The sequence below is a fragment of the Pleurodeles waltl genome, chromosome 5 (assembly GCF_031143425.1).
Source record: "Pleurodeles waltl isolate 20211129_DDA chromosome 5, aPleWal1.hap1.20221129, whole genome shotgun sequence".
Lineage (NCBI taxonomy): Eukaryota > Metazoa > Chordata > Amphibia > Caudata > Salamandridae > Pleurodeles > Pleurodeles waltl.
In genome coordinates, this window is record NC_090444.1 from 1,212,871,962 (window position 1) to 1,213,016,140 (window position 144,179).

The window sequence follows — 144,179 nt, forward strand, 5'->3', positions numbered from 1 at the left end:
TATTTAATGTGGAATAGCATGCAGCACAACAAAATAATTAGGAGACAATTGTCATTTCAACTGACTAGAGCTCTAGCTACAAAATGGTTAGTTAGGGCTTAATGCTAAAATGCATAAAATTTAGGACACTTTATGTAAGTTTTCTACCGAAATAATTTTATGGAATCTAACTGCATATCAGAAACTTGTTATTTTCAGCAAAAACATATCTAATGAGTAGGAGTCTGAATCTCCTCCGAAGGAAGCTCAAGATGTCCAGTAGGAGGATATATCATATACAAAAACAATACTGAGCTCATTATTCTCACAAACTCCCACTTCCATTTTTCAAGAGTAAAAACGAGGTTATGGTTTGCTAAAATGTGCCTAAGTACAACCTTGAATAACATGTCTTCAGGGCCTCCTAGAGCAATGAAATTTAGCAAGTCCATTGTCATTGCATTATTCAAACCAATAAGAAACAACATCCATATCTGTCTATAGAACATGTTGTTGTACTCTTATTTTATACATAAATAAAACAATAATACTGAAATGTCCGTAGGAATACATGATTATGTTTTCACACCCTCCCTTTTTTCAAAGAGGAAAAATTATTTGAAACAACTCAATAGAAATGAGCCTTATCACTTCCTTTTTTATACTTTCATTGTCTTGGACCCAGTGCGGCCTGAACAAGAGTACCTTAAATCCTGGTTTGCAGAGTGATGCGAGGTCTGCAGTTAAGAAGCATCGTACAGCCAAAGTGATACATTAGCTCCGAGGTGCGATGAGGCTGTGATACGAGGTTTAGCATTGTTGTTGATATCGAGGATGCATTGCACAGTCAAGGTGATACATAGGTTCTGAGCAGCTGCAAGGCAGCATTATGGAGTCTGGTGCTGCCATCAAGGCTGTCGTTGACAAGGTATGCAAGGGCCTGCACCAAAGCTGCATGCACAGTGGTGGTGCGGATGAGGTTGCAGGCTGCTTTAGTGATGTGGGTCTTTGTAACGGGTCCAATCTACACAACAGCAGCAGTGCTTTGATTCTGTTTGGGTTGCACCAGGCAGCAGAGGAGATCCATTGGTTCCTGCTGCTTCTAAAGTGGCTGGCAGAGCACCCTGCTAAGGGTCCAGGACTAGGGTGGCAGGGTAGACTCACAGATGGCAGAGTGCAAGTGCAGGGTTGTTGGAAGCCTGTTATATCCCTGAGGCTTGATATAAGGAGGCCAGCCAACTAGCCCTTGGACTCACTTAGGAATCTGGATTCAAAAGATGCAGTCTTTCTCACCCAGGCAAGTGGGCAACAGGCTAGCACAGCAGGGCAGCAGTCCTTCAGAGCAGGAGTCCAGCAGTCCTTTCAGCAGCACAGCAGTCCTTATTTCTGGCAGAGTATCCACAGGCCCAGAAGTGTCCTGAACAGTTGATGTCTGAGGTCCAGTATTTATATGCAGCTGTGCCTTTAAAGTGGAGAGAAGCTTCCAGAGGCAGGCCTTTGAAGTGCACAGGTGCCCTGCCTTTGTGGCCCTGGCTCCAGCCTCACTACAGGGGGTATGCATCCCTCCATGTGGAGGCAGGTCACATCCTATTCAAGTGTAAGGAGGGTTGGGTCCAACTTCTCCCTCCCATGTCGCCATTGATGGCCCATCTTGGCACACCATGTTTTCTATTGTGTGTGGCTGTCTAGGAGGAGTACACAAAGCTTAACTGTAAACTACACCCAGTCATGTGACCCAGAGACAGGCTGCAGACACCAAATGGCTAAGTCAGGAAAATGCCAGGAAAATGCATGTTCAAAATTGTAATTTAAAATCCGATTTCACCATAAGTTAGGATTTTTCATTACAATCCCAAAGACACCAAACAAGAACTGATTACCTGTTCCCATTTGGAAATTACAGCTTATGAAATGTAATAAGGTAACTTCAATGCTATCATATGGGAGAGGTAGGCCTTGCAGTAGTGAAACATTAATTCAAGAGTTTTTCGCTACCAGGAGATGTAATATTTAAAGGTACAGGGTCTACCTTAAGGGTAACATATATGTTTAAAAAAGGTTTAGGCCTGGCAAAAGGTTTATGTTGTCACATTGAAATGGCAGTTTAAAACTGCACACACACAGGCTGCAATGACAGACCTGAGACATGTTTAAAGTGCTACTTAAGTGGGTGGCACAATCAGTGCTGCAGGTCCACTAGTAATATTTAATTTAAAGGCCCTGGCCACCTAACTTACTATTACTTACTAGTAAATTAAATATGCCAATTTGGTAATTCAAACATTCTGCTGTGTTTTAAGGAGAGAGCACAAACACATTAGCACTAGTTAGCAGGGGTAAAGTGTGCAGAGTCCTAAGGCCAGCAAAAACGAAGTCAGCAAAACAGGAGGTCTGAAGACAAACGATTAGGGGAAAACCACGCCATGGATGCCAGATCTAACTGTCTCATTTGACATGGCACAATTAATGTAAGGGCCCTTCTGACCTGCTGAGATTAGGGTACATATAGCACATTTAGAACCTCTTGGGCTATTCATTAGAACCTATTGGGCTATTCAGGGTATGAAATTTGAGCAACTTGATGATAATCAGACCGGCCTGGAGCAATAGAAGCAGTGTTGGGACAGTCCAGTTTCAAATGTCGCAGCTAATCAAAAGCAAAAGAAGAACTTCCTGCTCCTGGAGCTTCTCCCTGGCCCCTTCTGTTCCTTCTCCCAAATCGCTCATTTTGATTTAGCATTTTCTTTCTTTTTCTTTTGTGAGACCACACATTGATTAGTGATCATCATCAGTTAAACTCACTTCTTAGTCTGCCATCCAACACAAATTGTCCATAACTGCCTCTTACCATTTGGTAATAATCATTATATAAAAATAGCACCCACAGCTTCCTGAGACATCTCGGTCAGATGGGCTATGCCTGAATTTCTATCACGGCTGCCATTTCTCCTTGTAGAGAGCACCAACACAGCCATGACCTGACTGTAGGTTCTGTAGTGCAGGACACAGTCTAAAAGATTCGGCTGTTTTCTGTACGTTGGAAGCCACGCCTCACCTGGGAGACCATGTACCTCGCAGTCTGGGTGTCTGGACGTGCCAAGAATAAAAGTTGCATACGGAATCCTAGCAGTTGCCTGCTATTGCAATATACTTACCTTGCTGAAGCCTGTCCGTAATCTCTCGCCTACACGCTCACTGTCAAGCTGCTCAGTCATGGTCCTCACTTTTTCTTCTCACCAATATCACTGCTCCTCAATAGGACATTGGAGGACCTGTAGGATATTTAAACTACTTTCCACCCGAGGATTGTTTCTACTAAGTGGTAAGATGCAAAGAGTAAGTGTATTATGGAGAAGGAGTTACCGTAATAAATATCTGTTCTTGTGCTTCACCTTTCCTGGATTCTGAAGTTCCTACAAATAGACATAAAATGAGAGATAGAAAAGTATATTTTTCGCAAGACTGTTACTTGAAAGTCTTTTTTGGACATTTTATAGAATTGTGATTTATTTTGCCCTCTGATTCAGAATTGACTTACTGTTGGATGTATTTGGGGAATGTCTACATATCCCTGGATCTGTTGCATGGTATTAGGTACTCCCTATTCTGTTTAATAGGTAATGAGGAGGGTTCCAGCAAGGGTAATTATTTTTGTGCCACAACATTTCACAGAGTTCTCATGTGATCACATTGTTTGTTTCTCTTTAGCAGGGATGGCTCCTCCATTAGGGCAGAGGAGCATTGCCCTCTTGCCAGCAGCAGCAGCTGCAAAACCTTTTAAAGAAAACTATAATAAACTTTGTTTGTGATGAGGAGTGAGGGGGAGTGCACAGTGTCTTGGGCCGGCCAAACACACATGTGCAGTGTGCTCTCTCAAGCCCCGCAACTGCACAGGCTCCCAGTCTGTGAGCAGCGTCAGGACTGGCCGCAAGGCAGGCTGAGAGCCTGTGCCTGCCTGCAGCAGAGGAGCAGAGGAGAGGCGCGAGAGCGGAGAAGGTAAGTGTTTTTTTTTCAATTAAATGTAATGTTTATTCCCCCCCTTCCCTCGCTCCTGCGCCGCCCGCCCCTTCCGCATCCCGCGAGCCGCTCCTGCTTTTTAGGGATTATTGAATACATAAATTATTTTCCCTTACATCAGAGTCTTTGGTGGGAAAGAGGGAAGTCTTAAGTAAATTAGGTTTAGTTGACAGCATTAACCATTTAACCCTGTATCAGAAGTACACTATGATGTACACATTTTTCCTCTTCTATTGTTAGCCACACGCAGACACACTCCTTTCAGTGCCTGGAGAGGGAACCAGTGTGAAGTACATATGCTAACAAGGACCAGACTAAACAGAGGATTTTTTTTCTTCTTTAATCCACTTCGTCTTTCCCCTGAGGACTGACACAGTTTGTATCTTTTCTCAGGATTCGGGCAGTGTCAGAGTTTAGGTGGCATTGGGAAATAGCTTCTGGTAACACATTGCGTCCTACAGGATTGCACAACCTAAAAAAGGAAAAAGAAACACGATGGTGCTCAAAGTGTTACACGTCAATCACATACTTTAGCCAGTCCAAAAAATTGGGTGTTGCCTCAGCCTTATTTTGTGTACAGTTTGTGATCTTAATCAAATTGGTCTTCACAAAGCAAACTCCACAATATCATTCAACAATGCATCTTTGCTGTACTCTATTTCCCATTATTCCCAGGGGATGGTCTCAGGCATGGTGTCAGGAGATTACCCATTAAATAAAACTTCCACAGGAGCAGATGCCTTGTACCTAACTCCCTCCAACAGATGTGTGCTCGCAATTTACTGATTATCTGAACCCTGCATCCACTAGGGGGAAAGGAGAATGGGATTAGAAAAAGAGAGCCCACCTCCATATCCAGTTCCAGCCTGTGTTTCCCACTTGAAGATAGGACATTCAGTGTATTCTTCTGTAACCTGCTCCTTTCTTCTTATTGGGATTTCTTTAAAGGAAGGACCTGAAGTCGGGTGATAAGAGCATAGATAAGTACATTCATACTGTGCATTCAACTGTTCAGCCATTCACATTCACCCATTTCTATCATTCTCCTAACCTGGATCTTTTGAGAGACTAGCCTCTCTCTAAGAGAACAATGTTAACTTATATTTTCTTTTCTCCAGGAATCAGAGGTGTCCAAGGTTCTCTGGAGAACAGTTCAAAGTTTCACAAATATACAATCTACTAATGTCTTTTACAGGAAACGAAAACTCCTTCTCAAGGTTCACTTTTCTCAATCAGAGTCTCTAGGAATTAGTCTGAGCACTGAGGTTTGTCTCTAAGACTGGAAAGTCTGCAAGACGAAGAGTTTTTGAATATGTATGTACATATATATATTGGCAAGTCTGGAAATCATACTAAAGGATTCCTTACAGCAGTTGCTTTAAGTTCTGTTAAGCCACAATGAATTCTCCTCCGAAAGCTGAAAACCAGTTGTTGGAAGAAGGAAGAAATTCAGCTTCTCCAGAAGGGAAAAAGTAGCTGGTGTGCACACCCTAACAAGAAAAATAATTAATTACTCAAAACTCGAAGAATTCTCTATGGAATGAAGTGCCTCATGAACACTGCTCATTCTCCTCAGGATGACAGTTGAAGTGCACAGCTCCCAGAGAGAAACAGCTGGAGGGAAGCTTCAGCATGAGAATAAAGTAGAAACACTAGAGTGCTGACCTCACAAAGATTTGCGGCCGCCATCTTGAGTGGCAGTTAAACCTGAAGAAGCTAGTTCTAAGAATAGCCTCCGCTAGAGCCACTGGGAGTGAGGACGCCCCTGCAACCAACATTGGTACAAGGAAAAGGGGAATTGTTTTTGCTGAGGGAAGAACTTAAAAACACTGGCAATAGTTTTCCTGACACATGGTGCTTAATCTAATAATCTTTCTCTCACTTGATTTGGCACCACTAATAGCAACAACTGATTCACATCAGTGGTGTAACAAAGGGCCCGCAATGCGGGGAGAGTGGCCTGAGCTCCAGGGGGCCCCTCAGCACAGTACACTGTGCAAGGGTGTCAGGCACCTGGCTGGGTCTAGTGGGGAGGGGGCCCCCTGCAGGTACTTTGCAAGGGGGGGGGTGGTTTAAGTTTTGTTACATCACTGATTCTCATCTACCTTTTCGGGACTGAATACTTCAAACACATTTAGCAATTCTTCTCAGTACTAAAAGTGAGTTTTCTGACTATTTGGGAATTGTTTCTTGATACTTATTAAATTAGAATGAGTGCCTGGGAAGTTGACCATAATCCTATTGATGGCCACGTGGTAGTCCCTCAAAAAAGAAGGGTATGAGAGAATTGGCCAACATGGTCAGCATTACTTGGATGGGGAGAGGGGAGGCACATTCTAGACAGCTTTTCTCCAATCTCGCTCATGCTTTCTAGGGTAATAGTAGGTCTTTGTTCTCAATGGTCTCTGTGGAATATGCACGCACTCTAGACCGATCCACAGTAGTGGAATCACCCTCCTCCACAGTACTGGAATCACCCTCCAAACTGGTTGCTCTAAAGCCAACCAACTGCATCACAGCACTCATTTGTATATTAACTCCCTGTTCTCCAGCTACTAGCCGTCCTGTAGGTGCTGCTTGGTTTCAGGGTACAATAGCAGCTGCACCCCCAGCCCCTTCGGCCAGCACAGGAGCACATTTGAAAGATGCCCTTCTCTTGTATTCTCAGCAGTAGTGTAACATAAGTCCCCATAGCCCCTTCAGCAGAAATGGTAGGTGGTCGGCCAAGGAGGAAGGGGGTGCATCCATGTACTTTGCAGGGGGGCCCCTTCAAGTTTTGTTATGCCACTGGTTCTCAGCTGCCTTTTTGTCCTTTTGTGGTTCAGTGATCTGGGGGAATAGATGCAGAGGACGCAGAACACTTGGAGCACAGTCCCTAACTCTATCCCTAAGGCTTCTTACTAATTAGATTTTTCAATTGCTCCTGGTTATCACATATACTCCAGACTTAGGTTCATGTTTACATTTGTGTGCCGCCTCATGCATGTTAAGAAAAGGGGCCATTGTTCAGCATCTACCTTATTTGTAGGATTTTTTATTTTTTTAGTAAATTAACTAATCTTTCCATATTGATGCTTCCATGTTCTCATTATAGAGTCCCGTAGGCTCTTGTAAATCTTTGCATGCACATTTGCCATATTGTTGGGACGTACTAAGGGCAGGAGTTCCATTTCGTGGGAGGTTGGTCCATTTAGATTTTCTACCCGCCCATGACCGTTTCTAGAGGTTCAGTCACACGAGTAACTGCAAATAATCAGCAGATCTTGCCCCCAATGCTAATTCTATGGAACCTTCTTGCCTTCTTTTCATTGAGGTGATTACCTGCCAGTGCACCATCTGTTAAAAGATGAAACACAACACATCAGGAAGCCCAAAGTCTAATTTGGGATTAATGCAAAATAACAAGCAGCACAGCAAAATTATTAAAATACAATTGTCATTTCTACTGAATTGAACAGTGCTCTCACTAGAAAATGGTTAGTTGCAGCATACTACTTAAACACATAAAATATAGGACAGTTGATATAGGTTTTCTCTCAATGCAAATCTATGGAACCTATGGAAATACACATGTGGAAATATTGTGCTGCACTCTCTACATACAGATATAAAAAATACTGTAATATCTATAGGAACACATGCTTATGTTTTCACAATAGGTTTAAAATCTCTGCCCAGGATCGTCTTGCCGAAGGGGCAAGTGTGAGAAGTTTGGTAAAGGATCAGTCAGCATGAAGTAAAATAAACATTGATGAGAGTCTAGGTCCTTACAGGGTCCTTGATATCAACATATAACCTCTAAGGGGATCAGTGTGTACAATAGAGGAATAAGAAGGAACAATTTCCCAAAGGAGAATAGCTGATCCCGAAGATTCCTTGTTAAATCCAGCATGCTCCTGAAATTTCTAGTTAGTTCACAGTAGGTGTGTCTCTTGAAGGAATAGAAGAATATCTGGAGGGTGCTTTTTGGCTTAAGCTAGGTCCACCCTTCTCTTTATCTTGTTGAGGCCATATACATCACAGAACAGAAAAGCGGTACTGACTATCTAGATCTGGCTGTGGGACAGGTGTCTAGTGTGATTTACTCATGTTGTGGTAAGTGCGAACCTAAGCCTCCTGAACTAACCTGTGAGAACTGTGCACCTCATTCAGCTTCTTGCAATTTGCAACCAGCAAGGTTCTATTTAACATCCCTACCCCAAAGACTCTCTTCCCCACACTTCTGGAGCTGAATATCTATCGCCCTGTGAACTACAAACTCATAAACTCAGCCAGTAGTTTGTGGTGTGACCTCCTTGTGGAATTACGCGAGGTTGGAAGATCTTCCCAATCAGTACCCCCTTTTCAAGGCAGATATGAAAACAAGGGAAACTTCCATATGTTATCCTGCACCCAAAGCACATGCATGCTGTAGGCGTATTTGGAGGGAGGCAGTGAGATAATGATAGCATGAGAGAGGGCCCAAGAAGAGGGAAGGATTGGCAACACATAAATTATAGTCGTCATTTATGACAGCAACAAAAGGGGAAAGATGTGTAGAGTTGATAGAATGCTAACTATGCAACATGGAACTTGGAATGTAGGGAAAGAATGTAATGTTACAAAATATGTGGGAGACAGAAGAACAAGGGGAGAGAAGCTGGGAGTAACTTAGAGAAATAAAGATTGACTTGAGACCACTCGACTTTCGGTGTATCTTTACATAAGTGGCAATGAGGATGGGATTAGTTAGGGATTAGTTATTTACACATTTCTTTCCAGCTACTTAAAGTAGCTGGCCAAGGAATGGCCCTCCCTCCCACATTTCTAGAAACTCCTGGTGACCCACCAATACTGTGGAAACAACTGAAAACATGTTTGTAACTTATATGTGGGCAATTGGAGGGGATCCTGTGTGGAGGCAAATCATCTAGCTTCATCATTCAGGTATTGAAGGGAGACGGTTATGTGAAGACCTGCCTGAAATTTCCTGAGGGATGGGAAATGGGCAACCAAGTACCGTATATGAAATATCATTAAAGGTATAAGATGCATATATTACCATGAAAGCGAATATTGTTTTTTTGCATTATAAGTACTTTTCCCAAGTACAGAGGAGATGATATTGCATCATATGTGGCTGTATTAAGAGGATTATGTTTATCCTGACAATTTGGGGATTTGTGCGATTCTCTCATAAGAGATCAAATTGTAAGGTGTACAAATACAAAGGAGGCTATTCAAATTACCAAAGGATTGGAGCACACAGAAATATGGTTAAAGGAAATGGATATTTCTGGTAAGAACAATGTAAGTGAATTGGAGAAGGAACATTGAGGGTGTAAGGTATCGGAAATAGACTAACCTGTAGAAGAAATTAGGAAATTCAAGTTCAATGAGAGTACAGACCAACGGAACAACCTTTAGAGTTATAAAGTGCTGTTACTGTGGGACACCTGGTCACATTGGATTCAGCACCACATGTGCAGTAAGGAATGCCATATGTAAAGGAGACATTTTGACAAAGTTCGTAAAGCAAAAAAAAAAAAAACAATAGTCAAGGTAAAGGAAATTGATGACGTGTGTGGAAATGTACACGAACTGGTGTTGAGTACAGAGGAACTTGTTGATGGAGAACAGACTGTGAATATATTTTCTCCGCAGAAAAGAGTAGAAAAATATAGTACAGGTAAATTAAAGAAACCTCACTGCAATATGTGTCTGGACAATTAATTATTAAGGATGTTAGCCGATTTTAGAAGTTACCTGGAGGATCCTATTATCCAAAGACACCTATTACCAGAAATGGGGAACTGAAGATACCAAATGGAGGGAATCAGACATTAAAGCTGTAGGATCTGGTGAAGAGAAGCAATATAATGGTGATGAAATAGATGGGTATTGAGTTTGAAGGAAAAGCAGTATATGGTTGTGTATTCATATTGAACCAAAATTCAGACCTATTGGGTTGGCATCATCAGAAGGACTTAGCGCCAGATGTAGGAAGCCTTTTGCGCCTCGCAAACTGCGAAAAACGCAGTTTGCGAGGCGCAAAAGGCCAAAAGCGATGCACAACCGCAAATTGCGAGTCGGTACCGACTCGCAATTTGAGGCTGCGACTCGTAAATAGGAAGGGGTGTTCCCTTCCTATTTGCGACCGCATCGCCATGCTGAGTTGCTTTGGGACCGCGAATGCGGTCGCAAACCAACTCGCAGTTACCATCCACTTGAAGTGGATGGTAACTCATTCGCAAAAGGGAAGGGGTCCCCATGGGACCCATTCCCCTTTGTGAATGTCAATAAAAATATTTTTTCAGAGCAGGCAGTGGTCCTAAGGAAAACGGGCTGCAAAAAGAAAAAAAAAAATGCTTTATTCAAAAAGCAGTCACGGACATGGTGGTCTGCTGTCTCCAGCAGGCCACCATCCCTGTGAGTGCATGGACTCGCTATGGGGTCGCAAACTGTGACCCATCTCATTAATATTCATGAGATGGGTCTTTGCGACCCCATAGCGAGTCGCAGAAGGTGTCTGAGACACCTTTCTGCATGCACGTTTGCGAGTTGCAATTTGCGAGTCACTATGTCTCGCAAATTCCAAGTCGCAAAAGAAAACTTACCTACATCTGGCCCTAAATGACTGTTGAGTTTCATGAGACTGAAAAATATACTAAGATGCTCGAATCTTATGAGAGCAGACTAATGGAAAGTTATCCAGAGGTATTTACAAAGGAGCTAGGCAAACTGAAAGGCTGCTCTCACAGGATAATTCTGAAGAAGAATGTAACTCCAGTTGTCCATAGATTTAGGAATGTCCCACACCTAATGAGAGACCTTTTGCAAAAGGAATTGCATAAGCTGCTTGAACAAAAAATTATAGAACCTATTGAATTGTCTCAATGGTTGGCACCAGTGGTTCCAACCATTTTTTTGTTATGTATAGATGTTCAGAAATATTGTTTTCCTTTTATTAAATGGTTATATTACGTTTCAATTACATAAGGGGAATGATGTGTAGAATTGATAGAATGCTAACTATGCAATTGGAATGTAGGGAAAGAATGTAAAGTATGGACTGTGTGGGCAGCAGCAGAACAAGGGAAGAGAAGCTGGAGGTAACTTGTTGGAGAAATAAAGATTGATCTGGACAACTCCAGGATCTGTGCATCTTTACAATTATGTCCTATGTGAACCACAACTATCCTTGCTACTGTTTGTAACTATGTCCCACCATCTGAGTGTACTCTGCGCTTTTCATACATATTTTTTTATGAATATGTTTATTGTCAATTTGTCTTATAACAGCGTGACAAACATTGAAATCCAACGGTTAACCCAATCATGGTGGCTTGTCTAGTATTTGTTCAATTACAATTGTCTCATCTGTACCATAATCAGATCCCAGCCTTAGTTCCCATACAGTGTTTTGCTCCTCGGGTTTCCCATATATGCCTTGTCCCTACTTGGTAGCTTCCCTGTCCCTGCGGCCCCAAAGTAGTTCCTACAGAATTAGATTGACTCCCACCTCTTCACAGGGTCCCCACATATTGGTGAATTTATGCGGACATCCCCATGCCTTGTAGACTAGCTCTTGAGCTTGCTGGCACCAATCCACATTAGCAACCTAGTGTCTTACCATTGAGACTTCAGCTCTTACCCATTAACGCATCACATCTTGTCTGGCCATCTTATCTGCCAGTGCTGTATTGCAAATTAGGAAGGTGTTCTGATTGAGTGTTGAATATCCCTATCTACCCAACAGTACTATTGGGAGGTACGTTGTACTGTCTTTTCCACCACCAATGTCAGTTTGCACAGTACCCCCTTCCTGAAGTGTTGAAGATTTTCTTCTGCTCTTCTACTTGGGGGTGAGGGTCTCTGAATATGTTGAGAGCCTGGAGCCTTTTCTAGTGGAAAGCAATTTCCTCTCCTCTACCCAATCCCAGGCATCCTCTCACACATTTTTTTAATACTGTGATAATATTTTGAGTGAGGTAATACTGTTCATCTGAGCTGTTGTCGCCTTTTTCTTCAAGAGACAACACCATCTCCCTGAGTGCATTGGCACATCTCTTGAACTCTGATATCTCCCATGTTAGGTCAGTTCTAGGAGCAGAAAGGTCTCTGTGGAGTCCTGTGAACAGTTCTTCTTAAAGTGTTTGTGACTGGTTCATTATAATCCCTCGTAGGAGTACCCTCAAGTCAGTCTCCTCATCCTCTTACCTTTGATCCCTCTTGCTTCAAAGTGGGGAGCTAGTCAACATTTCTTTGCTCAAGCTGTTCTTCTGCCAATTTGCCATAATTTTATCTAGGCTTCTGACCATGGCTGTCAACTAACTTCTCCATGGCTGCCTTCTATGCAGTTCTGTCACTTTCTGAAGTGAGGATATCTCAATTGTGCCAAAAGGGCTCTTGCCATCTGCTTTCTAGCCCACCAGTCTTTGAAATCTAGAATCTCAACAATTAGGACTTCCACAGGTTCTTTGGCTACAACACCAAGAACAGGCCATGACCCAAACATGTCCTAGGCTGTTTCTGCACCACCTCAGATTCCAGTTCAGTGATTATTCTCATCTGTGGTTGGCCAGCACCCTCAATGTGCCACCAGTCCAGTGGTCCTGGTGTACTCCCAATTTCTCCTTATCATATTTTACACAGCTGCTCACAACCCCTCTGATCTGTTCTTTCTTGGATCCCGCATCTTGGGGTCTTTTCGCTGTGCCGCTTTACCAGTATTCATTATATGGGAGCCCTGTCGACACCCGCACCCAGTGCCTAATTTCAAGGCCAACAGGGATGCTTCCTCCAGTCCTTGACAGCCCTCACTGCCTCCTCAGACTTCTGGATCCCTGCTATTTAGGGCCAGCACTGTGGATCCCACTCCTCAATAGCAGGCCACCTCAGTCTGCTTCCCTCCTCCATGGGAACATTGTTAGCTCCTGCTCACAAAGCACCTTGTCTCAATGCTACTGGGCTGCTTCTTAAAACTCCTAAACAGCTCCCGCTGTCTCTGAAGATTTAAGCATCCCAGTGTGCCTTCTGAGTCTGGCACTGCAGTTCACATCCTCCTCTGCCCTGCTGGAATGTCTTGGAGGGCATACTCCACTTTGTATGCATATATGTATGTAGTATTTTTATAGTGTAAGCCTATCCAAATGGCAGCTGAGAGCTGTACAAGGTCAAAGGCAAGTTTATAGTTGGTGGTTTTAGGAGAAGAAGCCGAGTTGTGGATGGTTAATGAATTGTGATGTACTGCTCTTTAAAGAAGTGAGTCTTCAACTCTTTTCTAAATTAGAGCAGCATTGTGATGGTCATAATGGATAGGGGGATGTTGTTTCCGATCTTGGGTGCGTAGATGAAACAGCCTTGTTATCTTTGTTTTTTCTTTTTTTACACTTCTTAATCTGCAATCTGCTGGTGTCCTGAATCAAAAGATGGAGGTGCTGACAATGAAGGCTTTGTAAATGATGTAGCTGATTTTGAAGATGGTGTGGGTTGACAGAGAGAGTCAATGAAGGTCCATTAGGATGGGTGTGATGTGATCTTATTCTTTAGGCCGTGGATGAGATATGCTACAGCATTATGATGCCCCCAAGAGCAGACAGTGTGGAGTCTGGGCGGCCATAGAGTAGGGCATTACTACAATCCAGACACAGGAGTACAGCAACTTGAACCGCAGTCCTGAAATCACTTACTTGAAGAAACAGTTTGACTTTCTTTAGAAGGGAGAGCTGGTACCAGGTCATCTTTGCTTTTTTTGCCAACGTGTTCTTAGAAGGTGACGTTGGCATCCAGGGTAAATACAAGTGATTTGGCATTTTTTTGTGATTTGTGATTCGAAACCATCAAGGTAATTGGGTCAGGTTTTTACTGTATCTTGCTTCTTGTTCTTGGCAATTAACATTTTATTTTTGTTGCTACTGCCTTGTATTGTGACCTTCTGAATCCCAGAATTTTTATATGCAGATTTTATTCTTTATTTTTTGTTTAGTTTCTCAAAACTCAGAAAGAATAACATTTCAAAACTCAGAAAGAATAACATTTCAGCTATCCACAAAATATCACATATAGGATATTGTATCGAGATATTAGCAGAATAACTCCACAGTCACTCATACCAATAACATTAATATGTTTAGAACAGCACCAAGTTTGTTAAATACTCCATCTCCTCTCTTGACCTTCCACGCCCTAAAGCACATTTTATAGTGCACATTTTATCCAGGGTGGTATGTACAGTATCCCCAAGTTTCCTTTACAGTTCCTGCCAGTCTCGCCATTGGCCTCATATCTTTGCAAATGTATTTGTGCACCCTTTGCTAGGCCACTTTCTCAGCCAACATGCACTAATCTATATTTACAAGTCATGTCTCAAAATCCGGCTTAATTTGTGACCCCATTGTCTTGCAAGTATTCCATCTTGACACTACCAACCCAATGCTGTACAGATTTGTGCGATATTTTTGTGGGGTATTTTCATCCCAAATCCCCAGTAATGCTAGTTATACCATCAGATTTACTGTGATTTAATTTACTTTCGAAGGGTGGATCCAAATTTTGCCCCACAAGGTTGCTACCAGGGGCACTACCATAGCGTACAAAGAATTGTTCCCTCACTCCCACACCACCTCAGGCACTCATCATTCATAATCCTGCCAAAACAATATGAGGATTCATGATGCCTTTCTACAACCTTTGGAGCTGCTGATTTCTCCTACGCAGAAGCAACTTCGCTCCAGAGCAATGGACTTGCCCCTCTGTCCAGCCCTGGGGTCTTCCTGCCAGCAGCAAACCCAAGGTCCTCCATGACAGGCCACTTTCCTTTCCTGTGCTCCCTGACACCTAACATCTGTCACTTGCAGGGTATTTGGGCATCCAGCAAGAGCCTGTAGTGGCCCACCACAGGCATCCATAAAAGGAAAGGTGCAAAGAAGACCATGGGACTACCCATTTCAGGATCATCCGTCAAGCCACCCATTATTGGCCCTTAGAGTGAGCCAGGGAGCTAGAGAGTCTGCACAGGTCCTGAGTACAAGCAAGCAATCTTCAACTCCTCACAAGAGTTTATCAGTTCAGATTTGTCTTTGAAGGTTTTAAGATGGTAACTCCCTCTGAAATCTCAGAACTTCTGTCCCCTGAGCCATGTTCCACACACCCAAATATAGTTTCTTCCGGATAGCAGCTGACCTTATTTTAAAAGATAGACACCAAAGCCTAAAGCTCAAAACATTTTTAATAGGATAACAGTTTACAGTGGCTAAGACTCCTTGAGAGTATTCCACGCCAAAGCAAAGGTCCAAAAAACAGAGATCCAAAAGAGAAACAAATGTGGGAGTTACATGGGTTAGAACCCACTTCCTTACAGCCACTATGCACATTCATAGGGTGGATTATGGACTGTACACTTCTGTCTTTGTGTAACTCCTCTAGAAGAGCTGGGAGTTCCATAGTAATCTTCTAAGTTGTGGTGAGATTGTTAGTGGTCATAAGTTCACTAGTCTTCCTAAAGAAGGTAGGCTTCTGTGTTCATAATTGTTGTAACTGGTACTGAGAAAATGGAGGGAGCAATCTCTTCTCCAAAGCATTAGACCCATATTATTTACCTGTTTTCGTCTGTAATGGATTTTCTATATTATTGTCTGGGTTTCATTCATTGAAGTTGGGAAACATCCAGCTCCACTTAACTGGGAAGGGCCTAGACTTTGTCCTACTGTGAGAAGAAATATGTGGCCGCTCCTAATATTTATGAAAGAACCTCCATTTGACATGACCCACAAAGCTCAGCTGTACGCTAGACATTCTGGGCTTTATGCATATTGCACTCTCTCTATGAAGTAGCTACCTCACAATACAGAGTATATATCTTTTACTTTCATTGAGGAGGGAAAGTGCACTCGATTCCCCAAAACACTATGGTCCTCATTATGTCCTTGTGGTATAAACCGTCTACCGCTGTGGCGATGGCCACCAAAACACTACTGCTGTGACTACCTACTGTCCGCCATATTATGACCGGAGCCGGTATTCCGCCAAAAGGCTGGTAGAATTCCGTCTGTGGTCATGGCAGCGAACAGCGGTAAGGTGGCGCTGCTGGCAGCAGTAGCGCCACGCCAGTAGACCGCCACAGACCGTATCATAATCCATGATACAGCCTGGCAGTGTTCTGCTGGTGGACGCTGCTGCTGGCAACAGCGCCACGTCCCGTCTCCTGCTGGAGGACCCCCTGCAAGCAGGTAAGTCGGGTGCTCTGACAGGAGAGGGGGGTGTTGTGTGTGTGTGTGGGTGTATGTGTCTGTGTGCATGCATGCGGGTGTGTGGCGTGTGGGATGCGTGCTGCATGAATGGGTGTGAGAGTGCGTGTATGTAGTGTTGTGTGAATGCGTGTGTACCTGTATGTATGTCAGTGTGTGTGGATGTGTGTGTGAATGGATGTGTGAATGGATGTATGCATGCGTGGGTGAATGTGGCTATGAGTGTGTATGCTTGTGTATGCTGGTGCGAGAATGTGTGTGCATGTCATGGGGGGGTCAGAAGAGGGACAGGGAGGGTGGATGAAGACTCTGGGGAGAGGGAGAAGGGCAGGGGAGACCCCTATCAGTATCAGGGAAGGAATTCCCTGGCACTGATATTGCCTACCGCCATGGTTTTCGTGGCGGTAAGGAAGCCCCGAAAAACATGGTGGTATGTGGGGTCATAGACCTGCGGGCGAGACAATGACGGCTGCCTGGCTGGAGACCGAAGTCTCCAGCCCGGCAGCGGTTACCGCCCTGGCGGATTGAGTGTAAGCCAAACCGCCACTGTCATATTTTGGGGAAAGGTACCACCAGCCTGTTGGCAGTACATTTCTCCAAAATACCGCTGTCCGCCAGGGTCATAATGAGGGCCTATGTCAGCTCTTCAAACCTCTCAGTGAAAGAACAGGAAGATAAAACCACATGTCTATAAGGAGTTATTTAATGTAACTCAACCCTATCCCAAACTAGAAACTCAAATTTCCTTATCAATGTGCCAAGGGTGGACCATGAACTATGAATCTGTGTGGATGTTGTCAACCTCTTGTCAGCAACAGCTGTTTTTTTTTTCAATAGGTCAATTTAATGTCTGAGAAGATCTTATAGACAAAATAGCTTTTACCCCTTACGGTTTGGCTGGATCTTTGTAAACAACCATATAGTGTTAATGATAGTCTGATATGAATCTGTTCATTAAGTGTTATCCTCAGGGAGAAAGAAGAGCCTCGCATCCGTTTAGAACTGTGTCTTCCACTAAGACAGTGTAAAGATTTCATTGGTGACAAGAGATAACTTTTATTAAGGTCATGAAGCCCTGTAACTCAAATTTCCAAGCAATGACCAAGAAATGGAGAAGGTGGAATTGGAACAAATCTTTGTTCAGTACCCCTGAGATTAAACGCCTCGTTTTGAGAGCCCTGGTATTTTAGTGCAGTTGTACCTCCCATGGAAATACTGATTCTTTAGGGTGCCGTATTTTCCAGAGTTAGTATTACTACATGACTCTGAACTGTGTAGTCAGAATGAGGCATTTTTGGTTTTGGAATTTGCACTCAACTGTGATATGTTTTTCCTCTCAAGAACATATCTTCCCCTTGTAATTCCACTAGATTCCGCTGGGTAAAACAACTTGTCCATAGAGTAAATATGCATTTCTTTTAATCATGATTCAGGTGAAAACAACTGTTTGCACTTGATCCAGGATTTCCAGGGAATGGGAATCTGTAATGAGGCCTTAAGTCCAAGGCCAGACTGGCTCTACTGGGCATTGGGCATTTCCCTGGGAAGCTAGAAGGGTGGGGGGTGCTTTTGTTATTGGGGTGGTTTTGCTGTAGTGCAGCAATTATAAGGGGGCTGCAGAGTTCCTCGTACATCTAACAGTGTTCAAGCAACAATAAAGATGCCAAGATAACTCAAATTATTAATGTATCTCTTGGATAGAGATCAGAGTTTTTTCTAGTGGCAGTTTTGACTCATCTATGGTAGCGCAGAGGGTTAATACGCCTGCTGCAAAGAACATGTATTATGCAGATCATAGAGCAATATTTTATGTGCACTGCTCAGTGGGATACTGCTTTTGTCACAGAGATGCTTTTGTTACTGTGCTGTTCATAAGTTACAATCACAATTTACCACAGTGAGCTATGGACTGCCATCAAAGAGCTGCAAGCAAACTACATAGTACAGGTTAGAAAACTATGGCCCTCATTACAAACCTGGTGGTCGGTGTTAAAATGGCGGTAATGCCGCAGACAGTCCGGCGGGGAAAAAAATGGTATCATAACTGTAAGGAAATGCTTTCTTGGCATGGTTACCCCCTGACATTTTGCCTTTGCTGATGCTAAGTTATGATTTGAAAGTGTGCTGGGACCCTGCTAACCAGGCCCCAGCACCAGTGTTCTTTCCCTAAACTGTACCTTTGTCTCAACAATTGGCACAACGCTGGCACTCAGATAAGTCCCTTGTAACTGGTACCCCTGGTACCAAGGGCCCTGATGCCAGGGGAGGTCTCTAAGGGCTGCAGCATGTCTTATGCCACCCTAGGGACCCCTTACTAAGTCGACATGGTACTCCCCTCAGAGTGCCATGCAAACCTCTCACTGCCTGTGGCATAGGTAAGTCACCCCTCTAGCAGGCCTTACAACCCTAAGGCAGGGTGCACTATACCACAGGTGAGGGCATAAGTGCATGAGCATTATGCCCCTACAGTGTCTAAGCCAAACCTTAGACATTGTAAGTGCAGGGTAGCCATAAGAGTATATGGTCTGGGAGTCTGTCAAACACGAACTCCACAGCACCATAATGGCTACACTGAAAACTGGGAAGTTTGGTATCAAACCTCTCAGCACAATAAATGCACACTGATGCCAGTGTGCAATTTATTGTAAAATACACCCAGAGGGCATCTTAGAGATATATAACCAACTTCCAGTGTGGGCAGGAACAAAGCCTGTACTGGTTGGAGGTGCTTCTCACCTCCCCCTGCAGGAACTGTAACACCTGGCAGTGAGCCTCAAAGGCTCACCCCCTTTGTTACAGTGCCACAGGGCATCCCTGCTAGTGGAGATGCTGCCCCTCCGGCCAATGCCCCCACTTTTGGCGGCAAGGCTGGAGGAGATAATTAGAAAAACAAGGAGGAGTCACCCCCCAGTCAGGACAGACCCTAAGGTGTCCTGAGCTGAGGTGACTCTTACTTTTAGAAATCCTCCATCTTGTAGAAGGAGGATTCCCCCAATAGGATTAGGGATGTACCCCCCTCCCCACAGGGAGGAGGCACAAAGAAGGTGTAGCCACCCTCAAGGACAGTAGCCATTGGCTACTGCCCTCCCAGACTTAAACACCCCCCTAAATCCAGTATTTAGGGGCCCCCAGAACCAAGGAAGACAGATTCCTGCAACCTAAAGAAGAAGAAGGACTGCTGACCTGAAGCCCTGCAGTGAAGACAGAGACGACAACTGATTTGGCCCCAGCCCCACCGGCCTGTCTTCCTACTTCGACGAAAACTGCAACACCGACGCATCCAACAGGGACCAGCGACCTCTGAAGCCTCAGAGGACTGCTCTGCATCCAAAGGACCAAGAAGCTCCCGAGAACAGCTGCCCTGTTCAACAAACTGCAACTTTCTGCAACAAAGAAGCAACTGACTCCATGTTTCCCACCGGAAGCGTGAGACTTTCCACTCTGCACCCGATGCCCCCGGCTCGACTTGCGGAAAACAAACACCTCAGGGAGGATTCCCTGGTGACTGTGAGCCCGTGAGTAACTAGAGACGACCCCCCTGAGCCCCCACAGCGACGCCTGCAGAGGAAATCCAGAGGCTCCCCTGACCGCTACTGCCTGTAACAAGGGACCCGACGCCTGGAACCAACACTGCACCTGCAGCCCCCAGGACCTGAAGGAACCGAACTCCAGTGCAGGAGTGACCCCCAGGCGGCCCTCTGCCTAGCCCAGGTGGTGGCTACCCCGAGGAGCCCCCCATGTGCCTGCCTGCATTGTTGAAGAGACCCCCAGGTCTCCCCATTGATTCCAATACAAAACCCGACGCCTGTTTGCACACTGCACCCAGCCGCCCCTGTGCTGCTGAGGGTGTACTTTCTGTGCCTGCTTGTGTCCCCCCCCGGTGCCCTACAAAACCCCCTGGTCTGCCCTCTGAGGACCGCTGCACTTACCTGCTGGCAGACTGGAACCGGGGCACCCGTGTTTCCATTGAAGCCTATGTGTTTTGGGCACCTCTTTGACCTCTGCACCTGACCGGCCCTGAGCTGCTGGTGTGGTAACTTTGGGGTTGCCTTGAACCCCCAATGGTGGACTACCTTGGACCCAACTTTGAACCCTGTAAGTGTTTTGCTTACCTGTGAACTTAACAATTACTTACATCCCCCAGGAACTGTTCATTTTTGCACTGTGTCCACTTTTAAAGTAGATTATTGCCATTTTTGTCAAAACTGTACATGCTATTGTGATTATTCAAAGTTCCTAGAATACCTGAGTGAAATACCTTTCATTTGAAGTATTAATTGTAAATCTTGAACCTGTGGTTCTTAAAATAAACTAAGAAAATATATTTTTCTATATAAAAACCTATTGGCCTGGAGTAAGACTTTGAGTGTGTGTTCCTCAATGATTGCCGGTGTGTGTACAACAAATGCTTAACACTACCCTCTGATAAGCCTACTGCTCGACCACACTACCACAAAATAGAGCATTAGAATTATCTCTTTTTGCCACTATCTTACCTCTAAGGGGAACCCTTGGACTTTGTGCACACTATTTCATACTTTGAAATAGTATATACAGAGCCAACTTCCTACAATGACCATGGTGCAAACCCCCAACATAGACAGCCACTTTAACACTCCGACCGCCACGGTGGTAGAAACAAACACTGCTGCGGTAACCGCCACGAGACAGGCGGAAGACAAAGTACCGCCCACTGTATCACAACAGGCCTATCCGCCACCTTTTCCGGGGCGGAACCAACGTGAACAAAAACACGGCGGAAACAGTACACAGAAGGGAAAACACTCACCTCTCCACACCCCACGAGGAACCAGGACACTGCTGATGCTGGTCTTCCTTCTCTTCTATCAGGAGCACCAAAGACAGCGGCGACGACCACGGTGAGTACTGCACCTACAACACAGGGGAGGGGGAAGCAAAAAGAGAGTGACACACACACGCAACATGCAACACCCCCACCCCCACCCTCACCCACAACACCATACACACAAATACATGCAGCAACATTACATATACACCCCCCGCCCCCTGGAAGAATGCAAGGACAAAAGAAATGATTTGAATGAATGTAATCATGTGAAAGCTCATTATCAAAGTTCAAAATCCAGTAAATACAATTATGTACACCAACTACACAAGTCCGGATAGTGCACCAATCATTGTCCGTGGACCACCGGGCCCAAAATGCATGGGCAAAGCCCACACTAGATACCTGACTGGAAACGGAGAGAACACTGCAGGGGCATCAGATCGAAATGAAACAGGCATCTCAGGGGGAGTGGGAAGGGGCACCTCAGCCTGATGAACGCACAACGCCACTGCTGCACGAGGGGGCTCCATGCTCATTGCTGTATCCTGGGGAGTGCAAAGCCACAGTCTCTCAAGTCTCTACAGTGGGTGGTTTGCCCACTGCTTTATCCTGGGGAGTGCAAAGCCACAGTCTCTCAAGTCTCTACAGTGGGTGGTTTGCCCACTGCTTTATCCTGGGGAGTGCAAAGCCACAGGCTCTCAAGTCTCTCCAGTGGGTGGTTTGCCCACTGCTTTATCCTGGGGAGTGCAAAGCCACAGTCTCTGAAGTAGATAACAGTCTCCACTGGTTTTGGATGGGGCTTTGTGCCCAGAGTGCTTCATCCTGCCAAGGACAGAGGTAGTGGATGTGATACTCCTCTGGTTCTGGAGGGGGCTTTGTGGCCAGAGTGCTTCACCCTGCCAAGGACTGAGGTAGTGGATGTGATACTCCACTGGTTCTGGAGGGGGCCTTGTGCCCAGAGTGCTTCATCCTGCCAAGGACTGAAGTAGTGGATGTGATACTCCACTGGTTCTGGAGGGGGCATGGTGCCCAGAGTGCTTCATCCTGCCAAGGACTGAGGTAGTGGATGTCAATCTCCACTGGTTCTGAAGGGGGCATGGTGCCCAGAGTGCTTCATCCTGCCAAGGACTGAGGTAGTGGATATCAATCTCCACTGGTTCTGAAGGGGGCATGGTGCCCAGAGTGCTTCATCCTGCCAAGGACTGATGTAGTGGATGTAATACTCCACTGGTTCTGGAGGGGACCTGGTGCCCAGAGTGCTTCATCCTGCCAAGGACTGAGGTAGTGGATGTCAATCTCCACTGGTTCTGGAGAGGTCATGGTGCCCAGAGTGCTCTATATGCAGTGTGGCCGGTACAATTCCCTCACCTGGGTGTGCGTGCCATGACATTGGCTAGGTACGGGTAGCATGATACGCCATGGAGGCAGCAACATACCCCACACTGCTGCGGGTTCGCCTTCCACCTGCAGGTGCCAACAGTGATGACAGTAATGCATCATGGAAGCTGCCCAGGGTCCTGGAACTCTCATCCAGCCTCAGACGACTGACCGATGGGGATGGTAGGCATGTCAGCGGTGGTGCCATTGTCCGAGGACGTCACGGGGCCGCTGGCGGTGTTTGCGGCGGTGCTTGCGGCGGTGATTGTGGCGGCGGTGCTTGCGGCGGTGTCTATGGTGGCGGTGCTGGCGGCGGGGTCTGTGGCGGCGGGGCTGGCGGTGGTGCATGGGTCAGCAGCTGCTGAGGGAGAAAGCAGGATGTCTCCTACAGCCTAGGATGGCTGCCCACCGGGTAAGAGGCTAGGGACTGTCCCAGTGGCTGTAGACGTGCTGGAGGCGGTGCAGGTGGTGGTGCAGGTGGCGGTGTAGCTCGCGGTGTTCGCTGCCGTACAGGTTGGCGTGGACGTAAACAGAAGGTGTGACACTGGTCCCTCGGTCGGTGCCACCATGCCCTCTCCTGACCTACCCTTCTGGTTTTGGCCCTTCCCACATTTGATGGTGGTGCAGTTGTTTTGCCTCTATCCCCTTTCGTTTTCGCTGAGCCCTTGGTGGCTGGGAGTTTCGGCTTCTCCCTCTGGGATGTGGGCACCTTTTTCCCTGTGGCAGGTGGTGGAATGTCCTTGCCCTCACTACGTGGCACACTGGCAGCCCTGATGGGTAGCGCACTCCATGACCCCGCAATTGCTGGCACCACTGTGCCTGGGGATGTGGTGGCTGAGGTGCTGGGTTGGGACCTGGAAAGCCTGGCCCTAGGGGAAGGACAGGGGGGGGAGGTGAAGGGAAGAGGTCAATGTTTGCCAGGAAAAGTTTTTTAGACACATTGGGACGGGTAGATGGAGGGGGTTTGGGAGTGGAGGAAGAGGTAGTGGTTGTAGGAGGTGTACGTCTGCTGAATTTGGGTGAAGGTGCATGGGCTGGGGGCTGTTGTGAGGTGGATGGCTGTTGGGTGGGTGTATGCCTGCGTTTGTGTACTTTTGGAGGAGGGCTCACAGACACACTGGTAGAGGACACTGGGGATGTGTGAATGGTAGTGGGGGTGGTGATTGCACGTGAGTGGTGTATGGTGATGGGCGTGCTGGTGATGGAGGTAGTGGCTGAGGATGTAGTGCATGCAGGTGTGAGTGGAGACGAGACTGGGAGGGAGGAGGGAGACGTGGAGGAGGGGGTACACAGTGGAGGAAGTGGATGTGGGTATGTGTGCATGGTATGGAGCTTGTGTGAGTGCCTGTGGGATGTGTGGTGCTTATGTTTGCCTGAGCCACTCTTGTGTGTTGATCTGTGTGCATGCTGGTCTGATGGTGTGCTTGGGATAGGCAGAGGTACAGGGGATTGGGTCTGGGTGGAGTAGGTTGGAGGGGGGGGGGGCAGGACACAGGGACAATGGCTGCCATCAGTGCTGAGGCCACAGCCTGAAATGTTCTCTGTTGGGCTGCCTGGCCAGAATGAATGCCCTCCAGGTATGCATTTGTTTGTTGCAAATGCCTCTCAACACCCTGGATGGCATTCACAATGGTAGACTGCCCAACAGTGAGGGATCTTAGGAGGTCAATAGCCTCCTCACTGAGGGCAGCAGGGCCTGAGGTGCCTGGGATGAAGGAGATGCCCACCCTCCTGGGTGAGCGGGCAAGGGACAGACGCTGAGGGGCTGCTGGGATGGCGGTGCTGTTAGGGGGGTTGGCGGCTTTACCTGTTGATGTGGTGGGCACAGAGAGGCCCACCACCGCAAGGAAGCTCCCATCAGAGGAGGAGTCGCTGTCGCTGGTCTCTGCTCCTGTCCCCGTCATGGAGCTCCCCTCGCCCTCCGTCCCACTGGTGGCTTCAGACTCTGTAGCTTCACCCTTCAGGGCCAAGTGGAATGCAGCTCCCTCCTGCTCCAATGCTCCTCCGTCTGATGATGCTATTGCACACAAGAACAGGGAGACCACAAAAAGGGGGGGGGAAGACAGAAGAAAGACATGTTCAGTGCATGCAACACCACTACAGTTAGCGGACACAACAGACAGTGAGCATCCCTCTGCACTACGCCATGCACTTATAGTTCCTAGATTTTTCACATGGCCATGGGGTACGAGGCCTAAGCCCAATTGCTGCACACCTGGAAGTCACAGGAGCCTGACTAGATGTAGATGGCACTTAACACTAGTGGGGTTGGTGTGCCACATAGCCTGCCTCACAAGGGACCTTGCCTTCCAAGATCGCCCTTGCCTAGGGGAACCCACTGCCCACCTCCCCACCCAGACACCTCGTAATGCGCACAGAGTCAGCTGAAGGAGAGTATACTCACCCCCTTGTGGCTGCTGTGATGCTCTCAAGCGCCCATCCAACTCCGGATAGGCCACTGCCAGGATCCTGAACATCAGCGGGGTCATTGTGCGACGGGCACCCCTTCCACGTTGGGAGGCCATCCCCAGCTGGGCCTCCGCCGTCTTCTTGCTCCAGCGGCGCAGGTCCTCCCATCTTTTACGGCAGTGGGTGCTCCGTCTGTGGTAGACCCCCAGGGTCCTTGCGTCCTTGGCAATGGCACGCCAAATAGCCTTCTTCTGGTGAGCGCTGACCTAGAGGAATGGTACAGGGGGAAAGGACATTGCTTACCCGGCCGGACCGTCATACTCATTGCCCACCAGTTCCCACCCATGCCTTGATGCAGATACACTCAGCATCCGCACATGTAGGCCTCAGCCCCCCCCATGTTACTTCCAGCCACACCATTCAAAGCAGGCATTGCCCATTCAGCATGCTCACAGTGTACTCACCTGTTTGTCTGAAGGACCGTACAGTTGCGTGTACTGGGGGAGGACCCCATCCACTAGTTTCTCCAACTCCTCCAAAGTGAAGGCAGGGGCCCTTTCCCCAGACACATGAGCCATCGTCGCTTCCAGACACAGGTCACAGCAGCACTTGCAGTGTAGGTCCTCTCCTGTTGAAGGTCAGGTATCAAGTGAGTGAACAGGCAGAAAATGGCGGTCACAGCCGTGGCGGTGCGTACCGTCACCGCCGGCGTACATCGTCATTGGCTCCTTGGACCCATAGGGCCCAATGTTAACCAATGCTGAATTGCGCCACGGTCTTCGACCGACGAATGCGACAGTGTACAACGCCAGCGCAGTTACCTCATATCCCCTTGTTCCACCTTACAGGTCAAGCAGCCGCCATTTCACGGGGCCACATGGCATTATTAATAACTGCGTCACCTATCTAGGCCTGGAATACACACAGTTACAGGCACATTGCGGATTAATACATTTTCAGCAAATTACATTTTGTGATACCTCAGTGTTGGCTGACTCACTGGTCGCTGTTCTCCTCCATAGGGCACGTCTGCTGGGGCAGATGATGAGATTGCGGCATCCTCCGGTGTATAGCACCCTGGTGGACCTGTCGACAATGGAAGAGAGACACATCATAGTCACATACAGACTTGATCGTGCAACAATCCAGGAACTGTGTGCCCAGTTGGAGCCAGACCTGATGTCAGCTATCCCCCATCCCACAGGGATACCCCCTCTAGTGCAGGTCCTGTCAGTACTCCTTTTCCTGGCAAGGGGTTCCTTTCAAACAACAGTGGCCATTGCATCAGGGATGTCCCAGCCAATGTTCTCTAACATGTTGTCGAGAGTGTTGTCTGCCCTGCTGAAACACATGCGCAGCTACATCGTGTTCCCTCAGGTGGAGGATTCACCCACAGTGAAAGGTGACTTCTATGCCCTGGGACATATCCCCAACATCATTGGTGCCATTGATGGGACACATGTGGCATTAGTAGCCCCACGGAGGAGTGAACAGGTGTACAGAAACCAGAAGAGCTACCATTCGATGAATGTGCAGATGGTGTGTTTGGCAGACCAGTACATCTCCCATGTGAATGCCGAGTTTCCTGGCTCAGTGCATGACGCTTACATTTTGAGGAATAGCAGCATCCTTTGTGTGATGGGGCAACTCCAGAGGCACCATTTGTGGCTAATAGGTGAGCCTAAAGTTTCCACATAGTTTAATTTGCTGTCTGGGGTTGTCCCTACAGGTTAGTGTGTGTCTAACAGTTGTCCCTCGATATTTGCAGGTGACTCTGGTTACCCCAACCTGTCATGGCTACTGACCCCAGTGAGGAATCCCAGGACAAGGGTAGAGGAACGCTACAATGAGGCACATGGACGAACTAGGAGGGTGATCGAACGCACCTTTGGCCTCCTGAAGGCCAGATTCCGGTGCCTCCATATGACAGGTGGTTCCCTATACTACTCACCAAAGAAGGTGTGCCAGATCATTGTGGCCTGCTGTATGCTGCACAGCCTGGCTTTGCGACGGCAGGTGCCTTTTCTGCAGGAGGATGGGCCAGATGGTGGTCTTGTGGCGGCTGTGGAGCCTGTGGACAGTGAAGAAGAGGAGGCAGAAGAAGAGGATATCGACAACGGAAACAACATCATCATGCAATACTTCCAGTGAGACACAGGTAAGAAGATGTCACTGCCTCCCACATCTCATACTATTGTTTGAGCTAGCATAAGTCTGTCATTTTCACTCAGTGTATGGACCCTGACTTGTCACTTTGCCTTTCCATTTCACAGATGTGGTTCCTACTTTGTGCCCTCTGCTATGTTTCCTCCTGGCCTACAGCTGTGTTACATTGGCATGTGCACAAGTAAATTGACATTGCTATATTCCATGGTTATTGCAATTACACATTTGTGAAAGCACAGACTGACTCCAGATAGTTTTTTGACTGAAGTGTGTTTATTTCTGTGCTAATAAGTGGAGGGGTTGTAAAATGGGCTGGGGGATGGTGGAGGACTGTCCATGGCAGAGTCCAGTCTATTTGTTTCACAGGTGCATTGTCCAAAGGGGCATAGGAAGTGGAGCAATGGCAGTTGAAGGATGGACAGGGTGACAAAGTGGGACAGAAGGGTGACATTCAGGGGGGTCTCATTTCCTGGCAGGGGTCTTGGCAATGTTCTCTGTCTTGTTCCTGGATCTCAGGGACCGTTTGCGTGGTGGTTCTCCATCTGCAGGGGGTGGGGTGCTGGTGTTGTGTTCCTGTGGCAGTGCCTCCTGTCCACTAGCGCTGGCGGAGGTGGAGGGCTGTTCATCGTCCAGGCTAGTGTCAGGGGCCCCTTGTTGTGCCACTGTGTCCCTCCTGGTGTTGACAAGGTCTTACAGCACTCCTGCAATGGTGACCAGGGTGTTGTTAATGGACTTCAAGTCCTCCCTGATCCCAAGGTAGTGTTCCTCCTGCAGCCGCTGGGTCTCCTGAAACTTGGCCAATACTGTTGCCATCATCTCCTAGGAATGATGGTAAGCTTCCATGATGTTGGAGAGGGCCTTGTGGAGAGTGGGTTCCCTGTGCCTGTCGTCCCCCTGTCGCACAGCAGTCCTCCCAGCTTCCCTGTTGTCCTGTGCCTCTGTCCCCTGAACCGTGTGCCCGCTGCCACTGCCCCCTGGGCCCTGATCGTCCTGTGTTAGTGGGATTGCCTGGGTTCCCTGTAGTTGTGGACACACTGCTGATTGACGTGTCCTGGGGACAGAGGGATGGGCCCGCTGGGTGGGTGCTGTGCTGGTGTTTCCTGAGGGGGGAGGCTCTGTGGTGGCTTGTTACTGTGTTAGGGGAACCGACTGTCCCGAGGTACCTGATGGGCCGGGCTGGTCATCTTGATCAAGTTGTGCAGAGCTGCTGTCATCACTGTGGGCCTCTTCTGTGGGGGGACTGGATATGTCTGGCACCTCCTGTCCGGTGACGTTGGTTAGGGGTCCTGTAGGGGTGTAAAAGCATATTTATTGCATCTGTGTGTGCCATCGTGTGCAATGGGTGAGTGACCCTCTACTTCAGTGCTTGGATTCTTGGCTTGGTCCTTGTGTGATAGTTGGTTGGGGGTCTATGTGGATATCTGTACTGGACATGCTTTGGTGATGGGTGTCCATGCATTGGTGTTACATGCAGGGCTTGTTTTTGGGATGTGTGGGTTGTGTTGGTGGGGTATCTGTGGGTTGTTGGGGTGATGGGTGTGAGGGTAAGTGTGGGGTATGTGATGGCATGCAGGTAGGGTGGGGGATAAAATAGTAAAGATTTGCCTTACCAGAGTCCAGTCCCCCTGCTACTCCTGCGAGGCCCTCAGGATGCAAAATTGCAAAGAATTGCTCCTCCCATGTTGTTAGTTGTGGGGGAGAAGGTGGGGGTCCACCACCAGTCCTCTGTACTGCAATCTGGTGTCTGGAGACCACAGAACGCACCTTTCCCCGTAGGTCGTTCCACCTCTTCCTGATGTCATCCCGTGTTCTTGGATGCTGTCCCACTGCGTTGACCCTGTCGACAATTCTGCGCCATAGCTCCATCTTCCTTACAATAGAGGTCTGCTGCACCTGTGATCCAAATAGTTGTGGCTCTACCCGGACGATTTCCTCCACCATGACCCTGAGCTCCTCCTCAGAGAACCTGGGGTGTTGTTGAGGTGCCATGATGTGGTGTGGGTGATGTGTGAGGTGGTGTCTGTTGTGATGTGTGAGGGGATGTGTTGGTGTGTGTTGTTTGAGGTGCGTGGATGTTGTGTAAGTGATGGTGTTGTGTGTCTGTGGATGCTGCTGTTGTTTAAGGTAGTGTATCTCTCTGGCCTGCTTTACATTTCTGGTTGTAAGGGTTTGTTGGTAATGCGGGTGTGTGTTTTATAGTGTTATGGGTGTGTGGGCGTGGTGTGTGTATGTGTATCAGGTGTGTGTATTTCGAATTGTCCATGGTGGTTGCCTTTTGTAAGTGTGTGTGTATTTTGAGCGCGGTGGTCTGTACCGCCAATGGTTTACCGCGGTTGAAAGTCCGCCGCGTTGATTCGTAGGTCGTGATAGTGTGGGCGTATTTTTGTTGGCGTGACGGTGTCGGTTTTGTTATCGCCAGTTTATCACTGACCTTTGGTGTGGCGGACTTGTGTGGGTGTCTTTATTGTGGTGGATTCCGAGCTGTGGGTCGTAATACCTGTAGCGGAATTCCACGGCTGCAGCGGTATGTTGGTGGTATTCTGTAAGGCGGTAAGTGGGATTTACCGCCAGGGTTGTAATGAGGGCCTATGGTTTTTCCCAGTCTTTGATTACCCTAAATTTGCTAAAAAGGATTTGTTTGGTAGAAATAACTTGTTATTAGTAAAGTCAACCCTAACCACTGTGTTAAATTCTGAATTCTGAATTTATGCTTCTCCAGACTGAGCACTCTGGTATGGATGACGTGAATCCTATACCTTGTACATCCCTTTGTCTTATGTAACATTTTCTATATACTGATTTACATGCATATGATTCATTGTCTTTGTATCTGTTTGTGTGATGCAAAGTGCTCTGATGCCCTACACTGGTAAGAGAGCCGCTATAAAACAAATGAAATACATGTGAGATAGGGGCTATGAAGAGATGAGAGGCACTGTTAGAGGGTGATAGTGAGAAATCACTGAAGTGACCCATTAAAGACTGGTGTAACCTGGTGCACTGTAAGGTTATCATTTGCCTTGCTTTAAAAACTAATACAACGTACCCAATTGAATATATAATGAAAAATGTTTTGTAGAATGCACTGTTTTGCCATTTTTTCCAAATGTTCTTGTGCCGTGGGGAGTAGCCCCACAAGCCTCACTGCAGTGGTCAGGCTGGTCTGACAACATTGGCCAAGGCTGTTTTGGGTTGGAAGTCAGGCCCTTCTTAAATCCTAAGCTAAATTTGCCAAGAAGCCCTTACCTATGCTGTACAATGGCTAGGTCGTCCTTGGAGTCAACCATCTTGCACAGCTTTTTCCCTCTAAAGATTTGCATTAGCACTTTCTAGCACCTTACTTCATATCACCTTTTTAACAGTTAAGTACATTTTATAAAGACTGGTATTTCAATGCATAATCTTGTGGGTAAGTAATTTTTAGGAAATTTGTGTTTTTTTTAATCACAATTTATTTTGTCTGTTTTGAATTGTGTATAATTTTTCTTACTTCCCAATTCGTCCAACAGGGTTGTTGAGGCTGCCTAGGATCAAGGGTGCAATAGAAACTGTTTTTCATCTCTGACTCCAAAAAGCTGAGCTTTGGAAGGTTTGATTATTCTGTTTTGTTCGGGCTGCCAGTGACTTCCTCACAGCCACCATATTCGACTAATCTGCCACATCCTGTGAAGTTATGACATTTGTGAAATTGACATAGTGCTGTCTGAATTGGTTGGCTCAAGAGAATCAGTAGCAGCTGATTCCTGTTTAAAGCGGTGGGGCAATCAGGAATGCCGCTAGACCCAATCCCAAAACTCTCAAACGTGGTCTGTTATAAACAGTGTTTATAACGGGTCACAATTAAGAGCTTTGGAGGTAAGGCTGAATGCAGTGCGAATTTGTCACATTGCCTAGCAGTGTGTAAAACAAAATAAAACAGCATACTAAGTTTTTTTTTTTAAACAAACTTACCTACTCCAGTGCTCTCCGTCCTGCAGTCCGGCAGCAAGGGGTATCTGAGCCAGCTCCCCTCTACCAATCCCAGGACTGCGCTCATGCTGCTCAGGCAGCATGACAGAAGCACCAGAATTGGCTGGAGCATGTTGGTTCGACACTTCTTCAGGCCCTGGAGGCCCGGGTCTGCTCTCCACCCAGCTGTCTAAGACAGCTCGGGTGGAGAGGTGTAAAGTGACATGCGCACTTTAAACTGGAGTGACCACCACTCCTGCACCCCACTGCTGCCAGTCAGCAGTGATGGCCATGCCCCAAAACGTGTCCCGGCTGACTGGCTACACTGGAAAATAAAATGGTAATAAAATGCTTTCATTACCGTTTTATTTTTCATTTTTGTGGCACCGACATCAGGGTGGGCAACGCTCCCCTGCCCTAAAGAAGGCACTGCTGCTGAAGTGAACACTTTGTAGGTCTTACCTGAGACAGCACATGTGCTGTTGTTTGCAAGACACTTCTTTCCCATATAAGGGGCTTAAAGCCAGCTCTTTACTTACCATTGGTGGACTTCCTCATCACTCATGTTTCCTTGCTTCTCATTGGTCAGTGCGTGCTGCTTTCACTTCTTTTCACATGTTTGTCGCTTCTGTGGTGCATGGACCAAGTACTGAATCCTGTTGGTGGCCAGTATATTTACACTGGTTGCGACCTTCCAGTGGTACTTTTATTCTATAAGATGTAGCACTCTATAAAAGTGCATGTGTTTTCAGGCCATCTTCCCTCCTCCTCTGCCCCTTTTGCATCACTGTTTGCCTGCCCCCATCCAGAGTTGTTGCCCTGTCGCTGTTGCTTGCCCCTCCCCACTCCTGCTTTGTTGTTTGACCTGCTTTTCCCTCTATCCATCATTGCTTGCCCTGTCCCACTCCCCTTCTGCACTGTTGCCTGTCTTCATTGCTTGCCTCCCACCCTTTCCCTCCGCGTTGATACTTGAGCTGTTCCCACTGTTGTTGCTTGCCCCAACCCCCACCTACTTTTGTAAGGAAGAAAGACTCCCAAAACCTTGGGTCTTTGGTTCGAAAAATATGTAACTAATGTCTCCCATGCACTGTGAATTTATTAACCTACACAGAATCGATGGTGGCGGGAAGGCCTCTCTAAAAAGGTTGACCCATACAACGTTGTTTTTTCCAGACGGGTTCTATGAAATGGATGTTTCTGTCAGTGAAGCTGGCTGCACCTCTGCTGTCAGAAAATAAAAATTCATCGAGGCAGGGGCCTGGAGAAAATGTGCAGGCAAGAAATCTGACAATTTATGGCAGACATCCCATCACCACCCATCTCTTGGTGAGGTCCTTAGTCACACAAATTTACTTGTGGAGCATCATGAAAGTAACCTTCATATTTCAAAATGTAACTTGTGTACATCAAATTCTCTGAAGCATGAGCTCATTGTGTGAAAAGTAAGTGATTATAATTGAATGTTTCTACATTGTTAATCTTAAACGCTCCAAAGAAATAATGCCTAATGACCAAATTGATTTCTCCGTTTTCTTTTAATTAAATTGATGGATTAGTAATTAGGGTTTAACAATTACAATTCCCTTACTATATGACAGGAATGAAAATGTAATAGCTGTTAGACGAATGCATTAAACTTTTCTGGAGATTCTGTTTAATTTAACATACATTTCTGAACATTACATTTAAAATGAAAGAAGATGCGCATTAAAACTGTGTGGGGGTTTTAGGATAGACCTTTGTTACTATTTGTCTTTCAAATTGTTTAGTTAATACAACTTCTTATCTAGTACTTTTGAACTGATAATTCACTCTAAAAGGTGTATGTATTTTGTGAGCACTTGTGTTTAAAATACTACCAAGTCGCAGAGCAGATTTTTTGTATTCCCCTTTTTATTGGTAACAAAGAAAACAGTTAGGTTGGCTCAGGTCAGACGTCACCTGTCATGAAGTTGGAAAAACTTGAAAGAACTGCTGTTATGCCCTGGAATTAGAATTATGCTGTCTTCGCAGTGCAGTGTTGTTTAAATTATGACAGATCTACAATTCTCTGCTGTATTGCAAGCTTAAACTATTTCCCCTCTATTAGTGAAAATGCCTGGCATTGTAAAGTGTGAAGCTGATTTGTACGTCAAAGCGCGTAAGATAAAATTGGAAATGTTTGCCTTCATTTCAACCTCGTGTAGAGCTTTAGCCAGGAAACATTGAAGCCATATTTTGAGCCAGATGTACTAAACATTTTTACTATAGCAAACAGTCAAAATCTATTTTTGCAACTGCTAAAATATTTGTTGTCATTTATTAAAGGCAGTTTAGGGGTCTGTCATTTATTACCAACTCCAGAAAAGGGTTTGTGATTCCATACCGATTCACAATGTGGAATGGGCATGTTAAAAGCGTCCCTTCAAACTATTGATTCAGTACCACATGTATCAATGTTTTGCAACTAAAATATGCAAAACATTCAATAATTACGAATTACTGATTTGGGGTGATAAGGCATTCAGGAATGGGTCCCCCTAAGACTTCCTCTGCTTTATGAATGTAAAAAAAAAACAGTTTGTTAGGGAGTAGGCAGTGCTCCCAGGGACCATAGAAAACTCTAAAACAAACTTTAAAAAACAGTAACGTTTCTGTTTTTAAATGCAGCACTGTTTCTGTTAAGGAAAACTAAGTGCATTAAAAAAAGTCTGCTTTATTGAAATGTGATTACATGTATGGTGGTCTGTTGACCCCAGCAGGCACCCATCCCTCTAATGGCCACAATTCACAATGAGCTGTAATTTGCATCCTAGTCCATTAATATTCATGAGGTAGGTTCGATTGCAGCCCACTCCAAAACAGAATTTTATGAACTGACCTATCAGTACAGAGATTGGATGTTAGGATTCCTTACTGTTTGCAAAAAACTGTGCAACTTGCAACCAGGGTTGTATTACCAGTTTTTAGTACCCTGGGCCTTCAGTCTTTAGATGGAAACACGTTACTTACTTTAGGTATGTGCTTGCTAATTCCCTATTGCAACCCAGGATCAAACTCTCAATAGCATGTGAAGGAGTACACCTACACAATACTGCTCTAACACATCTGATGCACAGTATCCAAACTAAATCAATGATCTGTGCAATGTCATTGAATGGCATTGCATGTCTGGCCAGCTAAAGGCCTGCTATTGAAGATACATGAGATGGGCACATGCCCAGCTCCTGTATAATCAATGATCCTTCAAGACAAGGTGCAGTTATATTTCAGAAGCTGTTCCTGTGTCTTGAAGGTTGAACCTGGAAGGAAATGCCTTCATGCAAGTTTGTAAATTTGCTTTTACTCCCCAGAAAGGTGTAAAAATACATTTAGTGCTACTGCCCGAACACTAAATGTGCAACCACTTCGCGACGGTCAGGATCTGCACAGATTATTTACGAGCATTTCACTCAGGTACTCCTAATTTCGAACCAGACTAGGTTTAACATACCTCTACTAGCCCTTCCACCCTCGTTAAAAGCTAGGCTGATAAATGAGGGTACATGATGTGAGAGTGTTCCCTTTATCACACAAATGTAGTGTCAGTCTGAAGGGCTTGATGGAAGAGTGGGGCTTTATGTTAGGTAAAAGCAGTCAGGAGAGTTTGGATACATTTTACTCTATCGTTTTTAGTTTCTTGGTGCCACCACAAATGGGCAGCTGAGGTGGAACTGCAAGGTCAAGTTATACAAGGACGAGGACCCACCAGCCTGAGACATGTTTCACTTTATTGGGCATCAGCGAGGTACAGCTTTAGTCCTGGTGGCACAGCAAACCCACATCTGGGCAACACCGTTTGACTTAGGAAGGCTCATTTAGACAACAAAAAACATGACAGATGAAAATAATTTAAGCAATCTGAGAAACTGTAAATTATTTTTACCACTTTTAAGTACCTTTGAATCTGGGTAATTCGCAGGGTCAAAACATTTTCTCAATTTCTTTCTTTTTTGGAACTACCATCCCGAAAGTAGATTCACAAAAGGTGTTTTAAAAGTTAGGGAAAATTGTAATGGGAGGAAAGAGGTAGCTGGTTCTGGTACCCAACATCATCTCCATTCGATGTGTAGAGGTGACAGTCAGGCACTGTTTAGATTGTGCTATCATGAAATCCATACCCCGAAAACAGTATCAGCTAGTTGCTAGCAATCCAAGTACGTCCACATTGGGGGCACAGTTTAATGGCAAACTGTGTGTGAATACCTGGTCAGTTGTGTCACATTTTTTTTTGGATTAGTTCTGAAATTCTGAAATTTACTTTCAATTAGTGAGTTTACAGATGATACCTCTGTTGGTCTAACAAACTCCTGTTTTCCTGGATTATATTAATTCTATAACACTGTAAATTATACTTTTTTGGTCATAAACTACATTTTCTTCACTTCATTTCATATGAGAAATGAGGCAGTTTCATCGTCTTCTACACCTTTAGATATGTTTCTTTGCAGGGCTGCCTTTGGCACTGGTGGCACACTGTTCGACAATCTTTTTTGGTGTCCCCCCATGACCTCCTCTTCGGACTCCCACACCACCAGACGGCAAAAGTACAGCTCATCACTCCATTGCCCCTCTCTCACATACATTTAATTTGTTTTAAAGCTCTGGTAAAGGCTGACTTTACTAAACCATTCAGCTATCCACATAAAGTATGAATCGGATCTTTGCAGCAGGCATATTAACCCTCTGCGCTACTTTATGGTGAGTCAAAACTGACACTAGACAAAACTCCGATCTTTCTCTATCAAGAACATTAATCACAAGATGTATCTTGACATTTTTATTGTCGTCTGACAGCTTAAAGCACATTGAACTTTGCTTCAGGTGCTTTTAAATGATAAGTTATTGCTAAACAGTGCACCCCTTGATATCAGCGCACCCCCCTCCAGGTTAGCGCCCAGTGCGGCCACACCACTCGCACCTTCCTAAAGCCTGCCATGTTTCTTTGCCATAACTTTGACTTTTTTTATCTAGGTTTACTGTTCTCTTCAGGTATTGGATGCACAAAACGTAGGAGCTCTGACACTCATAAGAAATTATTAATGGGTAAATGCTTCTGCTCAACAAGGGCTTTTACACTATGGCTCCACATAAATGTGTGCCGTAACCCTGAAAGAGGTACCCACAAACTGCGGGAGATGTGTTTTGAGCTAACCTGCTTCTTTTCATTCCAAGCTCAGTTCCATCTGTCCATAGATACTTGGAATTTATCTTGATTTATTTAGTTACATTTGTAAAGTGCACCTTGGCCTTAAAGACATCTAAGCACTGAGGATGTTAGCAGATAGTAGTATGTCATGTTCAGTAGAAGAGAAGGAAGGTGAACCACTGCAGGTAGAGTTGATTCCAAAGTTCTGATCACTGATTTCGGAGTTTGCAGAGGCAACGGATGAGGAACAGTGTCAAAATCTGATTACAGTCCAACATCACACCACGAAATATATCTTCTTCATCAGAGGCATGGAGAATATCATCCCATCTATTGAATGAGGCGTCCTTTGACATGTCTGCTGTGAAAACAACATTGATAGGTATCATGAGCACCAATGTCTTCCATATGAGTCTGCAGTTATAAGCAAACTGTCTTTCCCAAGATTTTACCAAATCAAGGTGAGCCTGCTATATGATGTAAGTGTGAGCTATTTTAGACAGGGTAACTGTTGCTGTTTAAGGATAACAGTATCTAGGCCTGACGATACTGATCCATTAAATAGCCTTGTTACAGCTGGTACGCATTACCTGCCAGTGCAAACAAAGGACCTTGTTAATCAACTTTTTTTAACGTGAGAAAAGCATTCTCAATCATGTTCAGAGATGGCTCTATCCTGGCCTCTCCATCGGTGGTAATGTCTAAACAGTTAAAATCAGCGGCGGAGGAGCGTCGCCCCTGCGAGCAGCAGCATCAATCCTCTAACCACGAAATGGTAATAAACTGTGTTTATTATCTCTTTGTTGTTAAAGGGGTGGGGCCATGGGGATGACAGGGATGAGGGGGAGTGCACTGTGCACTCCCCTCAGTGTGCATGTGTCTTTGGCCAGCTGTCTCGGGCCGGCCAAACACACATGTGCACTGTGCTCTCTCCAAGCCAGCACTGTGTTGCCGGGTTGGAGAGAGCAGGCACCGGCTCCCAGCCTGCCTTGAAGCACCCTGGCTGGGCGCTCTGGCCAATACAAACGCTGCTATGAGCAGAATCAGGATTGACCGCCACCCCGCCCCTTTACCATGCAGCGAGCCGCGACTGGTTAAAATGTAATTACTTTTGAATATCATTCACCGTGGACATGAATTAAGTGTTGAAGGCAGTGCTTTATCTCTGGCTATAGGCAGTTTTCCTGATAGTGGCTGAGGGCCGAGAAACTGCTGAACCATTTGAACAGTTTTTAATGTTTGTTAATAACTTCTATGATTTTGCCACAGAGACATCACTTTTTTTCTTCAGTATTTGCCTTCCTATGTTTAGCTGAAAACTCCATCCGCCCTGTGTATTGGATTTCCTCCAAAATGGTCCCAAGATGGCAATATGCTTTTCTCCTAGCTGCACGTTTTGCTTGAGTTTCTCTCATGATGCTTTTTAGGTTGTTGAAGATGGGCAAAACGATCACAAGCAACTCAGTAACTGAGCAAAACGTATCAGCCTATTGCCCACAATATAAGTAAGTGTTGGGCAAGCAAACAGGTCTCGTTTTTGTGGCCCACTGGCTTTTTCCATTGCTTTTTCATTGCTTTTGGCTGATACTCTGCAGCATCAGCTAAAATAAATACTTTTTAATGATGCTGTGCAGCATCAGCAAAAAAACAATGAAAAAAGATGCAAGGACATATACACACACGTGATGCTGTGGTGGTTCAGCATAATGATGCATGACACAACTATTATTTTATAGACTTATGTAGTTGCTTTTCAAAATGGCAGACTCTACTTGGAGCTGTAAATAAAATAATAAGTACTTTTTGAAAACAGAGCGGTCTGGCTGCAAATGGCATCTGCAGGGCCCTTCAAAGTGAAAAAAAACTTTTTTTTGCAACAGGAGGGGCGGGGAAGCAAAAACGGTCTCGGTGGGGGCAACAGCTGGGGAAGAAGTCAATAAAGAAGGAACAATAGGATTTGAGTGGGACAGAAACGGGGGAGGTTAAAGTGGAAGGCAATAAAGAAAAAAAAATAAAAGAAAAAAGCTGGGGTGGGGGAAAAACTGATGAGTGAGAAGTGAACAACATAGAACATGTAGAGATATTTGAGGGGGAAAGCAGCACATGAAGGAGAGGGTAAAAAAAAGTCCTAGCATGGAGTGCTGAAAGATAATGAAAAAAGTAGGTCCCTCTGAAGGATACAAGACCTTTATCAAAAGGATGATAAAGATGTTATGCTCCATGGGAGAGACAATCACAAGATTATATATAAAAGCCATTGAACAGGAAGCAAGCATATGAGAGTAACAACGAAGTAAATCAATGGTAAGCGATAGGCTGTCATAAAGCCCGCTGTAAGTTTTGGTATGGTTCATAAAAGGCCTTTCGACAACAACTACCTAAAAGCTGTCTGTTGGCAAGATCTAACAATAGTTTGAATCCCCTGTGTGTTAAATATTAACGCTAGTGCCAATGGGATAGGAGCCATTTTGTCCCAAGTACACAAAGGAATGGGAAGGACTCTGGATTGTGCTTTGTGCTCCTTTACAGATATTGAATGTGAGGCATTGGCATCATCCAGGATATGGAGTATTTTAGAATGTACTTGCAGAGCTCGAACTTCAGGCTCCATACTGACCACAAACCGTTGGTCAAGGTTTTAACACTGGGAGCAGCTGGAAAGGGATCAACGAGACTGGCAAGATCTGCGGCTTGTTTACAGGAACATTGCAACAATACTGAATGTATTTCTGCTTGGTGGCATGCCCAGGCAGAATGCCTTTCTTGCTAACCTGCATAATGGCACTCAGTGCATAAATAGGCAGTGTTAGCTAAGGAACGTGAGGGTACGGTTGTATGGTTGGACGACACTGAACCGAATGGAAATGGTGCATTAACTTTAAAAAAGTGGATCACAAAATGGAAGTTGATGCAGTTCTAAAGGAAGTGATTCATCTGATAATTGAAGGGGGCAGAGGGAAAGTGCTGGGAAACGGCTTTGATTCCACTAATGAGGCCTTTTATTTTCATTGTGAGGTCCAAATATGAGAATGAGAAATGATAAATATATTCCTCCTGCGGATTTGAGAAAGAGGATCGTACAACTTCCCCATGCAGGTCATCTTGGACAAATGTTGCCCAAGTGGAGGATAAAAGATAATTTTCAGTGTCCCGGGATTGATGACCAAACCACGAGATGGGTTAAACGCTGTAGTGAGTGTAAAGAGAGTAAAGAGAGTGAGAAATAGTTCGAGGTTGGTAGTTCGCTATCCTGGCTAGGGTGGCATGCCCCTGACCGTCAGAAATTTCATGGCAGTGACGGTCATTGAAAAACAGCTGTATGTCTGTTCTTCTAAATTCGATGGGCGGACATACAGCCAAACCTCTGATGGTCCTTACTCCATCGGGCCATCCAAAGGGGTTGATCACGGCCGAGATGGAATAATCTTTGCCGTCATCAAATCATGTCAAAGATTAACGTTGGTCGGAAGGAACTCAGTTGTTGTTGAAAGAGAGTTCTCTCTCTAACAACATGTAAATCAGGCCCTTAGATACCGAGCTGGCCGTCCAACTGAATGAAAACGTACAGTGATCTCAAAAGGCAAAGGCATAGGAGAAATGCAGAATGCAAAACACAGAAAGGTTTATAAGTGATCAGCAGACAGTTAAACTAAGTTTGTGAAATTCACTGTGTGGGCATGCTACAGTCTGCTCCACAAATACTCATTGTACATTCAGTAAGGAAGCCTGCACACTCATGATCGATGTAATCATTTTGTTTGGCAGGTATCCTGGACGACATATTGATTCATAATGTCAGTCCAAAAAAAACGACCAAGATTTGTCTTGCTCGCTACTTTCCCTAAAAAACGTAGCAACGTGATATAACTGTTGTCTGTCTTTTTCAACAAACAGAAAATCATCTATCTTTTGAAAGCACTGTTTCTATATAAATCACACTTTCCTAACTTGCTTACAGATTTGAAGTTGCTAGAGCAGTATCTTAAATTATACCTGTGCAATTTGTCATTGTAAGAGATAACCCCCAAACTCAACTCGGATCAGAACATCACAAATAGCTCACTGACAGGTCTTCTTTGAGACCTCTCCCTGCCCCTCGTGCAGGGTTTAACACAGGGCCCTGTAGCCTCTGTGATGCAGATTTGTTCCCCACCCTTGTGGGCGCCCCTATTCAGTTCAAGGCCTATGAATAACTGACATTCTGGAGTCTCAGGGACCCCATATCAGTTATGCGGGGGCCACCATGATGTTCTGTTACTCCCTGCCCGGGTGGCAAAAATATGTAGGTCTATTGGACACTTCTGGAAGCCCACTAGAGGGTGAGAAGGTCTTATTTAAAATTCTTAGTAAGAATAAACTGTGCCCAAATTAGCACCAGAATTCTAGGCACATTAACAAAACCTGTGAAAACTGAATTAAAACGTTTGTGATCTGACACCTTGTTGGATAGGTGTCTAGACAGACATCAATGAAAATAGCAGCAGCTCATTAGTGTATGTATGTGACACCCCTGCTTGACCAAGGGCTGTACTTTGGCAGTACATGAGGCTTCCCATTAAACCGTGGTGCCCAAAAAGGATCCACTAATCCAGAACAAGCATTGTGAGGCCAACAGGTGAAAGCCAATAGGTGAAATAACACAAATAATGACTAATTACTATTACCAGTGTTGACCGCATCATGACATTATTTATTTTACTTTAAGCCATGTTGCTCAGCAGCTGCTGCTCCTGTGCAATATGTAAAAAAAACACTGACAAAGCCAATAAGTCTTGCACAAGCTTTGCCAATGCTTGTTTTATTTACAAGCTCTGTGCAGTCGAAACCTAAAAAGCACGGTTTGATGGAAACACCTTCTGAAGGGAGGTATGCAGGCAGGAAAGGGAGGGAATGCAGGCTCTATAGGGAAGAGAGGAGCAGGAGGGGGTTCAAGGGGAATCTTAACTGTTGGCAGGGGCGGCTCCTCCGCTAAGGCGAGGAGCGTTGCCCCTCTGCTTTCAAGAAGAAGGGGAAGGAAAAATAAAATGATAATAACAAAGTGTTATTATCATTTAATTTTTTCTGGGAGCTGTGTTAGGGCGGGGCGGGGCTGGAGCGGGCTGGATTACAACAGAAGGGGGAGTTTAATGTGCACAATAAGTGTGCATGTCTGTTTGGCTGGCTGCATTTTTCCACCCGGCTGTACTTCACAGCCAGGTAGAGAAACTGCACAGGCCTTCACGCCCTCTGTGAGCATCGAACCAGGGCGCTCACACCAATCACAACATTGGTGTCATGCTGCTGACAGCAGCTTTGTGATTGACTTGGAGGCTGTGTGCAGTGTAGCTGGGAAGAGGACGGAGGAGATTCCAAAAGACAGAGGTAAGTGTTTTTTAAAAAAAAGTTTATATTCATTTTTTGATCCCCCCGCCTCACCACACCCGTTCAGTGGCAGCCACCACTGACTGTAGGAAAACCAAAAAATAGGAACCACATGCTGTAAGGAAAAGATGGGTATATTAAGGAGAGCAGAAAGTGCTTTTTAATTCACATAGTACTGATTTCAACCCCTAAGAACCAGAAGGCCTGCTGTTTCTTGCTGGTACACAGGACACACTCTGTCAACACCCGAAAGGTCGGAGGATAGGGGCTTGGAGGGTTGAGAACAAACAGACTTTCACTGCACAATAGGTTTTACTGTCCCATGGAGTGGGATGGAACCATGCCAGGTAGAGAAACTGCACAGGCCTTCACTCCCTCTGCGAGCATCGAACCAGGGCGCTCACACCAATCACGACGTTGGTGTCATGCTGCTGACAGCAGCGTTGTGATTGACTTGGAGGCTGTGTGCAGTGTAGCTGGGAAGAGGACTGAGGAGATTCCAAAAGACAGAGGTAAGTGTTTTAAAAAAAAAGTTTATATTCATTTTTTGACCCCCCCGCCCCACCACACCCGTTCCGTGGCAGCCACCACTGACTGTAGGAAAACCAAAAAATAGGAACCACATGCTGTAAGGAAAAGATGGGTATATTAAGGAGAGCAGAAAGTGCTTTTTAATTCACATAGTACTGATTTCAACCCCTAAGAACCAGAAGGCCTGCTGTTTCTTGCTGGTACACGGGACACACTCTGTCAACACCCGAAAGGTCGGAGGATAGGGGCTTAGAGGGTTGAGAGCAAACAGACATTCACTGCACAATAGGTTTTACTGTCCCATGGGGCGAGGTGGAACCATGCCAGGTAGAGAAACTGCACAGGCCTTCACTCCCTCTGTGAGCGTCGAACCAGGGCGCTCACACCAATCACGACGTTGGTGTCATGCTGCTGACAGCAGCGTTGTGATTAACTTGGAGGCTGTGTGCAGTGTAGCTGTGAAGAGGACGGAGGAGATTCCAAAAGACAGAGGTAAGTGTTTTAAAAAAAAAGTTTATATTCATTTTTTGACCTCCCCGCCCCACCACACCCGTTCCGTGGCAGCCACCACTGACTGTAGGAAAACCAAAAAATAGGAACCACATGCTGTAAGGAAAATATGGGTATATTAAGGAGAGCAGAAAGTGCTTTTTAATTCACATAGTACTGATTTCAACCCCTAAGAACCAGAAGGCCTGCTGTTTCTTGCTGGTACACGGGACACACTCTATCAACACCCGAAAGGTCGGAGGATAGGGGCTTAGAGGGTTGAGAGCAAACAGACATTCACTGCACAATAGGTTTTACTGTCCCATGGGGCGAGGTGGAACCATGCCAAGAATAGGGCAAAAAACAAACACGAATTACAAAAGGAATTTGTATTAAAGTAAAATTGCTTGAAAGTGTGCATCTTTAGCTGAGCAAGCAATGGCCACACATGGGCATAGCTCCTCAATTGTTGCAGCAGGTGCTGTGGCACTGGGGCCCGAGCCCTGGCCAGTCTACTGAACCCTATAGTTGTATTTTATCATTTTAACCAGCAGTCAGGGGGCATTTCCTTCCTTGTGATAGGGCCCAAGGCACACTGGCTAGGCTACTGGGTGGAAGTCTCCCATTTTACAGAAGGTGGGCACGTACTCTTACTTTTTTTTAACAGGAGGAGAATATAGTCCCTAAGCCTTTCCACTAGACAAATTTGCATAAAAAGCTTTAAAAAGCATAAATTATTTTCTTTATTTCACGTGCTATAACACTCATGGCTTTGTGGCACTATGAGTGAGTCACTATCGGTTATTACTACCCTCACTCTGAAACTGGCCTTGTCTATATATAGATGCACTGCCTCTGTGGGCATTCCAGCAGCATTAACCCATCGAGCAGTAGAATATCTTTTGTTCGCATGAAACAAGTGGGTTGCTGGTTATGTGAACATTTTCATATGGAATATTGTATTGTATTGTAATAGTATTTATATAGCGCTTACTACCCCTGACGAGGCGTCAAAGCGCTTTTCGGCTAGTAGCATGCTACTCCGGAACCCAAGAGTAATTAGTGGTGGATTAGTATAGGGAAACATGAGTACAGTTTTAGTATTATTATGAGTTAATTTGAGCAGAGGATATGTGAGTTTGTTAGTTGGATTGACTAGAGTAATGGAGGGAGAGAGGAGTGAAGAATCCAGACGTGTTAATTGGGAGTATATAGTAATAGGATGAAGCTTGTGATGAGTAAAGGAGAGACGGAGGAGGGAAGAGTCTGTGGAAAGGGTTAGGGAGATCATAGTAGCAGGAGGTGTTTTGGATGAATCAAAGGTGAGATAAATGGGGGAGAATTTAGTAGGGTTGTTTGGGAGATCATGGTAGTAAACTGAAGTTTGGGTGAGCTAGATGTGGAAGAGGAGGGAAGAGCTTAGGCAGGGTTATTTTGGAAATGAAAGTAATAGAATGGGTTTGGGATGAGTCAGAGTGGGGATGGAGGGTAGATTGATAGAGACATGACATGGTGTTAGGTAGAGAAAGTAAAGCTTACAAGAGAGGACACTTATATTATTTTTATGTATTTATAATTGTATTTATATATTTATGTATATATACTTTTTTAATGATTATTTTCATTTTTCTTTGATTTATTTATTCATTTTGTTTTATTTAAGTTACTTATTTATAATTTACATTTTATTTATAGACTTTATTTTATTTATTTGTATTTAATTTTTCTCTAGGACAGTAGGAATAGAGTAATAAATAAATAGATATGTAAATACATAGTAAGGGAATATGTGTTCAAGGAATATAATAATGGGTATAAAAATATGAGAAGAAAAGTAGTATTGTATAAACACAGAATTCAAGATTTGTAATATTTGAAGTTAATTAATGAGTGTACTTTTCTAACATTTATTTCTTTCCTCAGTTTTTGAATAGTGAAATGCTTATGATAATAAAACATTTGATCAGTGTGATATAAAAACAAGAGCAGGGATTCATAAGTATCTAATATAACAACTTATCTAGGAGCTATGCAATGACCTATGAACATGTTAAGCATAGAATAACATACACATATATATGTATATACACGAACATGTAGTAGTACAAAATCTTTATTCGACTTTCAGCAAGTCATAAAAGACATAACAATCATGCAAGATCTCCAATTATGATACATACATTTCAATATATATAATGAAAAGTCGAGTAAGTAAAATGATAGAAAATATAAAAAGCTCACAACAATAAAACAGTCTGGTGTATCAATAAATAAAAACCCTTTCACAATAAGCTATAATTCAATCACCTCCCCCATAGATTTCCTTGTCTTTAATACAAAACATAAAAAATTAGCTAAAATTCCGCACATCTCTAAAGAAGATAGTGACTGGAGACAGGCATAAGCTGTACGACACTGGGGGAGATTGATTGACCTTAAAAACTGAACTACTAGGAGCTTCCTCTGATAGGCGTAAAAATTACAGAATAAAACCACATGGATTGTGGATTGAAGTGTTTTTGCATCACAGGGGCATGGTTTTAGCAAGGTGGACCAGTCGTTCATAATTGGAAATTAAACTAGGCGGTGAAATGTGTCTAGCCAAAATCTAGTAAGGACATAACTATGGCGAGGGAGTACCACGTTTGCCAAGTACGGCTGCATACCCTCAGCCGTCAAAATTATTTGGTTGTGAATGACTGAAGTTTTATTTGATTCGGCCCCCCAGCATATGTCTTCTAGATAGTTTAATGCCAAGATGCTCAGGTCCTTCCTGGATATCTTCTGCAACAAGACTGGGTTTGTATAGTAGTCTTTATTGCCCAATTTTTCAAAGAAGGTCATAATATATTTTAAACTTGGTACCCTCGATGTATATAATGACTTCGTACAGTCTGTCAGGATGGCCTTGTTAAAACTGGTGTGTTCCGAGGTCCAGACTTTATGCCATAGTAGCAGTGGCTGGATCTTTATCAGATCTGCAATGAAGGGAACCCCGAGTTCCGAGTGTGTGACATACGATGAAGTGCCTTTTGGTACCCTCAGCAGATATCGTAGGAAATCGTTTTCCACTGTCTGCACTAGATCACAGTTTGTATGTCCCCAAATTCCTGCCCCATACGTAACAGCCGGAATACACTTGGCTTTATAGATCTTTATCATGTTAAGTGGTGTAATCCCCCCAAGCCTTTTGGAGAAGAGTCGTAGTGCCATCGTTGTTTTGATCAGGTGCACTCTCTTCGTCTTCCTGCAATTAGCCCAGGAACCCAACTTGTCAAATGTTATGCCCAAATATGAAAAGGTTTGCGCGATTTCGACCTTGCTATTTACAATAGTGGTGTTATAAGTCTTGATGCGCTTCCCTCCGCAGTTCATGATGAAAGTTTTGGAGCGGTTGACAGTAAGTCCCAGCTGTGTCATATATGTAATGCAGGTTGTCAGGAGTTTCTGGAGAGCTATTGGGGTCCTGGCCATTAATACTGCGTCGTCTGCATAAAGTAATGCCGGAACAGGTCGCTTATCTATTTGGGGTAGATCTTTACACCTAGTGGCCAGTTCTTTGTCTAGGTTATTTATATACATTGAAAAAAGGAACGGAGCGAGAACGCAGCCTTGGCGCACTCCTCTGTGTAGACCAAAGGGGCGAGTGCATTCCCCTTTTAGGCCGTACCTCACTCTTGCTCTGCACACTGTGTACATTTCACGAATACATTGAATTAAGGCCGGTTCCACCCCCATGCTATTTACAATGACCCACATTTTATCATGGATTACACAATCAAAAGCTGATGATAAGTCAATAAAGGCCAGGTACAGATTGCCTGCTCTGATCTTAGTGTACTTTCCAATAATGAGACTTAGATTTAAACATTGTTCCACTGTTCCGATTCCTTTCCGGAATCCATACTGGATCGGGGATAAATCGTTGTTTTCCTCTGCCCATGTTTGCAGCCTATTCAGAATTATTCTCCCTGCTAGTTTGGCTGTTGTGTCCAGCAGGGAGATTGGCCTGTAGCAGGCTGGATTAAGGCTGTCACCCTTTTTGTATATTGGAATTATGTTAGAGGCTCTCCAGGAAGGTAGGGGTCCACATGTGCAGATAGCCCTCAATGTCTGCGTCAGTACAGGCCCCCACAGCTCAATATTGGCCTTGAATATATCGATTGGAACGCCATCAGGGCCTGGCGCTTTCCCTGATTTGCTTTCTCTTATAGCTTCCTCTACCTCCTGAAGGCTAAATTGGGGGGTTATAACTAGGCGTGGACCTTCCTGTGGATCGTGGTCATGTGTATGGTCAAATGTGTCACTCGTCAGTGAGTATATATTGGAAAAATGTGCCACCCAGTCTTCTTCAGAGATGGCGATTTCCATCCTAGGAATGTCTTTGTCCCCTAACACGGGGGAATTTATTGTCTGCCAGAAGAGTATGTTATCTTTCTTGCGACTTGCTATGTGGAGGGTTTCCCACAAGTTTGTTTTTATAGTTAATTTCCTTTCCTTTATTGATAGCTTATATTCCTGTCTGCGTTTACGTATGTCACTCTGGCACCTTTTCGGGGCATTTAGGGCCTTTTTCAATTTCTTATGTGCTTGAGTGCAGTTATAGTCAAACCATCCACACGTCCTTTTTTCCCTGCCTTACTGCTTCTAATAGCGAGGGCTTCTTTTATGGTTTGGGTAATCATCGTAAACGCACTTAGACATTGCCCTGGGTGTGGGTTCTCTCTTAAACAGTCTGCGAAGGCATGTTTACATTGGCATATAACCTGTTTCAATAAGGACTTGGGGTCTGTCTGGGACCACTTCATAGTGTATCCATTGCGCGGCACCAGTTCAATATCATCTACCAGTGTAGTACTGTCTTCCCTAGCTACTAAAAGGGGGGATAGTAGGAGTTTCATGCTCTGGGGGTAGTGATCACTAATTGCGATGTCGTGCAAGGTATAGTTTGTAAGATAGTGTGCAAAATGAGTAGACATTAGGACATAATCAATCACTGTATTTACGCCCCTACCGTTATACGTTGGTTTAAACTGTGGTTCTCCCAAAAATAATTCATTTACAAAGGATAGGTTATAGGTTTGAGCCAATAAGTTCATTTCATCTCCTTGAGTGTTGTGAGAGAAGTGGAGGCTTGCACCTATACCTTCTGAGTCCCAACCACATATCTTATCTGAAATTTCTTTACACGGATGGACGTTAAAATCACCACCCCATATCAATAAGATCTCGCGATTATTTTTTCCACATATTTTTTTTAAGTAATTTCCCATATCCACGAGAATGTTAGAAAACTCTCCTGGAGCAACATTATTGTAGAAATTAATGATGACTAGGTGGGTCTTGTGATCTAAGTCACACTCTATCATTTGGTAGTATGGACTCATAAATTGCATCGCTAAATTCTGTAAGGACAACTTATTGGAGATATATGTACACAGTCCCCCTTTAGGTCTACCATGCCTGGACTGCTCAGCAGGAGTGTGGAATGTTTTGTAACCGTTTAAATGGACAGGGGTTAAAAGCCATGTCTCTTGTAGACAAACACATGAATAATCTTCTAAAAAGTTAACCCAGATCTCATTACCTAACTTATTTACTAGACCTTCAATATTCCAAAATAGTAGGACTATTTCAGGTTTCTGGTTAGGATTTTGTTTAAAATTACAGGGCTGGTTCTTTGGGGAAGGAGGGGGATATCGCCCATAGTGGTATTTGGTATGTTTCTAGATTTATCATCGCATTGGCTTAGATGAGGTAATATCTCATTCCTTATGGCAACCGTTGTATGTGGTGTACCTTCCTTTTGTAGTTCCGTCGCTGATCTATGTATACACGAACATGCATAAACACACATATACACATATATACACACACTTACACACATATATATATATATATATATACACACACATACACATATATATATATACACACACACACATATATATATATATATATATATATATATATATATATATACACATCCACATACCTATTCAATCACGAGTAAATATACGTTTGTTAAACAGGTTTAAAGAGTATGTGTGTAATTTATTGTTATGACATAGTAACAATACATATTTCCTAAAGAAGTACACATATCTAGAATGTACACATAATCAGATTAAAAATATTTATCAACACAGGCATATGTAGTCCATTGCTATTTGAATATGGTATTATGAAGGAAACAGCCAACTCTTGAGTAGTCTTCTGAAGACAAGATAGTTATCCGTGGATCTTATATATTGGGGTAATGAATTACATAGTTTGGCTGCTTGAACAGAGAAGGATGTACTGCCTTGTATGGTGGTGTACTAAGGCAGGGTGCCAATCTTGAGCTGAGGTTTCTTTGTTGAATGTATTTGGTTATTTTGTTTCTGACAAAAAGCGGTCCTGTTCCCTGTATAGCTTTGTGGGTGATACAAAGCAGCTTGAAGGTGGATCTTCTGGCAATGGGTAACTAGTGTAGTGCTCTCAAGGCGGGGGAGATGTGGGCTTGTGGCTTTACATGTAATAGTAGCCTGGCAGCGGAGTTTGAATATGTTGTATTTCTTTCATGATAGATAGAGATGATCCATGGTAGAGGCCATTGCCATAATCCAGTTTGACTAGTACAAGAGAGATAGTAGCCTGCACCTTGTATGGAAATCAGAGTTGGGGGAAGATGCTTCACAGAGTCTTCAAGGTGATGAAGCTTGTTCGTGCTAATTTGTCCACTTGGGCATTCATTGTTAACTTGGAGTCCATGGTAATTCCAAGGTTTTTAACTTCCTCAGATAATTGAGGAGGTGGTCCGAGATCGCCAGGCTAGGCGCACAGTGGGTCATAATTTGTCCATTCACCACATATGAATATTTCCGTTTTGGAGGCATTTAGCTTGAGATGGCTCCAAGTCATCCACGGCTCTGAGGCAACTGAAGATATGTGAGTTTTCAAAGTCTTTGGGGCATTCCAAAATAAGTAGTATTTGTGTGTCATCTGCATAGTTGTAGCATGTGAGTTGAAAATCATTGATCAGTTCTGGTAATGATAGCATGTAAATGTTGAAAAGCAAAGGTGAGATGATTGATCCTTGGGGGACCCCTGCTTTTGTGAGGTATGGTTTGGATGAGAAGAGGGTAGAATAGATAATATTAGTTCTGTTATGAAGGTAGGATGTAATCCAGTCGAGAGCAGTCCCTTCTATGCTGGCTTCGTGGAGTCTTTGGATTAGGGTTTCATGGTTAACCGTATCAAAGGCAGCCGAGAGGTCCAAGAGAAGTACTGCAGCAACTCCATTGCGGTCAACTGTGTTTTTAAGATCATCCCAGATTGCTATGAGTGCAGATTCAGTGCCTCTTCCGGGGCGGAATCCAGTTTGGTAGTCTGAAAGTATGAAATTGTCTCAATGAATTGTGACATCTGGGCGAATGCTGCTCTATCAGTTTGCCCAGGAAAGGTCCATTTTTGATTGTTCTATAGTTGTTGGGGTCCTGCAGGTCTAGAATTGTTTACTTTAATAATGGACATATGTATGCCTTTTTCAGGTCTTCAGGAAAGATTCCGATAGTTAAGGAGTTGTTGATGATTCTTCTTACAGGTGTGGCAGCAAAAGTAGATAAAAGAATGTTCTTGAAGATGTGTGTTGGACAATGGTCAGAAGGGCAACCGGAAGGTCTGCTTGCTCTGACCAAATCCATAAATTCACTTTGTGATGTTTGTTTGAAGGAGTGTAGAGGCTGGGTTTGTTTATTCTTCAAGGGGATTTTAGGAAAGGGGTTGGTGTTGATGGTGTTCTACTGTTTTAAATAGGTTTCCAATGTGTCTTCCTTAGTTGTGTAATGAGTTGCCAGTTTGTTTGTGAAATCTTGAGTAGTGGGATGACTTCCTTCCATGCATTTAGGTTTTCAAAATTAATTGAGAATTTTATAAAATTCTTTGGTTGCAGATTTAGCATTTTGAATTCTGTCTGAGCAGTATCTTTTTTTAGCTTTTTTGATTGATGATTTCTATATTCTGTTAAGTTTGTGTAGCTGCAGTTTGTTGTGAATGTTTGTTTTGAGCCACGTCTGCTGCAACCTTCTGATTTGTTGCTTTATCTTTTAAAATTCTGTGTTCCTCCAAGGTGTTGTTTTTCTTTTGTCCTGTTTAGTTTTTCTGAGTGGTATTAGGATAGCAAAAGCTTCCTGTAGCCACTCTTAAAGTTTTGGAACACAATTAATTGTATCTAGATCTGTGTTGGCTGTTAGTTGTGTTTCCAAGTCATCAAAATTGAGCTTGCTCCATGGTCAATAGGTGCACGTATGTAAGTAGTTGTGGGATGTGTTGATTTGTGGGGTTTTATGTTGCAAAGTTATCAAATGGTGGTCTGACCATGTGATTGGCGTGATGCTATGAACTGTAACTAGTTCAGGCTTAGCAAAAATGACAACTAGGATGTGTCCAGCAATGTGTGTGGGATTGTGTACAATCTGATGTAGGTTCAATGCGACTAGGCCAGTGGTGATAGCTTTTGATTGGGCATATTGGGTTTGTCAAATAAAATATTTAGGTCCCCAAGAATGCATAGGTTTAAGTATAATGTATTAAGGTTTGAGACTGTATCTAGAAAAGCGTCTGGGAATTTTGAGTTGTTAGGTGGAGGTCTGTAAAGAAGGAGAAAGTTACAGGAGGAAGTTGGACTAGGGTGGCATCTTGTGAGGAGGGCTTCACAACCTTGTATGGAAATGTTGTCTGTTTTACTGAGGTTGATTGCTTGTTTGAATATAATAGCTAGTCCACCTCCTCTGTTGCCTATATTATTTTGCGTGATGGTTTGATAGCCCGGAGGAACAGCTTCATTCAACACTGGGGCCATGTCATCTCCCAGCCATGATTCTATTATGAATAGTAAGTCAGGTTATGTGTCCGTGAGCAGGTCGTAGATGTGGTGCTTGTTTTTTGACAGTGATTGAGCATTTATGAGCTGGCAGTTTAAAAAAAGTGTGTTATTGGCGGTGTTGTTTTGTTTGGGAGAAGGGTGAGCAGTATATTTTGAGCTTGTAGCAGGTGTGTTGTTAGTTGTGAGAACTGTGTGAGGGCCACAATAGTCCTGTTTTTCAATATAGTGTTCCTCTTCCAGCAGGCTTAGGAGGCATTTTGTTGGACCTGTGTGTGTCGGTGGTGGACTTGGTGGGTGAGAGAGACATGAAGAGTGTACTTTCTTTTGTTGGGTAGCCTTATTATGTAATAGACAAGGGGATGCAAAGTTGTTAAGAGTGTCATGCTGTTTATTTTGTTTGCGTTTGTTTAGTGTGGAAGGAGTATGGGTTAGGGGTGTTGGAAGAGCATGTGGATCATAATGTAAGGCTCTAAATTGTGCAGTGGGTGAGAGGTGGCTGAATGAATGTTGCTGTGTTGTGGTGCTTGTGGTAGATGTTTGTGAAGAGTCAGAATGTAGGGGTAAAGACTGGTCAGGATTTGTATTCTTTGTGTAGTGATGAGGGTGGGTGTGACTGAAAGTATGATGAAAGTTTGTGTTATTTTGATGTGCTGATGTGTGTGGTCTGTATTGTTTTTGTGTAATATTGGGAGGGAATATTGAAGTAGTGGTTTTCTGTGAAGGACTTGTATGTGAGTTAGTGCTGGTGAATGGTATTAAAGTATTACAAGGGGTGTTGATGCGTTTTGGAGATGAGTGTATGATATGTGGAAGAGGGGATGGATGTGTGTCAGGGGAGTTTGTGTAAGTTGTGATGACTGGAAGAGGTAATATGTGTGGTGGAGTGGAGTTTGAGGATTGTATGGTTGTGTGTAATTGGTGAAGAGAGGGGAAGGGTGTTCGTAGATGGTGTTTTGGAAGGCTGGCTTTAGGTACTGTCATGATAAAAGGGATTCTGCAGAAGCAAATAGAGGATAGTGCTGTTGGTTTGTATGAACAGGGAGTGTGTATCTGGATGGATGAGAGTAATGTAAAATGTGGTTTTGTGTTGTGTGGATGATGGCAGGTTGTGTTAGTGAGAATGGACAGAGTTGTGTTTACTGTGAGAATGAATGTGTTTTACTGTTATAGTTGTGGTGGATATGTGTATAGGTGTGGAATATTTGTTTTGTGTTGGTTGATGAGACATTGCAATCTGTATGAGGTCAGTTTGTGATGCAAGAGTTAGACATCTTTGCTGATAATGTGTTTGCATGTTGATTGATTAATGTGTAGGGAGTAAGGTCCTTCTGGTCAATGGAGAAATAGGCAGCATTTCTGGCCCTAGGCCCGACCAGTCCTAAACAGGCCCAAACAGGCAAATGCGCTTGTCCTCTCTGCCCTTCGCCTCAACGACCGGGCTGAGACACCCTGAGCCCTAGGCTTAAATAACCCTACTGGCCAATAGAAACCTAGTCCTAACACTAACCAATCAGATTTGTAAACCTAAATCTCACAACCAATGAGAGACCCTACCCTATTAACCAATCATACCCTTAATCCTGACAACCAATCACAACCCCGACCCTAAAAACCAGGAACCAATAGGAATCTCAACCTTAGTACCAATCACAACCCAACCCTAAAAACCAGGAACCAGTAGGAATTTCAACCCTAGTACCAATCACCAACCCAACCCTAAAAAACAGGAGCCAATAGGAATCTCAACCGTAGTACCAATAACCAACCCAACCCTAAAAACCAGGAACCAATAAGAATCTCAACCCTAGTACCAATCACACCCCCAACCCTAAAAACCAGGAGCCAATAGAAATCCCAACCCTAATACCAATCACCAACTCAACCCTAAAAACCAGGAGCGAATAGGAATCTCAACCCTAGTACCTAAGCCAATAGAAAGACCAACCCCAACAACCTATCACAACACCATATGCAACAACCAATAGAAATCTACATAAGGGCCAAGTTAACTGAAGCCCCAGCCCCTGTGGGAAGGGAGGAGGGAGCTGCTGCTCTATTCAGAATCTCCTTGGATACAGACAGGCTGAATTCACGTTTCCAAGATAGCAGAGTCTACTTTCCAGGTAAGGGAGAGACTGTAAAAACAACATTGAAATACTGCTTGTTGTGCATTCAGAAATTTGGCTGTTTCAAGGCAAAAACAGGTGATGCAGACAATTTCTAAACACAATTTAAATCTCAGACACAGATTAAGCAGTCTCCTAAACACACTCTGTTTAGCCACTGAGGTGTATGTAGCCTTTTTACTTAAAAAAGAAGGGGGTGCTTTATTCAGTCTTTTGCCACAAACTAGGAGGGACATTTCAAACAGTCATGGCTAAAAGCAGCACTTTAAAAGGCCAAGCTGCCTGAAACAGAGTCTACAGTAAACAGGCACGGGTAGCAGTAGAAAACACTTTAAAACAAATAATAAGATGACCTAGGTCTCCTAGGAATCCTTGATCACTGGGCTGTTTTAGGGCGCATAGAAAAAGCTGGGCTCACAAAATGGAGGTATGGCTTTCACAAAGTATGAAAGTAGGGATTCGGTTGCTTAATTCCATAAAGAAACTTTCCAAAAGATTGAGAAAATGCTGGACTTTGTGCTCAATTAATTCATGGGAAATGGTGCATTTTGTCGTAAAAATCATACACATTGGTGTAAGACAAGCTCAGTTTTACTATGATAAAAGAGTAGGCTATAGATTATGAACTCTGGGAAATCTGATTAGGTACCACTGGCAATGTTGGAAAAAGGACCACTAACTTAAAATTCAAGAAAATGAAAAGACTGAAAGTAGCAGGGGTATAACAACTTACTTCATATCACACAGGATATGTGAAGACATATAAAGTGTTCTCCAGTGTGCAAGTCTCCCAATCTTGATGCTGCACTAGGAGTGTTACTCTGATTTGAAGGCTCCTAAGTGAATGTAGAAAGCTAAGTACAAAGGCACACGGGACGCAGAAAAAGTAATTTCTAAGGCAGAGTTTACAACTTCAAGTCTGCAATTCATTTCTTGTACTCTGTAGAGTACAAGTCTCGACAAGTGATCTACATGTAAAATCAAACAGAAAGTGGATGGGAGCACACTGCCTCACATCCCAGCATTCAATTTGCCCCAGTGCATCATGGTAATTGCAATGCATGATAACATTTATTTCTGTAGTAGTCTATTTTTTCACCTGTGTTTGTGCAACCTGTTCTGTGTAAATCTAAACGTGTTTCTGGATTCATTCCTTCATCAGTAGAGAGCATCAAGTCATTTTGGGGGTTCTGGAAATGCTTTGTGAATGGAGATTTGTGGTGGAAAAGGTATCTATTCTGTGGCAGCTGGCTCTGCTCTGGCAAAAGGCTGCTGTAGTGCATTTGCACATCCAAATGAGATATTGTCGTGTCTTCCCTGAAAAGGCTGGACAAGTGAATGGGAGTATTAGCTTGGTGGCCCCGCTGTAGGAAAGCATTGATCAGGCCCATAAACACCCTGCAGTGACATGATGGATGAGAATGGCATCATCAAATCTACCCTGAACATCTGAGATACCTAGGAGCCAATTTCTTTTACACAGCGCAGTTGTAGCGACCCAGCTAGCCCACTCGCATGTTGGATAGATCGAGCCTCCCCTTCACGGGGGTTGCCAGATCTTGTGCACTGCAACAGGCCACTTCAGGGCAGTAACCTACCTATATCAATCATTACGAGCTAATGTGGTTATACCTTTGAGAGAACTGTGAGAAAAATGGGAAAAGGACACTGTATCACCAATTTCTGATGCGGACTGGGCCGCAATACTCACCAACGTATACAAAGTGTCAAGGAATGCTTGGTTTAAGCTCATTAATTTCTGTATTCTGCATAGGGCATACTTCTTCCCTGGTAACATTATTTGCTTATTTCAAGTCGCTACCGCAGGATATCCCTGATATAGAGCGCAGAGAGATAAACTGCTTCAAGTTATAGAATTGCCTGAATAGACTGGTTTTTGGGAAGGAGGTTGAATGTTTTTACATGGTCACCCACAGGTCCATCCTGCACACTTCACTGGCATGTCTGCTAGGGGGATTCCTGGGCCCACACACCCATAAAACTACCACCAGATTTGCAGATCTTGCCTTAATACTGGAACAGAGGGAAAGAACCATGCATTGGAAGGTGCCCAGAGGCCCAAGAGTTATTAAATGGAGGGATGACCTCATTAAGAGGGCAGGCTACAAGAGTACGGTTCTATTTGAGGAGGCAAGAAGGGGGAGAGGGTTGATGGAGTGGGCCAAGGATTGGTATAGTCTAGTGGACTGCTTAAAGGAGCTGGGCTCAAATAATCTTAGGACACTCCCCTAACCGTAAGTGAACCTGCAACAGAGTGACATGAAGCTTAGATTATTATTACCTTATTTGCTCTGATACTCATTAATATGCTTATTACTTGATTACTGAAATATGAAAATGACTACTCAGACTGAGCAAAAAGTGCTTGTAAAGTTGCAGATAGGGCTGAGATGGTGTCTCGACCGCTGGCTCCTCCAAAAAGAGGACTTTCGAGAGTTGTGCCAGCAACAATTCCTGCTGATAACAAGGGATCTGTGACTTGCCATGTTACGCCCTGGGATGCTCAGAAGGTCATGGTTCTGGTTTGCCTCATTAGCTATTCCAGGGGTCAGAGAAAGCAGGTCAGAAATAGGACCAGAGATCTTGAGGTACGCATGCCAGTTCTGGAACCCCAGTATGTGGCAGCATCATAGGAATCCCTCCTGCAAGACTCACTCCATTCTCAGACAATGCTGCGACAAGAACTCACACAGGCGGCGAGGGAGGTCTGGTTAGCCACCTGCAGTAGGGTCTACCAGTGGGGCGATATGGCTAGCAGGACACTGCACTGACTGTACTCGCTGGAGAGGCGGGGGACCCAGTGGCTTACTTGCTGACAGACGATGGTTCCCTGGTGACTGGGGGGTACACATATTGCAGATGCCTTGGCACTTTACTACTGTTTGTTGTATAGTGAAGATACTGTAAGCCCTCTGGCAGACCTACATCAATTTTTAATTGAGTCTATTGTTGCCTTGCTTAACCCCCGTGCAACAGGAGGTGCTGGAGTTGAACATTATAAGTGACTAGCTATTCGTAGCTCTGGCTCAGATGCGGGTGGGTAGAGTGTTGCGGCCCAATGGCTTCCCAGTTATGCTTTGGCGCCTTGTGTGGCCACACACTGGCCCATCATTGATGCTTTGCGGGAGGCCTTGGAGATGGGTGAACTGCCCCTGGACCTTAGGAGTGCAGAGATTGTAGTAATACTTAAATTCGGCATGGAGGGTACAAACTGGGGAGACTACAGACCAATCTCACTCAAACTCAGAGGCAAAAGTCTGGGCCAGAATGCTAGCTACCCGCCTGATGGGAGTAATCACTCACCTTGTGCACCCTGACCAGTCCAGATTTATGCCCCATAGGGCTACCTGGCAACTTATGGAGATTGCAATCGCCCTAAGTAAGAATTTTCGGAGCCATAGAGCCCTCTTTTCCATTGATTTTCGAAAAGCCTTCAACACAGTGGTATTTATATTTAGCTTCCTGTCCTTATTGGATGTTGTCCGAAATTTGTGAGATATGTATGACTCCTATACATCAATCGGAGGGGCAGGAGTATGCATTGGGAGGGTGCGACTTCGGAATGGTTCCTAGTAAACTGGGGCACCCAGCAGGGGTGTTTTATGTCATACTTATTATTTGCGTAATAAACAAACCCCTGGTGGCTTGGGTGCAAATCGACTCACTTCTTCAGGGCTTCCAGTGGTCAGAGGAGGTAGACGATAAAATTTGCTATGCGCAGACTTCCTTTTATTTTTGGGTGATCCATTCTGTTTCGGGTCCTAGGGTGCTCCAGATCTTTGACATCTTTGACTCCTACTCCAGTCTTTTGAAAAAACTGCAATCTGTCCATTGCTCCCTGCCCAGTTGACATGCCATGGGAAGTGGGGAAACTGATCCTTCCTCTTGGATTCAAATATTATGGGGTATTTGTCACTGATACATTCCTATGACCGCAATTGTATGCCTCAGTTGGTTACCATCAGCCACAAGTTAAGTTCTGGCCCACCATTCCTCTTCTGAGGCATTCAGCCAACTTCAAAATCATCTCTTTACCGTGCCTACTCTACCAGTTGCAGAACCACCCATTCCCGATTGATAAAAACCTTTATGAAAAGTTAACATATTAATCACATCATTATTGTGGAATGGCAGTGTACCTCGTATTGCTTTGGGGAAATGCTGCATGCTAGCTGTCACAGGAACATTTGACGCTCCTGATGTACTCATATTACTGGGCGGCACACTTTCTTATTGTTAATAGGTGGTGGTTCGGGGGCTTCACTGACCCGGCGCATACAGTAGAAAGATGGTGGCGGGGGGTCAGGATCTTCCACACCTGTTGTACGGTGGGGCAGCCTCTACAGCTCTTCCACCTCCTATGCAGGTGGTATATGTGAATTGGCAGGCAGCCCTGAAGGCCATTGAGTGGGCCAACTGTCTCACGCTGGAGACTCCATTGTGGTGGGGCACCAAGATTCCACAGGTGACATCATTGCAAGGCTTCTTGGCCTGCGATGTCATTATCATGTCAACGCTAGGAGAAGTGTTTCACAGAAGGATATTTAAATCCTTCCAAGACATGCAGGTTGAATATGAGCCATGCCCTTTTCCCTTCCGTTCAATTGGTGAATGATATCCCTGACTCTCCTCAATGGAGGGACGAAATTCTTCTCATGAATCTTAAACACAAACTCTCAGAAATGTACAAAATGCTATTGCACAATGTGCCTGATCCGCTAGCTGGGGTGGAGAAGGAGTGGGAGGGAGAACTGGTCCAATTGGAGGGAGGCAGCCAGAGAAGCAGTTATAGCATCACAACTTAGACTGATCTAACTGAAGGTGCTGTGCAGGGTGTACTTCACTAGACCCAGACTCCACCACATGGGTCTGGTCCCTGACAGAAATTGCCTGAGGTATGATGACCTCCTGTTTGACCAGCCACACATTCTTGCGTAGTCGGATACTGACCCCCTTCTGGAACAGTGTGTTAGGACAGCTCGAGAGGGTGCTGGGTTGGTACATACAAAAGGATCCCCGATTCATCCTGTTGTATATCACTGATTAATTGGGACCCACATGCTACCAGAGGGCGCTTTAATGGCTGGGTTTATTCGTAGCTAAAAGGGATATTGCTAGAGCTTGGAACAGCAGTGGGTGCCGCAAACTTAAGGGGGGAGTAGGGGGGATTAGAAATAATAAAGTACCTTCACAGATGCTGCAGGCCGCCTCACACTCCTCTTCTGGTGTCCCAGCATTCAATGGGACACCAGCACAAGCTCCCCCAGCAATCCTGGTGCTGCGTCTATGCTAAACCTAGCATAAAAGCAGCGTCAGGATTGGTCTGAGTGGCTTGGATAACCATTCAGACAACCCTCGGTCCGTGCAGTTTCTCCAGCTTGGCTGTTCAACACAGCTGGGCTGGAGAAACCTAATTGCGCATGTGTGCTTGGCCAGCTTAAGACTGCCAGCCAAACACACATGCGCACTGAGGTGCACTCTCTCTTCCTCCCCTCTCCCCCCTCCTGTGGGCCAGCCCCACCCCTTCCTCCACATGCTGCTGGCTGAGCCAGCAGCTGTAAAACAAAATGATAATTAAATATTGTCCCATTATACATCTCCTGGCTCTTAGCTGGGGGGTGGGGGGGTTTAGGCTCTTTCGCCACTGCGAAGGAGCAGCCCTGGCTTGGAAGAACCTGGGAGCCCCTCTGTGGAGGCGTGGGCCAAGGGGATGGATCACTGCATGGGATTGTAACATCTTATATAATTATCACTGGCTTGCCCCCAGAAAAATTCTAAGGTCTGGGAGACTGGGCGAGCCACAGAGGGATTAAACTGGAGCCCTGTGCAGATATAGACCCTGGGTCACTGATGGAGGTATGGGTCTATGCACTATGGATACTCAACGCACAAGATGGAGGATTGGGCTCTGTCCTGTTGTAAAACCGTTTACTGGATTGATGTGTATACTGAGATGGTTCCACTACTGTTTTATTGCACTGCAATATGGTTTGATCCTCAGTATTTGTTCAGTGCTCGTAATGTCATTGCACATGTGGGATACCTTACCCCATATTGTTGATTTCACAACTATGTTTACTGGCATTGTTCGGGTGACAGGCTTCTAGGGTGGAAGCGTATGGTGGGGGTAAGTTGGGGGAACAGGGGATTGTTTTTTTTTAACGTTTCATGTCTTTCTCATGTATGTTACAGTTCACCATCATATGCACTACACAACTGATACCACATGCACAGACCCTCCAGAGCCCCATGTCCCACAAGGACTTCACAACAGATAAACTGCAGCACCATCCCCATGACCGACTTTGCAGAATCGAACTGGAATTTAAACAGTCTGATTGACTGCATTAAATGTAGCAGTGTCTTTTACTTTGTGAGACGCCACCTGCCAGTGTCCATGTCCCACGAGGTGATACCTCCTCAGTACATGCTGCCTGGTTCAGGTCCATGCAGGCTATGAAAGGGTCTTCCATGAAAGCCACACTCAAGGCTCACCAGGGATAGTAATTATCCTTCACCGTAGCATTCCTGCCTCAGTCACCCACTCATCCACTGATGTCTCTGGTAGATTCACGGTTCTAGGAAATCTTCTAGAGGGTGTTTACTAGAATATAATTTCCATGTCCCACCACATCTGCTAGGTACATCCCTGGTAGACCTGCAAACAGTGAACCTCAATCTCCCTACGGTCAAGACAACTGTAGGAGGAGATCTCAATGCAGTTCTTAACCCCCGGAGGACTCCATTAGGGCCAAAGTGACACCCCGGTGTACACGCTCCCCTCTAGTGGAATAGACCGGCACCATTTGCCTTTGTGATGTGTGCCTGATTTGGTAGCCTCAGGAGGTTGGCTACAAACATCTCGTCAGCTCATGGCTGGTTCCCTAGGTTGAAATATCTCTTCATGGCTGTTATAGACATGGTGTGCAACCATACTCCAGAAAGGGCAATCAGATCACACTGCTGTCTAAGAGTGCTTGGGAATGGTAAAAAAGGACCTCAAAGCAGTGTGTTGTTTAGAAGCCTGGTATCTGATAGACTCACAATGTTCTTAACATGGAGTGCTGGAACAGACCTCTCACTAGGAGTTGAATTAGGGCTCTAGTGACATAACCAAAGGTATGATATTTAGTTGTTCATGTGTGACTCTTGCCAGAGGGTCTATAGCATTTCACCACTCCTGGGTAATTCACTCCCTTAGAGCGATCTCACTTTCTAGGATTATAGCTGCCCCTTTGACAGCCTTGACATCCAAGAAGCAGCCCAAAAAGGTGATTTGGAGTGAGGTATGTCAATAAGCTTTTGAACCTCTGAAGGGAGTACTGTGTGATGAATCTGTACTGAAGGCCCCTGATTAGTCTTCCCTTCATGGAAAAAGCAGATGCTTCAGGCAAGAGAGTTGGAGCAGTACTGCTCAACTTTATGACAAGGGTAGAAAGCATCCAGCTGCTTTTATTAGTCGTAGGTCACTACCCGAGAAGACAACTGTATGGCAACTGAGAAAGAATGTTTTTCCATGGTGTAGGCTTTGAGAAGGTCCCATCCTTATCAGGTCAATACTAAGTTTGGGGTTGATGGCAATGAAGGGTAAGAATACTTTTTGACGACTATCGCACTGTAAGTTATAGATTTAATGTTGGGGCCCAAAGTTTGGATTAATTGGGGCGGGAGACTTCCCTGCTGATCCTATAACCAGACTTCTCCAATGGTGGAATAAGGTTATGCGTAGTATGATCTGGAATGGTGTCTGTTGGGATGAGAATGCCCCAAATATGGTGTTCAGTCATATTTTCCTGCCTAGAGAACAAGATTGCGTGCAACTGACAGCCTGTATTTTGAATTTGGCCTAGCCTCGCACTAAACTAGTGTGAGCTAGAAGCCAAGGCTTGACCCTTGACAGGAGTGAGGTACTGGGTATGTCATGACACCTTATCCACTTGTTTGAAGTGCCACTTAAATGCACTCTCACAGATATTAGAGCTAACATCCCAAGTGTATGTTTTACAGGTTTGTGTGTGGTTAGTGTACATGCACTGAAAATGTGTGAGTGAACTAGAGTCACAAAGGTCTGTGGAATCCTTTTAGCGTTAAGGGTGGGATAGTTGGTGAGTGACATTCACCGTCACCTAACACAATTTTCAGTCGCTATGAGAGCACCAGGTGAAATTTTTCCAACATCGGCAGGCGCAACCGTTCGCAGTCCAAAAGCTGCAATTTGAGTAGAAAATCTACTCAAGAAGCTGCACCTTCTGGTACGTCGGGTAGTACCATTACAGTAATGTTTCAGTGTGGATCGAACGCCTGTCGCTAAATCACAATGCGACATGCCTATTTCTGCTTGTTCATGGAACCTTAGGGTGTTTTTTGTAACTGTGCTGAGTAAAGCTCTGCAAGTTCCGCCCAGATTGATTTAGTGTGCACTTAGAATAGCCTTTTGCACGAGACAGAGCTACGGTTGAATGGCAAGAGAATGACATTGTACTGCCGACATTTCCTAAGCTTCAGAGAGGAGACCTAGAGACAGAAGAGATGGAAAAGGAGTCTAGGCACTGTTGGAAATGTTAATATTGTTTTGCAAAGCATGAGCTGCTGATTAGTCTTGCAAAAAAGAAGTTGGTAGTTGGAGGGGTGAAGGGTGGGACTGAAATCTCTGTTGTACAAGGTGAAAGGGACTTTTGAGGGGGGGGTGGATGTATTTTCCTGGAAACTCCTTCAGTTTTTTGGAGGTGCAGCAGTTTAGCTGAGTACAGCCATGTGCAGAAAGTTTGGACCTATTTGTGCCTCTGTTGCAGGCACTTCAGGTTGGGGACCACCTAGCTGTGAGAAGCATCACTCTACATAAATAGTAGAGCCTGGAGAGAAGCCTAGAAATGACACTTGAAAGAACCTCCAACTTGGTCTGAAAGCACAGACAGTGGAAACACATATCCTATCTGCTTTAACTGATAAACGTGGGACCCACATGTCATTCCAGTTCCAAGTTTTCTATGACCATGGAAGGGATCGATCCAAGAAGTACTTAGGACCTCTGTAAAAGGAACCAGTGTATCCCTGACAAGGAAACATCATCCAGGCCGAACATTGCTTACCACCTGGTCACCTACCAAGAAGCACATAGTGGACTGTCTCTTGAGAGAAGGAAGTAGTCTGCCAACCCTGCAGCACTCCCTGTGTCCAGAGGGCATACACAAGAGGCAAGACTGCAGAAAACTATCTGAGTTCCCTAGTGGAATCATACCCTGAACTCTCCATTGCATTTCCTGACAGGAATTGTAAAGCCATGGAGAGATGTGAGCTGCTGTGCCCAAATGGTGAAGCTGCAGCATGACATCACCTAAGCTGTGCTCTCCACCTAGCTAGTGAGGCCTGTAAAGGGCTTACCTCCCACTCGAGCCCAGCTGTGTGTGTGGCCGGACCAACAGGGCTGCAATGAAGAGTTGCTGAACCAGCCATATGAGAGAGAGCACTTTCCCAAGCAGCTATTCCCAACAGCCAAACCTGCCCCATCGTCACAGACGTAACAGCGAGGAGGATGAGAGAAAATGCAGACTGCTCAGTCCAGAAGAGAGAGAGAGGGTGCAGAAGAGGAGCATAGTGACTGACCAAGAAAACCAATTGGACAAGGACAGCTTTTCAGGTGGGAAACAGTGAACTGAAAAGAAAGACTGCGCAATAAGACTACAGGCATAATATGCACCTGAACCTAAGAATGCTAGGTATTGACAGGGGAAGGGGACCACCTGGTCCACAAGGTTGGGTGACCGGGACCAAGACAAATAACAGGAAGAGACAAGCCAGCACACTAAACTGCATCCTATACATTTCCATGTGTGCAGTACGGAGTTTCAGTTTTTATTAAAGTACCTTTCTTCTAGAAATGTAAGAAATGGGCTGGATGAACAGTTAATATACAAATGGATGTTTGTTGAGTGCTGCACCCAAGAACCTCCATGAGAAACCATCACTACCACTGAGAGTTGAACGTTAAAAGGGTTATACTTGGTCCAGTTTGCAGAGCCATAGCAGGACTGCTGTGGAAGGGTAAATTTTTACCTTTATTTATTTTGAGTTTTGTATAGAACGACGAGGGTATCAGAGTGCTTTTCAGAATGTGCATAGCAACATTTAGACAATATACAAGGAAAATAAAAACAATAGGCAGAACATAGTAACAGTATGTAAAGGTGGTGGAGTAGACGGGTTATCTGCAGCATTTACAGACAATATGCAAAGAAAATAATAAAATCAATGGGCACACATGGTAATAAAACATGACCGATGGTGGGGTAGGATGGTATATAAAGTTCAGAGGTTGCAAACGTAGGTATTCGACGAATGCACAGATAAATTCAAAGGTAGAGTTATTCAGGTTCAATGCTGGTAGGAGGGGGAAGTTCGCTTGGGGAGCTGGTTGTTTTAGGTGAGTGGGTTGAGGTACTCGGAGAGAAGTCATTTGAGGCTTTCCCCCCCCCCTCCCCCCCCCGAAGTTAGGAATGAATGATTGTTGCGTTGATCCTGTGGCAGGGCATTCCAAATTCTCTGCGCATTCACAGAGAAGGTATGCCGAGTGATTTCGGAAGCAGAAGTAAAGTGTTTGAAGTTTGCAGGGGCCTCTTTAGTCCAGCTTTTGATAGTTTGTTAGAGAGGGAGGTTAGTTTTTCAATGTAAACAGCTTTATGGGTTATGCAAGCAGTTTTGAAAATACTTCTGGCTTCGATTGGTATCCAGTTCAGTTACTTTAGTGTGAGAGCGATGAGGATAGCGGCTTTCTCGAGAGACCGAAGTCTGGCCGCTGCGTTGAGTGTGGATTTCATATCAGTGGCAAACAACTTCAACTTCCAAGGCTGTGACCCCGAACGAGGTAAGACAATAACGAACGCCACACTCACCATTGGTACTATGGCAAATGAACTTCAATGGCATACATTAAACTTCAATGGCATACATTAAACAGGAAACATCCTTTTTTACGACTTTTTTTTCCCGAAAGTCGTGGTTAACGAAACCGCAACAACGCTTTTTTTAACCACGACTCTGGTTTTTTGTGCCTTAACTACATATGTTCTGAACAACGAACATGCGTGGTTAAGGTACAAAGAAGGGAGTTGGCGAAGGTAAGTGGTGGGTTTAGGTTTTGGGGAGGGGGTGGGGGGTCAGGGGTTTTAGGTTTTGGGGTGGGGTTGGGGGGGGTGGGGCATTTTTGGTTTTGGGGAGTGGGTGGGGGATCAGGGGGTTTTAGGGTAGGGTTGGGGGGGTGGGACGTTTTTGGTTTTGGGGAGTGGGTGGGGGGTCAGGGGGTTTTAGGTTTTGGGGTGGGGTTGGGGGGGTCGGGTGAGGGATGTAGGGTGAATGGTGCCTATTGCTAATGATTTTATCAGGAATGCCTTTACAACGAAATATCGTTGTTAAGGCATTCGTGGTAAAATCATTAGTAGTAGCAACGAGGTCGGTGTTCCGACCTCGTTGTTAAGGCAGTAGTTGTTTTTGAAGTCGTTGTTTCGTCGTACAATCACATTAAACTTCAATGGCATACATTAAACCTCCTCCTCTTCAAAGGGAGCAAGGAACAGATGTAAATATCCCAGCCAAGCAAACTGATAGAAAAGCTGGCATATACCAAACACTTAAATTTAGTGAAAAAAAAAAATATATATATATACTGATCGATACACAGGCTGGTCTGTGATTTTGCTGATTGAAGAAATTATCATATTTACGCCGGGGAAGAGCAGAGCACTAAAAATATGAAAAAGGTAACCAAGCTGACTATGAAACTTCTCTGCTACATTTGTACATCTGTTCGTCACTAACTAGTCCTGACCACTAGCCTATTCCTCTCCTAGCTTACTGTAACATATACAGGGAGTGCAGAATTATTAGGCAAGTTGTATTTTTGAGGATTAATTTTATTATTGAACAACAACCATGTTCTCAATGAACCCAAAAAACTCATTAATATCAAAGCTGAATAATTTTGGAAGTAGTTTTTAGTTTGTTTTTAGTTTTAGCTATGTTAGGGGGATATCTGTGTGTGCAGGTGACTATTACTGTGCATAATTATTAGGCAACTTAACAAAAAACAAATATATACCCATTTCAATTATTTATTATTACCAGTGAAACCAATATAACATCTCAACATTCACAAATATACATTTCTGACATTCAAAAACAAAACAAAATCAAATCAGTGACCAATATAGCCACCTTTCTTTGCAAGGACACTCAAAAGCCTGCCATCCATGGATTCTGTCAGTGTTTTGATCTGTTCACCATCAACATTGCGTGCAGCAGCAACCACAGCCTCCCAGACACTGTTCAGAGAGGTGTACTGTTTTCCCTCCTTGTAAATCTCACATTTGATGATGGACCACAGGTTCTCAATGGGGTTCAGATCAGGTGAACAAGGAGGCCATGTCATTAGATTTCCTTCTTTTATACCCTTTCTTGCCAGCCACGCTGTGGAGTACTTGGACGTGTGTGATGGAGCATTGTCCTGCATGAAAATCATGTTTTTCTTGAAGGATGCAGACTTCTTCCTGTACCACTGCTTGAAGAAGGTGTCTACCAGGAACTGGCAGTAGGACTGGGAGTTGAGCTTGACTCCATCCTCAACCCGAAAAGGCCCCACAAGCTCATCTTTGATGATACCAGCCCAAACCAGTACTCCACCTCCACCTTGCTGGCGTCTGAGTCGGACTGGAGCTCTCTGCCCTTTACCAATCCAGCCACGGGCCCATCCATCTGGCCCATCAAGACTCACTCTCATTTCATCAGTCCATAAAACCTTAGAAAATCAGTCTTGAGATATTTCTTGGCCCAGTCTTGACGTTTCAGCTTGTGTGTCTTGTTCAGTGGTGGTCGTCTTTCAGCCTTTCTTACCTTGGCCATGTCTCTGAGTATTGCACACCTTGTGCTTTTGGGCACTCCAGTGATGTTGCAGCTCTGAAATATGGCCAAACTGGTGGCAAGTGGCATCGTGGCAGCTGCACGCTTGACTTTTCTCAGTTCATGGGCAGTTATTTTGCGCCTTGGTTTTTCCACACGCTTCTTGCGACCCTGTTGACTATTTTGAATGAAACGCTTGATTGTTCGATGATCACGCTTCAGAAGCTTTGCAATTTTAAGAGTGCTGCATCCCTCTGCAAAATATCTCACTATTTTTGACTTTTCTGAGCCTGTCAAGTCCTTCTTTTGACCCATTTTGCCAAAGGAAAGGAAGTTGCCTAATAATTATGCACACCTGATATAGGGTGTTGATGTCATTAGACCACACCCCTTCTCATTACAGAGATGCACATCACCTAATATGCTTAATTGGTAGTAGGCTTTCGAGCCTATACAGCTTGGAGTAAGACAACATGCATAAAGAGGATGATGTGGTCAAAATACTCATTTGCCTAATAATTCTGCACTCCCTGTATCTGTGTAGGGAGATCTTCAAACCTCACCACAGAGACACTGGTGTTTCTCAGGACTCGTCCAACCACCATCTTCAACATTTACCATAACCCTCTGCCATGACAGATTCAACCCTTTAGACCAACTTATTTTATATATGCAGAAGTGCTAAAATGTTTTCGGAATAGGCATGCTAATTCATTGTTGTTAAACAAATCAATACCCCAGATGTGGATACAAGATGCTGCTAGAAGAGATCCCAGCCTTGTTAGGCCAGGAATCCCTCTTCTGAGGATGGAGTAAAAATCCAAGGAATAATGCTAGATACAGAATTCAAACTACAGTCTGTCTTTTACTCTGTGATATGGACAATATCAAAGACTGTACCCAAGAGTCATCAAATGGTCTCCTAAAAAATTGAAACAGGTCCAAAAGTAAGTAGCTACTCTGATACATCCTAAACATTCAAACTGTAAAATCCCTGCCCTATTGAGCATTCATTTCCTCCCAGTTGCTCGTTAGATTGATTTCTAAGCACCATGCTTAAGCAGAGGGCTCCTAGGAATTACATTAATGTTCAGGATACGGACAAAAAAAAAAAAAAAGACATCACCACCGTAGTCTGTCTTAAAGTTTTGCAAGTAAAAGTGTTACTGTCCTGTCAAATTCAGACCTGGGAAGTAGCTCATTATCCGTCCAAGCCAAAAAAAAACATTGACCTCCCCCAAAATTCAAATAAGGAAATCCTAAAAACACCCAGGCCCTCATTACAACGTTGCGCGGCCGCCAATGTGGCCGCACTTCCGCGTGGCAATTGCAACATCTCCGCTGGGCTGGCGGGCGGAAACCTAGTTTCTGCCATCCGGCCCAGCGGGGATGTCGGCTGCAACACGGGAGCCGGCTTCAAATGGACCCGGCGGTGTTGCGGCGGTGTGACGGGTGCAGTTGCACCCGTCGCGCTTTTCACTCTCTACTATGCAGAGAGTGAAAAGTTCCATGGGGCCACTGAACCCCAAAAATGTAGCAACTGAAACTGATCTGGCTACTCTGACCATCAGGGTTAATTTATACTAAGCTGAAGAAGTATATTTGCAAAATGTACTGTGCTTGAAAAAAACATAGCCAAGATATGTTTGTATTTTAACAGAATTCAGAACCACACAATGGAAACCTTTTAACAATTAACGATCTTAAATTAAATTATTAAATAAATGGCATGTTTCTAAAGGAAAGGAATAACATAGTAAAAATGCTGTGTCAAAGCTGGAATGGGACGCTCGAAGAATAAAGAGTAGCTATGTACAACAAAGTGATTACCACTATATCTATCATACATACACCTTAGAAAAGAACAAGTGGGGACTCTAGTGATTCAGACATGAAATTCTTTATTTAGCAGTCACCCAAATCACAGCTCCAGAAAAGAGGAGAGCCAACCAACTTGTCTCCCTACCTCATGCACTTGCACAATGCCCACCCAAAGAGATGTGACCTCTTCGAGAATGGGGGATCACTCATGCGGGGTGTGGCATTCAATCTTCGCCCACAACCCAACAAAAGCAAAGCTTAAAATACATTTTCGGGCTGACGCAACCACTGGCATGTTGCGGTGGTGACTAACTCATTTCTCTGTTGAGGGTAGGTATGAGTGGTGACAAAGTTTAATCAACCCTTCACCTGAAGAGCAGAGCTAAAGTAAACATGCCCAAGCTGACGAACGTAGCTAACGCATTAAAATAGTACAACCATCAGCTTAAACATGGAGTTCAATGAATCCCCCCCACACACCGGACTGCCCCCTCACCGCGACCCCGCTAATCTTCAAAACAAGTGCCCATGAGGCTCTATAACCCAACAGGACTCACTTTTCAAATCCACAGAATTATGTAGATGGGTGCAAATCTCACATGGAAAGGAACACGTTAAAAAGGATTTACACATTAAATTGACAGGGCTTTTACTAAGTTGGTCCTTCAATATCCAGTCTTAAAAAGGCAAAGATAAAAGTGAGCTCCTACAACTAAAAAGTCTTCCCTAGCCAGGAATACAAGTTTGCGTACATCAGAGCAAATTGAAAGCCGGAACACGGCTAATCAAGTCTATGGGTAATGTGTGGTCCAGCAAAGAGGCCGCGGCTAAGTTGGCAGGAAGCCTGGGAATCCGCCTCTTCCAGCAACTGAAATAGGTTCTTAAGTCGCACTCAGTGCACAATAAAGTTCCAGGGCTTGCTGCAGGCTGCTTTTCATGACTGTGGGGCATCCAGAAGTTGTTTCCGAAACTGTGTTGCTATTTTCAGATTGAAAACAGCATGAATGAAGTGCCGACAGAGGCAGTTTTTAAACTAAAGGCCATTTATAACAGAGGCCAACAGCAAGGATATCTATGGTGTGGAAAGGCACTGGATTATGGAAGAGACCACAGTCTGCTACCAGTACAGCTGCTATAGAAATTATTGGGTTACAGAGAACTAATTAAAATAGCATGATGGTGAAAACATGAGCTGTCCGGAAGAATTCTCATCAGAAAGCCAAAACGCATTGTGTGGCTTTTCAGACTGCCCTGTTTTCTCTGTGTGGTAGACAAAAGACATTCATAAAGAATCACCAGGAGAAATTATTTAAGGAGCAGAAGGTGAGGGTAGGTGTACAGTAATGAATTCTCAGAGATAAAGGATGTGCCACTTAATGACCATACAGAAGACAAGTTATTTAAGTAATGTAACATGTTAATACTTTTCAGTGGCATCACAAACACCCTATTAGCCTAGAATGCATTTTAATGAAGTGGACACCACACCATGACAGGTGAACCAACATCAAATGTGCACTTCACAAAAGTCCAGTAAAAAAATAAAAGTGACTCAAGTACTAACTAGGGAATGCAATTTGGGGTTGGGGGGGACAAATTTAGGTTAGCACTAGGCCGTCTTTCACAAATAAAACCAAAAAAAAAATCATACTGAGGGGCACCTACTAAAACATCTATACAAGATTTTCAGAAGGAGGAGAGATGGGACATTTCTCCACAGGCGAAATACATTTGTATCACTGTGGAGAAAACCTAGAATTAGACTTTCGGCTGTGTGGCCTTGTGGCGTATGACTTTATTCTGGTGACAAAGAAAGTTGACTCGCCTCGTGACGTTGCTTTTGGGAGACTCCTTCTTTGACTGACTCGCGGTTTGTCTTGCCCAACCACTGTATTCTCTATGTTGAGTGCCTTGGCAGCTCGGAAAAGCAGCTGCTGAAATCGTTCACGTTCTTTTACCTTTTCACTCTTGACCTGTGTTGCTGATCATGCTACGGAATCATTAGATAATACACTCCCATCCTTAACAGTGTCATAAACTGTTTTTACAAACTCATCATCACTGTCTGAAGCCATTGATACTTCTGCCATGCTTGGGACAAACTTCCAAACGGACAAGAGGAATAGGAACTAAGAGCTCCTGCACTAAGAAGGAATACACCACAAGAGGCCCAGCACCAGACACCTGGCCCTGACTACTGCGGGACACCAACAGCCCTGACAACGGAGAGGCTTACTGCCAACAAGAACTGAAGCAAAGGCCTTATTTTCCCCATAGATAGCACAGAAACCAGAGCTGACAGGAAGCTGAACTCGAAGGTGCTTATCAGTCTGTATCCAGTGACTGGTATTATCTAAATTTATGTGGAATTCCACAGCGCACAAAGGTTAAGTGACACCTCATGTGGGTGGTTTATGTAAACCAAATACATTCACGATTAAACATGCAAATCCTCACAACGAATGACTTATTCAGCCAAAAAGTTGCTTTTTGATCGACACAGGGTTTCTTGAAATTTGGTGCAGTGTACAATTTCTTCAGGTTTACTCTTTTTTCCAAAAAACACAGGTACACAAAGCTGCACCTCAAGGCACCTAGTTTGTATAAAAAATATGTTTTCTGTCCTTTATACCTTGGCCCAAAGAGTATATTCCAGACCTTGTTGAAATAAAAGCTACCCACCTGCTCTCTTCAGAAAAACTCAGGGGCATATTTATTAAAAAGTGTCTCAGTGCAGCGTAGCAAGTCACCTTGCTGTGCTGCACCGTATCACTGAGAAAGGGCAGGAATGTGCCGTATTTACGGCATACAATGCATTCATGGCTGTTCCATCTGCGCTGGCGCACAATAGACTGCCTAGCTCCAACGCAGGCACCCTTGCACCATACTGTGAAAGGTTGAGTCCTGCAAGATTGTTTTTGTGCAGAATAGAACACCTTCCTGCACAATCCTCAGAGGCTTTTTCCAGAATGCAGCTCACATAGAAAGAGGAAAAAACGAGGAGAAATAAACATATTTTTCCTTGTTCCACTTCTCTTGGGAGGTGTAAGATTTTGGCGCATTCCCAGCTTTAAAAGTCCTTCTAAAATCTGGTAATACATCATAATCAATGGGAGTTGTGTGGGAACACCCACCGCAGTGTTCATGGAATGCCTAACCAGGGCAAAGTAAGGCAGTGCAGTGATTTGCGCTGCATTGCCTTACTCCAGATTTTTGAAACCACTCAAAGGTACGCGAAGTGGCTTAGCGTGGCTTAAAAAAATCTGACTTAGAGATTTGCCTCATGCATGTCCCACATGGTGCAAACATGGTGAAGCCCTCTCATAAATATGCCCCTCAATTTTCACCTAAAAAGAACCACTGAAAGTACCGTGCACACAATGTCTCAGAGCTTGCTGAAATTGCTATACAAGAGATATTGGCACTGGAGAAAAAAAAGAAATACATTTTAAAACTTTGCAACAGCCACAGTACACCACCATGGTAAGTGCACTTCGATTGAATGTCTAATAACAGGTGCCACAGAATTCTTTCTGTAAACTGCAAACTCCCTTCACCCAGAGCTCCCTTCACCCAGAGCCCACATACAGGTGCACCTCAGTATAGCACTTACCATTAGCATCATAGTGCTTCCAGATATCTAGGAACTAGGAAGTGGTGATCTCGGCCAGGTGCAGGTAGGGGGGCTGTGACCTTTGCTTCAGGGCCATGGTAATGGTGTGTGTCCAGCTCAGCAAATCAACATTGCGGTAGAAAAGGGAGACAGGGGAACAACGGCCAGCAGGAAATAGTGTGATGGGTGAAGAGCAGGCTGTGGAAAAGGAGAAAAAGACCTAACAAAGGAACAAGAAGCTGGCAGATAAAAGGAGAGCTGTCAGATGAAAAGGAGAGCTGGTCAAGACCAGTTAGCGGAGAGTGGACAGAGGCATGAATCAGAGAGCAAGAGACAGACAGAAGAATATGAGAAGAGAGACCAGTGTTAAAAGAGGGGACATACTGCTGAAAAGAGATCAGCAGTGACTTTTGAGGGGAGAGTAAATAGGGGAGGAAAATGTGAGCTAGCATAGACTAATGAAGGGTGAGTCAACTAGCTGGTGAAAGCAGAGCACAAATCAAAGAGAGGTTGCTGGGGTTAGACAGGAAAAAAGGAGAGCAGGGACTACTGAGGAAACAAACAGAGTTTGGACCACTAGAAATGAGAGCAGTATGCAGGAACTGGTTAGGGAGAGGAGGTAGATGTAAGGAAAATGTGTGTGTTTTAGCTAAAGTTTGAAGTTTACAAGACCTTCTAGGTAAGAAAACCTCTTACCACTCTGGACTCTCACAAGTGTCTAGTTTACCAAAATGTGTGGGTTTGTAAGTTTATGATGAGTGCCAATTGAGCTAGGGCCCAACATCCATACATCTAAATTGCAAACAAGGGTTGGCTGTCAGTGGAAAAATTTATCTCCCCATGTTGCATTTTTGGCCCATTCTTGGTGAGGGCGGTAGGCGCACATAAACAAGTGAGATACCATTTTTATTGGGAGACATGAGAAAACACTGGGTGCTTGGAAATTTTCCAGAACTTTCTATCACAGAATTATGAGGAACATGTGTGTTTGTAGTCAAAATGTGAGGTTTACAAGGGTTCTGGGTAAGAAAACCTTGTTGGAGTCATGCCACCCTGGACTCCACCAGGTGTATAGTTTTCAGAAATATATTGATTTAGTAGATTTCTCTTGGTCCTGGATGAGCTAGGACTCAAAAACCACAACTACCCAAATAGCACAAAAAGGGTCAGTTTTCAGTGGAAATATTTGATGTTTCCATATTCTGTTTCTGGGCCTTTCCTGACGCAAGCACTTGGTCCACCCACACAAATGAGGTACAATTTTTAATGGAAGACGTGGGGGACAGCTGGGTGGTAGGAAATTTGTGGCGGCCCATCTTCCCTGACAGACATGTGAGGAAAATGTGTGTGGTTTACAACAACGTCTGGGGAAGAAAACCTTGTGAAATACATGCTAGCCAGGGTGTTTAGTTTTCAGGAATGTCTGGGTTTGGTAGGCTCTCCCGTGTGCTGAGTGAACTAGCCCCCAAATTCTGCAACCACCAACATTGCAAAAAGAAAGGGTAAGTTGTGAGTGTAACATTTTGATCTGTCTATGTTGTGTTTTGGGCCCTTTACTGTCACAGATGCTAGGCCCACATACACAAGTGTTGTATCATTTTTATCAGGGGACATGGGGAATCGCTGAGTGGTAGGACATTTGTGAAGCCTCACAGATTCTAGAACCTTCACTCACAAAAATGAGAGGAAAATGTGTGTTTTTAGCCAAAGATTCAGGTTTGGAATGGCTTTCGGTAAGAAAATCTTGTGAGGACCACACAAGTACCACCACAATGTACACAGCTGCTTGTCTAGTTTTCAGCACTGTCTTTGTATGGTAGATTTTCTTGGATAGTGGCTGAGCTACGGCCCAAAATCAGCAGCTACCCACATTGCTAAAAACATTTATTTTGCTGTGTGAAATGTAATGTCTCCAGGTTGTGTTTTGGGACATTTTGTGTTGCAGGTAATAGGTCCAGACACACAACTAAGACACCATTTTTATTAGGAGACATGTGGGAACACTGATTAGTAGAACAATTGTTATTACCAATTTGATTTCTCTGCATTTGTAGCTTCCAAATGTAAGCCAGTGTGCAAGAAATAAATGAGACATTTTGCAAAATGCCCTGTGAATCACATGATCGTATGGGCAACCATAAAATCAGAGGTGTACAAATAAGCACTGTTCCAAAACCCAGCACCTTATGTACATTTCAGAGGTGCATAGGTCTCCTTCATATCAATTTTTCATTCTTTATATCTTCACATATCAATTGTTGTTGGTACACAATGAAAAATCATTGTGAGGTGTAGCTCAGCTGTTGGGTCCGTGTGTTTTTGGAGAACCGACAAACGTTATATACAATACCACTGGAATTATGTGATTTTGTGGGCACTGCCTTTTTTGAATAATTATGGATCTGCCACATAATCTATTATCTTCTGCATAATTTGCAGATTTTACACAAAAATAGCTGAAACGCATCAAAAGTTACTAAAAAAAGCAGCACATGTTTCTGTGCAAAGTCTTGTATGAATATTGATGGTTCCATTCTCTTCTTTCTGTCTATAGTTTAGTTTCTCCTTCCTATTCATCTTGTTTTCTTCTGTTCTTATATTCTAGTAATGTTTGGTATTGATGCATGTTCTGTAAACAGTATTTGTATTTTACTATGGATTTATGTTGGACCTGCATGCCATTGAATTTGCTGATACTTTGTCGCGTGGGCTCTCATTATTCTAAATGAGACTACTGGATTTCTAGGTAGCAGAATCTATAACGGTGTGGGGGACTGAGTCTGACCCACGTGTAAAGAACTCTGTCACCCTAAATCCGGTTTTTGCTCCGGCTAACTAGCAGTGCCTCATTTCTCCCATGTGGAAGAAATGATTTGGCAGCTGAGCGCATGACATCTTTGGAACTTCTCAGGGAAGTCGTGGTTACTCAGATCCAAACCAACTCTCTTATTTCAAATATGATCTCATATACAAATGACAAAGACAGTATAAGTTTTATATAATTTTTTTAATAAAACGACTGTATTTTAGATATTAAGGCGTGAGCCGCAATAACCAGAACGATACAACACAGTAGGATTGAAATAGTCACCAGGAGAGTAAAACATAAGAACAAAGCTATCATATTGTCTAACAGTTTCTACTCTCCCTCTGCTTGTTCTATTTAGAGCACAGCATGTTAAGCTTCTAGCTTGCCTATTAGAATCACTGTGGAGACATCAGCCCTCATACCTGAGCAAGACCTGTGATCTTGGTTCAGCATCTGCAACGAGGCAGTCAGTGTCTAGTTGTGGTTCCCTGGTCGGAATCTCCCTCTTCCATGTATTGGGACAAGGAAGTGATTTTATAACTAACATGTCATTGTGATCACAAAATGTCCCTACGCAGGAATGCCAAGTCTAAACTCCTACCACGTCTATCGGCAATGTACCAGACTGTATCCTTGACTGAAGCACAGAGTAAATATGTTATGGAGAACTCCAGTGCTGAAGTAGGCAAAACAGTGTGATATGAAATAAAAAACAACACCGTAGAACTGGCTATTTGAAAAATAACAGTACGAAGCCTAATAAAAAGCATGTAGAGCAAAGTACACAGAGGCTCTAAGCTGTCAGCAAATGAATAAAATATATTCAGGGCAAAGTGCACAAAGGCCTAAAGCCTGAAGCTAAAGCGCAATGAATACATAAAACTAACCACACTACACCCTCCCCTTGTCGGTAGCAAGTGGTTCCAATAATATAAAAGGATGCCCCAAATATAAACAATATCTAAAACAATTATTTCGACAAGGTGAGAAGACAACAAAGTCAGAAATTTAGGTAACATGTGACCATAAAGCCAAAATCAATATAGTGTCAATTTCGTAAAAATCCAATCGTCAGATAGAAGCAATAGAACGCAGGAGTTCCTCCACTTCGATATATGTCAATATCGGAAGATCCACGCCACAAAGTACCATGGAGCAGGTGTGATCCAAAGCCCCAAAACCATTCAGGGCGGCACCCCGTGTAGGGCCTATGAAAGAGACAATACCATCTTCCTCCAGGAAGGGAATCTCATAAACCGCCTCACGAAGCAAGCGCATCCGTAGTACACAAGTCTGGGAATGAGCCCTAATCGGGAACATCAACAGATCAGTATCGACCATGGGAGGGCGCTGCAATGAGAGACAGAGAGCCAGTGCATGTTCAAACGAGCACCAAAGGCATCGAAACACGGGTTGTACACAATCCAAAACCGGTCTGAATGACAGAGACCAGTCACACTCCAAATATCCCAGGAGTATCGGTCCAAAATGCTGCATCATGCGTTCATGACACAGCTGCGCTGACCGGAGCAGCAATACAGGATCTCGTCGTGACGGGACAGCCATTGCGAAAAAATAGCAACAACAGCAATACTCCAGCCAATAAAGCAAAGTAATCGGGAAACCCCCAAAAATGCTTCCGAAAATAGAATGTATAGCCGATGGTATCAAACCGAATATGGAAGAGAAAGTATGGGCAAAACCAACACCAACGACTTTGAAAAAATGTGCAACACCAGCGGTGCTGGATGCATTAAATATACGTCCCACAAGTTCACCGAAGTGATTTGGAAAGTTAGTATTCAAAAGGGACTGTATTTCCACCGATGACCTTGCCACTTGAAGTGCGTAGGTCTCGCTAGCAGATGTAAGGGCCACATGCTTTTGAAACAATAAAGCTTTTAGCCGACTCAACTTGTCGAAATCAACCTTGGAAGTAGCAATATGAGGCCAGATGTCCGCTACCTCCCTAAATTGAGTGGGGGGAAACAACACATTCCCGCAGCACGTAACGGCCTTGTTGACAACGACGATGTAAACTATTCCGGCACGCAGGCCAAAGCAGCTTTCGCTGTTAAGAACAATGTAACTGCCGTTAGAAAGCACCTGGAAAGTGTTTTTAATAACCGGGACTGGAACTCCCTTCAGATAACAAGCTAAGTTAGCAATCGAAGCGTTACACGCCCCGTGCAAGGACAGCTGTTTACAAACCATTGAATGGCTGACAGAAGCTTCGCATTCGCTGCCGCTAAGAAAAACCTCCTTCAAACCATTAACACATCTGTACTGAAAGGGAAGGTCCCACACCTCGTGTATGTAACTGTCTCCCAATAGTTCATATCTACCCAACGGAATGTGCTTCAAACAAGAAGTAAATTGCAAAGTAGAGATAGGCAAATTAATAACCCCATGTATCAACCATTCAGCTGACGGAATCTCAGCTACCGTGAAAGGCAGTTTCTCTAATTTCTCAATATTTAACATAACATATGTCGCTTCCTTTTTAGCCATCAGTTGTTGTTGACGAGTCAAATTAAAAGAGATAAAGATCTCTCTGGCACGAACGTGCTGCCATGGAACGCGACCCGCCTTCAAGGTCTGAAGAGTCCAACCCAGCTGCATGATGGACCGCGTCTGACTCTGCCCATGATATAAAGAAGACATGTCCGATTTAATAATGTCAATGGCAGAGGAAACAATGCTGTCAATCGTGTAAACACGGTCAGAAAGGGTATGCATGCCATTATCAACAACAGACAAAGTCTGCATCAGATTTTCCTGATCAATCTGCCTCAACCGGGCTGCAGCCTCTTGTTGTGAAAGCTTCCAAATCTCATTATAAACCTCGTATAAGAACCTTTTCTTCCGTGGTACTTTGGGACCTGATAAAAAATCTTGTAAATCAGTATCATTAGACAGTAACGTGAGATGTGATTTAACTGCATCCAGCGTGGATGACTTCAACCATTGCTGACAAAGCTTCCCCACACTGTATGTAGTTATAATATCAGCATGTTCTGGTGATACATAACGAGGGTCTGCCCTACTAGTCCTGAACCCCCCTGAAGAGGTGACAAAACGTTCATGACACATATTAGTGTCTACAGGCCATAAAAACCACCCGCCTGGATGTAACGATGAAGTGTTAAACGTACCATTCTGGACCCAATGTGTAAAGTCACTAAAAGTAGCATTCACATAGTGCTGCCAATTTTTTAAATTAGAAGGGACAGCTATACTAGGCAAAGTCAACTCCCTAATTGTCGCTAAGCCCAAACAGCTAGTCTGTTGTACTGTGTCATTGAGGAAAATCATCTGCACAGGGATGATACATGCTCTAAATAACGTGTCCCTGCCTTGCATTTGCCAATTTTTCGAACCCCAAACACTTTTCAAGTCAACAGTTTTAAACCAGTATTCATATCCCTCGACCGAAAGTTTAGATACAAACAAATTGGAATACAGTAATTTAGTATCGGTCAATAACATTTGCTTATTAGAATACGGTGCAACTTTAAAATAGTAGGACTTAGCATTACGTTGATCATGGCCAGAAAAATATGCAAATTTATCATAATACGTTTTCGAACTCCCCTATGGAGGAGTCGAGCAATGTTCCCATTGCATATAATTAAACATGGGCCTAGGGCTACTAGCTTTATGAATAAAGTGGTGTCCATAATAGTTGTAACAAAACATCTCACCATGATTATCTCTAAACTGGTAAGCATCATCATCGTCATAGACAGTATAATATTGCAAATCCGTTAGCATAGAATCTACTGTCTTCACATCCCAATCATCAGAAACAATGCCAGGTATAACAATATCATTCATTGATAATTTGAGGACATACGGTATTTGAATCAATTCAGTGGGACCATATATATCAAACATTACTTTATCCCACACAATTCCATCCGGAACTGGTATCGCAGAAATGTTTACAGTGGACAAGTCTCTTCGAACCATATGAGACGAAAAATGCGGCTTTAACACAGTCTCCACGTGCTCAATGTCAGATCGATCAGGAAGAAAATGACCATGTATTATCAGAAAAAAAGTAACCACAAATCCCAACCATAATAAAAAAGTCATCACGGCCAAAAACAGCCAAAAATAGTTCCAAGGAAAAACAAAATATGTGCGTTTAAGCCAACCGTGGACAGAAGACATTGAGGACGAGGAGCCGGACACATCATTATCAGCGTCGTTGAAGCAGCCAGAAGCAGTTCTAGCAAAAGGTGCAACTGTGAACAAAGAAGCAGATGGAGGCTCTCGCCGTGGCACGCTATAAACCACATGTTCAGAAACGTCAGTAGAACGTACAGCAATTTGATCACAGTATTCCATATTAATCGCCGTCGGTGGAACAATTGCAAGATCATCATCCACCCTCCCCAAGCTCGGAGAGGAAACAGTGTCGGTGAAAATCACCTGCAGCGGGACTTCTTCCCCAGTAGTGAGAGGGATTCCGGAACTACTGGGTGTCCCTCTTGGTCTGCTGTACAGAATCGGCCATATGTTGTAACTTGACATTATCAATGGAAAAAAAGCGATTTCCTTTGGTCCCTCGCAGCGGCGGTAAAATCACAGTTCTCATGCCGCTCACCCCCAACACAGGGACAGGTTCTCGATAAGAAGGACCAAATTCTTTTTTAACTGCGACCTTTTCACGCACTAGATCCCCAATCCTGGGTATCCAACCAGTAGGTGTTACTGGCTCATCCTTAATTCCTGAGGAGGCAGCACTGGCAGAAGAGTTATCTTCACGGAATTGTTGTAAATCCTGCAAAACAGTGACACGATCATTTATGTCAAAGGGCGTATCTGCCGCCTCCACACCAGGACCATCTAGATCAGGAACATACATTCGTGTTCCAAACAGGCACTCATATGAAGTACGACCCCCCAGTGACCTTCTAGGCAAGTTATTAAGTGCTCTCTGTACTCCATATAGGTGGGCTAGCCAACCACGACCCGTACCTATAACTCTGGCCGTTAAGGACTGCTTTAAATCACGATTTAAACGCTCCACGACAGAATTTCCCTCGGGATGAAATGGAGACGAGAATTGGAGTTGGACCCCCAACGAAGCCATGGTGTCCCTGAATGCCTTAGAGGCAAAAGCAGGGCCCTGGTCCGAATGAAAAGCCGCAACTGCAAATGTATCGACAAAGATGCGCAAATCTTTAATAACAGTTCGAGCGTCAGCCGAGCGTTGTGGCCATACCCACACAAATCTGGAGCACGAATCTACAGCAACCAATATATATTTGTATGCACTATCTGGTGTCAGCGGACCACAATGATCCAAGTACACACATTGTAATGGTTTATTTGAAATCAGAAGGGGCGTCTGCTGCGGGCGTCTAGCCGACGATGCTTTAATTTGTTGACAAACGTCACAACAAAGGACATATTGCTTCGTCTCTTTATAGAGACCAGGCCACCAGTAACGAGCCTGTAAAAGTGAAATCGTAGCAGCCACACCAGCATGTGCAGAAGCCACCCCCTCATGTGCTGCACAAATCAATCGAGTTCTCTCAATTTTATTGGGAATTTCACGTACACCAATGCCTGGAATTGTAACAGTAGCATTCAGCGCACCATTCAAGCAGTAACTATATTTTGAAGGAAATCCTTTAGGAAAGGGCGTGCCATCAACCGTAGCCTTTATGGCAGCCGAAATCTCTGTGTCTGGTTTGGAACTCGAACGAGTCACTGCGGCCACAGTGGCGACAGCCACTGCCGATTTCGCGGCTTCATCAGCCAAAGTATTCCCAGCAACGTGTATTCCAACGCGCTGGTGTCCAAGTGTATGCACAACATGGACGTTAGGAAGCGTTTCCTTCAGATCCGCAACCTTACCCCACAACATTTTATGTTTAATGGTGTTGCCTTTAGAATCTCTGAACCCATTCATCTTCCAATAGTGTAGATATTCATTGAAAGACTGAACACAGTAGTAGGAGTCACAGACCAGCAAGGTTAAAGTCGCGGGATCCGCGTGCTCCAATGCTAACAATAGAGCTTTGAGCTCAGCCAGCTGTGCCGTGCAATCTCCCAAGGTTTTAGTATAAGTATGTCGGGGAAGAACACGTCCCCCTCCATAGTGCCGCTCACCACCGCACATGCAGCAGAATACTGTTGTTTAGTCCCAACCGCTGGTTGCGCAGAGCCATCGGTATACATGACCACTTGATATTGGTCAATAGGCAACGTACCAGCAGGAACAGGGTATTCCATCTCATATTGAAGAAATTCTTGAGTCTGCAGTTTAGGGTCAAATACATAATCTACATCAGTGGCTGTCAAAGACGTAGCCCATTGTATCCATCGCGGGTGTAAAGCTTTCGAATTTGGAACAATCGCTTTTGTAACTGCCTCTAAGGCCGGAATCGGGGAAACGACAACGATGCGTTGACCCTGGGCCAGCGGTCTTTCTTTAATAACAGCCATCTGAACTGCCGTGAGAATTTTCTCAGTCTGTGCAAAACGTTGTTCTGCAGCAGAATACAAGTGAGACTTGTATGCAATCGGGACTGTCTCCCCCTCATTAAAGGTGACATAAGTAAACCCAACAGCCCCAGGTATCACCCTGATGACTAAATGTGTCTTATTGTCCCGTGTGTGTAAGTGTTTAACTGCTAAGAGATCACTTTGTAATTCTCGTAGTATGTGTGTATGTTCAATCGTCCAAAATCTACTCGAAAAATTCGGGCGAATCAACTCGTATAAGGGTTTTATACGCGTCGCATAATCAGGAATGTAAGTTCTGCCAAAATTCAGAAACCCCAACAATGACTGGAGTTTCCGAACCGTATTAGGAGGCTGCAATAAAGCACATTTCTCCAAAAAATGTGGCGCTAAGCTCTTGCCCTCACTCGACAACTCATATCCCAGGAAAATGACGCTGAGGAAGGCAATCTTTGATTTCTTAAAATTAAACTTATAGCCAATATCAGCAAACCCCACAACAATGCGCGATACACGCCTTAGATGTTGCAGAATCTCATCGTCTGTCAAATATATGTCATCAACATATGATAACGCTTCAGGGTCGAACTCATGCAGCATTTCAGTTACACGAGCTGAAAACAGTCCTGGTCTATTCTTATATCCCTGAGGCAAACGACAAAACATTTTCTGAGAGCCAAACGCACAGAAACAGGTATAGTCCCGACTCTCGGGCGCTATATTCTGGCAGAAAAATCAATTCGAGATATCTAATGTTTTCTTGTATTTTTTACGCACTATATTATTTATAAGCGCTGCGCTGTGTGAATTCTGTATTGCATATGTGCGTGTATGACTATTCAAATGTCTATTATCCACCACTATCCTATATGAATGGTCCGGTTTAGCAACCGGAAATAAGGGATTATTCATCGGCGAGACACAGGGCTCAATTACACCCTGATATTCCAATTGTGTAAGAATTTTTCTAACCGATGCCCTTGCTTCAAATTTGATAGGATACTGCGGTTGTGGCTGAGGTTCGCCCTTTATCGGAATTACATGATAAGGTGATTGTCTGTCCCACCCCACGTTATTTCTATACAAGGCGGGAGCCTGTGCTAGAGCCCATGATTCACTATAGGACTCCACTAGTGAGAAGGAAGGTGTAATAACCTCCTCCCCAACTGGACAGTCGCGAACAAAGTCAGGTGGCCAATCCTGTTCGGCCAGCAGAACATCATATGATTCTACCACATGGTCCCAAAAAATGGCATTTATAATACGGTCAATGGCCCCTTCCAATCGTAGAGTCACTGCATATACTCTATCAGGATCAGAGACTCGCATGTCCGCCGTCTCGACTTGTATGAAGTCATCAGTTGCTTTCACCTCCAGATGCTCTAGAAGACTTCGGCGAACTATTGTGACCTCTGCCGCGCTGTCTAACAGTGCTAACGCCCATGTCTTCTTCGTCAAGAGAACTCTCTTCTTGAGCGGCATGTCTAACCGAGACTGCTGCCACTTTCTTCTTTTTAAATTGCTGTTTTTGTTGCAGCGGTTTCTCTTCTTGTTTAATAGAAACCTCTGCCGAGCGTTGTGAATCCTGTCTCGGTTTCACGTACTCCGTCCTCCGCTCTGACCGCCCACCTCTCTCACTTCTCTTTTCCGAGGAGTCCTGAAAGGAACGAGATTGGCGTGTATCAGTATATTGGTATCTATCAGGTGTCTTCAAAGTATCCCTATTCCTTAGATTATACTTATTCTGTGGGGTCTCCGGTTGCGGAGACTGTCCACCATCTTTCTTAGGTGTTTGCTGTTTCTTTTCCCAGCGCTTTTTCGAACCCTCAGGTTGTTGCTGTTTAGCATTATCTTTATTATTTTTACCCTGTAACTGGGGTTTTTGTGGTCTAGCCCCTAGGCTATCACGACCAATACTAGAATATGTTTCCGCTATTATTCTCGGAAGCTCCCGCTCCTGATTAAGCAGCGGAACATCCATAAGACGCATTCGCACTGCCAGTGCTACTGCCTCTCCTTTGAGATTACTCAAAATAATAGAAGAAACTGTGGCAAAATTGCCCAGCAACTGCATGCCCAAATCTAAGGCAGGGGCAGCCCCATATTCATCCTGAATCTGTTTAAGCACGTCCGGTAAATTAGCTAATGTCGGTGTACCGTGTGCCGTAGTGTAGAGCGCGGCAAACACCATGCCCCAGGTATTACAAAGGTCCACCGGAGGAACCATCCCATACGGCAAACACATCGGCAAAATTCTATGTTTATCCTGACGTCCCGTATGGGGAAATACTGCTTCCAGCGTATAAATTTTTTGCGCCAGCCAAAATGGAGTCTCCTCTCGTTTAGCCGGTACCTTACCCATAACTGAGTGTACAGTGGCCGGATTAATACCCGGAACCACAGCCTGTGGGTGCGCTGGAGCAACACGCGCTGCATTTGTATTTAGTGTCTGCATTACAAACTGAACTAATCGTCTATATGTAGCCGTTAATTCTGTATATAAACGGCGAACTTCAACCACTGCCAATTGAGCAACCGCAGGATGAGGTGTATATGTAGCCAATAAAGGCCAGGTAGGACCATCATTACTCAGCGGACCTAACCTAACTTGTGCTACTGTGTGTGGGAGGGCGCCATCAAGCCAATTATGGTGTTCTTGATAAGATAGAGGTATTTCTAAATAAGCGTAAGCCCTGTATTGTCCAGGGACATTCGCAACAGTGTATTCGTGAAAAGTATTTGTTCCCCCATCGACTGCTGGAAATCCGACCCAAGAATAAAAAAGTTCCGTTCTATAGGCTGCATGGGCGTCCACCACAAAAGTGACTGGACCCCCCTGGACTGTCAGTCCATGTGTCAATAGATGTCCCGTGAGCGGGTGATGCATATTAATTGCTATATTCACTACATTAGGATTCGCCATTTTTATAAAAAATAGCTTCAGGTCAGAGAAGGCACACCAATATCGTGGTTTTTCCTTTCAAAGTTCAAGCTTGAACAACCAACCACTAAGCAATAGGAGACACCTATGCCGTGGCGGCGGAAACCCTCAGCCCCACGGACGTCTCCGTATACGTAACCGAGGAGTCAAAATATATATGAGACCAAGAGAGTCAGTCGGACCCAATCATTAGTGCCAGACCAAATGTTGGCGGCGCCATGTCGTGTGGGCTCTCATTATTCTAAATGAGACTACTGGATTTCTAGGTAGCAGAATCTATAACGGTGTGGGGGACTGAGTCTGACCCACGTGTAAAGAACTCTGTCACCCTAAATCCGTTTTTTGCTCCGGCTAACTAGCAGTGCCTCATTTCTCCCATGTGGAAGAAATGATTTGGCAGCCGAGCGCATGACATCTTTGGAACTTCTCAGGGAAGTCGTGGTTACTCAGATCCAAACCAACTCTCTTATTTCCAATATGATCTCATATACAAATGACAAAGACAGTATAAGTTTTATATAATGTTTTTAATAAAACAACTGTATTTTAGATATTAAGGCGTGAGCCGCAATAACCAGAACGATACAACACAGTAGGATTGAAATAGTCACCAGGAGAGTAAAACATAAGAACAAAGCTATCATATTGTCTAACAGTTTCTACTCTCCCTCTGCTTGTTCTATTTAGAGCACAGCATGTTAAGCTTCTAGCTTGCCTATTAGAATCACTGTGGAGACATCAGCCCTCATACCTGAGCAAGACCTGTGATCTTGGTTCAGCATCTGCAACGAGGCAGTCAGCGTCTAGTTGTGGTTCCCTGGTCGGAATCTCCCTCTTCCATGTATTGGGACAAGGAAGTGATTTTATAACTAACATGTCATCGTGATCACAAAATGTCCCTACGCAGGAATGCCAAGTCTAAACTCCTACCACGTCTATCGGCAATGTACCAGACTGTATCCTTGACTGAAGCACAGAGTAAATATGTTATGGAGAACTCCAGTGCTGAAGTAGGCAAAACAGTGTGATATGAAATAAAAAACAACACCGTAGAACTGGCTATTTGAAAAATAACAGTACGAAGCCTAATAAAAAGCATGTAGAGCAAAGTGCACAGAGGCTCTAAGCTGTCAGCAAATGAATAAAATATATTCAGGGCAAAGTGCACAAAGGCCTAAAGCCTGAAGCTAAAGCGCAATGAATACATAAAACTAACCACACTACAACTTCTTTTTTGGTACTTAATTTATACTAATAAAATAATTTATACACAAAGGCTGATGGGCATCTTTCAGTATCTTGTTGCTATAGTTGGGTATTAAAGTGGCACTAAGAAGTTGAAACATTTTCTAAGGCACGGTTAACATGGGTAAAATTACAAAATAATGAGGTAATATCACAAAATGTACCACATCAAGGCTCATAATTTGTAATTTGTATAATGTAGTCAACCTGACACATAATTTGGTCCTTCTTTGCCACATAATTCCAGTGGTCCTGCTTATTTATCATTACACCCAAAGGGGGCTGTCACATTTTAAGGTATATGCTTTTGTAAATCAACCTTTGTGACAAGAAGGTACAAATGAAAACATCACCAATGGCTATTTTTCCCTACTCATTTTCATTATGTTTCTTATCTCAACAAATCGTTTCTTTGGGAAAACCTAGAGGGATTTACAAAATTGACCCCTTGCTTAGTTCCAAATTTTGTCTTGTTTCAGAAATGTATATTTTTCTGGGCTCGCCCATGGATTTCACATCTGTCTCCACCACAAATCTCAAGCAGCCATAAACCACAAAGCTTAGGGAAAAAAGATTACCTCTTAGAAAAATGCAAAAAAACTAAACTGTGGCAAAATAATTGTTTTTTGTATACAACTCTGATTCAGTCGCAGCTCGCAGTGTTAAAGGGGGTGGCGCATGGGGAGGGAACAGTGTGGGTAGTGGGGGGAGAAAATAATAATAAAAAATAGCAGCTCCTCTGCTGGCTGCAGGCAGTCACAGGCTCCCTGCCTGACCTGCGGCCAATCCTGATGCTGCCCACAGGGTGCGGTTCTTCCCAGCCAGCAACTGTTGCTGGAGAGAGCCCTGTGCGCATGTGTGTTTGGCGGGCCCGAGACGGCCAGCCAATCACACATGCACCCTGAGGGGGAGTGCTGAGCACACCCTTTCACACTCGTCACCTAGGTGGTCCTGCCCCTTTACAAGGAAACGATAATAAACACTGTTTATTATCGTTTCCTTGTAAAGGTTTTGCACCTGCCGCTGCTGGCTAGGGGGCGACGCTCCTCCGCCCTCATGGAGGAGCCACCCATGCTCTGCTTGTCCCTGAAAGCTGAAAGATGGTGATATTTGCAGAGCAAACATGTTTGTTTATTTTAGGAAAAAAATATGCTTTCTTGTGCGGCATTTTTCCAATTTTTTCAAAACAAAATGTAGCTGTATTTTGGCTCTTTTCTCAGTCCCTTCCAGGGGAATCCACAAACCCTGGGAACCTTTAGAATTCTTAGGATGTGGGGAAACAAGGACACACATTTGACATGGATATCTATTGTGGAAAAACATTGTAAAGGTTTAAACTCCTAAGTACCACTTCCAAAAAAGGACTTGGCACAAGGCCAGACTTAGCAGTGAGAAGGTTGAATTTGCTAAGAGTTATACTCATAACTGTAAATGTATTCCTTTCCCCAGTATGCGTATACTTAACAAAGACCTGCTAAAGTGAAACTAGGAGCCTGGGCACAAATGTATTTTTATGTTAGCTTGTGGATGGCTCATGTACCACTACTATCTGGAGCCACTCCCCTCAGCCTCTCCCTTAATTGGAGGCATGAATGTGTTTGTGCCACAGGTATAACAAAAGTGCACCCAAGGTAAATCCGTGTCTCTACATCCATAGGTTTAATTTAACATATGGTTGAGGATTTACACTTTTTAATTTACAATGTTTTCACAAATGTTTCTAGAATGCCCCCACAGTTGCATCTTGCAAGAAAAACATTTATTTCATTCCAATTTATGTCAATGTGAAGGCATTTCTGCTTGCATTAACTGTATATTTTGTACAGCTGTACATAAGAAAATGCACTGCATGAGTAAACCTCTGACCATTACCTGTGTGGAAACAGACTGGGTAAAATATGGTGAAGAAGGCCAAGTAAAAATAAAACAATAGTGAACTATTGTTTTATTCTTTAGCTGGTGGCTTAGCTAGGGGGGGCGACACTCCTTTGCCATTGCAAAGGAGCTGCCCCTGGGTAGGGCTTCTGCCTGTGGGGCCAACTTCAGCTCCTTTCTGGGGTCAACTTCAGCTCCTTCCTTCAGTTCTTTGCTTGTCTGCTTTGCTTTGCTTTTCTCTGGGCTGCAATGTTCAGGCTCAGACTGTGGTTCAAGAGATTGTTACTTGAGGACAGAGCAGAGTGGACAGGTGGAGAGAGCATAGTTGTTGGTGCAGCCTTTTCCTCTATGCCTCTGTAGCTGCCCATTTCCTGTATACAGAGTCACAGAGATCCTAAGAGGAGCAGGGTCAGGGCTGATTTGTATATGGCTAGGTCCAAACTGGGGTGGTATTTTTGGCAAAAAAAGATGTATTGAACCCAGATCTTTGTAACTATGGGTGAATGTTTGCATTGTTCAGCGCTTCCATCAAGCATCTGTTCTTTTAGCTTTTGTCACCCTATGTGAGAAGGGTATGCCCAGCCATGGGTTCTGTGCTCACTATACCACTGGATTCAAGCTAGCCTGGCTGATGAGGGGTGATACCCCAAAACTGTTCCCAGGATGCTTGTTTCCGCTCCAGGGAGGACCTCATCTGACAGCTGGGGCGGGACTGATCCTATGGGGAGCAGGGTCAAGACTGATTTGATTATAGCTAGGTCAAAAATGGGGGGGTGTGGTGGGTAAACAAAATGGATTAAACCCAAATGTTTGTGACTGGGGGTGAATGTTTTCGTTGTTCACCATTCCATCCATCATCTGCTCTTTTTGCTTTTGTCACCCTAAGTGGGAAGGGTATGCCCAGATGTGGGTCCCATGCTCACTGCACCACTGAATTCAAGCTAGCCTGGCTGATGATGGGTGATACCCTGAAACTGGTCCAAGGATGCTTGTTCCAGTCCAGGGCGGACCTGGCTTGGCAGTTCAAGCTGGACTGTTCCCATGGGGATCAGGGTCAAGACTGATTTGCATATGATTAGGGCCAAACTGGGGTGATGTGGCGGGCAAAAAACGAGGGATTAAACCCAGATTTGTGTGATGGGGGTGTTTTTTTGCATTGTTCAGCATTTTGTCCATCATCAGTTCTTTTTGCTTTTGTCACCCTAAGTGGGAAAAGTATGCCCAAATGTGGGTCCCGTGCTTCCTGCACCAATGGATGCAAACTAGCCTGCCTGATGAGGCGTGATACCCTGAAACTGGTCCCAAGCTGCTTGTTTCCGGTCCCGGAAGGACCTGGCCTGACAGTTTGGGCTGAACTGTTCCCATGGGGAGCAGGATCAAGACTGATTCGCATATGGATAGGTCCAAACTGAGGTGGTGTGGTGGGCAAAAAACAATGGATTAAACCCAGGTCTTTGTGACTGAGGGTGAATGTATGCATTGTTCAGCATTCCGTCCATCATCTGATCTTTTTACTTTTAAAAAAGTTGGCATTTCCTTACTTTAGCCATTTGCTGCCTGTAGCCTGTCTCTGGTCCCATGACTGGGTGAAGTTGGCAGTTGGGCCTTGTATATTCCTTGAATAGGTGTGAATAAGGTGTCAAATGCCTCCCAGCTCCAAACAGTAAGCTGACGTAGGCACAGATGTCTTCTCTGAGCTCAACAGAATAGGTAGGGTGAGGGCTGTGAGTCTCTATTTGGCAGCACAGTATCAAATTTCACTTGACAGGTCTGTTGAGCCATGTGTAACAATTTGGACACACTTGAAAGAGAAATAACAGGATACCAAGAAACATGTGTGGATCCCCTACCTGATTGCTGAAGGACCATGCTTTTGTTTACAGATGCCTGTCTCTGGGTTGTTGTGGGAACAGTACAAGCTTCAAACTGGAATGTAATGTTAGATGTTGGTGGACAATAGGATTACAATAGTATACTCCCCACATATACCTCCAGCCTTCACAGCCCAAGTTTAATGCGGCCAAAGACTTTTGCCATCTTGAAAATGTCCAGCACATGGCATTTTAGGTTCGTTTGCAAACAAGAAGTACTGATAAGCAGATAGGGGTGGTCCTGGGAACCTTTACCCCATTGTTACGGAGTGCTTAGGATTCACTCCTACCCACTACCTGTTTACCGGTATAAATGTGGCATTTGTGACAGCCTCTTCAGAACACTTTCTGGACCTGCAGAAGAGCAAAAGAGGACCAGACCTGCGGTATGTGCACTGAAATGAGCCCTGAAGGACTGGACATACTCTCTCATGTACTCAGGACAAAGAAGTGGACTCCAAGAGTCAGTTGACTGACCTCCTGTTTGGCTATAGAAAGGCAAGAAGCTTCAAGAGGCCTTTTCCAGGAAGCACTCAACTGGCCAGTGGCAACTGGATCTGTACTGGACCCTGCTGTTGGCTTCTGCCTGACACACTGTGAATCTTTAAGTGCCTCCACTTAGGACATGGGGAGCTTTAGTAATATACTGCTGAGGTTGATTGGGAGGTAAAAGACTAAGGGCCTGATTTAGAGTTTAAGGGAAAGGTTACTCCCTCACAAACATGACAGGTATCCTGTTTGCTGCGTTACAAGTCCATTACATCCTATGGCACTTGTAATAGGGCGGACAGAACATTTATTATTTTGTGATGGAGTAACCCGTCTACCAAATTCTAAATCAGGCTATGAGCCTGAAGGCAAAATCTTTGATCTGGATGAATCTGGTTCATACATTCATCTCTCCAGTTACCTTTATTGGATTTTTGTCATTTTGTGTTTTAAAATTTGCTCTATTTTTCTAGATCAGTTTGTAATTTGTATTGTTTGGCACTTTGACTTTATTACTGTTTTGGTACTGCATAAATATTTTACATGTTGGCATAAGATAAGCCTGTCTCCTGTGTTCCATTGCTACCAGGGGCTTCAGCTCAGATTAGTTGACTTTGAGTGTTTGATTATTCCTTGAGATGGTTAGTCATCCACACCAAATAATAATCCAATTGCTTACAGTGTGGATTCAGTGCTGTACCTTTTCTCTACACTCATATTACGGAATGAAACTTAGTAGTTTATATTTCTTTGGTTAATAATCTACTTAGTTTTAGCTGGTTTCCAAATCTGGTATCTGATCTGAGGTTGTAGTCGGATGCTAAAATGCAGAGAACTGGAAAGAAAACCCTGGTACACCCCACCAACAGTGGGGGCCTTTTTCATCCAGGGGCCCTGGCAGACTATGGCCCCAGATTTGCAATCTTCACCTGTCCCAACCTCTGTCATGGAAGGGGCATATTAGGCAATCCACAGGGGGCAATCATGGGACAGAATGTGTGGCACATATCCAGGTATGTCAGGGGTTAAACCCCATTGGGGTGCTGGCTTCCCTGGAACATGGAGACCAGGCATGCCGCCAGTGTACCTCTTTGGCAAGACCATGGGTCTTGCGACAGGTGATTGGTGTCTGGAGGAAAGAACCCTATGACAGCCACAGCTGCATCCTGTAGGTGCCCCACGGTGATTGACTTATAAGCAACCCTCAGACAGGTGTGCCACTGCGAGGAACCTTAGGCCACAGGGGTGCATTTGGAGCTTCAATGATCAATGTGCCCTGCAATTCACTCTAATTCTCACTGCTAATTACATTCTTCATCGGTGCATGAGCCAAGTGATCAATTGTGAAGAGTGAAAGGCCTCTTTCGTAACATTCACCCGGCTGATGGTGCAGGAGAAGTGGAAAAAGGCAGAGCGTACCATGTGCTGCTTGAGCAGTGAGGTTGCTCCCCACCTAGGTTTCCCCTTTGGGAGTTGGCCGTGACAATTCACAAATATTTCAAGGTGATCAGCCCAGAAACACCGCCTTGCAGCATCAGCTGCATGAGCAGCTCCCACAGCACCCAGTGGCTCTGTTGCCAGCTTGCCTAGACATGCAAAGATGCTCGGCAGGACTGTATGAGTTTTCAAACCCCTGCTTGGCTACAGAGGACTGTGCAACCAGGTACTTGTGAATTAGGGAGGTTTGCCCTACCTTTGGGTCTAAAGTCACCTGCCTAGGTGGCATCCTTAGGCTTTGCCTGTTCAATGGGCATCTTGCCTGAAAGAGGTGTCAATGGAGAGGAGTTAGGTTCCCTCGCAGTCAAATCAACCCATGCGACAACTGCTGGGATGTGACTGTAAAAGCCTCAGCAGCAGGAACAGCTACTCACACATCTCTCAAAGCCACTCATGCACAACACTGGGTTCATGCTTAGAGGCTTGGAGGGGAAGGGAGTCTCCGTTGATAGGAGCTTAGATTCCCTTGTGGTCATGGCTCCTTCTAAGGAAGGCTACCCTGCCTCCCAGGTAGAGTGCTTGACACCCATATGGGTGTGGATCTGGAATGAAGTCCCCAGGAAGTAGACCTCTTGGCTCAAAGCCTGGTAATGCACTGCGATTCAATTCCCTGATCCTGTGCTGAGTGAGCATTAGTTCCTTTTCAGAAAGACTTTATGTTGCGCCAGGCACCCTTCCCTTACTGGACCACTCTCTTCCAGTCTCCACCATGCATCTCCGCTAGTGGACTGATCCACCAAGCTTACCCAGGTGGCATCAAAAGGAGAGCCCTGTTCTGAATGCCCTGGCTCTCTAGTGTGAGTCCTCTCTGTCATGGAAGAGCCAGCCCTGAGCCTGATGCTCACCCTAGTGCCCGGTGGTCACAGACTCCTCCCCCAGACATCACTCAAATGCTGGGCTGGGCCTCTGCCTAAGTTCCATCTGGATAGCAGCCAAGGTCAGACATACACCACCACTCTGTGATTAGATCATTCTGCAGGTTCACTTACAAAAACCGTGTTACAATTTATATATCCTTCCTCTAGGTAGCCAAGTTTGAACGTCTTCTTGGTGCTCGACCAAGGTCATTGGTGACCCCAGCGGAGCTGTTCTGAAGATCTCACAAAACAATCCAATGATTAGTAGCAACAGGAAATGTGTTCAAAGAACAACAAATTAATCAGCATGAGCTTGTGACCTGCTTTTACAAGGTATTCCTCATTCATTAGGGATAACTTCAGTGTTTAGAGTATCTGTTGTTACATGGATGTGGTAGTTAGGAAATAGAATTTAAAAAAACTTTAGAAATTCACTGAAAAAAACAAAGGTTACATGGACGTTATAATTACGTTCTGAATTTAGTGGTACAAAACCGCAGAAATTCAGCAGATTATAGTTACCTGAGCTAACTATAACTTGCGCTCCCGCAATGCACTGCTTATGACCTCACATATTATATCACTCATGACATGGTCAGTGACATCACTGATGATGATGGTCACTATTTATGTATTTTTTAATAATTATATTTGTTTTAAAAAAATGCTCTTTATGAGCTACCTGACACTACAGGGGAAGCCTTAAGGCGTGAGTGTCTGAGTGGGAGAAATTGAATGAAGGAGACAAAGAGAGAAAGAAAGTGAGGAGGAAAGAGATCGATTTTTTTTTTTAGGCTTTAATATCTCATATAGTTTGAATAGAATATTTGCATTCAATTTAAAATAAAATAAATATTATTCAAATGAAAAAAAAAATTATTTAAAAAACAAAAACCTTCACACTGAATTATGGGGAGTGTTTTTTTTTTAGCCCTTTATGGGCTTAAGGTGCCTTAAGGTAACTATAACTTGTGCCCCTGTTTTTTTTTTGTCAAATTTTTTTCTGCCTATATTACATTGTTATTTTTAATGGTGTTATCAAAGATGTGTTGAGTGCCATAATTTGTGGGGTAATTAGCAGTGCATGGCGAATGTGCCAGTTATAGTTACCTTAGGGCACAAGTTATAGTTACTTGAGATAACTCTAACTATAACAAGTGAATTTCTATGGTTTTGTACGTTTAATATGTGAGCCTAACTATAACATAACTATAACCTTTGTTTTTTTAAGTGATTTTCTATGTTTTTTAAAATTCTATTTCGTAACTATTACGTCCCTGTACCCTTTGTTTTTTTGAGTGAATTTCTATGCTTTTGAAGTAATTTTTATTACTATATGTTAATTCAACCACTACCAAGCAAGGCCTTTGGCCGTGCGCAGCAGCGGCTGGCCTCAGGGCCTGCCCTGAAGTCAACCCCTTATAACCACCCAACCTTGCGACTCACCCGTGCGCTGTGTGGTGGGCTGCAGTGCCTAGCGTGTGGCCAACCCCCCTAACCACCCAACCCCGCGATGAGCACAGCCTTTGGCTATGAGCAGTGGAAGTTGGCCGCAGGTCTGTGGCCCACCCCTTCCCCGGCCAATTTTGGACACGGGGACCCCATTTCCCAGGGCCTAGCCTTCAAAAAAATTTTTAGGTGGGGAGGGGCCACGTGGCCCCCTCCCCCGGCTGTTTTCAGCCCCGGGAACACAGCATTAATATATGTTTTTTTTGGGGAGGGGGACCAAGTGGCCCCCTTCAATGGGCCGATCTTGGACCCCTCCCACCCTCTAATTGTTTTTTGGGGGGGAGGTGGGGCCATGTGGCCCCTCTCCCCTGGCCGATTTCCCAACATGGCTGCCAACACTTCCTTGTTGAAGTGTTGGCAGCCAATCACATCTCAGCACGAGATCGAACGGGTTTGCGAAGCCTTCACTTCCCTATATAGTCAAATTTTTATTTTCTTTAATTTCTCAAAAACTACTGAGCAGATTTACACTAAATAACAACAAGGACGTAGCTAACTTCCTGGCAAATTTGGTGTCATTCCTTTGAGTGGTTTGGGCCCTATACCTGTTCAAAATCCCAATGGAAATATGCATGGGAAAAAGTGTTTTGGGACCCCTCCCCGCTTGACAGATCACCCTGAAACTTTCCAGAGAGATGTTGAAGTGAGCGCCATATTTTTTGGAAAAATTTTGTGAAGATTTATCGAACTGCGCCAAAGTTATTAGCAAAACAAAAAGCACTTTTTCTATAGAAACTAGGTCCTAACTATAACTACCATAACCACCTAGTGGCAACTGCCACTAGGTAATTTATATATATATATATATATATATATATATATATGAATATATATATATTCACTGAAAAAAACAAAGGTTATAGGGACGTTATAGTTAGTTCGCATTTTATCCATACAAAACCATAGAAATTTAGCAGTTATAGTTCTACTTCTACTTATGTTAAGAAACTATAACTCATTGCCTACAGTTACGTGCCGGCATGCGTTATAGTTTCTTCACATAAGTATAACTATAAGTATTACTGTAACTGGTGAATTTCTATGGTTTTGTGTGGGTAAAACATCAACTTAACTATAACGTCCCTGTAACCTTTGTTTTTTTCAGTGAATTTCTATGGTTGTTTTAATATTCATGTTAATATTTCTGTCAGGTTGTGGTCATGCCAATCATGGCTTTACTTTTCCCCTGAATTTAAGGAGGATCCAAAGAGGATGTGAGGAGGACTCAAGGATCCATGGATAGGCCAAACAAAATGGGCAATTGTTTGCCCATGACCCCTCTATGTGTCTTATGGGGTCAGAATACCTATAGCCTAACCCCCTTATAACTTTTTACACTGTTAGTTTTCCACTCTGCCGGCCAATGAGAGAAACAAAATGCCGAACACAACTTTCTTGACAAGTTACTGCCAGCCAGTCAGGGCCTTGCTTTTCCTCCGGATCTGAAGAGGATTCGAGGAGAATCCGTGCCTCTAGATATACAAATGTATTTTTCCTTTAATAACTTCAAAAGTACTGAATGGACGTACACCAAATAACAAAACAGTGTGATTCCTGGGCTGAAAGCTACATTTCTGCCAAATTTGGTGTAATTCCATGCAGCGGTTCGGGCTGTAGATTAAGAACAGCCATGCACTGGCATCCACAGAATCTAGAACTAGGTATCAGTCTCCCAGTCCTTCCCATATCCAAGCTGGACGAGATTTCCTTGTTGAGTCAAATAAAGTCTCAGGTTCCATCCCTGGTGATTCTTTGACATCAATTTTTAGGTCTCAGCTTAGCAACCATACTCCTCCCAACCCAAAAACATTGGTTCCCCAGAAGCTGTTCAGAGAGTCATAGGAATAAAGCCACCAAATTGATAGCATTGTTTGTGGTCATGTGTGTATAAGACTGTCTTCGAACCTCTCACTTTTTGTTCTTCATTTAAGATACTAAGAAAGTTTACCTTGAGGAAGTAGGTTGCCCGCTTCAGTCACGTTTTTACAGGTTGGCTGTAGTGCTCATTTCTGTGTGTGCTTGCAAGCAAGTGTGGAAATGGAGTTGAGGGAAAAGTACTGTTCGATAGAAGGGTTGCAGTGGAAAAGAAGAAAGGGCCAGATGTGCGAAAAAAGCCTTTTGCGAATCGGAAATAGCGATTTTTAATTTCTGATTCGCAAAATGCAATGTATCATATTTGCGATTCGGTAATAGCGATTTCTTAAAAATCGCAAATGCTATTACCGAATCGCAAATTGCGATACCGGCCCCCATTCGCATCTATGGGCCTTTCGGCCCATATTTGCGAATATTTTGCATGTCCCAAATTGTGAATTCCTAACTGGAATTCGCAATTTTGGGAAATGCAAAGTCCAGGGTGCTGGGGGCCTAAGGCCCCCTCTGCTGCACCCCTAAACAGTTTTTAACAACATGTAAGGTGCACACATGCCAAAAGGGCATGTGTGCTTTACATGTAAATTTTTAAAATGCATTTTAAATGCATTTTTAAAATTTGCACATGGTTACCACCAAGTTCAACTTGGTGGTAATGGCGATTCCTTAATGCCCAATTCACATTAAGGAATTGCTTCATACATGTGCTTTAGAAATCGCAAATAAGGATTCCTTATTTGCGATTTCTTATTTAGAGAGTCGCAACTCTCTAAACAGGGTCGCAATTTTAAGGAATCGCTATTTTAGCGATTCCTTAAAATTGCATTCAGAATGCCTTTGATACATTCTGAAAGGGCTTTTTGCATTCGCAAACGGGCATTCACACCGTTTGCGAATGGAAAAAGCTTTGATACATCTGGCCCAAGGTTCTGTATGTTGTTGCATTTGGACATTCTTAGGGCCAGATGTAGTAAACTCCAATTTTGCGACTTGCAAATTGCGAGTCTGACCGACTCGCAATTTGCAACTCGCAAAATTGGATGCAGAAAGATGTCTCAGGCACCTTCTGCGAGTCGCTATGGGGTCGCAAAGAACCACCTCATCAATATTCATGAGGTGGGTCGCAGTTTGCGACCCCATAGCGAGTACCTGCACTCACAGGGATGGTGGCCTGCTGTAGTCAGCAGACCTCCATGTCTGTGCCTGCTTTATAAATAAAGCAGTTTTTTTTTTCATTTTGCAGCCCGTTTTCCTTAAAGGAAAACGAGCTGCAAAATGAAAACTAAACCGAAAACATTTGGTTTCGTTTTTTTCAGAGTAGGCAGTGGTCCATAGGACCACTGCCTGCTCTGAAAAAATATTTTTTTCGGCATTCACAAAGGGGAAGGGGTCCCATGGGGACCCCTTTCCTTTTGCGAATGAGTTACCACCAGTGTGACACTGGTGGTAACTGCGTGTTGGTTTGCGACCGCATTCGCGGTCACAAAGCAACTCTGAATGGCGATGCGGTCGCAAATAGGAAGGGAACACCCCTTCCTATTTGCGAGTCGCATCCCCATATTGCGAGTCGGTACCGACTCGCAATTTGGGGATGAGCATCGCGTTCGGCCTTTTGCATGCCGCAAACATGCCCTATGTGAGGTAAATGGGAAATGACTGCACACTAGCTGCTTACAGTGTGCTAGAGCTCTGTGCTTTAGAGTCAACAGGTTTTTTTTCTTCGTTAGTAGTAACTTCAAATTTCCCTCTTCCTTTTTCTACTGCATGTATGTTATCATGTTATTCTATCTTGGTATTTTAAGTAGTGCCAAATGTTGCATTGTAGGTACAGTCGGTTACTTTATTTAGGTGAAGTAGAAACGGCAGTGGCTGAAACCAGGTCCTGATCTGTGGGTAATTTAGGGGGAATTCGTTAGCAAATAGGGGAAGGATACTTAGATATTACATCCATGACTTTTACATGCCGGGGCGGATATGAGTTACATCCCCTCCCAGGCATTTCTATTTCTCTACCTTGGGTGGCGCTGTTCATCAGAGCGATGCTTGTGTTGTTTGAATTGTCTTTGTGGGAGTCTACTGAAGAAAATGTGGTTTTGCTCTAGTGTCATAGGTAACATAAGAGCACCCCACAGCGAGGGCCACGAAATGCCATGATTTTGTCACTTTATTTTTTTGCACCGTGCCCTTACAGATGTTCTTGGTCCTATCTATTGGAAGCTAAAAAATTTATCAGATTTTACAGTTTGGTGGACTGACACGCACAGGCGCAGTTTTTGTTAAAATGCTCTGATCAGTCAAAGATTTAACTTCATTTGTCCAATAACCACCATGTTGACACAGTGACGACTAAAATTTGAATGTCTCTATCTGGCTTCGTCATCAAACTTCTTGCTTTTGCAATGGGAATTAACTAACATTAAATATATTTACCTTTCTTTCTCTTTTCATTGCACCTTTGCATCATTTGCTACAAAATGAATTTCTCCAAGCGTTGGTTTTAAAACCTTTTTCTCTTCACCAAAATGGTTAACCGTGCTCGCCCCCTTCTAATTAGCTGAATACCACAATTTCTTCTTGGAATTCTAGTTTAAACCGCAGTAGACTGGGCTATGTTCACCTGACATTTATCAGCTAATTGAGATAACAGCTTCTTCTTTTCTTCAGGTAATTGTACTCAAAAACTTTTCACTACTTCCAATTAGCTATACTTAAATCTGTTTCAACAATAAGCCCTTTTATGAAATTCTTCTAGCTCCGTCAACTCTTGATCTCCGTCTCCTTTGAGTGAAGCAGAGACCTATCAACTTAGTGGCTCACTTAGAGCCCAGGAGGGGGACTGTTGGACATGACCCTCTCTGCAGGATCACCTTTAGGACTCTGGGCATTTTACCCCAGCTAATCAGTGGTAAAGTGCGTGTGCTCTCCTTTCTATACATGGTAAAAGTGGCATAAATTTAAGTTACTTGTAAGTCTCTAGTACATGTACCTAGGACCAGTGGATTAAAAGCTACTAGTGGGCTGCAGCGCTCATTGTTCCACTTACTAAGGTAGCTGGTAAAACATTCCTTCGGCCTCCCACTGCAGCCTATGGTGCAGTTTTAAACTGCTGGTCAACCTAGCTAAATAAACCTTTTTATAACCTATGAACCCTTTAATCAAGGGGGTCAAGGGAACATAGGAATGTATGGGCTGTCTCAGTGCTTAATTTGTAAATAAAACATGCCGGTGCCCAAAGCCCTCTTCTTATACACGCGGCTGCTGCAATTAAATGTGCGGAATACTGAGGCAGTGTAACCATTTATAGCCACTCCCTGCCCCTTCAGCTCACTCCTGCAGCTTTCTGTTTTCTCCCTTTGTGGTCTTTTTTCTCTTCCTTTGTCTTTCCCATATGTGCCTTTTGCTCGCAGTAAATGCTGGAGGCCGAAAAATAAGTGCCGGCCCTCAAAAATAAGTGCCACTGCTCCGCACCGGAAGCAACAAGCACAAAATAAGCACTTGGCTATCTACGTTTGCATCCTCCCCCGACACAATCCAAACCACAAGAAAAAGCAAACGTGACAAGAGAAATCTGCGGCCATGACTTGAGAAATACCTTAGCTTTGTGGGCCCTCAAGTCCCCATAAGGCATAAGACATGAATAGGAACAAAGAAATACAAAAAGTTTGTAAGGAATGCCCCCCGGGTGCCATGCATCATCACTGACCGTCAATGTTCACCAAAGAGCCATCTAATGGTGGGCAGGACTCTTGGACAGTGGGGAATGGGATCCAGACAGAGGTAATTACCAGTCATATGTACCTCTATTAGCACCACAACTAGCATACCGATCCAGGTTTTGGCCAAATCTCTAACCGCAGGAACTGCCTAGGATCTCTTTCCAACCAAACAGATCACCTTTTCTTAGGGAGAGAGAGGGGGAGTGGGAAAGGGGACAAAAGGACTTTACTAGGGTCCAGTGGACAGATAAGCCACAGACGGTGACAACAAGCCAGGCCCAAGCAGGTCAAGAACTTGGTTGTCAACCTCAGCCCAATTACTCTGTTGGAAATGGAGATACAAGTCCTGGATGAAGGTTTAGGGTTTCTACTTACCCCCCACCCAGACAGGTTTAGTCTTAGGTGTGAATTAGCACAGTTCTTAGGAAAGGTATGACTAAAAGCATTTTATTAGACTGACCTTGAACAAGGAACTAATGAAACTGATGTTAACACTGGTCTTAGGATCAAACCTACTTTCCAATGCCCCCCCAATCAGTACCAGCAGAGATACTTGCATTTGAAAAGGCAGTTAGGATATTGAGTCAATCGACATCAGAAAGGAGAAACTATTTGATAATTTGTCTAAAAAGGAAAGCGTTGCACTGAAGGATCTTGAAAGCAATCAGTCCTTAGTTTTATAAGTAGCTGATAAAGACAGCACCATTTTTGTTATGAGTAGGAAAAATTATGAAGCTCAAATCATCTTGTCAGATAGCAGTAGCAAGGAGGTCCTCAAACCAACCCTACGGATACCATCCACAAAATACCTAAAAAGCTTTGTCTGGATTGGATCCCTGAGCACAATGTCGACTTTCTTTTATCGAAAGAACCTCAAATAGCCAGTTTTATACTCTCCCTAAGATTCAAAAGAATAGGTTTTCCCCTGTGGGTAGACATTTAGGGCCAGATGTAGCAAAGGTTTAGCGACTCGCAAACGGCGAAAAACGCCGTTTGCGAGTCGCTAATGCCACTTTGCTATGTTGAAATGCATTTTGCGAGTCGGAACCGACTCGCAAAATGCATTTCCGAGTCGCAAATAGGAAGGGGTGTTCCCTTCCTATTTGCGAGTCGCAATGGTATGCATTTTCATTTGCGACCGCGATTGCGGTCGCAAATGAAAGCGCAGTTACCATCCACTTGAAGTGGATGGTAACCCAGGCGCAAACGGGAAGGGGTCCCATGGGACCCCTTCCCCTTTGTGTCTGGCACAAAAAATAATTTTTCAGAGCAGGCAGTGGTCCAATGGACCACTACCTGCCCTGAAAAATACCGAAACAAAAGGTTTCGGCTTATTTTTCAAAGTGCAGCTCGTTTTCCTTTAAGGAAAACGGGTTGCACTGTGAAAAAAAAAAACTGCTTTATTTAAAAGCAGTCAAGGACATGGTGGTCTGCTGTTCCCAGCAGGCCACCATCCCCGTGAGTGCCCTGAATCGCTATGGGGTCGCAAATTGCGACCCACCTCATTAATATTAATGAGGTGGGTCTTTGCGACCCCATAGCGACTCGCAGAAGGTGTCTGAGACACCTTTCTGCATTCCAAATGCGAGTTGCAATTTGCGAGTCGCTGGGACTCGAAATTGCAAGTCGCAATTTGGAATAATGCTACATCTGGCCCTTAGTATCAGGCATCAGCTCTGTTTTAGTGCATTTATCACAGTTTTGCGTTTGGTTTCTGTGGACTTTGGTTAGTAAGATGTCCTCTTACATGAAGGACACTGGGGATGTCCTCATACTGTTGTGAGTCCTCGATGCTGATATAACCAACCACCTCATAACCATGCACATTGAAGCCTTATATATTATTCTACCCAAAGAACGTAACTTGAAGGTGGTGGGGCCATACATAGTTAGACAGCATTACACCCACTGAATTTGTGATGGAAGGTGCAAGGATATAACTGACTGAGAATTTTTTCAAATACAGCACAACTTTATATCATCAGATACAGGGAACCTCGATGGGCAATACTTTTGCTCCCCTGTCTGGTCTCTATTATATGCATCAATTTTACAGGCTCAGGAGCCGGACTTGAGGGTGTGGTCACCTCCAACATAGTTAAGGAGCTGCCAATTGTCGCAGTAGGTGTTTAAACTGTGATGTGTTCCAAGTAATGGATTTGCCAGGACGATGTGCTGTCACCATGTGTCCATTGTGCACTACCTGCAAAGGGTCAGTGGTGAAAGGGATTCCTGTCTTTCGTTTGTGTCTCTGTTTTACCAGTACCCAGTCTCCTTTGTCAGTCTGTTTCCTGGGTGTGTCATCGCTGATCAGCATGCGCTTTCATTTTGCTCTTATGAGAAGTATCGGTGTCACAAAGTTTGCAGCATTCACTGATGGATCAGATGTCCATTGAGGTAGTTTTCTTCTGATGGCTCACCCAAACATTAAGATAGCTGGGCTCTCACTTTCTCACTTGTAGTAGAGTGCAAAGTTGATCGTTAGGCCCGGAGGCCCTGGAACATAGCTTGGCTCAGATTGATTCCTTCCACGGGTGCTCGTTGAATTACCCTCTTGCCGGTGACCATCAGACTTTCAACTACACCATTTGCCTGGGGCCATAGCGGTGTACTCTTTTGGTGCTTGACGTTGAGTCATACAAGAAACTCTTTAAACTCTTTGCTGTTGAAAGGTGGGCCATTATAAGACCTGAGATCTCAGGGATGCCCCAAATTGCAAAGATGTCATCAAGCATTTCTATGACTTTATCATAAGTCCACCAAAGGAAAACAGGAATATTCAACGCACAACATTGACGCTGGCTCATAATTGAGCTGGCGGCAATGTTGCGGTGCATAGGGTGCAACAACACCTGTCGAGCTTTTCACAAGCTGCCCATGGGGTCCCCTGAACTGCCCATGAGAAGTGCATGGGCTCCCATGGGGCCCCCTGCACCCCATTTCTGCCATCCTTTATATGGCAGTTTAGCCATCATGTAAAAGCTGGAGGAGAGGGGGGTCGTAATCCCCAGAGCAACGCTGCATGCAGCACTGCCCTATCAGATTAGGACCGCCAGCACCACCAGTCCCTCCAGTGGAGGGAAACTGGCGGTGCTAACGCCACCATGACCCTTGTGGTCTAAAGACCTCCAGGGTCGTAATGACCACCTCAGTGTCTCAATGCTCTTTTGGTGGATACAATGCTACAATGTTCTTCATGGGCCATCTCGATGACCCAGTGGCTTAGACTCTCAGGTATGATAATTCTCGAGTCTCTCAGTATTATGTCTTCTTTTGTGATGGCTAACTTATCCTGTACGTTTTTGATCATTTGGAAATTAGCATCATCAGCCAAAAGCTGCACATGTTGTCTGCATGATTGTGTCTCAATGAGTTCTTTGACAATAATCATGTTGCGATCAGTGTTGGTGGCAGCAATGGTTTGATCCGCAGGCAGGGTCACTGGTGTGCTGGACTTCACAATAAAATTGAGATATTCTTCAGCCGTCCCGGATATTGAACTAGGATGCTGTATTGCCACTCTTGAAAAGTAATCCGCTGGGTTCTGATCCTTCCCTGGTTTGTGTACAATTTCATAGTCATATTCTTGCAGCATCAACCCCACCTTTCAATGCAAGGAGGCATCTTGACTTTCTGGTTTCCAAAAATTGTGGGCAACGCCTGGTGATCATTTATAACAGTAAATAATTTCCCATAGAGTAAAATGTGAAAATGTCCGCAGGCCCACACCATAGCCAGACTCTGTTTCAGACAGGCTTCGACTAGCATAGGCCACAATGTGTCTCTAAGCATTCGGATGGCTGTTGTGTTGAGCAAGGATTGCCCCAGCCCCACTGGGCTTGTATGTACCATGACCTTAATATGCAGCTTGGGGTCAAAGTAGGTCATTTCATTTGCATTCTCAATTGCATGTTTTATTTCTTTGAAACTCTGATCACACTCAGGAGACCACTGAAAAAGAACATTCCGCCTTGTAAGTTCTCTCAATGGGGCGCTCACTGTGGCAAAATTGCGAATGTACCTTGAGCAGAACTTGTCATGGCTAGAAAGGATCTCAGCATGGTAACATCTTGGGTGCGGGGGCAAGTGTATGACAGTGCTTGCACCTTGTCTGCATCTGGAGTCTTGCCCCCATAAGAGAATATGTGCCCAAAAAATGTGTTTGATCTTGTGAAATTCACATTTTGCTGCATCCAGAGTAAGACCTGCATCAGCAAGTAGCTGACACACTTGAGTGAGTGCTTTGTCATGTTCTTTCCTGGTTGTTCCAAAGACCAGTATGTTGCCACTAATTGAAATTATGTGTAACAGGTTGGATTACTCTACGGATAACATCCTGAAATAGCTCAGCACACGAAGATACTCCAAAACTCAGTTTCTTGTATCTGAATAACCCAACATGAGTGGAAAAAGTGGTAATATATCTATAGGTCTCTTCTAACTTGATCTGGCGTTACTGTTTGTTTAGTTCAAGATGTGAAAAGACTTTGGCTCCAATCAGTTGCATAATTACGTGTGCCATTTGGGGACCATTGTGTCTCTTGCTCTCAATGGCTTTGTTTGACTGGTGCATCCCAACACAAATGTGCAGTGCTCCACTGCTGTCCTTTTTTGGCACCACTTCTATGGGCGAAATCCATGGCGTGGGGCCTTTGAAATGTTCAGTGATGTCATGTTCCAAACGTGTTGCTAACTCTTTCTCTGCAGCTTCTTGCAGATGAAAATCAACTCTACAGTGCCGCTGGTCTTCATTGATATAGTTGTACTTTAATTTTCTTGAGTTTTCCCAAACCATGAAACATTGATGAGAATTAACTCTTAATCTCTGGCTGAGCACAGAGCTTGTAGTTGAGAGATATTAACCCCATATAAAGCACCCGTGGAAAAACTGAGCAAATATGCACTAGATGAAGTTCCTTGTAAAACATGAATGGTGGCTCGTACTGATGTTTTGTGTTCCATTACCGCTGTGAATGATCCTTAGCCTTTTAGTGGTTTGCAAGCTGCCTAGGTGTTTACTTTCGTGTCTGAAGGAGTACGGTGTAGCATAGGTGAGCGATTGTTGAATTTTTTCACTGACCCCACTGTCGATGATGAAGGTTGGGGAGGACTGTTTCCTTGAATGTGATCGTGGGACAGTGTCCAAAAGAAGTTAGTCACTTTGTCTGATGAATTGTTTTTGAACTTCGGTCTTCTTCACAGGCAGCTAGCCCCACTTGTGCATGCTGTCTTTTGGTGGACATCATCAGCACACACCCATTGTCTTCGCTGGTACTCAATATCGACATTGAAGAACCTTTATACAACTAACTTGACGATAATTGATTTTGCCTGGTCTCCACTTGTAGCTGATGTTGCTTTTTGTTTTTGTGGGCGTGGCAAGAGTGTTTTTGGTACATTCTTGCATCCATTTATTCTTTCTGTTGTGAGACACTTGATTTTTCCTTAGCTTGACAAACAGTTATGAAGTGGTCTTTTCCACAACCCTTGCAGAGTAGTCCTTGGGCTGGACATTTGCCTTCATGGAGAACCAACAATCCATATCAGAAGCATCATTTTGTCTTCTTCGACAATGTTGACCTATGTCATCTGTTTTGTGCTTGCTTTTTATGGTCAATGCAGATTCATTGTACACTGTCCCTGCTTCCATGTGAGCATCTTATCGTTCGGCTCGGTCCTCTGCTCTTGCTGCTATCAGCTTATTCTCTAGACTTAGGCGGTCATTCTGACCTTGGCGGACGGCGGAGGCCGTCCGCCAAGGTACCGCCGTCAGAACACCGCACCGCGGTCGAAAGACCGCGGCGGTGATTCTGACATTTGCCCTGGGCTGGCGGGCGGCCGCCAAAAGGCCGCCCGCCAGCCCAGGGCAAATCAACCTTCCCACTAGGATGCCGGCTCAGAATTGAGCCGGCGGAGTGGGAAGGTGCGACGAGTGCAGTTGCACCCGTCGCGTATTTCAGTGTCTGCTGGGCAGACACTGAAATACTTTTTGGGGCCCTCTTACGGGGGCCCCTGCCGTGCCCATGCCTTTGGCATGGGCACGGCAGGGGCCCCCATGGGCCCCGCGGCACCCCCTACCGCCATCCTGTTCATGGCGGGAGAGCCGCCATGAACAGGATGGCGGTAGGGGGTGTCTGAATCCCCATGGCGGCGGAGCGCGCTCCGCCGCCATGGAGGATTCAGACGGGCAGCGGAAAGTCGGCGGTAGCCCGCCGGCTTTCCGCTTCTGGCCGCGGCTGTACCGCCGCGGTCAGAATGCCCGGCGGAGCACCGCCAGCCTGTTGGCGGTGCTACCGCCGACCTCCGCCCTGGCGGTAATTACCGCCAGGGTCAGAATGACCCCCTTAGTGTCTTTCTCAACATGTGCCTTCTAAAAGAATCTGAAAGAAAGTAATCGATATTCTGGGGTGCGTGGCATCTTCATTGGTAAAGTCACAGAATTTGCAATGTTTAATAAGGGCGTCAAGTCAACAAACTCATCCGTATTTTCACCAGTCTGTTGTCATGCTTGGATGAATCTACCTTTCATAATCAACATTTGGCATTGGATCGACTTGGCTTCCAGTGCTTCTTTCCCCTTTCTGTATGATGTTTCATCAGTCTGTGAAACTTTCTTTAGCACTTCTTTCACTCTATCACCTGCAATGTTTTTTTTAGATGTTTTATTTGATGATTTTCTCATCATCTTCCTTCTCTAACGCATCTATGAAGTCATGCAAGTGAAATCCCCCACAGGTAGTAGTGGTGTAATTAACTGCACATCCTAGTAGTGGTGTAATCAACTGCAGATCCTGACTGAGCATGGTCTTTGTTTCTCTTACCTTGTTGGTGTTATGGTAGTTTTCTTGTTTCATTTGAATAGTTGTCCTATGTTCGGGCCATAGCGCGGTGTCTCCGCTGATAACCTCGCTGGCAGTATTGGAGAGTATTTTGAATATGCTCCTCTGCAGGTCCTTCAATTGTGCATGAGGCTTTGTTTTGGCTGGAGCAGGGCTTTGACTCCAGGTGTGCCAGTGGTAGACTGCTTTATATCAATTCTGGGCACACATGGCACACACAAGCAGTTTGCCATCCTGTTGCAAACTCTCATGGGGAGTAATCTGGTTTTCCATGGGATTGAAATCCCCAAGCTACCAGTTATAGCATTTTCCCAAGCCCTGCAGCATGCAAATATATTATGCTAAACTTGGGAGCTGTGGTTGAATGTGTCTTTATTCTCTGACATCCATACACACACCATTACGTCATATTTCCCAGAGCCACACCAACACCTCCCCGAATATCATGTGGTTCCTGTTCAAAGTCTACCCAGAACCACATGGGTCCTAGTGCGTACAGCATTATGTGCTGCATATACCTTCCTCAAGTTCTGTATGGTGTTTTTCACATATCGCTGGAATCCAGCATGCAGCAAGGAGCCTTGTTTGTTTGTTTTGTCAGTCCCGGTCTGCCTTATGTGTTTTTCACTCCACTGTCTAACTTTGCACATTTTGTATATTTTCTCATCACAGGACCATTAAATATTGCCTAAAAATGCATTTAAGCTTCCAGTAGGAACAGACGTTTTGGTATTGTGTGTGCATTTGCTGTGTGTTGATCATCTGTATGCTTGCAGCATAGGCTATTAGGGATCCCCAGTTATGACGAAAGCTACTGATCTGGTATAGGACCATGGGCTGAAACATGATGATCTGATTGATGCAGGAGTAATAACCACTCCTTTGCATCTTCAAGTTTTTAGCAATCTTGCTGCCTTCTCAATAAGAAAAGGTATTTCCTAAGAGGAGGCACCCATGAGTTTTACTCTTAGCTTCTAGTTTCCATGCCCCACCGTCAACCCATAATTACTTCCTGCCACTACAGGAGCTGGTTCTTGGGTGAGCATGGATGGCCAGTGATGAAGCATGACACCCAATGGTGGTGTGTGTGAGAGGCATTCTTTGTGATCCTTTTGTCATATCCATAACTTATGCTTTCAGAGATTTCAGGGCCAAATCAAGGTATATCCAAAGGCATAGACCCACATTTTGTGTCTCATTTGTTTCTTCTTGAGGTTTAAATAAAAATAAATCTAATGCCAGGCCTATACCTTCCTTTTAAAACAAATAGGTGACCCCTAAGGTAAGCCCTATCCACTCCCAGGACAATGTGCATTGTATTTAAAAAGTAGAACATGTGTAGTTAAGGTTTGCATGTCCTGACAGTGAATAGCTACTAAAGTGATTTTTCACTGTTGTAAGCCTGTCTTTCCCATATACTAACACTTGATTACCTTATTGCACTTAATATTTGATAACCTCAGTTTGGGATCTGCTAGAGAAATGCTATTCCCACTCAAATTAATTGTAATTTAAAATCTTCTTTAATGGTGAATTCAAAGTTACTATTCTGAAAATACCTCTCTGAGAAAGGTGGCAATTGTCTGCCTTAAACCAAATGTGCTTTTCTGTCTCAGACCAGGGTCACATGACTGTGAATAAACTCCTGTGGTGTTTTGTGTATTGCTTACAGACATAGGCACAAAAGAGGCCTAGGTGTGGAATGAGTGTGCTTTCCTGATAGGAAGGCTGAGGAAGAGCTGTGTCCTTCCCTGATTACACTTTAAAAGACCCTGCCTGCAGCACACACAAAGGAATCTAACACAAGGCCTGTCCTTGCCTTTGTCACTCTATACATTTTGGAGGCACACCCTGGGAAAGGTAAAGAAATGATGAGAGCCAGTTTTGGGGGTAGGCCAGGGAATTGCCCCACACAAAGAATGGCACCACGTATAAAGGTGGGACCTTCAGAACCTCTCATCAAAACAGTCCTGGATCTGTCAAAGATTAAGAAAACAGACTGCCCTGGCATCTGAAGGAGGAAAGACTCTCCATATTAAACTCCAACTATCAGCTGGCTGACCCCTTGTTTGAGGTATAGGCTTCCATCTTTGATTGATGGTTGGCAAAGCCAGCAGTGGCATTCTCAGCAATCAATCATTTTCCCCCTCTCTAAATATCGTAGGGCACCTGGGAGTTTGGTTGGGTGGAAGACAACTGATTTACAATGTCCTCATCCTCTAGAACCAAAATCTAAATGACACCTTCTATACTCCCAGCTCAAGTTATCATTTGATGTGCTACAGCATCCCTTTTGACATCAAACTATAATGCTTCTGTGATTTTTATAGTTGCAGTTAAAAATATGTACTGTGTATGTAAATAGGAAACAATGCGATTGATTGATGAAATCCCTGGACTTTCCTCACAGCCAACTGGGATTGTTAGTTTAAAGTAAGGATGCTGGCTGCCAGCTTTGGTTCTCCTAAGCAGGTATGGGGACACAGTGGACTAAAAGAGAGAGAACAAGGTCCCAAGTAATCAGCCCACAAGCTAATCAGTCTGCATCAGAAATAATGCGTTGTTTAAGTACTTGAATTTCTGGATAGATGTGTATGAAGGTTCTAAAGCTTAAATCAAGAGAGGGTGCTTGGGGTGAATCTAGGTACAGTTATAGTATCTATCTATTTATCTATCTATCTATTAATCTATCTATCTATCTATCTATCTATCTATCTATCTATCTATCTATCTATCTATCTATCTATCTATCTATCTGTCTATCAATGATGCGTGGATGCAATTACAGATATAAAAAAAATCCTAAAGATTATGGAGGTCATTCTGACCCCGGCGGTCTCAGACCGCCGGGGCCAGGGTCGGCGGGAGCACCGCCAACAGACCGGCGGTGCCCCGCAGGGCATTCCCGCCCGGCGGGAGTCAGAATGACCCCCTATATTACATGCACTATCACCTATAGCACTCTAAAACAGATGATGAATTTAGTATTGATTTCAGTATGTAACTAGGCTGTGCATTACTCTAAATATTTTTGGGGCATAAGCATAGTCTGTTGTGCAAGTTATGGATTGCAGTTCGAAAAATAACTTATGAATTTCTGTGTTTTTTTGGTTTTAATTCTCAACTATTATCCCACTTGAACAGGAGTTTTTAAGTGAGTTTCTAAAGTTTTTCTTAAGCATGTGTTTAACCAAAGCTTATTAGAACACTGAAATATTGAGAGCTCAAATAAAGACAATGGAGCAGCAGCGGACTTTATAAGCTATTATAGGCCCGCTGCTCTAAACGTTTCTAAGTCCTAATGTCCGCTGCCTTTCTTTCTACCCTGCCTTTCCAAAATATATGGATAGGACAGGGCAAAGTAACAGGCTTAGACCGTGCAGCAGAACATGTGGAGCTTTTTCCCTTCCATCCTCCTGTAGCTCTGTGTCCCTGGGGATTCAGAATGAGGGAGAGGGTGAATGCTGCTCAGCTCCTCGTTGTCCCTGGCTTGGCTGAACTACGAGAAGCAGTTTAGCTGAGCTGGGGAACACCAGGGTCTGATTTCTGACAATCTGCTTTCACAGCTCTTGCTGTGAGTGATCAACAATTTATAGCCATGCCCCTGCACACGGCTGTTAGAAGCTGAACATAAACAGCAATACCTGTGAAACAAAGATTTCATCTCCCTCTTTCTCCAATACTTTTATTTTCTCAGTTAGAACATTCTGCACTCATGGGGTGGAATGTTTTAATAGCTTTATAGCCACCCGTAGCTGAGCTATACCAGTCATTAAAGGCCCACTCCCTTGATAAAGGCCCATGCCTTGGGCTTTAACACTGGAGCGTGCCTTTAATGGGCAGTATAGCCTGTTACGGCTTGCTTAAAGGTATTTCACTGATTTTTTTTTTTATCATAGCGCACATGCAACAGAAGCCTGTGCCCAACCCTCTACTGGCAGCCAACCCACTATGTGCATCTGTAGGCTAAGAACAGCTATAGTGCACTAAAAGCTTTTTTTTATTGTTTTCAGGATTTCTGAATCTAGATTTGTGAATCCCGAGGCTCCAGTCTAGCTTGTCAGATCTAGGGAGGGTCCAAGGGCCAGATGTAGTAAGGTCCGAATTTGCGATTCGGAAATTGCGAGTCTGTCCGACTCGCAATTTCCGAATCGCAAATTTGGATGCAGAACGGTATTTGAGACACCGTCTGCGACTCGCTATGGGGTTGCAAAGACCCACATCATTAATATTAATGAGGTGGGTCGCTTTTTGCGACCCCATAGCGAGTCCCTGCACTCACAGGGATGGTGGCCTGCTGGAGACAGCAGACCTCCATGTCTGTGAGTGCTTTTTAAATAAAGCAGTTTTTTTTTTCATTTTGCAGCCCGTTTTCCTTAAAGGAAAACGAGTTGCAAAATGAAAAAAATTACGAAACCATTTGGTTTCGTTTTTTCAGTGTAGGCAGTGGTCCATTGGACCACTGCCTGCTCTGAAAAAAACTTTATGCCCACATTCACAAAGGGGAAGGGGTCCCAGTGTGACACTGGTGGTAACTGCAAATTGCTTTGCGACCGCATTCGTGGTCACAAAGCAATTCTACATTGCGATGCGAGTCGCAAATAGGACGGGAACACCCCTTCCTATTTGCGAGTCACATTCACAAATTGCGAGTCGGTACCGACTCGCAATTTGTGAATGAGCATCGCGTTAGGCTGTTTGCATGGCGCATACTGCAATTTTCGCAGTTTGCACCATGCAAACGGCTTCCTACATCTGGCCCAAAGTTTTGCAAATCCAACATAGGATTTGCGAATCCTTTGATAAACAATTTTAAACATTTATTTTTAATTCTGGAGGGATTCATTTGGGGCCATCCACATTGGCCTAGGGGTTAGTGTAGGCTCACCCTGCCACCTATGCCTTTTTTATTTTCATTTATCCCACCACTGTGCTCAATGTACCATGTTGATTAATGGCAACTGCAACAAAACTGTTTTTCTGTGATTGCCAGTCATTCAGATTGCAGTGGATTTGCAAGTCCTTAGCTGCATTTTCAAGTTTATAATGTACAACAATAGAAAGGGTCCCCTATCCCAATAGCATTCTTTTATTTCTTTAATTAGACTCACATATTTTCACAAATCTGTGAAGGATCTATACATTTAATTGCCCAATTATCTCTATCTTTTAACCTTTACAAACTCACCCACAAAAGTGTTTAACATTAATGTCTTGAAAAATACTGAATGTATATACACCAACTAAGCAAACTACTTCCTTGAGTAAAGTTTAATTTTTATGCCGGGTTTGGTGTAATCCATTTAGGAAGAGAGTAAAAATCCTGTGGGAATTAAAACGGGAAGGGTCGGGTTTTTGACCGCCAATTTGTTGTCCCTGTTCGAGGGATAAACACAAAACATGCCATGCCAAAAAGTGAAATTTTTATTTGAGAGTTTTGTGCAGAGAAGAGAGAGAATCTGCCTGAAACTCAGGGGCGTACCTTGGTTAGTAAGATTTGAGGGCTGTGAGCTTCAGATTTCCTGACAAATCACGCTGGCATTTAATGTTAAAATACATTATGCAGGGGGCGTGGCCTGAGCGTCAAGATGGCGGCTGCACCTTAAAGGTGCTCCGGACCCCTCCGTCATCCGCTCGGGAATCGCGCACGAATCGGCCCCACCCGGAGGAGGGACGAGACGGAGAAAGATCGGGGCAACCTCTGGAGCAGAGGAGTTGTGGTCCGGGGCTCGAGGGCCCGGGAGGAGCGAAGAACGGACGGAGCGGCCCGCACGCAAAATGGCGGGCGCTCAGACCGCATATTCGCCACCGGTGAAGCGGCGGCGACCGGAGGCGACCGGCCTGAAGGGGGAAAAATCCAAAGACGGCGCATAGACCTGACGATAACGGGCAGGCTGGGGAGGAGAGAGGAGGTCCTCGGATTCGGATGCCCCGCGCCCAACTGACAGGTACGGAGAAGACAGAAAGCAGTGAAGCCGGGAGGCCTCGGCTGGGGAGGGTCCGATCCCCCATGGACGGCGGGAAGTGGCGCTGAACCAGAGGGACTGAAACAGGCCTGGAGATCCCGAGAGTGCTGGGAACACCCTGAAGGACAGGGGTGGATGGCGGGGACCTTTTCATCACTTCCTCATCGCCCCCCCTTTTGTGTCTGGGGACAGGGGGAGAGTGAGTTATCGTTTCCTCGCCCCCCCCCCCCTTTTCTCGTGATTAACAGTCCTCGACCACGGAAAAAAGATCCGAGGTGGACAAGGTGATGAATGGAGCCTTTCGGCAAGGCTGACATAAAGAAAGGCTGAGGCCCACGGGACGAAAGGACGAACTTTGACACACCAGCAGAAGTGAGCACATGGGCAGAAACGGGAACTCCGGGAGAAACTGAAAGAAGAAGCGGCAAGGAAATATCCCGCAAGCAGGCCCAACAAGGTAGTTAAATGGGCAAAGATAGGCAAACCCGCCCCGCCGCGGCGCAGACGCGCATTTATCAATTCGCCACGGGGCCCAACGGAGCCTCGAAAGAAGACCGAAAGACCAGCAGTAATGACGAGAAACAAACCGGGAGCAGCGATCTGGCAACTATTCTTCAAGCAATACACTCCTCCCAAGAGGCGGTGGAGGGCAAAATTGGGGAAGTAAGGGTGGACGTGGCCCTGGTGCGCCAGTACCTTCGCAATGCGACAGCGAGGATTGCAGAAGCGGAGTCCAGGATCTCTACGGTGGAAGACGAGCTGACGACCCTTAAAGCACAGGTATCAACTTTAACAACCCGGACAGCGGAACTATATCGAAGGGCAGAGGATGCCGAAAATAGATCCCGCCGCAACAACCTCAGAATTGTGGGACTGCCCGAAAACACAGCCGCGTCCTCTCTGGCCATATTCCTGGAGGACTGGTTCCGGTCTTGGCTGCCCCGGGATCTTCTGACACCCTGGTTTGCGATCGAACGTGCCCATTGGGCCCTACAAGCCAGACCCCCACCAGGCTCTCCACCGAGGCCAGTGATCCTTAGACTCTTTAACTTTAGAGACAGGGATGCGATTCTCCAGGCGGCAAGAACAAAAGGAGAGCTGTATTGTGACGGGTCCAAAGTTATGGTGTTTCCTGATTACACTAAAGACGTTCAAATGCAACGCCGTTCGTTTATAGAAATAAAACAAAAACTAAGGGCGATGGAAGTTCTGTACCATCTCCTCTTCCCGGCCAAACTAAGGGTGGTTCACAGCAACAAGACTCACTTCTTTGAATCCCCAGATCAGGCCTGGAGGTGGTTGACCGAAGAGGTCCCGATGGGCCCTAATGAGGGAGAACGACGACTGGCACTCTCGGGCCAGCAAGGGAGCAACCGGCAGCGACAGACACGGAGGTCTCGCCAAAGAACTCGTTCCAGGAGGCGCAGGGAGGAGGGGGAGACGATCTCGGGCTCCCCTCGAGGATCCGCTGAGGAATCAACCCAAAGACAGGGGGTAGAAGTGAGACCGAGAGACATAGAAATGAACCAGACCCCCCCGGATCCTAGAGAACTGCTCCCGGGAACTGTAGATGACACGGATCTCTCACAGAGTCCAGTGATCTGAGTCCTCCTCCGGAGAGGGGGAGAAAGGAAAGATAGACTTGAAAGGCCAGAGACCAAGGAGAGGGTCGTCAGGCTTGGAGTCAAGCATTACACACTTAAGCACTTCTTAATCCGAAAAAATGGAGGGGTCCACCAAAGCTCAGACACAAGCAGTTAGCAGCTTGTTATGTTTGGGAACAGGCTGTTGGTATTGGGCGACAGATGCTTCTGGGGGGAAGTATGGGGTGGGTTGGGAGTTGGGGGGCATGTTTGGTTCTTTCCAGCCAGCAGGCTGTTGTTATTGTGCGAAATAGTCAATGTAGGTTTAGGGTCTCTAATACCGGCAGGGAACAATAGTGATAGGACACTCAGACACAGAAAGGCCTGGAAGGATCCAGGGGAGAGGCTGCGGGGGCTGGGGCGGGGATGGATGAGAGGGAAAGAATGGGGATGACTCACATAATATCGTGGAACGTCAACGGGCTCCTTGACAAGATTAAGAGATCAGCAGTACTCACCTACATTCATAGACACAAACCTAACATACTTCTGATGCAGGCAACACACCTCTTGGGGAACCAGTGCTCCTTCTTAGCCCGCAAGGGATTTGACAGGGTATTCCATGCAGGGATTACAAGAGGCTCAAGGGGGGTTGCTGTACTGCTACATCACTCCCTACCCCTGGTGGTGAGACAAAAATGGAGAGACCCGTTGGGGAGGTACATGGAAATCTCAGGCTTGGTAGAAGGCCAGACAATGAATATCGTGAGCGCTTATGCTCCCCCGAACTTGGTGCGCAAAACTCTAGAAGATTTGACAAGGTTACTAGCAGAATTACCCCCCGGGAAAACGGTAATAGGGGGCGATTTCAACGCAGTCCCAAACCCAGATCTAGATACAAGCGGGGGACCTTCGACACATAGACAGGCACTGTCCAATAGTCTGGAAGGATGGATGGCATCAACAGGGCTCTGCGATGCTTGGAGGGTGTGGCACCCGAGAAGCAAACAATTCACGCATAGGTCGGCAGCCCACAACACACAGTCCAGAATAGACTTGGTATTGGTATCAGTCAGGGAGTGTGGACACCTCACTCACATCGAGATCCTACCGCGTGGGATCTCAGACCACGCGCCGGTTCGGCTTAAGATGGGCCTGGCTGAACCGCTGATCCGCCCCATATGGAGACTAAACGCATGGCATTTGCAAGATGAGGAAGTGGTAGATAGTTTAAAGGTGTCGTTGCGTGACTACTTCATCACTAATGAGGGCTCGGTGAGATCACCAGGAATCCTATGGGCTGCAAGTAAGGTAGTAATGAGAGGGATAGCCAAAGGTCTGATCCGTGCTCGGGAACACGCCCGCAACTCCAGAATCACACAACTGGAGGCCCGTGCCACTCTTCTGGAGAGAGAACAGGAATCTCACTCAGACGAACAAATAACCAGAAACCTCTTGTTGATTCAAGAAGAAATACGCAGCCTATCCCTAGAAACGGCAAAACACATGTGGCGGGCCTCTACGGCTCGAGTATACGGTTGGGGTAATAAAACAGGGAAATTACTGTATTGGTTGGTTTCCCAACAACAGGCTCCCCGAATCGTCCCTGAGATAGACAATGAACGGGGAGAACGAGTGGTGGAGCTCCAGGAGGTGGCCGAAACATTCGCCAAATACTATACGACCCTATACCGAGCCACAAGTTCAGAGGTTGGGGACTCTCCAGGCGGATCATTGGGGGTTGGGTCATTCCCGACTCTGCCTACGGTGGACATAAGGGGTCTGGAGGAACAGTTCACGGAAGCGGAAATTAGCGAGGCCATAGCGGCAGTGGGGGTGGGGAAAACTCCAGGACCCGATGGGTTTCCCCCAAAATACTATAAAAGATTTAGGGAAGAGCTGGTCCCCCATCTAATGAATCTCTATGCTGAGGTGGACCAAAAGGGCTTCTTTCCAGATGGTCTAGACATTGCCACCATTGTTGTGTTGCCTAAGACCCAGCCCCCCTCCCTCTCCTGCGCAGGCTACAGACCCATATCTCTTATAAATAGTGAAATAAAGATCTATGCCACAATGTTGGCCTCCCGCCTTAAAAGGGTGATGCCCTTACTGGTGCACCCAGACCAATGCGGCTTCATGACCGGACGTAGCACACGCCATTGTATTCGAAGGCTCCAAGTGGCTCTTGCAGGACGTCACCGTTTACCCCAGCAACTAGCTCTCCTATTCATCGATTTTGAAAAGGCATTTGACTCAGTGAACTGGGAATTCCTTTTCGCGGTACTCCGGCGGGCAGGCTTTGGGCCACGATTTCGCAGACTGGTCCGGGCCCTGTACACCAGACCCATGGTGCGGGTGCGGGTCAATGGAGTTTTGTCCTCGGCCTTTCCGATACAACGGGGAACGAGACAGGGCTGCCCCCTCTCCCTTCTCATCTTTGCGCTGACAATTGAGCCTTTGGCGAGAGTGCTGAGAGAGGATCCGATTTACCAGGGCTGGAGATGGGGCCCCTCTTATGAAGATCGAGTGGCCTTATACGCGGATGATGTCCTGCTGTACATGGCGAACCCGGGAGTGACCGGACCCCGGAGCTTCCAGTTATTGCAACACTTCGAAGAGATCTCAGGGCTCAAAATGAACCCGTCCAAATCGGTGCTGGTCCCATTGACGCAGTCGAGAGACTGCTTTGACTGGCAGGAGACGGTTCCTCTGCGTCGGCTAAGTTTTAAATACTTGGGGATATGGGTCGCACTGCTCCCTGAGTTGTCCTGGTCCCTGAATCTAAATCCACTGATGTCTCGTATACGGGAAGACCTTAGGCATTGGCAGTCTCTACCGCTGAATATTCTGGGCCGTATTGCCTTGTACAAGATGATGATCCTACCTCGCCTCTTATACGTGGTCCAGAACTTACCATTTAACATTCCACGCGCGTGGTGTAAAAAACTGGACGAAATCACCACCTCCTTTACATGGGGGGGAGCGAGACATAAAGTAGCAACCCGGAACTGCCAAAGAGACATATATGACGGGGGGTTGGGCATGGTTGACCCATACCTGTATTACCTGGCAACACAGCTCCTGGTGGTACATGATTGGTTCAACGGAGGCTGGTCAGATCCAGCATATCAGGTGGAATTAGACGCCTTGGGATTTCCCCATATCCTGGATGTGCTATATGGGGCTCCAATCCCCTTGAATCTAGAGCCCATCACCAGAGCGGTATTTTTGGCATGGAGAGCGGCTCTGAGACATACCGGTTGGAGCAAAGTGGTCACTCGGCAAACACCGCTGTGGCATGGCAGATGGTTGAGAGACGGCCGGGTTGGAGGGGTTCGGGAATTGGGACACATTGGGAATATCCTTAGTTGGGGACGTATGGAAAGTAAGCCTGATGAAATCCTTTGATGAAATGCAGCAAGAATTCCAACTATCCCCGAAACAATTCTTTAAATATCTCCATCTCCGACATGCCCTCACTAAGCACTTGAAAGAAATATCCCATATACCAGAGTTCAATCCGGTAGAAGCCAAAACAATAATGGGCAATCTGGGGAGGAAGGGGGTCTCTCAAATCTACAAAATGCTGATCTCAAACGCTCCAGGGGATCTGGGTCATCTTAAGAAAGGCTGGGAGAAATGGGTGGGTCCACTTGAAGAAGAAGACTGGGTGGAGGCACTGATGGCCCCCCCGAATGCTGGTAATGTCGACGAGGTTAAGGGTGACACAATTCTTCTATCTACACAAAGCATACCTAACTCCAGACAGAATGTACAAAATGGGTGCCCTTGACTCTGGTCGATGCCCAAGATGCAAGGAAGACAAAGCTGACTTTTACCACATGATATGGTCCTGCCCAGTGATCCAGAGGTTCTGGAAGGGGATAAATCAAGAGCTGAATAAAGCCTTGGGATCACCACAGGTACTGACTCCCAAAACGATACTATTAGGGTTGATGAATGATATGGAGGGAACTAGAGCAGATAAAACATTGGTTGGTATAGCGACTGCGGTAGCAAAGAGAGATATAGCAGCCGCATGGAAGACTATCAAAGGTCCTTCTCTTCAGAAATGGAGGACGGGGGTGGACTGGTGTGCAGCCCAAGAAAAAGTGGTGTATGAATCAAGGGGATGCCCTCACAAGTATGAAAGAATATGGGGGAAATGGGTGGGACTCCTAAGCTAAGATATGGGGCTTAGAATATACGTGTACCCTCGTTCTTCCTTCATTGTTTTTACCCTGGCAAAATGTGATGAAGTGATTTCTTACAGTTGTCTGAAGCATTGAAAGATCAGATCAGAATTTATTGTCCAACCGGTGTGAAAGAGAACAAGTTTTGCTAGTTATTTGTTGGTCCTAATTTGTACCTTTTACAAAACAATAAAAATTTGATTATAAAAAAAAAAATACATTATGCAACAAGCAGGGTGCATAACAGGTCCTTAAAAGTCAGAGAAAAGGGAGAAGAATGCAGATTGGTCCGAGTACTAAGTGAGAAAAACACAATATTTTGTAAAATAGTCAACATTTTTAGAGCTTCAAAGCAGAGATGAGTGAGAGTATGTGTTTTTCGTCAGTGTGTGCACGCAAAAATCTCAGGGGAAATCTGACAGACACCTCACCATACCCGACTGAAAGCAGCAGTACCCAACTAGCAATCAGAAAGTATATTATTTAGTGGGGTGTTACACCCCAAACAGCCCCTCTGAAGCTACGCCCCTGCTGAAACTTTTCAAAAAAGGGCATCCAATTTGGGTTCTTCATGGCAGGCTTCGTTCAGATCTGACAAAAGGGTCCAACAAAAAGGGGGCAGGGTCCAAAAGTGGCATTCCCCATTTCAATTGCTATAGGATTTTAGCTCATTGATACAACACAAATGGCAGAATACAATTACACCAAATCTTGCACAAAGTTACAAGTGTACTCAAAGAAGTGCCTTTGCTTGGTTCGTGTAACCCATTCAGTAGTATTCAAGAGATTAGCTTATGAAAAAGGTGCTTGTGTTGGGCAGTAAAAGGTTAGGTTTTTGGAATGTTCATTTTAGGAATCTTATGAATTCAATAAAAAAATTAAAACTCATCATTGAACAAGGGAGTTGTTTTCTCTCGTCATCCATTGCAAATTTGTGAATCTGACTGTTGATTCACAAATCATTCACATTCTGGCTATCAAAGAAATATTTCTGTTGTGGTTGCATTACCTAATACAGTGCACCAAGCAGCTTGTTGAGAAAAATTAAAAGAAAAGTGTCACTGGGAGCAAGGTAAGTACACCTAAACCCTAGGCCCTTGTTTGGGGCCCGAAAGGGACCCCTCCGGCAAAAAAATAAAATGCAAAATATTAGTAGTATTGCAGGATTCACAGTTCCCATGCTGGACTTGCAAATCTTCATCCCTCCTGTTCATCAGAATTTGCGAACCCTATATAGGAACAGTGAATCCTGCAAAACAATTTTAAAAAATGGTATTTAGAGCACTGCAGCTGCACTTGGTCAACTGCCACACAGGGATTGACCAGATAGGATGAAGGAGAAAAGGGCTGTTTGGCCAAATCCTAAAAGTGCATGACTAAAGGTGATGTGTTGTGGGTGTTGGCTGCCTATTGCCCCCTACATCCCCCCTCCTGGGTCATATTAGGCCCCAGGGACCACCACCTCCCCAGGGCATGGTCAAATTATAAGTGGGAGGAGGGGCTGCGTGGCCCACTTCTGGTCCATTTTTGGCCCTGGGGCTGGCCCTAGAAACAGAAAGGGGGGGGGCGTGCACCCCCACTCCTGGAGCCATTAATGGCCCTGGGGACTACCACCATCCAGGGCCTGCTCCCTATGTCCCGAGGTACCCATCTTTGGGACATAGTAGTTTGTTGTCAATTGGCAGGAGATATGAAAGCTCTCAACAGGTGAGATTAAACTGTAAGTCTGTTCCCAGCAGGTGGGGCCAGGAAAACTGCTCTGTTTTCCTGTCCACTCTCAAGAGGGCAGGAAAAAGATGAAACAATTGCTCCTGCATGCAGAGAGCAACATTTATTGCTGCTTCCTGCATGCAGGAGCAATGAGACCGGGGGGGGTGGTAATTGAGACAGCTCTGCGGTCTACAAAAGTGCATGTTTCCACTAATTTTACTAAGAAGACGCTTGAGGAACAGTCACATTGCCAAAATTGCACCAGACATGACCACTGGAGGCACTACCTCATGCTGCGTTACCCAGTGGTAGCCTACAATGTGCACTTTACATTTATCCAGCGAGGTAGCACTTACTAATTAACCATTAGAAAATACTTCAGTTGGGTAGACATTTTGCCCAATATGATGGACTCTTCTTGGATAACTAATCAGGTAAGAAATTTTAGACATATTAAAGGAAAAAGAAATATAGATATATAGTGACTCAGAGGCTCCGTTGATCCTGGAGATCTTATGCTGAGATCTGATTTTCTGCCAACACTTCAACCAGGAAGTGTTGGCAGCCATTTTGGGACTTGCCCTCAACTGAGTACCAAAAACAACATAAAAAAAGAAAAGAAGCAAGGTAGGAATCCCCATACCGCCCTAGCCTTGGCGCTAGGGTCCCAATGGGACCCCGCTATGGTGAAAAAACACTTTTTTTAAATTTGTCCCCAAAATTGCGGAGGATCTGCAAATCTGGTGGAAAAAAACAAAAAAAACACAAGTGCTGTCCCCCACGTTTGTTCACACTTTACACCCCAAGTAAGCCCGGTCCCGGGGGAATTTAAATTTAAAAAAAAACTAAAGAGGGATGGACACAGGCCCCCTCCCTTGGGCCCTTTTGAGCCCGGAGACCATCACCTCCTTGGGGCTTGATTACAAATATGGAGGAGGGCTGTGTGGACACCTGGACCCCAGGGACCACCACCTTCCTGGGGCCAGTCATATAGTTAAAACTGTGAGGTGGGTCATGAGTTCCTCCCCGGGCCATACATGGATCCAGGGACCACCACCTCCATGGGGCCGACCCAGGCACAATAAAAGAGGGGGCAGCGGGCCCCCCCTCCTGGAACTATTAACGGCCTTGGGGACCGCCACCCCCCATGGCTGGCTCCTCCTAGCTCCTGAGGTGCCCTCCCTCAAGAGAGAGCAGTTTGCTTTTGCTTGAGAGCAAACACTAACTCTGCTACCATCTGAAAGGATTGCTTCCGCACGCAGGGAGCTGCATTTCGTGCAGGAGCAATGCCGGCTCCTGCATGAGGCGGGGATCTGGCAGAGACCACAGAGGCATTCAGGCTCCTCCCGCGGTCTCAGAAGAGTGAAAAGCAAGTAGAGGGCACACAATAAAGGGTGAAAAAGCAAGGAAAAAGCAGTGAGAATGAGGGAAAAGCAAGGAGTGGGCACACAGAATGTAGGGAAATAAGCAAGGAGAAAGCAGTGAAAACAAGGGAAAAGCAAGGAATGGGCATGCAATAAATGGATGAAAAAGTAAGGTAAAAATAATGAGAACAAGGAAAAAGCAAGGAGAGGGCACACAAAAAACGCATGAACAAGCAAGGTGAAACCAGTGAGAATGAGGGAAAGGCAAGGAGAAGGCACTTAAAAAGGTGGAAAATCAAGGAAAAAGCAGTGAGAATGAGGGAAAAGCAAGGAGAAGGCACAAAAAATACAGGGAAAAAAGCAAGGAGAAGGCGGTAAGAATGAGGGAACAGCTGAATTTCTATGGTTTAGTGCGTGTAAATTCAGAACCTAACTATAATGTACCTGTAACCTTTGTTTTTTTCAGTGAATTTCTAAGGTGTTTTAAGTGTGAAATCCTAACTATAACATCCCTTTAGTTTTGTCAGTGTAGTATATATATATGTAAAACCTACTGGCGATGACCAGTAAGTAGTTATAGTTTGGACCATTTTTTTATTTTGCTAAGGACTGTGGCGCTGTTTGACGAATCCTCACTACATTTTTCAAACTAGTATGGAAGTTAGTTCAGCTGTTGTCTGGAGAGTTTCAGAGTGATTTGTCAAGGGGGGCTGAGAAAACAGGGGGGTCCCAAAAGGCTTTTTCCCCATACAGTGTCTATGGGGATTTTGCAATCTTTAGTCATGGCTACAGCCCAAACAAACTGAACGGAATTACACTAAATTTGGCAGGAAGCTAGATCTTCGTCTGCATATAGTGCTTTTTCTGATTTGGTGTAAATCTGTTCTGTAGTTTTAGAGTTTTTAAGATAAAAAAATACAGACATCTAGGGACGCGGATCCAACCAGTGGAGATCTGTGGATAGGGGTAGAAAGCAGTTCCCTGACTGGCTGGCCGCAACCTTGGAGAAAAGATTGCCGCAACTTTTTTCTTTCTCAACCAACCCAAGGGGTGGAGAAAGTGAAAAATTCAATAAGAGGTCAGGATAAAGGTATCCTGACCCAGTAGGACACATGGAGGGGTCTCCCCAACGGCAAAAATTGCCAAATATTTTTTTGGTCGATTTGAGGATCCACTGCAAGGCTCAGCGTGACCCCTAGTGTAACTTTGAGAGGGATCTGCAGATCCGAAGCAGAATGAAAAAAAAATGCAACTGCTCACACACTACACCCCTGCCACACACGGCCTTTGGCTGTGCGCAGCTTAGGGCTGGGCGCATGTGGAGGGGTTGGCTGCATTGCCTTGCCAGAGGCCATGCCCTACTGCTAACCCCCGCCATGCACGGCCTTTGGCTGTGTGCAGCGGTGGTTGTTTTAATGTACGCTAATTCTGATAACTTTACTTTAAAAAAACAAAGAAATTCACTGAAATTCATTCAAAAAAACAAAGGCTAGTTAGGTTTACGTTTTACTCACACAAAATCATAGAAATTCTGCAGTTATAGTTATACTTACTATTATACTTATGTTAAGAAACTATAACTCCTTGGCCAAAGTTACTTTCCAGCACAAGTTATAGTTTCTTCAAATAAGTCTAACTATAAGTATAACTAACTAGTGAATTTCTATGTTTTTGTATGGGTAAAATGTCAACTTGACTATAACGTCCCTGTAACCTTTGTATTTTTCATTGAATTTTTCTGTGAATTTCTTTGGTTGGTTTAACACTCACATTAATATTTCTGTCAGGTTGTGACCAATCCAATCAGGGCCTTGCTTTTACCCTGGATTTGAGGAGGATCTGTGGATTGGTAAAAACAAAAGGGCACCTTTTTTGCCCATGATCCCTTCATGTGTCCATGGGGTCAGGATACCTATATCCTGATCCCCTTATAAGTTTTCACATTGTTATTTTTCCACTCTGCCAGCCAATGTGAGAAACAAAATGCCGGGAACAACTTTTCTGCCAGGTTACAGCCAGCCAATCAGGGCTTGTTTTTCCTCCGGATCGTAATAGGATTCGAGGAGGATCTGAGGAAGATCCATGCCTCTAGATATAGAAATTTATTTTTCCTTTGGGTAAGATGGGAACCTAACTATAATGTCCCTGTAAACTTTGTTTTTCAGAGAATATATATATATATATATATATATATATATATATAAGATTAGAGAACTCTGGGTAGTTCTCATGTTTAGGTGGAGAGCAGCTCTAGTAAGGCGCACCCTGCAACACCAGCGACAGTCTAGATTTGCTCACCTCAAATGTCTGTTTATCTAGCAAAGTTTTTAAGCATTGTATCAGCACAGTGCTATCCACGCCGAGCTAGATAGTGACAAAGTATCTTGCCATTTGTACAGCAAAGTCTTTAAGCATAGGTTTGACACAGTGTCAACCTTGCCGAGCTGTAAAATGACAAAAGCCATTTACCACTCCAGGCTCAGTATTACAGCTTTGGACTGTTAAAATACCATCCAAGCCAACCTGGAATGAGTAAAAGCAGCCCCTGACACGTGTTTCGCTCTCATTGGAGCTCATCAGAGAGGTTTAGCTTTGTCCTGACACAAGGGAGCACCCAGCATAAGTCAAAACAAATCCCTTTCAGGGTTAGAGTGACGCATAATATATATATAATAAAAAAAAATCTGCTTATTTTCACCTATTTGCAGTCGCTAGTAGGTAGTTATAATTAGGGCCATGTTTCCATAGGAAAATCTTTTTTTGACTTGCCTATATCTTTGATGCTGTTTGACGGATCTTCATGAAATTTTCCCCAAAAAGTGCCGGTGATTTTTGTTGTGCATGGGAAGTGTTGAGATGATCCATCAATTGGGGGATGAGAAAAAGTGAGGGGGTAAAAAAAGTGTGTTTCCCATGTTAATTCCCATAGGAGTTTTGAAAATGACTACAGCCGAACTGCTGGGCGGAATTACACAAAATTTAGCAGGAAGCTTGATTTTGTTCTGTAGATTGTGCTTTTTGTTATTTGCTGTGAATCCATTAGTTTTTGAGATATTAAAAGGAGAAATACATTTGAATATCAAAGGCGATCATGGTGTATTCACAAATGGGCGTGCAAACGGCAATGCTGTAATTGGCTGACCGCAACCTGACCAGAAAATTGCTTATGCCAATTAATTTATGGAACATGGTCCCCAGGGCTGAAAAATAAAATAAAAAGTGGTATAAGGGGTCAGGGTGGAGGTACTTTAACCCCATTGGTGTGATATGGGGGTGTTTGAGGGTCAAATGAGAAGTTAAAAATATTTATTTATTTACCAGGTGCAATATTCACGAAAACATTGTGATGCTCAGTGCGGCCTCCCCATTTAACATTGCGGCGAATTTGCCACATTGGTGAAAAAATCTAAAACACACACAGACTCATTTAGACGCTAGTTCATTCATTCATAGAAGCACTCAGACCTTCATGCACCCATTCACAAACCCTCTCAGACACTGATGCACCCACTGACAGACCCACTCAGACACTCATGCACCCTCTCACAGACCCAGTCACACATTGACGCACCCACTTACAGACCCACTCAGACATTGAAACACACACTGACAGACACAGACCCGCTCAGACCATCACAAACCCACTCACAGACCCACTCAGACTCAGACACTGATGCACCCGCTCACAGACCCACTCAGACACTAATGCACCCAGTCACAGATTCACTCAGACACTCACACACCCACTCACAGACCAATTCAGACACTGATACACCAACTCACAGACCCACTGAGGCCCTCACACACCCACTCTCAGACCCACACAGGTACTGATGCACTCACTCACAGACCCACTCAGACACTCATACACCCACTCACAGACCCACTCAGAGACTAACTCACCCTCTCACAGACTCACTGAGACACTGACACACCCACTCACAGACCCACTCAGACACTGATGCACCTACTCAAAGAGCCATTCAGACACGGACACACCACTCAGAGAGACACTCAGACACTAATGTACTCACTCACAGACCCACTCACAGATTCAGGCACCCACTCACAGACCCAATTACACACCCACTCACAGACCCACACAGACACTCACAGACTCACTCACAGACCTACTCACAAACCCACTCAGACACTGACGGACCCACTCACAGACCCACTGAGACACTCATACACCCACTCACAGACCCACTCCGACACTGATGCACCCTCTGACAGACCCAATCATACACTTATGCACCCACTCACTGCCCCACTCAGATACTGATGCACCCACTCGGAGACCCACTCAGACACTCATACACCCACGCACACACCCACTCAGATACTTGCACACCCACTCACAGACCCTCTACAGCATACACACACACACTAACAGACCCACTCAGACACTCAGAAACCCATTCACAGACCCTCTCAGACATTCATGCACCCACTCACAGACCCACTCAGGCTCACGCACCCACCTACAGGGAAGTTGGATCTTACGAATGCTCAGATAGGTTGAGCTTGGCCAGTTTGTTCTCCAAATCTAGAAGAACTGTGTGGGTTAGCCTAGGCCTTGCACACAGTCGTAATAGAGTATTAAAGTGATGTAGGAAGAATAGGAATACATCACATACAAACAAACATAAGTTCCCAAATCCCAATACAAACATTTTAGGCTAGATAGTTGTAAACCAATGTAAGTAGTGAAAGGCTTAATACACGACATGTTAAAAAAACAGACTGTGGGTTCAATAGAAAAGGCAGGTCATATTTAGGACAAACAAACACTTATTACTTAGGAAACTTATACACATGCTGCATTGTTAAGCTAGATGTGCTGAAACACACAAGAGGCCCAAGCCACATTAGAATGAGAGTTTTTCTCTAAAGCTGCACCAACTGTTACTTTCAAAATGTTCACTTAGCAAGAACATGTTGGAACAAAAGGGTGTATCCTTCCTTAGCACAGGGGTCCTAAATACCACAAGTCATTCATATTGTGGTAAGGAGAACTGTGTAAGGGTCAGATAAGTATTTGCAAGGCAGGGCTACCATGAGCAGCACGCAACATATAATCTCTTGTTGTGCAGAAAGATAGATATGGTAAATGACGTCAGTGTAACTTACCCACCCATGAGGCCAACAAGTGCAAGTGCTTCTTTCCAGAGGCACCTCATTATCTTATCTGTACTGCTTGTAGTTGCTTACGTCAATGGTGAACTCTTGACCACAGTATTTTGTGGTTTTTACAGTAGAAATGCTACTGGTGTTTGAACCAGAACTTTGAACTTCAGTCATGGCCTCTATGTGAGACTGCCTGTTGTTCCCAGCTGAAAATCTATTAAACTTAAATTAATTTGTCAAAATGATTTGTTTTATTTTATTAACAGATTTCCCTCTAACAAAAGTATTTCCCAGAAATACAGTACCTTGCAGAATTTGATTCCTAGAGTACAGACATTCTAAAGACTAACATGCTGCTACCCAAGAAGGAGTCCCCATCTTCAAAACATGTGTCTGTATAAAGTACTCCAGCATAATATGTTTAGAACTAATGTAACTGGAAACATAGAGGAAGGAAGATTTGTAGTCCTTGGATGTGACAGGTATTTGGTAAGACACAACAAAGGAAATATCATTTACCACAGAAAGCTTAGTTGCCAAACTCTAGAGAGAAGAACTTTTTTCTACTTGGCACTTTTGCAACTGTTCAAGCCAAGGCATGCTGAATCAGATTTACTTGAACACTATGACTGTTATGAAGACTCATTTAACGCTGTGAAAGACAGTATTAATTGTTCTGTGTTTCCAACATACTTGCAAATGTTGAAAGATGAGATTGAACAGGAAGAAACAATCACTGCTGAAATAGCCAGGGAGAGTACACAAAACAGGCAAAGTTCTGCACCAGCAAGTCAAGATGCTCTTGGAGAACCAGCAATTCAAAATGAAGCAGATATAGCTATGAATGAGGTGGAGACTGTAATGCAACAGGTAAGAGAGGGAACTGTGGATTTCATGGGACAACTGAACAATGAGCAGGCAGAAATTTACAACAAAGTTAAAGGCAAAAATACAGCATGGATTTCTCCACGAGAAGAAACAATGTAAACGTTCTTCATATAAAACAATATTACTATAAGCTGACACTGGGAAAAGCTTTCTAATTAAAGTTCTCATTAGTGATCTACAGAAGGCTGCAGATTCAAATTTGTCATATGTAGTAACAGCACCAACATGATTAGCTGCACATAACGTTAAAGGAACTACTCTGTTTTGACTACTAATACTACCTTTTGAACATGACAATAAATTGGAATATCAGAAATCATCTGCTGACGCTTGCCATGAGGTATCAAAAGTATTGAAAAAACTTAGGCTTCTAATCATTGATTAAGTGAGCATGGTATCAAACATAATGCTTGCCATCATACACTTACGGATGCAGCAGATTTTAAGAACAACCTACGATGTATTCTTTGGAGGAAAGCATTTCATTGTGTTTGGTGACATACTCCAAGTTACCCCTGTAAAAAGACAGCCTGTTTTCAAAACCCTTTTTCATAGTGAAACAAGAAATTCCCTGTGAAGTATTGACAACCTGAATATTTGCTTAAAGTTTGAATACAAAGAATTAGTGAAAAACATGCACCAGGTATCTGATATGCAATATGGAGATGTACTGAAGGACATTAAAGTGGGAGTGCTCACAAAAGAGGGGACGCATGCCTTGGAAAGCCACCTTATCAAGAGTCGATTCCCATCTAATATTACAGCAGCAGAGCTAATGTTACATTTTATTAAAGAAGATAAATCTAAGTTTGTTTAATGCCAACACTTCAAGAGTGCTCAAACTTTAATGAAAAATTAATACAACTGGGGAAATAAGATACTTTGGAAATTACAGCGATTGATAAAATGGAACATCAGGGTGTCACAATACTACTGACAGATAAACTGCAAGCAAAAATTGATTCTTTGGAGAAACCTGGATCCAAGACAGCAGGATTAGAAAAGCGTTTGCGTGTCTGCAAAAATTGTAGAGTTATTAGAACATTGGAATGCTGGAAGCTCCATTGAAAACAATGGAGTGCTGCGGGCTTTTACTGGCCGGTAAAAGCCCGCAGCACCAACATTCCAATGTTCGCTTTGTTCACAGCAACAGCTGTGAACAAAGCCTCACGGAGCCCGAGGGGATTTTAATCCCCTCGGGCTCCGTGAACATTTTTTTTTTTAATAGAACATTCTGCCCTGAGTGGCAGAATGTTCTAATAGCCTTAGAACCTGCCTTAGCGGGCTCTACCGGCTATTAAAGTTCCTCTCCCTTGTTAAATGCCCTCGCCTTCGGCTCGGGCATTTAACGCGGGGAGCGGGCCTTTAATAGCCGGTAGAGCCTGCTACGGCGGGTTCTAAGGCTATATTATGCAACATAATTTAAATGTTGAGGAACGGTTAGTAAATGGTGCAATGGGTAAAGTAATTGATTTAATTAGTTTTCCAAATAGAGATGAGGTAGAATATTTGGCTATAAAATTTTATGAGATGATGTTGTGAAGAGGTTTGGCCAATGTATTGTATGCTTTTCGCTTGTAAAAGACATAAATCCGGCAGCAACAGTTCCCACTCTCTCTAGCATGTGCTATAACCATCCATAAATCTCAAGGTTTAAGTGTAGATGCAGCTTTTGTTAATGCTGGAAGTTCTGTATGCAGAGAAGGAATGTCATATATGGCATTGTACGGTTTGTTTTTGATTGACTTTGATGAGACGAAAATTAGTGCTGATGCAAGCTGTGTAAGAGAGTATAATCGGTTAAGAAGTCTTTATGCTCCTCATTGAGGCCAGTACCCTATTTATGAGAATCGGATAATTTGTCCAAAGTGGGAGATTACAAAGCAGTCTACAGCCCCTCAAGAAAAGAAAGCACAGACGGACAACACAGATGGTGCTAAGAAGAGAAAATTGGAAAATGATAGAGAAATTGAACCAACTGTACCATTTGGAAAACCGTTCAGGTGTCAACTGCTATGCGAATGTTGTTCTCAATGTACTGTTCCATTTACTGCATGTAGTAAACCAAACTGAACACAAATCAGATAAGAGAATGTCTTCTGCGCTATATAATTTGCTGCAACGTTTAATGACTGACAGAAGTGTAATACATTCTGCTTCAGGGACCCAACATCTTTTGGAAACATGTAGCGGATCAATAATGTTTACTCTCAACACAAACCAATACGCACAATAATTCATTATGGTCATCCTTGGAGTCTTAGCACAAGAAGTAAATACTGATTATTTATTTAAATTCAGTTACAAATGAAACCATGACTGTAAAGATTGCACTTTCACATCTAGCACTGTAATCAATTTCTCTACTTAATAATACTGGATTATAAAACTGTACCTTTTGACTAATTGTACAGAAATACTAACCAAAAGATGGCCTGCCCAAACTGCAGTTCAGACACTATGGCCCTCATTACTACCCTGGCGGTCGGTGGTAAAGCGGTGGTAAAACCGCAAACAGGCCAGCAGTAAAAAAAAATGGAATTATGACCATGGCGGAAACCGCCAACATAGACAGCCACTTTAACACTCCGACCGCCACGGCGGTACAAACAAACAGCATGGTGGTCACCGCAAACAGACAGGCGGAAGACAATGTACCGCCCACACTATTATGACAGGCCAATCCGCCACCTTTTCTGGGGCAGATTCAATGCAAACAAAAACACGGCGGAAACAGGACTTGAAAGGGGAAACACTCACCTCTACACAACCCACGAGGAACCAGGACGCCATCGAGTCTGAACTCCAAATACTCCCTGCGATAGTCTTCCTGCTCCTCTACCAGGAGCACGACTGACGGCGGCGATGACCACGGTGAGTACTGCACATACAACACAGGGGAGGGGGGAGGGAAAGAGAGTGACACACACACGCAACACGCAACACCCCCACCCTCACCCACAACAACACACACACCAATACATGCTGAAACATTACATTTAGACCCCACAACCCCCCTGGAAGAACGCAAGGACAAAAGGAATTGATTGTAACCATTGTAATCAATAAACATCCATTAGTCCAAAATTAATATACACCATAAACAAATATGTACACCAAGAATTCAAGTCCAGGTACTGCACCTATATAGTCCATGGACCACTGGGCCCAAAATGCATGGGCGAGGCCCACACAAGATACCCGATCGAAACGGAGAAAACACTGCAGGGGCATCAGTTCGAAATAAAACAGGCACCTCAGGGGGAAGGGAAGGGGGGACACCTCAGCCGGATGAGTGCACAACGCCAGCTCCACGAGGGGACTCCATGCCCATTGATGTATCCTGGGGAGTGCAAAGCCACAGTCTCTCAAGTCTCTCCAGTGGGTGGTTTGCCAACTGCTTTATCCTGGGGAGTGCAAAGCCACAGTCTCACAAGTCTCTCCAGTGGGTGGGTTGCCCACTGCTGCATCCTGGGGAGTGCAAAGCCACAGTCTCTCAAGTCTCTCCAGTGGGTGGTTTGACCACTGCTGCATCCTGGGGAGTGCAAAGCCACAGTCTCTCAAGTCTCTCCAGTGGGTGATTTGCCCACTGCTTTATCCTGGGGAGTGCAAAGCCACAGTCTTTCAAGTGGAGAACAGTCTCCACTGGTTCTGGAGGGGGCATTGTGCCCAGAGTGCTTCATCCTGCCAAGGACTCAGGTAGTGGATGAGATTCTCCACTGGTTCTGGAGGGGGCTTGGTGCCCAGAGTGCTTCATCCTGCCAAGGACAGAGGTAGTGGAAGTCTTTCTCCACTGGTTCTGGAGGGGGCTTTGTGCCCAGAGTGCTTCATCCTGCCAAGGACTCAGGTAGTGAATGAGATTATCCACTGGTTCTGGAGGGGGCTTTGTGCACAGAGTGCTTAATCCTGCCAAGGACTCTGGTAGTGGATGAGATTCTCCTCTGGTTCTGGAGGGGGCTTTGTGCCCAGAGTGCTTCATCCTGCCAAGGACTGAGGTAGTGGATGTGACAGTCCACTGACGGTGGGGCAACATGGAAGCTGCCCAGGCCCCTGGAACTGACCACCAGCCATGTACGGATGACCACTGGGGATGGCAGCCATGTCTGCGGTGGTGCCAGTGGCTCAGGGTGTCGCGGGTCCGCTGGCGTGGCTGGCAGCGGTCATTGTGGCAGCGGTGCTGGTGGCGGCCTCACTGACTGCCGTGCTGGTGGCTGGCTCACTGACCGCGGTGCTGGCGGCGGTGTCAGTAGTGGTGGTGCTGGTGGCAGGCTCACTGACTGCGGTGCTGTTGAAGGGCTCAGTATCTGGACTGCTGGCGGCGGTGTCCGTGGTGGCGGTGCATGTGGCGGTGCCGGTGGAGGTCTTGTCCGCCGTGCAGGTTGACGACGACGTTGACTTGCCTTTCTTCTTCAGGCCCTTTCCCACCTTGGATGGTGGCGCAGCTGTCTTGCCACTCCCCACAATTGTCTTGCCTGAGCCCTTGGTGGCAGGTGTTTTGGCCTTCTCCCTCCGGGATGTGGGCAACTTTTTCTGTTTTGGAGGTGGGGGAACGTCCTTGGCCTCGCTCCTTGGGTCACTGGCAGCCCTATTGCTTGGCGCACAAAAAAATCTGGGTATTGCTGGCACCACTGTGCCCGGTGATGTGGTGGCTGAGGTCGTGGGTTGGGACCTGGAAAGGCAGGCCCTAGGGGATGGACGGGGGGAGGTATAGGGAAGAGGTTAACATTTAAGAGGAAAAGTTTTTTAGACACACTGGGACGGGTAGATGGAGGGGGTTTGGGAGTGAAGGAAGAGGTAGTGGTTGTGGGAGGTGTTCATTTGCTGACTTTGGGTGAAGGTGCATGGGCTGGAGGCTGTCGTGAGGTGGATGGCTGTTGGGTGGGTGTGTGTCTGCGTTTGTGTACTTTGGAAGGAGGGCTCACAGACACACTGGTAGAGGACACAGGGGATGTGTGAATGGTAGTGGGGGTGGTGAGTGCACATGAGCGGCGTGTGGTGATTGGCGTGCTGGTGAAGGAGGTAGTGGATGAAGATGTAGTGCATGCAGGTGTGAGTGGAGACGTGAGAGGGAGGGAGGAGGAAGACGTGGAGGAGGGGGACACAGTGGAGGCAGTGGATGTTGGTATGTGTGCATGGGTATGATGCTTGTGTGAGTGCTTGTGGGATGTGTGGTGCTTATGTTTGCCAGAGCCACCCTTGTGTGTTGAGGTGTGTGCCTGGTGGTCTGATGGTGTGCTTGGGATAGGCTGAGGTACTGGGGATTGGGTCTGGGTGGAGGAAGTTGGAGGGGGGAGGCTGGACACAGGGACAATGGCTGGCATCAGTGCAGAGGCCAGAGCCTGAAATGCTCGCTGTTGGGCTGCCTGGCCAGAATGAATGCCCTCTAGGTATGCATTTGTCTGTTGCAACTGCCTCTCTACACCCTGGATGGCATTCAGAATGGTAGACTGCCCAACAGTGAGGGATCTCAGGAGGTCAATAGCCTCCTCACTGAGGGCAGCAGGGCTGACTAGGGCAGGGCCTGAGGTGCCTGGGGCGAAGGAGGTGCCCACCCTCCTGGGTGAGCGGCCACGGTACACATGCTGAGGTGGGTTGCTGAGAGGGCGGTGCTGGTAGGGGGGGTGGCTGCTGTACCTGTAGATGTGGTGGGCACAGAGGGGCCTGCCACCGCAAGGGAGCTCCCATCAGAGGAAGAGTCGGTGTCGCTGTTCTCAGCTCCTGTCCCCACCGTGGCGCTCCCCTCGCCCTCCGTCCTACTGGTGAATTCAGACTCCGTTGTCTGGCCCTCCAGGGCCATGTGGCATGCAGCTCCCTCCTGCTCCGGTGGCACAGCTCCTCCGTCTGATGACCTTCCCAGCTGGGCCTCCGCTATCTTCTTGCTCCAGCGGCGAAGGTCCTCCCATCTTTTACGGCAGTGGGTGCTCCGTCTGTGGTGGACCCCCAGGGTCCGGACGTCCTTGGCGATGGCACGCCAAATATCAGTCTTCTGTTGGGTGCTGACCTAAAGGAATAGTACAGGGTAAAATGTAAAACTTTTACCGTCTGGACCATCACAGTCATTGTCCACGTTCCCACCCTTGCCCTGACGCACATACACTCACTGTCCGATCATGCAGGCCTCATCTCCCCCCGTATCTTCCATCCACACCACTCCAAACAGGCATTGCCCATACAGCATGCTCACAGTGTACTCACCTGTTTGTCTGGAGGAGCGTAGAGTAGCGTGCACTAGTTTATCCAACTCCTCTGATGTGAAGGCAGGGGCCCTTTCCCCAGACACATGAGCCATCGTCGCTTCCAGACTGAGGTAACAGCAGCACTTGCAGTGTAGGTCCTCTCCTGTCGAAGATCAGATATCAAGTGAGTGACAGAGAGAAAATGGTGGTCACGTCCGCGGCAGTGCGTACCGTTACCGCCGGCGTACATCGTCATTGGCTCCTGGAACACAAAGGACCCAATGTTAACCAATGCAGGATTGCTCCGTGGTCTTCGACCACCTACCGCGACAGTGTACAATGCCAGCGCAGTTACCTCATATCCCCTTGTCCCACATTACAGGTCAGGCAGCCGCCATTTCAGGGGGCCACATGGCATCAATTTTTAATGCATCACACTTATGTAGGCCTTGCATATACACAGAGACAGGCACATAGCTTATTGACAAATGTGTGCAATAAAATTATTGTTTTACTACCTAAGTATTGGCTGACTCTGTGCTCGCTGTTCTCATCCATAGGGCACGTCTGCTCTGGCAGGTGAGGAGATGGCGGCATCTTCCGGTGTACAGACCGCTGGTGGACCTGTTGACAATGGAAGAGACATGTAATAGTCATCTACAGACTTGATCATGCCACAATCCATGAACTGTGTGCCCAGTTGGAGCCAGACCTGATGTCAGCTATCCGCCATCCCACAGGAATCCCCCCTCTAGTGCAGGTCCTGTCAGTGCTCCATTTCCTGGCAAGTGGGTCTTTTCAAACAACAGTGGCCATAGCATCAGGGATGTCCCAGCCTATGTTCTCGAACGTGTTGTCCAGAGTATTGTTTGCCCTGCTAAAATACATGCACAGCTACATCGTGTTCCCTCAGGTGGAGGATTTGCCTACAGTGAAAGGTGACTTCTATGCCCTGGGACATATCCCCAACATCATAGGTGCCATTGAAGGGACACATGTGGCCTTGGTACCCCCCGCAGGAGTGAACAGGTGTACAGAAACCGGTAGAGCTACCATTCAATGAATGTGCAGATGGTGTGTTTGGCCGACCAGTACATCTCCCATGTGAACGCCAAGTTTCCAGGCTCAGTGTATGACGCTTACATTTTGAGGAATAGCAGCATCCCTTATGTGATGGGGCAACTCCAGAGGCACGGTGTGTGGCTAATAGGTGAGGACAGGACCCTATACCCTGTGAATAGTTGTCTGGGTCTGGGGTTGTCCCTAAGGGTTAGTGTGTGTCTAATAGTTGTCCCTCGACATTTGCAGGTGACTCTGGGTACCCCAACCTGTCATGGCTACTGACCCCAGTGAGAAATCCCAGGACAAGGGCAGAGGAACGCTACAATGAGGCACATGGGCGAACTAGGAGGATTATAGAAAGAACCTTCGGCCTCCTGAAGGCCAGGTTCCGGTGCCTCCATATGACAGGTGGTTCTCTGTACTACTCACTAAAGAAGGTGTGCCAGATCATCGTGGCCTGCTGTATGCTGCACAACTTGGCTTTTGCGATGACAGGTGCCTTTTCTGCAGGAGGATGGTCCAGAAGGAGGTCTTGTGGCAGCTGTGGAGCCTGTGGACAGTGAAGAAGAGGAGGCAGAAGAAGAGAACATAGATAACAGAAACAGCGTGATCCAGCAATACTTCCAGTGAGACACAGGTAAGAAGACATCACTGCCTCCTACATCTGATAAAATTGTTAGACCTATCATCTGTCTATCACTTTCACCCAGTGTATGGACCCTGAATTGTCACTTTGCCTTACCATTTCACAGATGTGGCTCCCACTGTGTGACCTCTGCTATGTTACCTCATGGACTAGAGCTGTGTGACATAGGTATGTTGACAATAGAATGGACATTGCTATTTTCCTCAGTTATTGCAAATACACATTTGTGAAAGCACAGACTGACTCCAGATTGTTTTGTGATTCAAGGCAGTTCATCGTCCAGGCTAGTGTCAGGGGCCCCTTGTTGTGCCACAGTGCCCTGAACCTCAAATACTGTTCCTCCTGCAGCCACTGGGTCTCCTGAAACTTGGCCAGTACCGTTGCCATCGTCTCCTGGTAATGATGGTACGCTCCCATGAAGTTGGAGAGGGCCTCGTGGAGCGTGGGTTCCCTGGGCCTGTCCTCCCTCTGTCACACAGCAGACCTCCCAGTTTCCGGTTTTCCTGTGCCTCTGTCCCCTGAATTGTGTGCCCACTGCCACTGACTTCAGGTCCCTGATTGTCTTGGGTTGGTGGGTTTGCCTGGGGTCCCTGTAATGGTGAACACACTGCTGATTGACGTGTCCTGGAGACAGAGGGATGGGCCCGCTGGGTGGGTGCTGTGGTGGTGTTTCCTGAGGGGGGAGGTTCAGTGGTAGTTTGTGACTGTGGTAGGGGAACCGACTGTCCAGAGGTACCTGATGGGCCGGGCTGGAGGCGTGCAGAGCTGCTGTCATCACTGTGGGCCTCTTCTGTGGGGGGACTGGATATGTCTGCCACCTCCTGTCCGGTGACGTTGGGTATGGGTCCTGTTGGGGTGTAAATGCATAGTTATTGTATCTGTGTGTGCCATCTTGTGCAATGGGTGAGTTACCCTCTACTCCTGTGCTTGCATTATTGTGTTTGCCCTTGTGTGATTAGTGATTTTGGGGTCTGGGTGGGTATCTGTACTGAACATGCTTTGGTGATGGGGGGCCATGCATAGGTGTTGCATGCAGGGCTTGGTATTGGGATGGGTGGGTTGTGATGGTGGGGCATATGTGAGGTGTTGGAGTGATGGGGTGAGGGTGAGGGTGGGGTGGGGGATGTAGTAGTAAAGTTTGACTTACCAGAGTCCAGTCCTCCTGCTAGGCCCTCAGGATGCAGTATTGCCAAGACTTGCTCCTCTCATGTTGTTAGTTGTGGGGGAGGAGGTAGGGGTCCACCGACAGTCCTCTGTACTGCTACCTGGTGTCTGGATACCACAAAACGCACCTTCCCCGTAGGTCATTCCACCTCTTCCTGATGTCATCCCGTGTTCTGGGGTGCTGTCCTACTGTGTTGACCCTGTCGACGATTCTCCGCCATAGCTCCATCTTCCTAGCAAAGAAGGTCTGCTGTACCTGTGATCCGAAAAGCTGTGGCTCTACTCGGATGATTTCCTCCACCATGACCCTGAGCTCCTCCTCAGAAAACCTGGGGTGTCTTTGAGGTGCCATAATGTGGTGTGGGTGATGTGTGAGGTGCTGTTTGTTGTGCTGTGTGATGTGTTGTGTTTGTGTGTGTTCTTTGAGGTGCGTGGATGTTGTATGAGTGATGGTGTTGTGTGCCTGTGGATTCTGGTGTTGTGTTTGCTATTCTCTCTCTGTGCGTCTTCAAAGAAATTGCGTTGTAAGTGGTTGTGGGTAATGTGGGTGTGTGTTTTATAGTGTTGTGGGTGTGGTGTGTGTATGTGTATCAGGTGTGTGTATTTTGAAATGTCCAATGTGGTTGTGTTTTGTAAATGTGTGTGTATTTTGAGCGCGGCGGTGTGTACCGCCAATGGATTACCGCAGTTGAAAGACCGCCATGTTGATTTGTGGGTCGTGATAGTGTGGGTGTATTAATGTTGGCGTGACGGTGTAGGTTTTGGTATCGCCAGTTTATCACTGACCTTTGGTGTGGCGGACTTGTGTGGGTGTCTGTATTGTGGCGGATTACGAGATGTGGGTCGTAATACCTGTAGCGGATATCCCCAGCGGCCACAGTATGTTGGCGGCCTTCAGCACGGCGGTAAGCGGAATTTACTGCCAGGGTTGTAATGAGGGCCTATGTCTCTTCCTCATCTGGAGGCTTGTGCCCCAGACTCCTCCTCAGCGGTCTTGTCTTTGTGGTCTGAATCCACAGGAAACTTCTCAGCTTACCCTTCTGGTCTGTGCTGCGGTTTATCCTCTTTTCCCCTGTCTCCTCATTCTGGCCCACACTTCACTCCCTGCGTCTTCCTGGATTCATCCCCTTTCTCCATCCCTTCTGGTGCATTACTTCCCTTTAACCAATCAGCCTCCTTGCACTGGAGATTGCTTCCGGGTTCTCGTGGCTGAAATCGAGAGTCCTTTGTTATTGTCAGCTGAGGATTATGAGTGTTCTGATCAGCATTTTCTATTTCTTTCTTTAGATGTCTTATTTTTCGAGCAGGAGCAGACTCCTGAAGGGGAGAGATGTCAGGTAAGGAGGGGATTACGAAGAGCGGTTCATCACATACTCATATCGCCACTTACACAAATTGTTACACAAAGCTTCCATTCCTTTCTCCTGTCTGGGTCTGTCCTGTTGATCCGACGTGTCCCTTTCACCCTTTGTAGGTCCTTCTGTACATTGCAACTTCCCATCCTTCTTTCTTCAACTGACTCATTGCTTAAAACATACTTCATGGTGTCACTTCATCACAATACTCCAGCTCTTTATATTAAACCTGGTTTGTCCTTTTGCTGTCACCGACCTCTTGTTTCCAGAGTGCCGAGATTTTGCAGCCCGTAGTTGTTGTATCCTCCTCACTCCCCCTTTTGACATCAGCATGTCATGAAGCTCCAAAGCATCCCTCTGTCCTAGTCCATTTCTCATTGCTCCTCTCACAACCTCTTGTACCCCTGCAACCCTCAATTTCTGTCCACAGTCTGTCCACTGCTTCTGTCTGTTCTCATTCTCCAGGCATGTCACAATGTCTTTGATGAAGCTCCTGATTCATGAACGCAGTGTGCCCAATGTTCTGCTGCTTCCAGCCCAATGTAGTCTCCAATGTCTCACAGCTATCTCCTCTCTGCCTCACTCTAAGTATGTTTTGCTTCTACTGCCTTTCTGCACAGATCTCTCCCATTTCTCCCACCCAGATCATTTGACACTGTCCTATTCCAGCTTATCTAACTTGCACCAGACTGTCACAGTTCTCCTAACACTCTTTTTTTGTTACTGTTTGGTTCCATTGTTAAAATGGAATGCAACTGACCAGCAACAACAAAGAGGATTGGGAGAAGTGTGACTCACTGAGTGCTAAAGGAAGTAGAATGAGTAGGCTAATATCAAGTGGTCTAGATGGCAAAGTGGAACAGATCAGAGGGCAGTGGCAAGAGAAGCTTGATTTAATAAGAGCTAGATGAAAGGGAGAGGACATATTGAAGGTAAGGCATATGGATGGGAGCAGCAGAAAATAGGACAAATTGGAAGAAGGATCAGGTGTGTAATCAAAGACATTGGGACATACCTGGAGCAAGAAAGAGTGGCAGAAGCATGGGGCCAGACTGTGGGCAGGAATTGTTGGGCACTCAAGATGAATAGACAGTGACACAAGCAATGAGGAATGGAACAGATCAGAGGAAATCTGGAGTCTCTGGGATTCCATGACATCCTGGAATCAAGAGAGAAAATGAGAGTAGTGGGAACCAATGCGGACTGAAATATCAATGCAGTGTGATGTCAAGGAGAGCAAAGGTACAGACCTTGGGCAAGAACGGGGCTAGAGTTTGGCAACGTCCTTTTATCAAGAGGGAGGGTCGGAACAATGAGAAAGGTGAGGCAAGAAAGGTTGGCAGAAGCAGTGTTCAGAAGATTTTCCAAGGCTATGAGGCGGTGGTGAAGCAGAGACAGACCATGGATAGGAAAGAGGAGTGGATTTAGTCAGAAATACTTGGGACAAAAGGTAAGTGTGAGTGTGGCAAGAGTGAGGAGATGAACCAACAGGACACCAGGCAAAAAGGAGTGGCAATAGCAGCAAGCAGTAGAAGATAATGCAGAGACACTTTAAGATGGGGTGTAACTGGACAGACCAGAATCATGAGCGAAGGACAGGAACAAAGAACGATTGGACACAGGAGTTGAATATGTTAAGTGTTTGTGATAACAGGCAACACAACACAGGGAAAAAAGGAGAAAACTTAGCAGTAAGGCATGTTGGTGGCATTCTTTTATTCCCACCCCTTTCATTTGCCCCTTGCCCATGCTGTAACTATTTTCCCTCTTTCTTTATGCTGGTGTGTTCTATTGTCCATTGTTTCCACCCTTTCTTCTTGCCCCAGTGTGTCCCATTGCTCGCATCTTCACTCCTGAACCCATTGTCTTTTTCAGTTCCAGCTTCTTTGTCTTATGCCACATTTTCCATTTCTCATTGCTCCTGCCCATCACACTTGACCGTGTGTGTCCCATGACTCCAGCCCATCCTTGATGCAGGTCTTACTCATTCCTCTTATGCCCAGTATATTCTGCTGTCTCTATCTCTCACTCTCTCTCTCCTCCTGTCTGTCACAGTGCTCCCATGTTTTCATCTTATGTCATACTCTGATTACTCTTATTTCGGCCAACCCTCCTGCCCTTTTTGTCCTACTGTTCCAAACTTCCATTTATACACCAGTGAGTTCCAGAATTACAGGCCATTTCTCTTGTGTGTGTTCAATGTTTTATTGCTTCTTCCATGTGCACTTGCCCCATTTGTCCAGCTCCTCCAGCCGCTCTCTTCTGCAACTCCCATCCCTCTATCATGCAAATACATGTTCCACTACTACAATCCAGCATTGTTTCCCAATTGTCCTACGACATATTAATTTCACCACTGCCCTAAACCCACAGATGTTGTACCCCTCATTTCTCCATCCCCTTTCTCCTGACTGCAATCTATCCTGTTACTTCATTCCTACCACTTGTCCATTGTCTGGTGTTCTGCCTATCACTCCAGACCTCCCTTTAGACCCATGTGTGCACCACTAATTCGATTCCTCTTGCATGCAGCCTCTATGCCCATGTGCTCCATGCTTCACGTTTGTCCTCAGTCAGTTGAATTGTCATTGCTCCACCCAAACCATCTTACCCACAATTTCCACATTGTCTCTTCCCCTTCAGCTGGACCACTGACCATTCATGACCCTCCATCTTGCCCCAGGTGTGCCACAAAGTCTTTTGATAATGCTCCTGCCTTGCGTGAATTGTGCCCCATTTTCATTACTCCTGCCCCTTCCTCTTGCCAGAAGTATTGTCTACTTATCCATTTCCTCTTTTGTTCCACCATTTTAACAAGGTCCATCTTTATCCAAACCTCAACCCTTCCCCCCTGTGCCAAATCGGGGGTCCTTCTCTTATGAACTAGGTCTGTCTGATTACACCCTTCCATTATTCTTGTCTGGGGAATGTTCAAGTGCTTGCTGCTCTTGTCCCTCTCCTTGCCTCAGTGTGTCCCGTTGCTCCAGGTCTTCCTTTGTCAAAAACTCCTTGCTAATTTTAAATATTCATCAGCATGTATGTACCAATAATGTTCCAATGTTTAAACAAGATGTCTTGAATTACTGCAATTTCTATATTGTTTGCTTTAACACTCATTCCAGTAATGGGCTTTACTAGATGACTCATTTTTTGTTTCCCATTGGCAGCATGTGTCAGTTCTGGAACATACTCAAGTGTTCTGCTGCTGTCTCTGATGATTCACTTGTTGTTTCCTTTGGCAGAAGGTGTCAGTTCTGGAACATGCTTGAGGGCACCGCCTTCTGGGACAGCGTACTTACTTACTTATGCCTATTACCCCTCCTGTATTGTAGGCCATCAGCCAGGACTCTCCAGACATCTCTTTCCCGGCCTTTTCTTTCAATCTGACTCTAGGTGTAATCCATCACTTTGCAGTCAGTCTAGAGGTCCTTGTTTTGCCAATTATTGCAGATTAGTGCCTAGACATTGGCATCTGTCCTGCTTGTCTATTACACTGACCAGGTAGGTAAAAGGCCTCAACCTCGTACAGTGCAACACATGCAAGAATGACTGCAGTTATGCTGGGGTGTTAGCCTTCAGGATCTTGTTTTTTTCCCATGTGGATGTTGAGGTCAAATTGTGCTGATGTGGCTGCCACACTTTCAGTCTTCTCTTGCAGTAGGATCAGGTCATCTGCAAATTGCAGGTCATCAAGCTGCATCCAAGGTGTCAACTGGATCTCATTTCTTCTTCTTGCTGTGGATGTCTTCCTGGTCCTGTCTATGGCCAGCAGGAAGAGAAAAGATGAGAGCAAACATCCTTGATGGGCTCTGGTCTTCACTTGGAAGGCTTCTGCGAGCTATCCACCATGGAATATCTTGTAGATCTTTCCCCTGTAAGAGTTCCTTATGATTCCTATGAGTTTCTCTGGCACATCGTAGTGGCAGAGGAGTTTCCAAAGGGTCTCTCTGTCCATGCTGCCAAATACCTTCTCATAGTCAATAAAGTTGACATAGATGGGTGAATTCCATTATATCGACTGCTCATTGATGATGCACAGTGTTACAATGTGTTTGGTGCAGTATCTATCTTTGTGGAAGCCAGCTTGCTGGTCTCACAACTCAGCGTAGACTTGTCTCTTCATTCTGTTCAGATTACTTTGTTGAACTTTTGGCCAGGAGTTGATAGAAGAGTTAGCCCTCTGTAGTTTGCACTGTGACTAAGGTCACCTTTCTTGAAATCTTGATGAGATACCCATTCTAGTCTGAATGCACCTTTCCCTCTTCCCACATCCTTTCAAACATGAGGTAGAGCATGTCTACTGATGTTTCATTGTCTGCCTCCAGTACTTCTGCAGGAATGTTGTTAGGTCCTGCTCCCTTCCCATTTCTCAGGTTTTTGATGGCTTGCTGTATTTCTTTATTGGTTGGTCTGCTGCAGTAGATTGGCAAGTCTTGGCAGCTGGCTGTATGCCTGGTGGAGAGTGCAGTGCAGTTTGATTCAACATGCTCCAAACTTCTTTGTTACCCATGCTCGTCTTCCCAGCTTTGTCTATAACAGGACTTTCTAGAAGATGCTCAATTGTCCTGTGATGGTCCTGATGATTCAGATGTTTAAGCTGACTCTGATGACTCATTTATTGTTTACCTTTTCCAGCAGGTATAAGTTCTAGAACATGCTTGTGGGCACCACCTTATGGGACAACATATCTGTCAAAGAGTGTGTCCTTCCTGCTGTGCTTGAAATTCATGTTTTGTTTGATAAGAGCAGCCACATTGGGGAGCCAAACACCCAAGAGGTTTTCTTGATTCCAGAGAGCTCTTCCAGTCTTCATGCAGATTAAGACTACCCATGTTTCCTGAAACGGCGCTCTCTGGCTCTGCGTGCTTTCAATCCCCACTCACCTTCTACAGATGCTCGGATATGGTACCGTCTTCTGGCGCTCAAGCATGAATTCATCTGGGCAGCTGGGAAAAAACAGCACTCTGGTAAGGTGGAGAGTTGGAGGCATGTTTAGGCCTGCAGAAGGGATTGGAGAAGGGAGATCAACCAACTATAGCACAAGAGACACATTGGAAACAACTCCTAGCTCCCCTCAAGAGAGATTTGTTTTTGAATACACAGACTTGTTCTGGGACTCGCCCAGTGAACCTTGAAAAGAACTGTTACAACTTTTGATTCAGTAATATCAAGAATTTTGTGGTTTTTACCATAAGGAACTGTAATCTTGTACTTTGCTCTCTTGGTGTAAATCATCAGCATTTTATTGTGTGAATTGTGAAAACAGTTCTTCTTGAAAGAAGAACTGAGATTTGTTAACTAACCTTTTTCTTTCCAGATCTCCTTCCCTGTAGTACCCACCCTAATTTGCCTTCCCCCGATTGGCCACATCAATACTCTGGTGAAATTTAACACTCAGAGTCACTGGTGCCTGAAGGAGGGCATCTTGAGAGCATCACTTCTGAGGAACCAAACCTGACATACCTCTTGCAACAATCAGATCTCACACTTGTGCAAAGTGTTTCCCACTCTTTCCATTCCTTTCTCCTGCCTGGGTCTGTCCTGTTGATCCTGCATGCCCCTTTCACCCTTGGTAAGTCCTACGAGAGAGAGAGACAATATGGGATTTTGGGACACTAGGGTAAGATAGCTTGGCTGGACCAATGAGCAATCCAAATGGCTGAGGACAAAAGTGAAACATGGAGCAACTTGACAGAGAGGCTGCAAATAGTAGGGATAGAAGTAGTGGTAGACACATGGGGGAAAAAGGAGGTCAGCAGCAACAAGCAGAATACTAGACCGAGGACAAGTGGCAGGAATGGAGCAATGGGATAGACTGGGATCAGGAGGGAGGGTAAGAAGAAATGAGCGGTGGGACATATGTAGACATAAAGCAATAGTGAAACTGATATGCAGCAGTGCAAGGGGGAGACAAGGCGGGATTGGAGTAGTGTAACATGAATTGTCATCATGGAGGGGTGGGAGTTGCAAAAGTGTGGGCTGGAGGAGCAGGACAAATGGGGCAGGTTCACATCGCAGAGGCAATGAACAACAGAACAGACAGGTAGCAAGAGAAATAGCCTGTATCTTTGGAACGCACTTTGGTTTAAAGGGAAGGTGGGAGCAATGGGACGAAAGGGGCAAGAGGAATGGCAGAAGAATGAGTAATCAGGGTACGACATGTATAAGATGAAAGCATGGGAACATCTTGATAGACAGGAGGAGAGATAGGAGCAGCAGACTATCCTTGGCATAAGAAGGATGAGTGAAAGCTGTGAGTCATGAAGGATGGATACAAAACTACAAACGGTTTGTTAATATTAGGGGAATGTTTTAAGGATTGAAACAATATGCACCAGGATACACAGGGTGAAAGAAAGAGTAAATGGAGCAGTGGAGCATGCCTGTGGACCAAAGGCAACCATCAAAAGTCTTTATAGTTCAACTGTGGCAAAGGTGTTGTATGGGTACATTGGAATAACTCAGGGGCAAATCAGGAGCAGTGGTCAAAAAGGCATATCACAGGTAAGTTGGAAATATGGGAACAATGCAATAAGAATGCAAGAGACAGGTTGGAGCCATGGGACATATCATGAGTGGGGTAACCTTGAAGCAGATCAGGACAGGAGGGGGATAGCAATGTTCTGTACAGCACACTAGGGGTAAACTGGCAACATGAGAGCAGTGGAATGTAATAAAAGCAAAAGGGTGAGGTGGGGGCACTGGGAGAAACCTATGACTTGAATGGAGCAATGAAAGCAGGGGGATGGACAGGAATAAAAGAGAAGGGTAGTGGCAATAAACAGCAGTTCACATTGGGAAATGTAGGGCAAGCCAGGCCTCAGGGACAAGTGGGAGCTGTAATTGTTAGGAGCTATAACAGTGAGACAAAGTGTGGGCGATTGTGAGGCGCCTGAGCAACAAGACAGACCACAGGCAAGAGAGAGAGATAACAGTAGCAAGATACAGTGGCGGCAAGTAGGGCGATGTGATGATCAGGGCAGATCTGGGTTAAGAGAAGGGACACAATAAGTGACATACACTGAGGTGAATAGGGAGGATCTGAAGCTGTTAAAGAGGCTGAAGCAAGATAATACACATTTGCACAAAAGGAAGGGTAAGAGCAATAAGGTGTGAATCAGACAGG